The 144,179-nt window shown below is 43.2% G+C and overlaps 1 protein-coding gene and 2 pseudogenes across 8 annotated transcripts; 1 reads left to right on the forward strand and 2 right to left on the reverse strand.

Moving 5' to 3' along the window:
- Nucleotides 1-10,295: 10,295 nt before the first annotated feature.
- TAB3 (TGF-beta activated kinase 1 (MAP3K7) binding protein 3) lies at nt 10,296-100,712 on the reverse strand. 8 transcript variants are annotated; one of them, XM_045472879.1, is made up of 11 exons: nt 100,608-100,712; nt 69,335-69,445; nt 63,767-63,843; nt 63,398-63,527; nt 40,399-40,590; nt 35,204-36,665; nt 33,947-34,107; nt 29,072-29,165; nt 26,177-26,260; nt 18,856-18,957; nt 10,296-14,508 (listed from the first exon to the last, which is right to left on the reverse strand). In XM_045472879.1, the coding sequence occupies exons 5-11, from the start codon at nt 40,498-40,500 to the stop codon at nt 14,360-14,362; spliced, it is 2,154 nt and encodes a 717-aa protein (XP_045328835.1). In that variant the 5' UTR covers nt 40,501-40,590; nt 63,398-63,527; nt 63,767-63,843; nt 69,335-69,445; nt 100,608-100,712; the 3' UTR covers nt 10,296-14,359. The 8 variants fall into 8 exon arrangements, 6 of the variants coding, with proteins under 6 accessions (XP_045328835.1, XP_045328837.1, XP_045328838.1 ...); XM_045472881.1 differs by having other exon boundaries at nt 100,183-100,641; XM_045472882.1 differs by lacking the exon at nt 100,608-100,712 and adding an exon at nt 77,776-77,798.
- On the reverse strand, nt 65,376-67,496 carry LOC123595316 (annotated as a pseudogene).
- LOC123594336 lies at nt 70,463-70,796 on the forward strand (annotated as a pseudogene).
- Nucleotides 100,713-144,179: the final 43,467 nt, after the last annotated feature.

The raw sequence follows: 144,179 nt of genomic DNA on the forward strand, positions 1-144,179 counted from the left end.
CGTTTATTTTTGAGAGAGAAGAGCGAGAAAGAGCTTGAGTCGGGGAGGGGCACAGAGAGAGGGAGAACCCACAAGCTGTGAGATCTTGACCTAAGCCAACATTGGACGGTTAACCCAATGAGCCACCCAGGTGCCCCTACTTATTTTCTTGTTGAGAGAGAGAGAGAGTGTGAGCAGGGGGGTGGCAGAGAGATGCAGGGAGAATCCCAAGCAGGCTTAGCATTGTCAGTTACAGAGGCTGACTTGGGGCTCGACCTCATAAACCATGAGATCATGACCTGAGCCAGAATCAGGAGTCAGACACCCAAACAACTGAGCCACCCAGGCGCCCCTCTCCACCTTCATTTCGTTTATTTCAGTCCTCTCTCTCTCTTTCTTGATGAGCCTGGCTAAAGGTTTATCAATCATTCATTTATCAAAAGAACTAGCTCTTGGTTTCATTGCTCTTCTGTACTGTTTTTGTTAGCCTGTATTTATTTCCGCTCGATCTTCATTATTTCCTTCCTTATGCTAGCTCTGGGCGTTGTTCTTCTTTTTCCAGGTCCTTCAGGTGTAAGGTTAGCTTGTTGGAGGTTTTTCTGGTTTCTTAAAAGTTTCCTCTTAAAACAGCATGTGCTACATCCCAAATATTTTGGACACTTATGTTTTCGTTTTCATTTGTCGCCGTGTGTTTTGTGAATTCCTTTTTGATCGCATCGTTGGCCTGATTGTTGTTGAGTAGCATGTTTAGTCTGCATGCATTTGTGTTTTCTCTGGATTTTTTCCCCTGTAATTGATTTCTAGTTCCATACTCTTGCGGTTGCCGAAGATGCTTGGTGTGATGGCAGTCTTAAATATATTGAGACTTGTTTTGTGTCCTAACATGTGATCTCTCCTGGAGAATGTTCTACGTGCACTTGAAAAGAATGTGCATTCTATTGCGTTCGGATGGAATATTTCTATATATCTGTTAGCTCCATCTGGTTTAATCTGCCGTTCAAAGCCACCGTTGCCTTGATGTTATACTGGGGTGATCTATCCATTGATGTAAGCGGGGTGCGAAGGTCCCCTATTACTACTTTAATACTGTCACTTTCTCCCTCTGTCCTTTTAGATCTGTTAAAAGTTGCTTTATGTATTTAGGTGCTCCTCTGTTCTGTACATGGATTGATATTTCTGTTGTTACATAATGCCCTCCTTTTTTACCTGATGTTAAGTACTGCTACCCCCCCCCTTTTTTTTTCACTCCCATTTGTATGCTATGTTTTTCCAACCTTGCACTTTCAGTCTGTATGTGTCCTTAGGTATGTAGTGAATCTCTTCTAGCCAGCCTATACGTGGGTCTGGTTTTTTTAACCATTCAGTTTTTTGATTGGAGCATTCAGTTGCTTTATGTTTAATGTTTTTAATGTTTGTTTGTGAGAGAGAGCGAGTGTGGGAGCAGGGGAGGGACACAGAGAGAGGGAGACAGAGAATCTGAAGCGGGCTCCAGGCTCTGAGCTGTCAGCACAGAGCCCGACGTGGGGCTCAAACCCCTAACAACGACATCATGACCTGAGCCGAAGTCAGATGCTTAACCGACTGAGCCACCCAGTTGCCCCGAAAAGCACAGCGTTTTTACTCCCCCCTCTGCGTTTTACCAGTCTGATGTCACGTTTTACATCTTTTGTTGTGTGTATTCCTTGACTACGTTTTGTAGGGCTTCTTGATTTTGCTACTTTTGTGTTTTATGCTCCCTATCGGCTTTATAAGTGATTAATCGCCTACCTTTATGTTTGCTTTTACGTGTGCAATTTTTTTCCTTGCATAATTTTCTACTTGGGGTTTTTCCCTTAAAGAATCTCCTTTAATATTTCTTACAAGGCTCGTTTAGTGATGATGAACTCTTCATCTTTTTGTTGGGGAAACTTTTTCTCTCTGCTTTTAGTTTGAGTGATAACCTTGCCTGGAAGAGTGTTCTTGGTTGTAGGTATTTCCCTGTCAGCCCAGAGGATATATCTTGCCACTCCTTTCTGGCCGGCAAAGCGCTGAAAAAAAGCAGTTGACGGCCTTAGGGGCCTTCCCTTGTATGTGATGGAATTGTCCTTTTCTCTTACCACTTGTCAAGTTTTTTCTCGATCATGGCTTTTTGCCATTTTCATTGTTACATGTCTTGGTGTGGACCTCCTGGGATTGATTTCATCGAGGGCTCTCTCTCCCCCTTGGATCTGGTGGTCTTTTTCCTTCCGCGGTAATTTGGAAAGTTTTCAGGTATTACTTCTTGAAGCAAGTCTTCTTCTCGCTCCTCTTTTTGGGACCTCTGTAACGCAGACGTGGCTGTGCTGGATGACGTTGCCGACTTCACTCGCCACGTTCCCGTTTTGCATTCTTGGCCTGGCCTTTGCTCTTGAGCTCGGTTGCTTTCCATTCCCCCGTCTTCCAGATGGCCGCCCGGTTGTTTCTGTATCCTCTGATTTGCTGTCAAGTCCTTCTCGTGTATTGTTTTTAATTGCATTTGTTGAATTCTTCATCTCTGACTGGCTCTTCTTTACATTTCCGTCTCCTGGCTGAAGTTGTCACTGGGATCTCCCAACCTTTTCTCCAGTCCTGTGAGCATCTTGATGACCATTGACCGTTACTCTGAATTGGACCAGGCACATCGGTGATCTCCGTTTCATTTCGCTCTTTTACTCTGGTTTTGTCTTGTTCTTTTGTTGTGGAAATACTCCTCCGTCTCTGTGTGGTCTTTCTTTCTGTGTTGGTCTCTTGAAAGCAGTGGCCTTGTTGTTTCTTGTGGCCTACCATCCCGCACCCCCCAGTCGGCAGAATCAGGTGCTCCGTGGGGTATCCGTTCTGTGGGCTACACAGACAATACTGTGGTAGCTGGGCCCTGATCGTCCTCGGCTGAGCCAGCTGCAGTGAGCTCCTTCGACGGCTATGGGTGCACTGCCCTGGCTTTGGTCCCCGCGTTGTCGACAGGTCTGAGGCCACGGTGAACTCTTCGGTGGACAAGGCTGGCAGTCCGCCCCGGTGTCTGTAATTAGCCTCTAGGCCACAGTTACAGATGCACCAACCATCAGGGTTTGCTCCCCGGGCAGCCAGCTAAGAAGCAAGGCTGCGGAAACTTCTGGCATGTGGGGTTGTACCACCTCTCCCGAGGGCAGGAGTCACTTGGGAGTGGCACTGGTCCCTGCTAGGGCTGCCTGAGGTTGTGGCAGGGCAGGAGCTGCTTTGGAGGGGACACTTCCTCTGGCACGTGGGTCGGATGGGATGAGTCCGTGGGGGACCATGGGCTTCCAGCTATCTAGGCTGGGGGAGGAGAAGGAAAATGGCGCCCACTAGCACTTGTCTTCCTGGAGATACTTCCCGAAGATCCCTGCCCCTCCAGCATGTTCTAGGATTAGTCAACACCTCTCCTTCCCATAAGCCCCACGCGCTTTTCAAACTGCCACTTCTGTGCTGTGTCTCGGGGGGCAGTTATTTGACTCTTGAAGGGCAGGGACTCCATTTCTTAGAGCCCTCCTGTTCTGCCGGAGGTAAGCCCTCTGATTTTTAAAGCTGTCAAAATTAAACCAGGGGCGCCTGGGTGGCGCAGTCAGTTAAGCGTCCGACTTCAGCCAGGTCACGATCTCGCGGTCCGGGAGTTCGAGCCCCGCGTCAGGCTCTGGGCTGATGGCTCAGAGCCTGGAGGCTGTTTCCGATTCTGTGTCTCCCTCTCTCTCTGCCCCTCCCCCGTTCATGCTCTGTCTCTCTCTGTCCCAAAAATAAATAAACGTTGAAAAAAATAAATAAATAAATAAAATAAATAAATAAAGCTCTCAAAATTAAACCAAACTGGTTTTCCTCCCTCTCTCTCTCTCTCAAAAACAAATAATTAAAAAAAGCGGGGGGGGGGGGGTTGCCTGGGTGGCTCAGTCAGTTGAGCGTCCGACTCTGGCTCAGGCCATGATCTCGCTTTTGTGGGTTCGAGCCCCCGCGTCGGGCTCTGTGCTGACAGCTCGGAGCCCAGGGCCCGCTTCGGATTCTGTGTCCCCCTCTCTGTCTCTGCTCCTCCCCTGCTTGTGCTCTCTCTCTCTCTCTCTCTTTCAACAATAAATTAACGTTTAAAAAAAAAAAAAAAAACAACTGTTTTTCCAAGCCAGATGTTCAGGGGAGTCATCTTCCCAGTGTGGGTCCCCAGCGGCGGGGGCACCCCAGGTGTGGGGTCTGCTCTTGGTTGTGTGGGCTTGTGGTGTCTCTCCTGTTGGTGGCTGGTCTTACCGCGGATTGGGTTCCCAGCTGCGTGTCTGCCTTCCTGTGTTGTTCGATGTGGCCTCTTCTCTCCGATGACCTGGAAGTTCCACCAGTCTCCAGGTCATTTGCAGAGTTAGGCGCCTACGTGGACGTGTCTCGTTGTGTCCATAGGAGGCGATGAGCTGAGGATACTCCCACCCTGCCATCTTCCCCCGCAGTCTAGCCTTTCTTCTTTTTCTTTCTTTCTCTGTTTTTCTTTTTAGAAAGAGAAAGAGGACGCGCTGCAAGTGACCACATGCTGGGGTGCCGGGGGCAAGGAGAGGGAGAATCTCGAGCAGGGTCCACACCCAGCACAGCCCGATGCAGGGTTTCAGGCTGTGACGACGCCCTCGGCTGAAACCGAGAGTCAGACGCTTAACCCACGGGGCCCCGAGCCTTTCTTGGCGATGAGATCAGTGGTTTGGGTTGACCTGAAGTTCTTCCACGGATAATCACCTATTTATGGTTTTTTCCTATACGTGTGTGAGAGGAAAACTAGAGACAACGCATGCCTGTCCGTGGGTATGACACAAGAAGGGCTTCCGTCTAATACTCCTATGACCTGACAGGCCAGTGTGCTGGCGTGGGCATACCTTTGTCATAGACCTATGGCTTCTTACTGCCATGTGTCCCTGCATGAATTTTGAGATTAGCAGAAGTTGTAAGTTGTAGATAACATACATCACATTTATAGGGGTTTTTTTTTCACCCCAATGCTTGCGATTCTGGATGAAAAACCAGCTTTTTTTTTTAATGTTTTTTTTAACGTTTCTTTATTTTTTAGACAGCATGAACGGGGGGGGGGAAGGTCAGAGAGAGAGGGAGACACAGAATCCGAAACAGGCTCCAGGTTCTGAGCTGGCAGCACAGAGCCCAACACGGGGCTCGAACCCACGGACCGCGAGATCATGACCTGAGCCAAAGTCGATCGCTTAACTGACCGAGCCACCCAGGCGCCCTGAAAAACCAGCTTTTTTTTAGCAAAGACTTGATCACATAATTCACTTTCGTATGGTTTCTCAAGTGTATGGCTGGCTCGTGACATGGCTTTTAAGCTGGTTATGTGGGTGACTATCTTTCCACATGCGTGGCAGCCATAGAATGTGACTCCTTAGTATTTATTCACATACCTTCTCAAGCTCTGGGCTTGTATAAACACTTTGCCATATGTTATGCATCAGCCTGGCCTTGGAATATGGGGATCGCTGGCTTTTGTGCAATATCCCGCTTCGGTTTTAAAAAATTCATACAGGTTTTTGCTGACTGAAAAGAATCGGGAAGAGGACTTGAACTCTGATCAAAAAAAAAAAAAAACAGGCAGCACCAAGTGTTGGGCATGCAACCCAAGTGGTGAGAGGGGCCCCACCAAGCCCCTTCCTGGGAACCACACTCAGCAGTTCAGCGTCGAGCCACCCATAGCTTTAAAGTGGGAGCACCTGTGCTCGATCCCGATTTATTTTGTGCGTCTGTTAGCAAGATGTGTCCGAAAGGTATCAGAAGAACCTTAAAAGATGTTATTTGGGAGATGGTGGGGGCGGGGGGAGTCTGGGAGGGCTCAAAAACTGTTGCCTAGAAATGCCGCTTCTTTGCTCTCTGCCATCTTGGCTTGCAAAGGTTTTCGTAGGAAAACTGGACTCTGATCCGGCTTTTCCTCAGGATTCCCGACACCGGTCACATTAGATGCAGCGCGTTCTTTCAGAGCGCAGTCGAGCTGCGACTTGCCGCATGTCTCCTTCGCTGTTAAGAGTCGCCACCAAGATGCCTTGTGCCGCAAATGTCTTTCACTGAGTTCAGAATGATCGTGTCTTGGTGCGACTGGTTCTGATACGGGTGTGGACAGTTGATTTGCATGTAGATCTTCAACAGGTGCGTTCTCTGAACCAGAGACGGTGTCATCTTTCATTCTGGCCCGTTTTCTGGGACCTGAAGGCCGCCTTGTCAGTCGGAGACACCATCGGGCCTCACGCCCCTTGTTGAGGATTTGCCTCCTCTAAATCTGGTTTAATTCCAGCTCTTCACCAAGAGCTGGGTAGAAGAATTTTTCGTTGTCTTTCTGGTGGCTTGATTGGTTTTCAGATACCGTGTCTTGCAGTCAGCACCATGGGGCCTGAGTGTTTGAAAGATTGGGGTTCTCTCGATTGAAAAGAACCGGCAAACATGGGAAAGAACATTTGGTTCACGTGAGCTAGATAATTTTATCGTAGGGAGATGGAACTAAGCTGACTCCCATACGTCGTTTTGTCTGTTTTGCACGTCAAACTTCGTCCCGTTCAAGTTGTACCGAAATGTGGGACGATTCTGATACCACGTGCGTTCATCTCTGGAGGTAAGTGTTTGTTTAACTGCCCCCCCCCCCCGCGTTTTTATGTATTGCTTCTTGGTCTGCTGTTCGTTCCGTCTTGCGTTTTTAACGACCTCTTCTCCGAGGTCTGGATTTCACATGTGCTGTGGGTCGGCTCTTCGTTGCCGTCGATTGTGTTTGGGATTGACATGGGAAGTTCAGGTTTCCTCTTCGGCTGCCATTCTGGAGGATGAACTCCTTCTTTCAGAGGGCTGTACCTTTCCATCCGGTTACTCATTTTTAAGGAGTTTTAGAAAAGATCATGTGGGTCACGCTGTTCTAACCTCTTAATCCTTGATGAAAAACGAAGCTGAGAGCTTTCTCCTTTGTTCCTGGGGATTGTCCTTGATGAGAAGGTGCTTGGTTACAGAGTATAGGAAAGATCAGGAAGTTTCCTGTTCTCCTAGGCACTTATTTCTAGCCACTCAGTAGGCAAGTAGCACGAGTACCGCGTTAGGTGTTTGCTGGGGGGTTGAAAATTGTTCGCTGGAATCCTTAGCGAGGCCACACCAGGTTTTCCCCCACGTTCATCGTGGGACCTTGAAGTCACTCAATGCGTCCTGCCCCTTATCTCAGGGACCAAACCACGCCTTTATGGGCCTTGCTGCCTTTTTGTTTGTTTGTTTGTTTGTTTATTTTGAGAGCGAGCATGTGAGCCCGGGAAAGGCAGAGAGAGGGGGAGAGAATCCCAAGCAGTCTCTACGCTGTCAGCACAGAGCCTGACAAGGGGCTTGATCTCACGAGCATGAGATCATCACCTGAGCCGATGCCAAGAGCCGGACGCTTAACCGACTGAGCCACCCAGGGGCCTTGGCTTCTCGAATGAGCCATGCCGCAAGTGAGGGAAAGACAAAAGCTGCTGTCTCCGTGCTTCCTGTCCAGCACAAGCATTCTCCCATTGGTGTGCTGCCCAGGCTTTGGGGGTCTGCACAGGCTCTACTGGGGAATCCCCCGGCCCTGCTTTGCCACTTTTCCTCGATGGCTTTCATCCGTGACCGGAATTGTGGGCTGGCTCATACTCATGGCTTACCTTCAGCGTGTCCCCATCTGTGCCTGCCATTTCTGACCCCGACAGCCCTTCCCCGTTCTTCAGCCATTAAAGACGTTTTCATTACCTACTTTAGAAGGTGGGAAGAACCACTCAAATTGTCATCTTAAGGTCGTTCCCCTGCCCCGTGTGACCATTTGATTCCTTGTCAAAGCGTACAGGGAATGGAAGCGATTTCGGTATGCTTCACCCAATTTTCCCCTCCCAACCCGAAACGCTGTTCAAATAAAGATCTTTTTTCGAACAAATAAACGCAAGGTGGCAGGCCATTCTTAGCGATTTAAAAGAAATCAAAATTGGAGGATGGGCTTTTAAAAACGCTGTGTTCGTGGTTCTTGAACAGAGGCACCGTCCTACCTAAAACAACCTGTGTCCCCAGGAGGGTAAATGCACACACAGGTCAGTGAACGCCAAGCACAGTAATAGAGAATAACGAGCACTTGGTTGGCAAACCACAATGCAAAACTTGAGGAAGGGAGGCTGTGGAAAAATGACCCGATTCCCCCCCCAACATTCTGTATTTCTGAACCAGCAGAAGGTCAGGAAAAGGCGGCCAAAGGCGAGCCGTCACCCTTTAAGAGGCAGAAAAAGGGGAAGTGGTCTGCCTGATGGGAGACCCTGGAACTGGTGAATCAGAATATCATCCACGTATTTATATACCTTTATTAAACCCTACGAAACCCCTATCACAAAACGTGACCGGGGCAGTGTCCTAGGAAATGGCCAAAAGGCCGAGGTTAAGAAGAAGTCCTTGGAGGCATGCAGAGGGGAGACCGACACCAGGTGCCCTGTGTCCCTTCTGTGTGGGAAACCAAGCTCCCCGATACGCGGAGAGGCTTGCACCAAGAGTGGGATTACAGTGTCATTCTCACAGATGCCTCTTCATTCCAAAAACGAGCACCGTAAGGAATCAGTGTTGTTAACAGATTTGAAGTAATTTTCTCCTTCAAAACAAATCCATTATTTATTAAAGCTCGAGAGAAAGAGGAGAGAGAACGAACCAGTGGGGGAGGGGTAGAGAGAAGGTGGGGGAGACAGAAGAGCTGAAGCGGGCTCCGTGTTGACAGCCCGATGTGGGGCTCGAACTCACAAACCTCGAGATCATGACCTGAGCCGAAATTGGACATGTAACTGAGCCACCTAGGCAACCCACTAAATCCATTATTTAAAAGGGACAACCTGTGCTGTGGGAAATCATGAGAAAGGGGGATAAAAAAATAGTTTATATGCTGCTTTTAAAGTTAACTTTGCTGTTCTTTCTATGCATTACTGTACTGGAAGATGTGGGAAGGGAACTACGTAGTTGACAGAAAGTTTCCTTACGATTTCAGATACGCAGACAAAACACGTATGCAGATTCAAGATGTAAAAGACAATTTCAAGTATTCTACACAAGCCCTAATTTAAATATGCTTGTTGAAAAAACCATTGTGAGGCTCCTTGGAAAACTTAACACTGGATATTTGATAATATTTTGTCAGACACGATAGGAGTATATGGTGCTTCTGTTAAAAAAAAAAAAAAAAAGTTGATTTACAGGGGTGCCTGGGTGCCTAAGTCGATTAAGCATCCGACTCTTGGCATTCTGCTCGGGTTATGATCTCTGAGTTGGTGGGATCGAGCCCTGGGTCAGGCTCCTCGCTGACGGCGTGCAGCCTGCTTGGGATTTTCTCCGTTCCTTGTTCTCTGACCCGCCCCCAATGTCTTTCTCAAAATCAATAAACTTAAAAAAATAACGTGTATTTACAGACGAATTGCTACGATGCCTGGGATATGACTCAAAATAATCTGGGGTTAGAGGGATAAAAATACAGATGAAATAAAATTGCTTTTTATAGGGATAATTTTGGAAGCTGGGTAATGAGTAAAATGAAGGATGATTCTACAGTTCTTCTGTATTTGGGTAGGTTTACACATTTTCATATATTGAAAGAACGTAGTAGAAACTTTTTCAGATATGCTTACTGAAAAGATTAGAATTGATCCATGCTGACTTCTGTGTAGACATTGGAAGGTTGACTACAGACTCTAGCACGAGGAGGGTCACGTCCTCTGTGACTACGGACCTCTGAAAAGCTATCGCTGACCATTGCACAACATGGGGCCATGGATGTCCTGCACGGTTGTAAATCCCGTGGGTAACTTTGGAGGCTCCCAAAACTTAAACTAATAGTGGATTGTTGACTGGAAACCTTACAGATGGTAAGTCATTTACTGCATCTTTTGCATATATATTATATACTATATTGTTAAAGTAAGCTAAAGGAAACAACAGGAAAATCATAAGGAAGACAAAACACATGGGCAGTACTATGCTGGACGTAGGACACAAACCCACATGTAAGAGGACCTGTGCAGATCAAACCCCTAAGGTTCAAGGGTCCACTGTAGCTACGGAATGATAAGTAAGTTTGTTTAATCTGGATCTTGCAAGTAATACATTGAAGTAGAATGCAAAATGTAAGTTCCTAACATATTCCACTTTATTCAAATAAAGTTGGTTTTTATATACTTCTACCCAATTTCTAAGATTAACGTACACTTACCCCAAATCTAACACTACTACGGGTATTAACGGAGGAATCGGAGGAGGAGGTTTTGCAACAGCCTATTTCAGTCGAGTGTGATACTGTATACTGTAAATCATTTCTAACTACACAGAAAAGAAGCAGAACGTAGTGTTTGCTTTTAGTTTATTAATTTATTTTGCAGGAATCTTTGACTTTCCGAATATGTACTGTTTGGAAGTACGATGCATGCATAGCCTTTTAAAATGCCTTTGTACAATTTCACCTCAAAATAATGATTCACAGCATACACGGAAACCTAAAAGAAACATGGTATTTACAAGATTTAATAGGTTCTTGCTGTTTCAGTGAAGAAACTGATCAATTCTTTTACAGTAGGGAACCATGGACATTGGGTCTCATTATAAATAAGAATTCAGAATTGTTCAGTCTCAAAGCAACTTTTCATGGCTTTAGAAACTAAAATCGAGTCATCATCCTATTAATCTCTGAATGCCCAAGCCATGCAAAATTCTACCTGTATTAAATATTTGGGGATGCAAATAATAAAGAAAAAAAAGGCAGGTCTAGTGAATGTGAAAACATCATCAGAATTAACTTTCACACTAAGAAGATTCTGTCAATTCTTTCAAAAAGATACAGTAGTGGTGCAACAGACAGTGCCCAATTTATTGATTTTTTTTTTTTTTATAGTAACATTTCAGTGGTCATGGTTCTTGCTCGACTGATATACCAATATACCCTTTAACTACGAAGGGACGTCTTCACATTCCAGGATACATGACTGATGTTTTCCAAGGACAATTTTTTTATGCCTTATATTCTTGCTTTTTTGTTTATACTGTCAAAAGACATTACAGTTACCTTTTAAAATACTATAGAAAACTGAGTTGCCACAGAAAGTTGGATATGAACCCTAGATCATGGGGACAAGACGATGACAAAATTGAAGGAAACGATATTTTTTTAATAATTAAGAAGTACTAAAACTGAGACCAGCTCCTTAAAAATTAAACTGCCTATCACACTTCCCACTTCATTCAGGGAAATAAACAAATGAGCAACACTTTGCCCCCCTCCTTTTCCTCGTCTAAAACTACCTTTCCTACGATGCAGTTCTTGTGTTTAAAACCCCCTGCCTCTTTGCTCTCCCATACAAGGTCATTATCAACGCAAACATTTTACAATGCTTAGGAAGTTTCTGGCTCCTCTATTACCACTTTAAACTCTTAAGACCTACTCCACACGTTAAGGGACAATGTACTTGGAACAAAACAGCACGTGAGCTTTCTAAAAACCCAGTTTACAAAACCATGAAATAGTGTAAAACGTATATTCAGGTCTATGTGTTACCAGATACATCAAACTAGACACGTTTTAAGAAAAAAGACGTTTCGCTAGCAACCAGCCGCGCGTCCCGGCCTACGCGAAGAGCGGCGGGCCTAGGCGGCCAGGTGCGGCCCGGCGTCCGCCGTCCTGCCGCCCTCCTGCCGCCGGCCGACTGGGCACGCGCTTCAGTCTGACCAGGACGGCCTTTGCAAAAGGCACCCTGAAAGTTGACCGAGTCCTCCTTCAAAGTGGTCAGAGGCAAGAAGTCTACAGAGGGGACACAGTTAAAGAGCTCAAACGTGTCCGTGGAAAACAATGTTGCTTCCTTTAAAAACCGAATGCAGCCTGACTTGGCCTACGCAACTTGGGCCCAACCAGAAACGAACACATGCGGAACTTGTTGAAAAGCCATCTCTGATGCCTCCTACCCCACCGTCTACACCTATCCAAGAGACTGGTTTCTTCTCCTTTTTCCTGGCAGGGGCAAACAACGATCGACTAGACAGATCACCAAAGGACTGGAACCATGCATCTATCGTATGACGACAGCTTATTAACCCGGATGTGTGTTCATGCAATAGTTGTAAAGTCACCTACGTGGTTTTAATACGGCATCCGACTGTTTCCAGACATGCTACTTTCATTCTGAACTGACAGGCGCCCAGTTAACTGCTGCCACTTGAGCGTATCTAAGAATACTGGTAAACCTCGAGCTAGAACACCAAGCAGGATATAGATTTTCCCCCTAAATTGTTATTTAACACCAAGCGGGGTAGATCGTCACTGAAGAGATAGGAAACCATACAAAGGCAAAGGCATTGGCATATTACACAAGAGTAGGACTGAGAGACGGCTGCTGGAGACGGACAGACACCAGTGTCACAGAAGCTTTTAAAGAAGGCGATTTTCAGGTCGACGCTTTTAAGCCCATCTGCTTTCTCTCCGTTCTTTTCACAGTCTTGCCGCAGTCGAGTGAGGGATGTCTTAGCGGTGTAATCACAGAGCCACGCGTACTTGGCGAGACGAGTGGCTGTTGTGGGAATTTTCCACATACGAGACGTTGGCAAAGCGGTAGGTAGAGGGTGAAACGATGATTTTGAAGGAGAATGGCGATGGGTTATGATGCCTTTGGTTTCATTGTGCATTTAGGGACAGCTGGTGTTTCCAGGTCTGCCCGACACCCCTGGTACCTTACAATACAATGACAGCTTCAAGAGTGCGGGTGTGTGTGCGCGTGCACGCGCGTGTGTACAGGGGGGCACGTGGCATGCGAGGGTGGCTACTCCTAAAATCTGAGCCTCAGGTAACATCCTTCGGGATTCAAAGCCCTACTGATCGTATTGCCGTTGACATTCACCCAAATGATGGGAAGATTCCCAAATCCAATTCTAAGCTAGGAAGGAAATTCAATGACGGAGACCTTAAAGAAACGTCCCGTGAACAGTCTTCCAGTGGTGCACCCTAGGGGGCCACATGGTTTTCTCTCTCTTCAGTTACTCATACCCTAAAGTTTTGGCTTCACAAATAAGGAGTGCTTTAGTATCACCTGAGCTACCCGAACAAACTCATGATTACCTCTGAGTACACCCTGTTAAATTTAAACAGCTCTGAGTTGTCAAGTCCTTTGCGCTCACCTCTCTCTAATCTCATTTCTTCACCAGCCTTCTCCTCCTCCCAAGTAACACAGTATGCAACTTGATGACATCGGCCAACTGTAATTTCCCTCACGCTGGTTTATTAATATGTGCAAATAAATCTGTACTGAACAGCTAATAGTGATTTTTTTTTTCAGCTAAGTTAGGATTGTGGCACAAAACACTGTGCTGTAAACATCATGAATTCATCACAAAATTGGAAGGAGGAAAAAAAAAAAGGCCCTATGGACTGCACACATTTCTCACAGAACCGCAGCTGAGCTCAAGATTTCCAAATGGATTCTGGAATGGATTTACATTTGGCATACATTCACTGTGCTATTGGCAAAGCGCAGTTTTATGAGAAGGTCATTCATAAAATTGTTCTTGGTAAGGACTTGTTATTTTTAAAGCCAATGGCCTAATAAAAGCATGCAGTAACATAAAAATTGTATCTATCGTGGCATAATTAGGTCTTAGTTACCAGTGTTGATTTAGCTTGATGAATTACTGTACAAGCGACAGGGATCTTCTCACCCCTGATTGTACTCTGGAACAAAGGGCATGATGTGCCTCATTCCTGACAGTTACAAATCACATTTTGAACTATCGTTGTGTGTTTGAAATTACCTCTGAAAAAAGCAGCAATTAAAAATACCCTTATTACTTAGCCCCCCCCCCCAAAAAAAATTGTGGGTGCTTTTTCCTGTTCTTCTCTTTACTAGGAAACACCGGGAAGGAGCATGGGGAACCTGGGTTTTCCAGAGAGCTGTGACCAGGTGAGTCTGCTCTGGGAATTCACAGTTTGTCTGATAAACTGTAACAGGTCACACCATGACTGAAAGTTCTAGTTTATAAAGTAAGGGCTACTCAGCAGTAACTTTAACAATTGGGATTCCACAGAAGAGGGCTTGCCCTCTCTGTGTACATTCTTTCAGGAGTGAATCCTTCCCCGGTTTCAAGTATCCCTTTCTCTCTCACTCTGCAATGAGTTAAGAAAGGAAAAAAAAAAAAAAGAAAGAAAAAAAAAAAAAAGAAAAAAGAAAAAAAAACCCCACCAAAAAAAACCCCACCAAAGAGAACTCCCCATTTTTCCTTTAGTGAGCACAACCAGCTTCAGGGTCCTTCCTCCTCCCCCCGTGGAATCTGCCATGGAAAGGCTGGGCAGATGAACAGCTTCCCAAGGTTTTCTTTTCTTCGAGTGGGAGCTCCAAGTTTCACTCTCGAACTGACGCGGACCCATCGGAGTTCAAGTGTACCGCGGCATCTCGCACTGCTCACAGCGGTTGAGGGCGGGGTGGTTCAGGAAGGTGCAGCTGTCACAATTCCACGGAGCCCCTTCGTAGTCCTCGTCTCGGGGCTGTGTCCGAGGACTCTGCTTGGAGCCGGATGGATGCTCTGAGGGAAATTAGGATGAAGAGAGAAAACAGACTGAACATTGCCAGGTATAATCCAAGCTGAAACACCACGAGAAAACAAGGGGGGCGGGGCGCAGTTTGCTACTTGACCTCCTGTGAAAGCCAGCTGGTATACGGAGCAACTAGACACAGGCAGCTCAACGGGTTTATGAGACAAATTCTACTTTGTTCAAAATAATTAAATTTTTTGCTTTCAGAAGAAGATAAACAGAAGCCCAGTACATATGACCTTCCTCATTCATGATCCTAACAGCAGTTAAGCTACGTGGCAGCCAAATGAACCAAACGAGAAATCTCACAGAACATGGGAGATTCTTACCATCTCCTTCGGTTTGCCCTGACGTCCCCCAGTACCAGCCAAACTGTCATCAACCTCTGCTAGGCTGGCCTCCTCCCATGAGACCTTCAGCCTCAAAGTACGCATGCAGAGTTTTAATCAGAATGGTAAAAACAGAGACTCCACAGGTTTTCATAAAAGCTAAACTCATTCAAAATAAGATTACTTTTGATCCTTAGCTTCTTTCCTACCTCTTTGGCATTATAATTTCCTTCAGATATAGTTTTTCAAAATGGACATATCTGAGGGTGCCTGGGTGGCTCGGTCAGTTAAGCGTGAGACGCTTATTTCGGCTCAGGTCATGAGCTCACGATTCTTGAGTTCAAGCGCCCCCCCCCCCCACCTCAATGGGCTCTGTGCTGACAGTGTAGAGCCTGCTTGGGATTCTCTCTCTCTTCCGGCCCCCCCTTTCTCTCTGCCCCTCTCCCACTGGTGTGAGTGCTTGCTTTCTCAAAAAAAAAAAAAAAAAGTGGGGGGGGCAGTCTATCTGGCCATATAAAATGCTGGCAACCCTTGGTTGGTCCTCAGGATTTTCTTTATAAACACTTGAAACGTAGATTCCTCTTAGGGCCTCACTCCCTCTGGCCTTGTGTTCAAAACGGCTTTTGTCTTCTACAGTTACTTTGGAAATTCTGCTTTTTGAGGAACATCCCTACTGAACGTGGTATCTGGGAGCAGGAGGCTCGAGACCTCTAGACGGAACTGACCCTGGAGTCCGGAGCAACTCAGGAGGCTGGGAAAAATCTACCTGTAAAACAGTCCAAATCCTCACTGTGAACTGGAAAGGAGGTGAAGATCTAAAGTCAGCAGCCTTCCTAAGCAGGTAACAAACTAAGATGAAAGGCTTTCATCAGCCACCATTTGGGATTAAGTGTATATTCTTTTGGAAATTAATGACCTGACTCGGTGTTAGCAATGTGCCTTTCCTGACAAATGGCTGCAGTGAATATTCATTCCCCAACAGGTAGAGAGGACTGAGTTTCAGACCCGAACCTTCCAATGGTCATAGTAGGGCTCAGGTTCACCCAAGAAGGAGCTGTTAGCTTGACAAGAGAACAGAAAACCACTGGGTTCGTCAACCTACTTGGGGCTTCTCTTGTTTAATACTATAGGAAAAGAAAAAATAACTTTCCCTTTATCTTTCTGAGTTCTTGACGGAGACCCCTCCACCCCAGGTAAAAAAAAAGACAAGCGAAAAAACAAAGTTCATCAACATGTGTACCTCACATATCAGGGCAGAGACCTAGGAAAACTAACTCCCCAAAGGGGGCCAAGCGGCCGTTTAAATATCATCTTCAGCTTAAGACCAAGCAAAATGGTAGAGGGAGGGCAGGGGAAGCCTGTTAGAGGAGGTTATCTGACAAGCACGGGAAATAGGGGTCTATGCCCTAGGCCTAAGTCCCGTCCTTTCTCCACTGATAACCATTCTTTTGATTCAGTCATAAGGCTCTCTCTGGTACAGACAAGGAGACTCCTCTAAGTGGAGACTGCCTTTATAAAGGTCACCCTCACGCATGTGTGGAATTTGAGAAAAAACAGATGAACAAAGGGGAAGAAAAAGAAAAATTAGATAAAAACAGAGAGGAGGCCAATGGTTAAGAGACTCTTAAATACAGAGAACAAGCTGAGGGTTGTGGGGGGGGGGGGGCGGTGTAAGTGGGGGGAGGGCACTCTTCGAGACGAGCAATGGGTGTTGGATGTAAGAGATGAAACACTAGGCTCTACCAAAGCCAAAACTACACTGTATGTTAACTAACTTGAGAATGAATCAATGAACGGAATGAATGAATGAACGAACGAGTGAAGGGGAGTGGTAAGTGTACATGTTACTGTTCCTGACAAAAGGGTAACTTCTATTCTGTCGTCAGAGCTTCTCCTGCCTTTGCAGTTTCTTACAATAAATCTTGACGCCAAAAATGGCCTATTTTATGGTGCCGTATTCTCCCCTTCAGGACCACCATGACTGAATTTGGAATAAATCACTCTCAACTGACTTACCGAAATAGTTAAAAGGCACCTAATTTAGAATTACTATTGGTAAGACACTGTGCATTTCATCCCAAGGAAGTACTGCTGAAATAGAATCATCTAAAACCCAAGAGACATTTTAGATGTCCGTTTTCATTTGATTTACAGTTGTGAAATCTTTTCTTTCTATGGCCTGTGTAAGAAGCAAAATCTTTCAAGCCTCCTAGAAAATAAAAACTTAAAAAGAGAACTGAGGTAAATAGGCTTTTCCTTTAAGACTCATTATTTTTAGGGGTACCTGGCTGGCTCTGTCACAAGAGCATGTGACTCTTGATCTCGGGCTCCTGAGTTCAAGCCCCACTTTGCACGTAGAGATCAACCCGTTTAGAAATAAGCAGGGTTTTTTTAAAGTTTAATTTGAAGAGGCCAAACTTCCATACATATAACCATCTTCACAAATCACACAAATCAAATCAATAATGTTTATAATATACTCATTAGAATATAGAAAACAAATTGCCTAAAAGGATGCTAGTAAAAACTTCAAAATTGGAAAATAACTTCTACCCAAAGAGAAGAACTCATTTTTCCCTAATGGGAAATATGCCAATGGTAAAAAAGGATTTTTTTTTTTTTTTTTTTTTTTAACTACAATAAAGGACAAGGTAGTTTCATGTTTGGTTGGTTCTTAGGCTGGGATTTTTCCCCTACTTCTGTAAGAGTCAACTAAAATACTTGCATAAACTCATATATATACAATACTTTTAGAAGCCTTATTTCAAATGAATCCCAAGGTAAAATTCAAGAAGCAGGAGAACACTGCCGTGAGGGGTTATAAAAAAGTAATTAAAAAAAGCTTTTTTAAATGTTTATTTATGAGAGAGGGAGAGCACATGCATGTGAGCAACTGGGGGAGGGGCAGAGGACCCAAAGCAAGCTCCACACTAAGAAAGCCCCATAAGGGGCTCTAACTCCAAAACTGTGACATCATGACCTGAGACAAAGTCAGACATGGAACCGACAGAGCCACTCAGGGGCCCTCAAAAAGTTACTTTTAAAAAAATCTTTTTAACCTTTATTTTTGAGAGAGAGACAGAATGAGAGGTGGGAAGGGGCACAGACAGAGAGGGAGACACAGAATCCGAAGCAGGCTCCAGGCTCTGAGCTGTGGGCACAGAGCCCGACGTGGGGCTCGAACTCATGAACTGTGAGACCATGACCCGAGTAGAAGTCAGATGCTTAGCCAACTGTGAGCCACCCAGCAGCCCCAAGAAGTCATTTTTTTAATTACTTGGCCTTGCTTTGTAGATGCTATTCAAGCAATCCATCCAATGTGGTGGACTACTAGCCACTTAAAAAGCGGCCACTTCGATGTGCTCTTACTGCCAAACGTACGCCAGACGGCAGCACCCGGGTGGCTCAGTCGGTTAAGCATCCGACTCTGGATTTTGGCTCAGGTCACGAAGTCACAGTTGGTAAGTTCAAGCCCCGTGACGCGCTCAGGCTCCAAGCTCCACAATGACGGTGTGGAGACCTGCTTGGGATCCTCTCTCTCGGCCCCTCCCCCACTTGTGCACGCTCTCAAAATCAATAAAAAAACCAAACAAAAAAAACACCAGATTACAAAGACTGTTTGAAATAACATGAAATATTTGATAATTTATGTGGACTTGCTACTGAAATATTATGTTGTACCTACTAAATAATCTAATTTCACTTTTTAACGTAGGAAATTTAATATATCTAGCTTGTGTTGTATTTTTATTGGGCAGCGCAGCCTTAGAAACTCATCAGAGAAGATGAGTTTTAATTTTTTTATTAAGAATCTCTACATGCAATGTGGGGGTCACGCTACCAACCCTGAGGTCAAGAGTCACATGCTCCACGGCCTGAGCCAGGCAGGCACTCGGAGAGAATAATTTTCTAAAAGGAAAAAAAAAGGCCTTTCCTTGTGGTAACTCTACGTGGGTGAACACGTGTGTTTGGACGTTGTGCACAAACTCCGGACACACAGGTACAAACCATCTGCAGCTGCTGCCTGGGTGTCATGGACGTCTGCCTGTACTTTGGAGGTCACGCTAATTCTCCGGGCTTTCCTCTCAATTGTGCAAGGGTCTGATGAGTCTGCATGAAAAGAAGCAAAGCCAGTAGGAAAGGGATTAAAGCCGTTCATGAGAAGAGTGGACAGGCTCCCAAGGATCCGTCATGGGACACGCACACTTGAATAGTTACCCTATGACTTCATGTCAGCGTCCGCGCTCAGGTCAGGGTGCGTGCCCGATCTCATACTGCTTCGACAACCTATGTAGAACCGTGGCTCTTTCGAGCTTTTCCAGCCTCTACAATTACTTGGAGTAAATGTCTCATTTCACCACTTTGCCACTTTCCTGGTGTAAACTCGGTGAGAGTAATTAAAGGTCAACATGAAGGCCAAATTTGGGAGGTGATCCTTGAGCCAATAGCCTGATTAAGCAACAGTTCTTAGAAAATCACGGGTTGAAAGCACATGATCTGTAAGGCTAGCCGAAGAATCCATTACAGTAATAACAGGAAGCTACAGTACTTCATAATTAATAAGAGCAGTGATTGAAAAATCAGCACCAACTGAGAGCAGTACGGACTGCAGGCATCCCTTGCTAGAACACTGTTTCTGTGAATGCACACCTTATTCGGAAGCAGTCCTTTGTGTTATCTGCCCTTAGAAACCAAAGAAGGATCTTGGCATTTTCTGACTAGTTCTGAGCCCACAGGCAATCCCCTAGTATGAGCCACCTTTGGAAATTACCGCCCCTGAATCCTAAGCCTGGTGCCTAGATATTTACTCCACTATCAGCGTAAACAAAAGCAGACTAAATGGTCTCCTTAGGCTCCAAAGAATACTATAAACTTCTATTTCTTAAGCTTCTAAAGCACTTTTATAGTGTCATATGCTTACTACTCTCATAGACTCTTAGGACAGCCATGTAAAATACATAAACTAATGAGGATTTGGACTGATCGCCTCTCTGGGGCACAGACTAGACCTGAACAAGGTCAGGTGGCCGCGATAAGCAGGACCAGGGCTCAAATCATGGGATGACAAGGTCAGTGCTCTCACCGCTGTGTTACCAATGAAAGGTCGGGGAGGACTTTCTAAGGCAGCTGAGAAGCTTACATGTACATGGAATTGCTTCACTACAAAGTTCAGTCCAAAAAGGGTTCTGGGTCTCCTCCTTTTTCCTTAGGTTTCTTCTTCTTCCTTCCCTTCCCGCCCCCACCCCCCTCCTCGGCCCCCGAGAGAGACAGACTGTGACCAGGGCAGGGGCAGAGAGAGGGAGACACAGAATCCAAAGGCAGGCTCCAGGCCCCGAGCTGTCAGCACAGAGCCCGATGCTGGGCTCGAAGCCACGAACCGCAAGCTCATGACCTGAGAAGTCGGATGCTTAACAGACTGAGACACCCAGGCGCCCCTCATTCTCTTTTTATTATCATACTTCCTATTCAGAAAAACATCCATATTCCACTTGGATTTATACATGTAAGAATGCCAAGACATTTATTTTAGCCCATAAACCAATTCTGTCAGTTATTTATATTTTATCTTAAGGGGCACTGCAAGAAAACCTACCTTCAAGTACATAAATGTTTTTGAGAAGAGGCCAATTTAGTTTTTGAAATGTGAATGCTTAGAAGACAACACACCTGACTTCATAGAGAAAACCAAAAAGCTTTTGATTTCAGCTTAGGTCATGATCTCATGGTTCCTGAGATCGAGCCCTGCATCAGGCTCTGTGCTCTCCATCACATTTCATTACAACTGTCTCGGCTCTCTGCCTCTCCCCCATGTGTGCCTGTGTGTGCTCTCTCTCTCTCAAAATAAACACACCTTTGACCTTTTGTGTTTTTTAGTTAAGTTTAAAAACTACAAGGTAGGGTACATAACAGGACACTATTATACTAGTGCCATTGTATGTTCTCACCAACAGTATATCTAATGAAAGCTGAATCGGATTTCTCAAGTAGAAATTCATGTCTAGTGAGGATGTTAGTTTTCTAGTCTACTTTGTATTAAAACTGTATGTAGGGGCGCCTGGATTTAAGCGTCCAACTTCGGCTCGGGTCATGATCTCACGGTCCGTGAGTTTGAGCCCCGTGTCGGGCTCTGCTGACAGCTCAGAGTCTGGAGCCTGTTTTGGATTCTGTGTCTCCCTCTCTCTCTCTGCCCCTCCCCTATTCGCACCCTGTCCCTCTCTGTCTCAAAAATAAATAAACGTATGTAGACTAGGATAAGCCACTTGGGGTAAGCGTCAGGGAGCATCAAGCATCCATCTAAATGATCCATATACCTACTGACTATTGGATACATACTTGAGAAGTTGACTGCAGTTGGAATTTAATTACAGCTCACTGTGAGGACTACTCAAAGCTGCAAGGAATAAAGCCGCCTTAGTAAAGGTACTTAGGCTCACATGAAGCTGGATATTATGGCATCCTAACGATATTCCTAGCTGAGTAGTCCAGCAAAACAGGAGCTTCCCACCTCAAGTATATGCTGTTGGTCTCCAAGGCAGAGGCACAATGACCGGTCCGCAACACCGATATGACCACTGCCAGAACACTCTTCGGGCTCCTGGCAGCTGACCTACCACGGGACGTCAAGACATTTTCCTCATTTCTTTGTGAGTGTTGAAGGTAAAACTTAGTGAAATACACATACCGTAAGCGTGCCATCTGAGTACTTTTGAAAATTGCATATACACCTCAATAATCCGAATCCCTATCAAGACATTACCATTAGCCCATAAAATCCTCCCATGCCTTTTCCCAGGTAATCCCCAACCTCCACTCCCAGAGACCAAAGCTGTTCTGTTTTTCAATATAAACTAATTGCGTGTCTGAATTGCAGCATGTAAACAGAATCATACAGTATGCATTCTTTTGGATTTGCTTTATTTCTTTCAGCATTATGTTGCTTAGGTTCCTGCACGTCGTGTGTGAAAAGAGTTGATTTGTGTTGCTGACTGGTATTCCCTCATGTGAATACAGCACAGTCGGTTTATCCACTCACCTGCTGAGGGCCACTTGGGCTGTTCCCAGTGTTGGCTTCATTTGAACACATTCGCTATGAATCTTCTAACTACAAGCCACTTTGTGGACATGGTTTTAAATGCCGTTGGATAAATTTTTAGAAGTAGAGTTGATGGGCTACAGGGCAGGTGAATCAAGGTGTGCTTTTACAAGAAATGGTCACACCATCTTTAACTTTGACCAGAAATGTAAGAATTCGGATTGCTCTACATTCTCATTAATGTGTTAGACCTCGTTCTTTAGGAATCTAAGGATTGGAATTTGCATTTTCTTAATGTCTATTCAAGTTGAGCATTTTCATGTGTTTATTAGGCCATTTATATATGTGAAGTGTTGACTCAAACGCTTTGATCTTCGTAAAACTGGATTGCCTTTTAAGTTTTTTTTTCCAACGTTTATTTTTGAGAGAGAGTAAGTGCGCGTGTGCCTGAGCACGTGGGGGAGGAGCAGAGAGACAGAGGATCCCAAGCAGGCTCCATGCTGACAGCAGAGAGCCGGATGCAGGGCTTGAACTCACAGACTGTGAGATCATGACCTGAGCCAAAATCAGACGCTTAAGCAACTGAGCCACCCAGATAGATGCCCATGGCTTGTCTTGTTATTACTGTGCTATAGAGGTTCTCGATACATTCTAGATACCACTTTTTTTTTTTAACCAGGCATGTTTTCAATATTTCCTCCCAGTCCAGGGCTTGCCTTTTCACTTTCTTCACAGTGCGTCTTGACGAGCAGAAATGTTCAACTTGAACGAAGGCCAGCGTACCAACTATTCTTGCTGTGTTGCTCAAAATTCTTAGCTAAACCCAAGTTGCAAGTATACGTTAGGTTTTGTTCTGGAATCTCTGTAATTTAGCAGACACTTAAGCATGTATGACCCATCTTAGATTTCTGTGTATAGTAAGAGGTAAGGATCAAAACTGGGTTACTTTTCCATATGGTTAACCAGGTTCTTGAAATAGTTGCTGGAAAGACTTCCCTTTCTCCCTTCACTGCTTTGGTGCTTTTGTCAAAATCTGGCAGTGTAAGTGAGGGTCTCTATCTGGGCTCTCCATTATTCTCTATCTACTTTTTATCCCTATGCCATTAACATACTACGATGACTGTAGCTTTATATTAAGTCCTGAAATTAGTTAGGGCTAAGACTTCCAATTACATTCTTTTGAGAGATTGTTTTGAGTATTCTATGTCTTAGGCAATAAGGTGTGAATTTCAGAATCAGTTTGTTACTTTTGCCCAGTACAGTTCAAATGGGTATAAGTACAAATGACTAGGGGAAGAATAAGTTTCCCACTTGTGATTTAACTGCAGACATGGTGTATTACCCTAATTTCTTCTGGCAATGTTTTGTAGTTTTCAACATCTATCACTGGTGTTGAATTTATGTCTCATTTTTGACTTGTTTGCTGGTACATAAAAATAGGGTTCTTGTAGATTCACCTTCCATCCCAAGACCTTGTTAAAGGCACTTATTAGTTCTAATAGTTGTGTTTTAGTCTCCTTATAGCTGGAATAGGGGCTGACTTTCGTCAGATGCTTTTCCTATATCTAGTAAAAGGAACATGAACTTTTTCTCCTTTACTGATAGCACATTCCTGAGCTAAAAGAAACTTGGTCATGATCCATTATCCTTTCTATATATATTGTGAAAATTACGATTTTTTTTTTTTTTTTTTTTAAATTCTGGAGGGGTATTGATGTGTTTTTTTCTAGGGGTGTGGGGGGTGGTGAGTAGATAATACCTTTATCAGGTTTTGGAATCAAGGCTCTGCTGATGACACCCAAAACAAACAAAAAACTGAGAAGCTATCTTTCCTCATCTATTTTCTCAAAAAATTTGCATAAGGTTGGTAGTATCTTTTCCTTAAATGTTTGATAGAATTTAAGTACCAATGAAACCATCTGGGTATAGAGTTAATGGATTCAAATTCTTTAATAGACAGCTTTTAATATATCCTGTATCATCTTGTTGTCAGTTTGGGTAGATGTGTCCATTTCATATCAAGTTCTGAGTTTACTGGCATAAAGATGTTGATCACATTCCCTTATTATGTTAATGGATAACCATTATTTCTCTTACTATTTTGATAATTTGTGTTCTTTCTATATTTACCTTTCAATCTCCTTGACTTTATTCTTTCCTAAAGGTGGAATTTTAGGTAACTGATCATTAATCTTCATGGCTTGAGTGTGTCTTCACAAATTTCCTTCTAAACACTGCTCAAAGAATTTGGCCTTCCCTGGCATGCATGGGTGGCTCAGTGGGTTAAGCGTCTGATTTTGGCTTAGGTCATGATCTCACAGTTCGTGGTTTGAGCCCCACATCTGGATCTGTGCTGACAGCTCAGAGCCTGCTTTGATTCTATGTCTCCCTCTGCCCCTCGTCTGTCTGTCTCTTTCTTAAAAATAAAATCACATGAAAAAGTAAATTAAGGAAGGTAGGGGCGCCTGGGTGGCTCAGTCGGTTGAGCATCCAACTTAGGCTCCGCTCATGATAGCACGGTTTATGAGTTCCAGCCACGTGTCGGGCTCTGTGCTGACAGCTGGGAGCCTGCTCCCGATTCTGTGTCCGCCCACCCCGGCTTGTGCTCTGTCTCTCTCTTTCAAAAATGAATCAACATACATACATACATAATTAATTAAGGAAGGCCAACTTCTTCTTGTTTTTTTTAATTTTTTTTAATTTTAACGTTTATTTTTGATACAGAGACAGAGCATGAACAGGGCAGGGTCAGAGGGAGACAAGAATCTGAAACAGGCTCCAGGCTCTGAGCTGTCAGCACAGAGCCCGACGCGGGGCTCGAACTCAGGGACCGTGAGATCATGACCTGAGCCGAAGTCGGACGCTTCACCGACTGAGCCACCCAGGTGCCCCATTCTTGTTTTTTTTTTTCAAGAGAGGTAGAGCTTTAATGCCCAGCTCCCGGGAGATAACCACTAAAATCTTGAAATTTCCCCAAGCGATAAGGAGTGTCTCTGTTCTTTACGGTGGGCCCTTCAGACCATACTGGAGAGTTCATGCTAATGAGATGGCTCGTGGTGGACACACTGCTCACCAACTTGGTCGCTATTTCCAGATTAACAACTTGTCAATGCATTCTGTTACATAGGGTGATTCTTTGGTAACAGCCCTTGAATCAATTAACTGAAGTCTGTTGGATTACCAATAGTAAGACTTCTTTAGTAGACACTCAGGCAACACCGAGTTTAAAGAGACCCATATATATCATTGATGACTTTATCCATTTAGATTAAAAATGTAACTCAGTGACTTTCACCTTGAAACTGTATAGAATGTTGGCACAGCGCCAAACCTGATACTTGGTAGTCATCCACTACATACATACATACATAGAGAGCTATTCAACTAAAATCAAGGTAAGGTTATTTGGCACAGAATTTATACATTACCTCCTGAGTAGGGAGTCTAACAAGATTTGTAAATATTCTACTGGTCGTTTAAAAAAAGGCATTCTCAGGGTGCCTGGGGGGCTCAGTCAGTTGAGCGACACATTCTGGGCCAGGTCATGATCTCACAGTTTGTGGGTGCAAGCCCCAGGTCGGGCTCTGCACTAGCAGCACAGAGCCTGCTTCGGACTGGCTATTTCCCTCTCTCAAAAGTAAATATGGAAAAAAAAAATTAGGGGCGCCTGCTTGGCTCAGTAGCTTAAGCATCTGACTTCAGCTGAGGTCATGGTCTTGTGATCTGTGGCCTCAAGCCTATCCGTGTGGAGTCTGCTTCAGCTCCTCTTGCTGCCCCTTCCTCACTCGAGCTCTCTCAAAAAAGAAACATTAAAAAATAAATAAATAAAACACCTCATCCCTAATTATTATCTTCACCTGTGGGGCACAGAAGGCTTCCTCTGTGAGCTGCTAACTTAAGAGGCTTAGATCTACAACTCAAACTTTGCATTCTCAGGTAAGACCTTTCAAGTTCTCATTATTTTAGAAGAAGGATTACAGTTAGGATCTGAACTAGGATCCTAGAGTTTAGGATTACAGTTATGACAGAGGTAAGTCATTTTACAATGTTAGCTATATAATACATTGTTTCACTTAAAAAAATCAAATGGTATATCCCACTTAATTACCTTTGACAACAATTCCAGGAGTCACTAATTTGTAGTGCCTTTGAGAAATTAAAGTATGGGGGACACGTGGCACAGTAGTATCGCTATGGTAACTTTTTTTGTGCTGAAAAGTTACTCTCGCTAACGGAAATTTCTTCAGCTAAACATTCTGATACTTATTTCTCTGTTTGTGGCATTTCCCTACTCACCTTTTTTAGATGGCTTGGGTGGTACAACTGGGCCAGGTTCTATGTTGTCATAAAAATTATTCATGGCTTTTGGATCAAAGTTTCCTATAAAGAAAATAAAATCACCATATGCATTTAGGGCTCTTGTTCCTATTTGGCTTTTTTGTTAAAGAATATATAGAAATAAAATATGTAAGAAGGGAAACTTTTCCAGGGTTCAAAACTCCTATCCTCTTTCCACTGAAAATGTTTTCCTGATCACTGTGAGAAAAGACCCCAGCAAACTACCCCACCAGTGTTGATCAACAAACCATCACCTGAAGGGATATTTTTTTAGCTGCAAAGCTACTCTCTTGCAGGAGGATTATGTATGTGACACACGTAGGGGAGGTAAATGAGGAAAAAGGACGGCTGAACTATTTTGCGTTACTCTTGATTTTAATGAACAAACCGTGAGAAAGAAGGTATCTTTCATGCCATTCATGGTTTACCTTAACAAGTTACCCATGATAAAGTGAACTGTGGAAGAAGTGAAACAGAAATTTACAAAGAGGAATCAAGTTACCGTAGCAGCGGCTCACAGTTTTCTTATCTTGAAGAAAAGGAGAATACTGAACGGTGCCTACAGATTTATCCAAGATAATAAGGTGCCAATTTCAGAGTAGTAAAGACGACAATCCCTGAGAATGTTGTCTTGCTACAAAATTTTCAACTCTCTCAGGATGTTCACTCCCTGGCCTAGTGTCTGTTTCAGCCCCACCTCCTGCCATGAGTCCTCCAAGGTGGGTTGTGATCCACTGTCAGCTTTGGGTCCCGCTTGGACTTCTGCAAACCTATCCCCGTAATCTGCTTGTTCTGCACAATTCCAATGAAGGTTCAAAACTACTCCTGCTTTATGAGGTACAGAGAATGCTGTAGGGTACTGACAATTCAAATATATTGGATGTCTCGATGTCTAGACATTATTTTGCCCCCACGAAAGTTTTCCAACATTACATAATTATTTGCATCGAGGTTCAAGCTCTTCATTTCAATGTAAAGTTCTTCCGGAGTATGGAAGAGGAGCATTCAGTATAAAATGGATATATTTGGACCCCTTATGAAAGGGGATTTAGAAACACTTCAGCACCAAACAGAGCTGTGTGTGGCCCAATGGAGACCAAAAACCCAGCTCTTTGCTTCTAAAACCTTAATAGTGCTTTCCCTTGCAGGTTTTATCACAAATGAGTTTTTGCATTTGGAAGACAAATGAAAGCCACAATGCTGGAAGATGCTGCCTATGTATTTCCTCAATTAAGTTACAGCTGATGTTTTCATTTCTAGGTCTCATGAGGCTTAGTACAAATGTCCCAAGCAACAAAAATGGACGTAGTCTTTCAAAACAGTGACAATAACTAGTATCCACCCCCCCACACCACGCACAGCCATTCTTCCAGTGCTTAAAGCAAGGAGTCTCCAGGATTACCTCTGGGGGAAAAGGGAAGGGTAGGGGACCAGACTGTGCACGTTGCACATTCAAATTTGCTTCTATTCAGACTGTTCCCTATCTTTTACATCTTGCCTAAACACGGCAACAGGGTATGTTATTATAATACTCTTAAAATATAGTAGAAGCTCTCTTAGCTGCCATAATTAAGAAAAGTAAGTGGTGGTAAAAGGGGAGGGGCTGAATCAGACGTCGTAAGAAAAATGACTTGTCAGCTTCAATGTTGGCACAAGACTTTAGTGTGTGTTGACCAAAAAGTTTTCTATGGTCCTTCTTACATAAACTGTACACCTCTAAGGTCCCCCAGGGGAATGGGCCAACTCTTTCTCGTGTAAGGTCCGGGGAATAAACGTGTCAGGCTTTGCGCACCTGTGACAGTCTGGAGGCAGCCCTCACCTGTGCTGCAGAAGCACAAAAGCAGCCCCAGACACCACGTCAACAACGGAGTGTGACCGTGTGCCACCAGAACCACCAAAAGAGGCGGCAGGCTACTGCGCCGAACGCTGAATCTACAATTTTGTCTTATTTTGAGTAACGGAAGAGAATCCTCTGAGGTTTTTATGACTTATCTTCTTAACCCTGGGCAGTTTTCACCCATAACTAGCTCGCAGACCTCCTCCTACCTTTTTTCTTTTTTTTAGTGATCTGCCTTTGGTTTTTTTATAGGAAGAGCAGATCCTCCTGCGTTCATGTGAGCTCAAGAAAGAATAGAGAAATACAGGAAATGGCATATACAGGCGAGGGAAAGGGCACGACTAGCCCCCGCGGAGCAGACCGTTCAACTGCTACAAGCAACAGGACAGGCACAGGCCGGTGTGTGGCCTCCCGCTCAGGAGTGCGCAGCGGCTGCGGACTCGGAGCAGGTATCTCGTGGGGGGAATGAACACCTCCGGCCCGGGGAGCTGGGTACACGAGAGTCAGTTAAGAGAGCTTCTACCGTAATACAATTCTATAAAAGAGCCAAACCAGAAAAGAACCTCAAAATCCAGAAAGGATAAAACGTAGCTGGATGTTTTCATGTGATGGATACACAAAAAGGACATGGAATTTCTTTTAAAACTGAGGAATCAGATAGTCGGATACATGATTCCCGATTTTTACAGATACTTTCGATGAGTAACACATCAATCTAGTAAGTTTTATAATTAAGACCCATCAATATAAAATATTCACAGTAAAGGACTAAAACAGGAGAAATGCAGAGTAACAACACGGAACAGTCTAAACGATAAGAACTTAATGATGAAACTGCCCAAGTAAAACTATCTTGGATCCCCCAAACGTATGGCCATGGAGCAGAGGGATCTCTTTACCGGGATTATAATGGATAAAAACTCTCTCTTAAATCTGTAAAACCAAAATGATGGCTATTTAAGCAGCTTAACACACCACACTATTACTTATGGTTTACCAAATAATCAAGTCTATACCTCTAGATTGAAGGAGGTCAACTTCTTTCAGTGTACAGTCAACATTTATCTGGAGTTGTCTGTTCATGCTTCTCAATCTTGTCATTTCCTCAGGCTAGTAAGAAAGGACCCAAAATAGCAATTGTGGGAAAGTCATTATCAAGCCCAACATTTAAGAACTGCTATTCACGTTAATTGTTCTGACTGGTTATTACCAAGAATATGGCCTTAGTCCAAAAGAGGGCACGCTGAAGAAGTCCTAAACGCTGAAAGGAACAGTCAGGTAAAATGGGGACATCAGTATGGCCACGTAAACACAAAACGTGCATTGTAATCACAGAGCATGGTAAGGGAAGCTATGAGGATCAATCTGGAAAACAAGCAATGTCCACGATTGTAGTCTCGTCCAGGCTTGTAGAAATGACAACAGTACTAAGTTAAATTATTGTGGAGTGTCAGACACTGTTCACCAGAGGTTTCTTACTCGTTCCTCACCACCATCTTCCAGGGCAAGCATCGCCAGTTTATAAATGAGGAAGCCGATGCCCCAAGAAGACCTAAAACTTTTCCAAGGTTATCAAAGAAAGGAAGTGGTAGAACCAGGATTTAAACACACTTTTTCTCCTACATCAAACAAGTGGGCTCCACTCTGCCTCCAACTTCCTTTCCTTCTTCATTGACTTCCAGCCCAACCTACTCCCCTTAGGCGTTTCAGGGGCATACACGAGACAAATGTAAAGAATGCTCTATTCTTCAGTTCAAGTTTTCTGGAAGACTTGACTTCCTCTGGCCTTCTAAGTTTCTTTACATATATACAGGAAAAAATAATTGAGGCTTTAAACTCCAGAGGCATAGGGACTAAAGCGTTCACCACAGCCCAGATACTAACTCGGTTACTAATGTGCTCTGAGCTATATACCGTAAAAGATGAATATCTGTTAGGACAGAAGTTGTTAAAAACCTGTATTTTTCTACACACCATGTTCATATAAGAGTCGAGAAAAATGAGCAAAAAGGCTCTCCATTTACAATAATACAAGCTCTCACACTGGAGGTGTTCTCGGAATAACTGGGACTGCCCCTTAAATTCACGAGTATGAAACCTTTAAAATAAGGGATAGAACACAATAGAGGAAGAGCTACAATTCCTTACACTGCTATGGGAACACGAAAGTCATTCAGAAATATTTATTAACGACTGCCTCTTTCCTATCTGCAAAACACAGGACATTACCACATAAAATGCTTATACCTTGTCTACCAGGCAATATCAAGAGCTTAAAATAGACGTGGGCATTTTCACTAAAGATAAAGCACTTGGATCAGTGCTAGGAGTATGTAAACAAAATTCATTCTTTGTAGAATCTTACCCGGAAAGTCAAGTACCTAAACGAGTTGAATCTTCCTACGAAGGTGCAGGAGGAAGGGGGGTGTTTCAGACGCAATGGTCCTAAATAGTGAGGCTACATAAGGAAGTATGGAAATACTAGAATACACTTGATAGTCCAGAGGCTACGAGCACCTTTCCTTGTAAGAATACCAGCAGCTCTAGTCAACAGGATCATTTCCAAAGACAGGAGAACCACCAGAATTCCCTAAAGAAATAACTTCCCTGTAAGATTCTTAGGTCCTTTTTCATAGCTTCTGATGAAACCAAGGGGTGGGGGAGCTATTTCTGAAAAGTCAGTACCATTTGTAGAGTTGTTGTAAAAGATCTGACAAAGTCAAAAATTCTAAGCTTTTTTTCAGAAGGTGGCAGAAATACCTTAAGTCAACTGAGCACTTGAAGAAGTTGTTATCACAGAGAGCAAGGCTGACGACCACTGTTGTTGTTTGGTGGCTTGGCCCTCATTATGCATCTGGGGCTGTAAAATGTCAGTTAGTCCAAAAACCCGCTTAAAACAAGATGAAGGAGAGGAAAAACTTGGGTGAGGGGGAACTGGCAGCTCTCTGCTTAATGAAACCTTATTTATCCTTCAAGGTTTAACTTGCATTTTCCCCTCCACCATGAAACGGTCTCCTCTTTGAACCCTAACAGCAAAAAGCTAACATTTCTATCGCAAAACTCTCAAAGTACTTAACATCCCTACCATTTAGCTGGCAGACACTTGCGATTCTCTTTTCTCTCACACAAAAACACAATGCTTTGCAAAGAACAGATGGAGGCCATCTCGCACTTGTGCCCTCCTTAGATCATTTCACTCTTTCTCTAAATTCTACAACTGCAACCTGTAGCTGGTAACCAATGTGCATTTCAGGCTCCTGAGGTACACACGTTTTTTTTTTTTTAATGCACTGCTGGTTAAGAAGTTGATTTGCAAACTTGAAGGTAGAGATAGGAGCTTAGTAGCACACACACACACAAACCCCGCAAAACGATTCTCTTTTCTGTAATCCCACATGTGAGTGGGACAAAGACAGCCATTTACTGAGCACTTCGCTCCATGCCACACACTTTTACATATATTGTCTCTTTGTCTTGACAATATTAAAATATAATTCCCTTTTACAGATAGGGAAAATCAAATGCACAGAAGAGCCAGTGATTGCCAAAACTATTCTGCCTCCAGAGCCTACTCTGTGACACTCTGTCAACTATGTCCTGGTGCCTCAAGTGAGCCTCCATCAACAACAGGGAATTCTGACTAAATGCTTTATTTCTGGATTAATTTCCTCTGTAACATACCCTTATGTTATACATGTTCCTAAAGCTACAGTTTTGCAAAATGGTTCTCATCTGTGTGTTTTTCCAGTGTCGTCCAACTAACACTTAGAAGACTATTCACTATTGGCTGGGTACTACATAAATTCATTCCTATGTATTATTTAATCCTAACAAAAATCCCAAGACATAGGTATTCACAGGTATCACAGAAAAGAAAGTTCACAGTGAAGAGAGAGCCACTGTCTGAACATCCAGCTAGAACTGTCCCTCACCCATGCGTTGTTAATAGTCCCTCCTTTTACTCTAGGGCTGGCAGCACACACAGAAGGGGATCACACACTTAAATTTCTCGTCTCTCAAATACTGTCAATTACTTAGCAGGAATTATCAAACAGCCATAGGTCAGTAAACACAGGGCCCACGGTTAGGTTAGGGAAAATGCCTTTTATGCTAAGAAAAGCTGTTGATGCTCCGTAAGTACCTAAAAGACTGTGAAGTGCCCAACCACCAGGGTAGATTCTCATGTGGGTTATGTTCTTCAATACCTCCCTAGTCACAGAATTCAATGAAGAGTTTTGAGTGGAGGAAAAAAATGAAGAATTTATCACCTTTTATTTAAAGACAGCTTTTTAATTTTGTAAGCATTTGAAGTAAAATCCTCCCTTCTTACTTATAACGCTATTTTTTGAAATTCTTTCTAATACTAAATTCCTTTCAATTACTAAATATACCTGTTTATCAATAATTTCTTTCTGGCAGATTCCACCGGTTTCCCCAGGACCAGCAGAATAATCTTCAAACACCTCAGCCTCAACATCTATGCCCCACCCGACCGATGCACATTAACCTGTTAACACTCCAGAAACCTCACCTTACGAGTGAGACCTGTATGTGCTACCTCCTGAAAGTCTGCGTGCCTTAACTTCACCCCTTTGTTAGCTCAGTGCTCTCTTCCCTTAGCAAATGCCCTCCCTGAGGAGTGGGTCTTTGGCCTTTTCCCCTTCCCTCTATTCACCGTAGGAAAATCAGATGGAAACCAGGGACCTGCTTCCATATAAAAACACATTATGAAACTGCATATAATTTCCAGAATTCCCAGATTTCCTTTGAGAAGCCACAATTCTCCATTAAAAACTTGTCTACAAAGGCAGAGCCGCATGCTGTCTGCAAGAGGCCCGACATGCAGGCTACTTCTCTAAACTTGGAAATGCTCAGAAACCTCCCTCAGTTTTGACACGTTGGGAAAAGAAGGAATGACCCTATGGAAAGAAGCCAAGTTTAAGGTGAAGCCCTGAAGAAGACGCAGGACTTACCCATTTAGAGCTCCAGAAGAGGATACGGGAAGGCAGAAGTGCACAGAGTACACACACAGACGAGGGGCCGGGGGAGCTGTCTCATCACCCGAGAGCGTAAACAGCACTGACCCCACCGGGTTAGAATTATCTGTTGACAGATCTACTCGTCTCGCTGGCGGGTATGCGCTAAGCACCCAGCACAGGACCGCATTCATCGACTAAAAACGGCCTGCTGCACAGATGAATGTTCAAAGGTGAAGTGACAGATCGGATCACAGCAAGCTTGTGTTGTCACAAGATTTTAGGAGGCTGGTTTCAAAACTTTCCAGGTTGCTTAACATTTTTTAGAACTCGTCAGCAGTGCTAAACATGTTAAAAACATACCGTCTAACTCTTTGCGTGAGAGCAGTGACTGTTAGGACTGCGGTCAATACTGCTATCTTAGTTGCTACAATTATTTACACTTAACAACACTTCTCTGCCTGGAAATACTCCATAGTCAACACTTTCCCGGATTCATATCGATAGCGTTCTAAGTCATTTGAATTAATGTGCTTAAATAACTTCTAAACCTTCGCAATTTATATGTATATTACAGGCTTCAAAGAAAAAATGGACACGTGAGAACAAATGACAAAATACTTAGTAGGGTGCACTTTCCTACTTTGACAAAAACTTACGGTTAATGAGATGCCATACCTTGATTAGAAATGTCAGTTATTTGAAAATACGGATGAATCTATGGAATTCATACAGGTGAAAAAAAAAATACAAGCATCGCATTAGTTTGATGAGAGCTACTGAAGGCCACAGTCCCTTGTCCGTCGTTTAAAAAGCACAAAGCCCCTGCAGGGAAGAGACCCTGCAAGAGAAACGAGTGACCTGGACAGCCACCATCCCCACCTTCCCATCCACACACCGCCACCGAGGACTTACCGTGGGAATCGCCGTGGTACAGCTGACCCTTCGGAGCCGTCTCTGCATCAGGTCATGCTCCATACCGTTAACTTCGGCCTTCAAGCGCTCGAGCTCCTCTTTCTCGAGTTTCAACTGCTTTGCTAACCTCTCCATCCTTGCTCGCTGATGTAACAGCAAGGCTACAGTGTTACAGACAGAGTCATCGCAGAGAGGAACAGTGAACCAGTGACTGGGAAAGTTCTCCATGCACTGCCAACGCGTAAAATACTCCAAAGGAACCCTGTCCTCAACCTGAGCGGGCACTTACTCTTGTGTCTTGCTAATGCTGTCTTACCTTTCCCAGATCTGCTTGAATTTGGCTCTCGTACCAAAATGACACCCTCTGTAGGTCCCGCTGGCTCTGCTGTCCTTCGTTTCCCTAAGACTGTGTTTTTAACTATGCCTGCGTGGGTTTTAAACAGGTTCACTACCAGGCATATTTAATTACAATCGTAATTACTATCCGCCTCACATACTGAAAGAATAAATTCGCAGCTAGCTTGAAATCTGAACAGACTTAAAAAATCCTGTCGTCTTTTTCTTTAGTTAGGCTATTAACTAATCCAACAACGTTCTTCATCACCAGTCCCACTTGTAAGCAGTGCTTATAAATATTACACGCTCCAGGCCATTCTCTAAAACAGACACAAATTCTTTGACTTTGATCAACTACAGCCCACCCTCTTTTTCCTACTCTGTAGTTTGTTTTCTGACAATATTGATTTCGCTTGTCTGTATTTTTGTCCCAATGCACGTTCTTCCTAAAAAACAGCCTCATAAGGTCACCATTATCATGCCTATGTGTTCATATTCTAAAACAGAGAACTCTGAAAGCAATAACCCTATTCTTGACAGCTTTGCTACTGCCCAATATTTAATCAACACTAAACATTTAAATAAAACTGAACAGCTAATACGGGGGCGCCTGGGTGGATCAGTCGGTTCAGCATCCGACTTCAGCTCAGGTCATGATCTCGCAGTTTGTGAGGTTCATGAGGTCAAGCCCCGCATCGGGCTCTGTGCTGAGAGCTCGGAGCCTGGAGCCTGCTTGGGATTCTGGGTCTCCCCCCCTCTCTGCCCCTCCCCCACTGGTGCTCTTTCTCTCTCAAAAAATAAATGAAAACATTAAAAAAATTAAACAGCCAAGAAATGCGTGGTTTTTTTTTTTTTTTTCCAACAGGAGACTGCCACCTCACCACAAAGATGAAATTTCATAGTAGGGCTAAATAAGATTACCTTGTGTATAGGCATAGTCATCTGATCCAGAACTAGAACTCCTCTGGTATTTATGGCTTCCCTTTTCTCCCCCAGAACCAGGTATCACTGAAATGGGCTGAATTGGTTCTGGGGCTGCAGAACGTTCTTCTTGGTCCACTAAATTTAAAAGATTTTCAGTCGTTGCTCGACCTACGGTAATTTTAAAAACTGTAGTTGGGTTTGGTATCATTCGAGGAGATGGTGATGGAACACATGAAGGTCCAGTTGGCTGTGTATACGTAATATACACAGGATTAACACTAAATGGAGGTTTTGGCTGCCCGGATATGCCTCTTGAAGGGGAACTTGAAGGTGGCGTGGTGGCTGTGTACAGTGAGTGCTGATTCCGTGGAGACGGCTGATTACTGATAGGTGAAGGACTCCTGTTCATGGCTGTCCCAGGTCTCTGAGAGGGTTCAACTGTAATTTCTATCTTCTTCATGGATCCTTTGGGTAAGCTGGACGGTGTGTATGGGAGATAGGCGACCGAATGGCTCCCCTGTTTCTGATAGCTAGGAGGTCCTTGTTGATACGGATGGGGTGGAGTGGTGGAAGGACTAGGTGGCATAAAGACATGGGAACCTGGATGGCCCAACTGGGAAGGCTGCACTTGATGTTGCGGAGAGCTGAAGGGTGAAGGACACTGAGAAGGAGGCGGTGAATGGTAAGCAGGTTGAGGAATCTGCTGCTGTTTGGGAGAATACTGAGAAGGCTGATAGTTCTGTTGATGTGGATAAACGGGTAAAGGACGCTGGCTGTAATGAGGCACGGGGCCCTGGGGGGAGGACTGCCATGGCGTACTCTGAGGAGTTTGTCTCCCTGATGAACTCTGAGATGTCTGTCTAATATAAATAGAACCAGGAGGCCCATAGAGATTGCTTGGAATCTGTGGCAGGATTTGTAAAGCTCTTGGTACAGTCTGTCCGGAAGGGAGGTTCTGGGATACCGTAACAGTAATGGGATTGGTACTATACCGAGGTATGTGCATGTACGAAGGAGGAGGAGGGGGTGGTGGTGAAGGCCCTTGCATAGCAGATGGATTCATTCCTGTTTGCATGGAAGATGGCTGTTGAGGTGGCTGTGAAGGAGGAGTAGCTGCACTTCTGTTCTGTTCATTCATAAAAAAGGGATTGTAGTTCGGAGCAGCAGCCACAACAGCTGGAGCGGAGTGTGGTTCCTGAACTAAGCAGATCAGCTGTTTACTCGCTGCATGCTGTGGATCAATATGTCCATCGCTTGAGCTGTGTACCAGTGTTCGACCACCGTTAAGTTGCGCTCCATCTGCTGGGTGGTAGCTACTAGGAGAATGGATACCCAGATTAATATGCAAAAGGCGATTTCGATTCATCCTGTTGTCCTCTGGACTATGGTATTCCATATATAAGTATTTGCTACTCTCCTGGGAAAGGGCTCGGCAACAGGCTTCAAGATTGTTGTTGTTCTAGGGGAAAAAGACAGTAACATTGGCAAAATTAACAACTCTTAATAGTGGAAGTGAAACTTTGCCAGTTACGCAAATACAACTGTCCTAGAGAATGGTACTTTCAGCAGAAAAAGCTTCGCGGTCATCTTTTCTGACCAGGAGATCCCAAACAATTCATCCGGTTCCACAGACCGGAAGCTCACAGGACTATTACTACCACGACTGCTACAGAAATATCAAGAACCCGCCAATGAACTTTGTGACTCAACTCCCAGGTTTCTGACTCCAAGTCCAGGGCTCATTTTATGTTTGTTGCATCTCAACAAACTAAAATGTTGGGCTAATCTAGGACTCGCCACAACCGCTCTGAAATACAAGTTAAACTAATACTCGTCATTAATATTTAAACTGAAAAACATGAAAACAACCATGCTTTAGTTTTCAAAAAGCACTGAAACTACAGAAGGAGAAAAATTATAATAAATTCCTGGAGTCAAAACAGTAAAACTCTAAAGCAGTCTTTTTTAACGAAATTTATCCCTACATCACTTCAGTTATCATTATGAAAGAGTAAGCTAAACAAATCAGTAAAAACAAACACACTTTTTGAACTATGGTTCCACGACTTTGCCAAAGTTAGGGTAAATTTTAACAGGAAACCAGGTCTCAACTGCCTTAATGAAATTCACTCACACTCCCAGAGTCTCAAAATTTTTTACCCACTGAAAGGTTGGTTGCTTGGTAAACCTTCAACATCTCTGGAGGGTTTCAATTTTTTGAGTTAGGCACATACTCACAGATGATAATAGCAAAGTGACATTTTAGACACTCCACTCAACAATAATCATTCTAATGAAGGATTCCTTTTTTGATTTAAAATACTATAAGGTAGTTTTCCGTTAAAATACAAAAATCTCAACTATTAGCCTCAAGCACCGTGTTATTTATTGCCTTCACAATAATAAAGTTTGTCAATTACTGGGACATTGTAGTTCAGAAATATACACACAGATATGCACATACATATGTGTGTACTAGTACCTATTTTAGGAAAAAGCACATTTTGTAGAAAAATGAAAGGAAACACTTTTACTTCTGCTAACAAGCACCTAAGGTTAAACCCAAAACAGAACATTGAGTGCTATAATTTTGCCACTGGAATAACTTCTGGGTTCATCTATTTCAACTCATTTCCACATGAGGAAAGAAATGCCCGCGGAGTTACATGGCTTGACAACAGCACTCGACTAATTCACGGGGAGCCAGTTTGAGATTCTTGGTTTCTTGCCTCCCACGGCTGCTTCCACTGTAACACAGTCATTTCAAGGGAGAGGATGTTGGGCCAAAAGCAAATTGTTCTAAGGCTTCAGAGGAAGTAAACGCAGATTCAGTTAAGCAAACCTTCATAAAATGAATTCTCAGAAATGTAAAGAATTGGGTTTATCAAAACTCCATACACAACTGGTATCTTTTTCCTTACATAAAGCTTCTGATACTAAAATTCTGAGCCAGAGAAAAAAGTTATTGTTGAAATTTAAGAAGAAAATTATTAAAACTCACAGTCTGGCCTTTTTCTTATCCTGCTTGAAAATCACTCTGATCTGATCAAGGAAGAAAAGCTAGATATTTAGCAAATTTGGATCCAAAGGATTCAAATCGATTGCCAACTAGAAAATGTCACTGACCGATATCTGAGAGAAAAGAATATGAAAAGTGAAAATAAAGTATCTCTGCAATTGGATTAAAAGGAGAACAAAAACTAGACAGTTTTATATGAAACCTAAAGCAGTCGTGGGTACTTCACTATTTGACATTTGTCTTAATACTGGTGAAATTTCGTGTTTTCTACAGTGAATTAGGCAGCCTCAGTAAAATAGTATCCTCACAAGAGGATCCAAATTCAAAATGATACAAGGCTGACTTGCTAGCCTATTCAAATGCGTGTCTACAGTGACAAGGTAAGTCAATTTTCTTATCGAGAAAAAATGTAAACCAAAAATACAGATATTTAAGTATTATTTTTATGAAAGCATTTTTAAAATAAAACCACCAGAATGAAATGTCATATTTAACCTGCTGACTACCTTCAAAGAAAAACATGGATATAAAATATACCAGTCAATATGAAGAATAAATCAAAATTATTTAGTTGGATAAAGACATAAAAATAATTAAGAAAACACATAAAAGGTTTTGAAAAGACTGAGGCAAAAAAGCATATTCCTAAAGTGATTGTAAATTGAGAGGACAGCTCAGAGAGACTTTAAGACTTGTATAGTAAATGTAAACTACTGAGTCTTTAAATGTAAACAGAAAAACTTTTCAGAGCCAGTAACTGGTAACTCTCTCTACCAATAAACTATATTAATCCCAAAGGAACAAAGAAGAGAAAGACTTGGGTCAATGTAAAGTAATCACAAATGATCATTAACTTGAATTTAAAGTCCATTCCTTCAGTTTAGAAAGCGTGATAAAGACACTAAGCCATGAAAAAATACAGGTGATAATGGGAAAAATTAAATTTGAAAAAACAAAGTCAGAGCTGGGGGGAGCTGGTTAGGACAGGTAAGGAAGGTGATTGCTTGGAAACAGTTTTAACTAGAAGCCTCACTCTTGCTTGATTTCATTCCAGTGGGAAGCACCTTTACTCTACCAGAGACCAAAATGGGGCTAAAATAGACAACAGAAAGACAGACTGGGAATGTGTGCTAGAAAAAACAAAGGCAAGCTGTAATACAAAAATCACAACCCAAAGGTCTAGACCCAGTAAAAGGGCTATGAAGCACCACTTTTGCCACAATGATTCTGTGAGTCCCTACTGGCAATTAACCTCAACTGTATATAGGCTTAGGTGATATCCTGAGCCATTCACACTGCAATTAGGTAGTGTTGGCATATTACGCAGTAAGGTACGATTTGAACTGACTGCGTGTGACAAAGACCAGTGGGCAGCAGGATAGTAGGGTAGACCCAAACGTAAACCAAAAAGGGAAATTCTATAACCCAAAACACACCAAGATCCTGTGGAGGATGATGCAAAATTCAACAGGGAGAGAGTATCAGGCCTGTTTCTCTGTTGTCCCTTGAATGGGAAAACATAGTTCATCCAATATGAAAGATTTATTTTAATATAAGACAACAAAACCAAAGGACTATGGTTAAACTAGAGAAAGTGGCCTTATACTTAAAACTGCATCTTAGTAAGCATTTATTAACGAGAAAAACACTAAGAAAGGGACAGGACTCTCCATAGACCTTTAAACACTGGCTCAAAGTTAAAATGGTAACTCTGAGATTCAAAATTCAAATATAAGAATTTGGGGACTGATGAAACAAACTCCAATATGTACGAAGGCAAATTGTGAACCGAATCATTTTTCCTTTTGCTACATGCCTTTACTCTTTTCTTAACGGGTTCTTAACGGGGTAGGTTTTGCCTCCCATGAGGCCTTTATCAATGTGTGGAGACATTTTGAGTTGTCACAACTGCAGGAATACTATCATCATCTAGTGGTAGAGACCAAGAATGCTGCTCAACGGCCTACGAAGTACAAGGCAGGGCCCCACAACAAAGACTACCCACCCAAAATGTCGATAGCACCAAGGTTGAGAAATCCTGCTCTGAATGCTTCCCACTGCCCTCCTCCACACACACGAGAAAGGTGAACTGACTTCTAGTCACCACAACACAAAGCCAGCCCTAATAAGGAGAAACATAGCTTAATATCACTATCGTTGCTGGGTAATCTACCTGTAACATGCATTGAGACACAACACCCTCTGGAATCTCCGGGAAACGTTGTCGGAGGTCATGGAGAACCTGCATATCAAGCTGTGGACTGCTTTGCGCCATGCCAGAACAAATGGTGGTCAAGTATCTGTTAGGAAATTGATGCTAACCGGCCTTCCAATAGTAATGATCTTCCAACACCGCAGTCATTTTCTATTGAAAGAAATCAAAGTTAATCACTGTGCTATACACCTAAAACTCATGTAACATTGTGTGTCAACAATACTTCGATAAAAAGGTAAAAGAAATGAAACTATGGTTGCATTTAAGTACATATTTCACTTTACTCAAAAAGAAATGACCAATATGTTAAAATGGAAAGACCCAACATGAGCACATTTGATTCCAAAGTTATAAAATTGAGTTCAACTCAGCCAGACTTTTCTGATGTAATATAGCCAATCACCGGTTTCGAAACAAAAAAAGCCAAACTGCATCCCAAAACTTCAGTTTCATTTTAATGCTTAAAAAAAAAACTGCAGCAGCTAGTTTAAACTACAGATTATTAGTTGGCAACCAAGTTTTTCTAGCCTTGAGAAATGCTACTTCAATATAATCACTTATGTTTTACCAAGGGCTATTACATCACTCCTCTAAAGCAGAGTAATCATTTCAAATGTCTGAAAACAAGGACTTGATAACACCACAAAGCTTACTTGTCCTGTCTGCCTTACATTCTGCTTGTATTTTGAGGCCAAAAGGTTTGAATTTCAAGTGTGAGTAAAGGAAACCCAATGTCTAAAGGAAGTAACTCAGCAAACGAAAATGAAAATGTAGACTCCTTTGTTTTTAAAGATGATGCTAGTGGCCCAGCATGAGCCAGACCTAACTAGGTAGGCTTTCACCTACTTCTGATGCCACCAGCAGAAAGGCTAAAATGGAAGGATTTGAGATTACAATTTGAGTGTAGAAAATTAACATCTAATCTCACTGGCACTACTCAAATTAAGCACTCATATAAACAAGGCAAGGAGTGAAATAATAATGAAATCATAAATTAACTGGCACAGTCAAGGATCAATAAGCCAGTACACTTTTTAATACAGCTGACCTTTGAGTGACAGGGGGATCAGGGGCACCAACCCGTGTAGTCGAAAATCCACATATAACTTTTGACTCGCCAATAACTTAACTACTAATAGCCTACTACTGACCTTACTGATAATGTACACAGTTGATTAACACATATTTTGCATGTTAAATGATGTATTATATACGGTATTCTTACAAAAGTAAATTCGAGAAAAAAATGTTAAGAAAATCACAAGGAACTGGGGCGCCTGGGTGGCTCAGTCGGTTAAGCGGCTGACTTCGGCTCAGGTCATGATCTCACGGTCAGTGAGTTCAGGCCCCGCGTCGGGCTCTGTGCTGACAGCTCAGAGCCTGGAGCCTGTTTCGGATTCTGTGTCTCCCTCTCTCTCTGACCCTCCCCCATTCATGCTCTGTCTCTGTCTCAAAAATAATCATTAAAAGAAATTTTTTTTTAAAGAAAATCACAAGGAAGAAAAAATACATTTACAGCACTATACTGTATTTTAAAAAAATTTCTTTTCATGTTTATTTACTTTTCAGAGAGAGAGAAAGAGAGCGAGTGAGAGAGAGAGCGAGTGAGCAGCAGAGAGAGAGAGGGAGACACAGAATCCGAAGCAGGCTCCAGGCTCTGAGCTGTCAGGAGACAGCACGACGCGGGGCCCGAACCCACAAACTGTGAGATCATAACCTGAGCCGAAGTTGGACGCTAAACTGCCTGAGCCACCCAGGCACCCCTGGACTATATTTATTTTTTAAAATCCGCATACAAGGGCACCTGGCTGCCTCAGTTGGTAGAGCATGCAACTCCTGGATGGCGGGGCTTTGAGTTCAAGCCCCATGTTGGGTGTGGAGATTACTTAAAATCTTTAAATAAAAAAAATAAATAAATAAATTTTAAAAACCTGCATATAAGTGGACCCATACAGTTTTAACCTGTGTTGTTCAAGGGTAAACTTGTACATATCTCCCATTTTTTTAACGGGAACAATGAAGAATACACCATATAATCTCGTAATATTTCTGCTGTGTTCACTCACTACATAGTCAAATATTTTTAAGAATAAGAAGTAAACACTTGCATTTTCATAAGAGGCATGGAAACCATGATTATAAGATATGTATCTAAACCACACACATAAGGGAGGGTCATTCCACACCAAATCTTCTATTTCTTGCAAATAAGCCCCAAAACTTTAAATTATAGCATTACTTGGGGGCAATGTAGACAACTACAATCAATGTTTTAAAAATTAAAAATGTTTGGATCGGTCCAAGATCCAAAGCCCCACAGGCAGACCCTGAACTCATCTCCTCCCATTGACACACTACATTTACACCTACATATAGATCAATTCCTCCACAAGAACCGAAGGCTGACTGAACACCTTACGCACAATAAAGGCTAGAGAAACCTCAATCAGAACGGCAAGAGAGACAGATGCACGCTACCAACGGCAACTCCACCCCGATGTTACAGGATGCGGTAGTGACATCACTGATAGACTGATGCATAGATTCACCTGCCTGGGGCACAGAAAATAAGCTGCAGTTTAAAAGGTAACTAGACTAGAAGTGAAGAAAAACCACTTATTAACTCCAGAAGGTCCACCCAACAGTGGGGTAACTACTGGAACTCTCCCAGGGGTTGGAAATGCTGGTGATCTCCACTGTTTACCTCCCCTCTCCACCTTGGGAGTCCACCCAAGAGCAAGGTCCGGGTGCTCTCGCTGCCCTGCCACTTTGGCTAGTCCGGGCCCCCAAACACATACCAGCTCCAGCCATCCAAACAGGGCAGCCCCCGTGGGGCGCACACCGGGGCACGCCAGGCCTTTTTCCGCTACGGAAAAAGGGGGCTAAGTGGGGGCTAAGCGCAAAGCACTCACCAAGGGGGCTAAGTGCAAAGCAGCCTGACGCCTCTCCCTCCACACCAGCATCGCCCACAGGGGCAGCCGTGGCGCAGAGTGCCCCGGGACCCACAGACCACGCGCACTACCGCTCCAGCCAGCCAGCCAGCCAAACGTGCGAGGAACACACAGTCTGCACAGGGGATGTACCTACACAGGGCCACTCCTTCAAGACCGGCAGAGGGAGCTGTTCCACCTAATTCATAAGAAATAAGCACAGAAAATCGAAGAAAAAAGGGAGCAGAGGAATATACACAAACAAAATTAAGACAAAGTTTCAAGAAAATAACTAAATCAAAATGAGAGAAGCAATCGACCTGACAGAAATTTCAAAGTAACGATCATAAAGTTGCTCACCAGACTTGAGAGAGTAGATGAACTAAGAACTTCAAGAAAAATATTTTTAAAAACCTGAAAGACTGAATAACTGAAACAAAAAATACACTACAGGTAATCAACAGGAGATTAGAGGATGCAGAAGAAGAGATCAGCAATCCAGAAAACAGGGTAAGAGAAAACATTCAAAACTGAGGATCAAAAAAAAAAAAAAAAAAGGAATTTTCAAAAATGAAGAGGGTTAAGGGACCTCTGTGAAAAATCAAGCATATTAACATTTGCATTATAGGGATTCTCAGAAGGAGCTAAGAGAGAAAGGGGCATAAAACTTACATAAAGAAACAATAGCTGAACACTTCTCTAACCCAGGGAAGGAAATAGACATCCGGGTCCAGGAATCAGAGAGCCCCAAACAAGATAAACCCAAAAAGGTCCATACCAAAACACATAATAATTAAAAGGTCAAAGATTAGGGGTGCCTGGGTGGCTCAGTCAGTTGAGTGTCTGACTTCAGCTCAGGTCACGATCACGCCGTGAGTTCGAGCCCCACATCCAGCTCTGTGATCACAGCTCAGAGCCTGGAGCCTGCTTTGGATTCTGTGTCTCCCTCTCTCTCTGCTCTTCTCCTGCTCACACTCTCTCTCTCTCAAAAATAAACACGAAAAACATTTTAAAACATAAAATGTCAAAGATTAAACAGAGAAAAATCGTAAAAGCAACGAGGAAACGAATTATGAATGTACCAATGAGGTACAACAACAAAAAACCCGTGAGGATATCAGCTGATTTTTTCAGCAGAAACTTTGCAGATCAAAAGACAGGGACAAGATATATTCAAACTGCTGAAAGGAAAAAACTTACAACCAACGGTCTACAATACAAGGTTATCACTCAAAATAAAAGGAGAGACAGAATTTCCCCAACAAGTTAAAGGAGTTTACCACTTTGACCTCTTTTACCACGAGTGAACCAGCCTTACAAGAAATGTTAAAGGGTCTTAGCCAAGACCCAAAGTTAAGACAATTATGAAAGGAAAAACTTTCAAGGGTAAAGGCAAACATATAGTACATCAACGACTTACAATGCTAGTATGGAGGTTAAAAGCTAACAGGAGTTAAATTATTTGTATCTAAAAAATTAAGGGATTCACAAAATAAAAAGATATAAAATGTACAGAAAAGATAGATAGGAAAGTAAAATGCAGTGCTTTTAGGAAGTATTAGAACTTAAGCAACCATCAACTTCACATAGACTGCTATATACTTAGGATTCTTGTTCTATATGAACCTTTTGGTAACCACAACACAAAAACCTGTAATAGATACACAAAAAAAACTAAAAAGAAAGGAATCCAAGCATAGTATTAAAGAAAGTTACCAATCACAAGGGAAGAGAGCAAGAGAATAAAGAAACAAGAGAACTACAAAAGCAATCAAAAAAATTAACAAAATGACAATAAATACATACCTATCAATAACTACTTTAAATATGAATGGTCTAAATATTCTGATCAAAAGCCACAAGGTGACTGAATCCATTAAAATTGACACCCATCTCTATGCTGCCTATAAGAGACTTAACTTCAGACAAGAAGACACATACAGACTGAAAGTGAAGAGATGGAAAACATTCCATACAGATGAGAGAGAGAAAAAGAAAAAGCTTGGGTAGCAATACTTCTAATACTTCTATTGGACATAACAGACTTTAAAACAAAGACTGCAACAAAAGGAAAAGAAGGACATTATGTAATAATAGAGGGATCAATCCAACAAGAGATTATTACAATTGTAAATATACACCCAACATTAGGGCACCTAAATACACAAAACAAACAAAAAGGGAGAAACTGTGAGTACTACAATAACGGTAGGACATTTTAACATCCCGCTTACATCAATGGACAGATCACTGACACAGAAAATCAATGAAGATACACTGGCTTTGCATGACACATTAGACCAGATGGAGCCAACATATACAGAACATTCTGTCCCAAAACAGAAGAATACATAATTCATCTCAAGTGCACATGGAACATTCTCTAAGACAGATCACATTTTAGGCCACAAATCAATTCTCAATAAAGTTAAGAAGCCTGAAGTTATATCCAACATATTTTCTTTTCCTTTTTTTAAAAATTTTTTAGTGTTTATTTATTTTTGAGAGAGAGAGACAGAGCACAAGCAAGTGAGGGGCAGAGAGAGAGGGAGACACAGAATCCCAAGCAGGCTCTGGGCTGTCAGCACAGAGCCTGCCATGGGGCTCGAACTCATAAACCGTGAGGTCATGATGGGAGCCGAAGTCAGATGCTCAACTGACTAAGCCACTCAGGCGCCCCTCAAACATATTTTCTAATGGCAATGATATGGAACTAGAAATCCGTAACAACAGCAACAACAAAAAATAGAGAAACATGACCATACAGAAGCTAAAAAAATATGCTAATAATCAATGCATCAACAAGGACATGAAAGAGGAAATTTAAAAATACCTAGAGACGAATGAAAAGGAAAACACACCAGTTCAAAATCCTTGTGACGCAGCAAAAGCACTTCTTCTAAGAGGGAAGTTCATAGTGAAACAGGCCTACCTCAACGAACAAGAAAAATCTCTACACCTAAAGGAACTAGAAAAAATAAGAACAAAGCCCAGAGTTACTAGAAGGTAAACACAGTAAGAAACAGAGTGGAAATAAAGGAAGTAGAGGCTAAAACTCAATAGGAAAGAATCAGTAAAACCAAGAGCTGGTTCTTTGAAAAGAAAAAAACAACACCGATAGACGTTTAGCCAGACTCATTTAAAAAAAAAAAAAAAGGACACAAGTACATAAAATCAGAAATCAAAGAGGAGAAATAACAGACACCACAAAAATACAAAGGCTTGTGAGAAACTACTACCATAAATGATATGCCAAGAAACAGGACATCCCAGAAGAGATGGATAAATTCCCCAAACCCAAAAGCTTCCAAGAATGGATCAGGAAGAATAGAACATTTGAACAGAGTGATTACTAGTAACAAAACTAAAACAATAATCAAAAAACTCTCCCAAAACAAAAGTCCACCACCATATGGCTACACGGGTAAATTCTACCAAACATTTAAAGACTGAATACCTATATGTTAACTACTTGGACTTAAATAAAATTTAAAAAAAAATAGATAATTGAAAACAAAAACCTTAATACCTAACCTCAAAGTATGCAAAAAAAAAAAAAAAAAAAAAAAGGACAACTTCCACATTCATTCTATGAAAGAAGCATTAATGTGATATCAAAACCAGATGAAGACACTATAATAAAATTACAGGGGCGCCTGGGTGGCTCAGTCAGTGAAGCGTCCAACCTTGGCTCAGGTCATGATCTCACGGTTCTTGAGTTCGAGCCCGGCATTGGGCTCTGCCCTGACAGTGCACAGCCTGCTTGAGCTACTCTCTCTCTTTCTCTCTCTGCCCCTGTCCCGCTCGCTCACGTTCTCGCTCGCTCTCTCTCTTTCTCTCTCTCTCTCTCACACACACACACATACACACACACTAAATAAATAAGCTTGAAAAAAAAGGAAAAGAAGGGGCACCGGGGTGGCTCAGTCGGTTAAGCGTCCTACTTCAGCTCGGGCCATGATCTCGCAGTTCATGAGGTTGAGCCCCACGTCGGACTCTGTGCTGAGAGCTCAGAGCCTGGAGCCGCTTTGGATTCTGTGTCTCCCTTTCTCTCTCTGCCCCTTCCCAGCTTGTGCTCTCTTTCTCTCTCTCAGAAATAATAAATGAATCGACTGTATTAAAAAAAAAAATTAAGGGGCGCCTGAGTGGCTCAGTTGGTTGAACAACTGACTTTGGCTCAGGTCACGATCTCATGGTTTGTGGGTTCGAGCCCTGTGTCGGGCTCTGTGCTGACAGCTCAGAGCTGGGGGCCTGCTTCAGATTCTTTGTCTCCCTCTCTCTCTGCCCCTCCTCTGCTCACATTATGTCTCCCTCTCTCTCTCGTTCAAATACGAATATAAAAAATTCTTTTAAATCAAAATTTAAAAACGAAAATTACAGAGCAGTATCCCTGATAAATATAGACACAGAACTCAACAAAATAGGAGCAAACTGAATTCTACACATTGAAAAAGTCATTTACCACAATCAACGGGGGTCTATTCCAGGGATGTGAGGATGGTTCAAGATCCAACAACAAATGAACGTGACACATTAACAGAATGAAAGATAAAAAGTATATGATCATCCTATGGGGCGCCTGGGTGGCTCAGCTGGTTAAGCACCTGACTTCAGCTCAGGTCACCATCTCACAGTCCATGAGTTCAAGCCCTGCGTCGGGCTCTGTGCTGACAGCTCAGCCTGGAGCCTGCTTCGGATTCTGTGTCTCCCTCTCTCTGCCCTTCCCCTGATTGCACTCTGTCTCTCTCTCTCAAAAATAAATAAACGTTAAAAAAAAAAAAAAAGTATATGATCATCCTAATAGCTGCAGAAAAAAACAGATGACAAAATTCAATAGACACTCATGATAAAAACTCTCAACAAAGTGGGCTCAGAGGGAGCATAACTCAACATAATAAAGGCCATCTATGAAAAACCCACAGCTAACAGCACACTCAATGGTGAAAAAGTGAGAGTTTTTCCACGAAGATCAAGAACAAGACAAGGATGTCCACTCTCACCACTTTTACTCAACACAGACTGGAAGTCCTTGGTTGCAGCAATTAGACAGTACAAATAAGAAGCATCCAAACTGGTAAGGAAGAAATAAAACTGTCACTATTCACAGATGACATGACGCCATATAGAAAAAATGCACACTGGGGTGCCTGGGTGGCTCAGTCGGTTGAGCGTCTGACTTCGGCTCAGGTCATGATCTTGCGGTTCGTGAGTTCGAGCCCCGCGTCGGGCTCTGTGCTGACAGCTCAGAGCCTGGAGCCTGTTTCAGATTCTGTGTCTCCCTCCCTCTCTCTGACCCTCCCCCGTTCATGCTCTGTCTCTCTCTGTCTCAAAAATAAATAAACGTTAAAAAAAAAAAAAAAAAAAAACACGCACACAGGACACCAAAAAATTATTAGAATAAATGAATTCAGTCACGTTACAGGATATAAAATATACAGAAATCTGTTGCACTTTAATATACTAATAAAAAAGCAGAGAAAGAAAAGCCCATTTACAAGTGCCTCAAAACAGAATACCTAGAAATAAACTTAACCAAGGAGATGAAAGACGTGTAACTCAGAAAACTGTAAGACATTAATGAAATAAAATGAAGATGATGCCAACGAATGGAAAGATAACACCAGGCTCATGAAGTTATACAATGAATACTGTTAAAATGTCCACACTACCCCAAGCAATCTACAGGCTCACTGCAAACTCTATCAAAATACCCACAGCAAGGCACCCGGCTGGCTCACTCTTAAGTATCTGACTTTGGCTCAGGTCACGATCTCACAGTTTATGGGAGCTCGTGCCCCACTTCATGTGAGCTCGAGCCCCACTTCGGGTAAAGACAGGAACCGTGCTTCGAGTGAGACCTGCTTCTCTCTCTCTCTCCCCCCGCCTCGTGGGATTCTCTCCCTCTCTGCCCTTCTCACTTGTGCTGTCTCTAAAATAACAAAAATAAATACATAAGTACCCACAACATTTTTCACACAACTAAACAAACAATCCTAAACTTTGTATGGAACCACGAAAGGCTCATGAGAAAGAAGAACAAAGCTGGAGCTATCACAATCGCAGATTTCAAGCTATACCACAAAGGTCTAGTAATCAAAACAGTATGGTACTGGCACAAAAACAGACACAGAGATCAATGAAACAGATTAATCTACAATAAAGGAAGCAAGCATATACCATGGGGAAAAAGTCTCTTCAATAAACAGTGCTAAAAAAACAAAACTGGAGAACTACAAGCATAAGAATGAAACTGGACTACTTTCTTACATCACATACAAAAATAAACTCAAAATAGATTAAAGACCTCAATGTGAGAGCTGAAAGTATAAAACTTGTAAAAGAAAACATAGGCAGTTATGCCTTATACTTTGGCCTTAGCAACACTTTTCTTGATACGTCTCCTTAGACAAGAGAAACAAAAGAGGAAATGAACTATGGGGACCACATCAAAGTAAAAAGCCTGTACACAGCAAAATAAACCATCAACAAAACAAAGACAACCCACTGAAGGGGAAAAAAATATTTGCCAATGATGTATCTCGTAAGGGGCTGATATCTAAAATATATAAAGAACTCATACAACACCAAAACAAACAAACAAACAAACCCAAATATTCTGATTAAGACACAGGCAGAAGACCCGGATAGGCATTTTTGCAGAGACACATGAATGGCCAACCGACACACGTGGAAAGATGCTCAACATCAATGGTCGTCAGGAAAATGCAAATCAAAATCGGAATGAATTATCACCTCACTCTAGTCAAATGTCTGATATCAAAAAGGCAAATTAAGTATTGGCAAGGATGCGGAGAAAAAGAAGCCCTCGTACACTACTGATGAGAATGTAAATTGGTGCGGCCACTCTGGAAAACACTATGGAGATTCCTCAAAAAACTCAAAATATAAATACCATACAATCCAGTGATTCCACTGCTGGGTATTTACCTGAAGAAAATGAAAACCCTGATTTGAAAAGTTATATGCACCCCTATTCTTAGTGCAGCATTATCTACAATAGCCAAGGTACAGAAACAACCCAAGGGTCCACTGACAGCTGAATGCTCAAAAACATGTGGTGTATGTACACAGTGGAAGATGACTCAGCCATAAAAAAAAACAGTAAAATCTCGTCATTTACAACAACACGGACCTAGAAGGCATTATGCTAAGTGAAATAAACCATTCTGAGAAAGACCTATACCATATGATTTCACTTACATGTGGAATTAAAAAAACCAAAACAAATGAATAAGCAAGCAAGAAAACAGAAACAGACTCCGAAACACAAGAGAACAAACTGGTAGCTGCCAGAGGGGGAAGGGGATGGGCAAAACACATGAAGGGGATTAAGAGGTACCAACATCCCGTTATAAAATAACTAAGTCAGGGCAGCTTGGGTGGCTCAGTCGGTTACGCGTCCAACTCTTCTTCATTTTGGCTCAGGTCATGATCTCAGGGTTTCTGGGACTGAGCCCCATGGTGGACTCTGTGATAACAGCGTGGGACCTGCTTGGGATTCTCTCTCCCTCTCTGTCTGCCCCTCCCGTGCTCACGTGCATGTGCTCTCTCAGTCTTTCTCTCACAATAAACAAACTTAAAAAATAAATAAATAAAGTAAGCCACGGGGATAAAAAGTCCAGCATAGGAAATACAGTCGGTAATACTGCAGTAACGTTGTATCATGACAAATGGTAGCTACACTTATGGTAGTAAACACTCCTAATGTATGTAATTGTTCTATCACTGTTGTACACCTGAAACTAATGTGACATGGTAAGTTTTCAGTAAAAGAAAATGTTTTTAAAGAAGTGAAGGAATCTTTGAAAAACAAATGAAGAAATAAAAATGTTTAAGGCAACTACTCAATTACTTTTGCTCGTTTATACCCGAAAAACAACCATCCTATAATCTCAAACTTGATGTTAATTACAGGCAGGGTATTTCATTTTGCTTGCAATCTGTCGGCTTCTACTGGACATCTAGCTTGCTCTCTTCTTCCTTCCAAGCCAAGGCTGCCAAGAGTTACGTACGCTCTTTTTGTCTACAAAGTGGCCACAAAGCCCCTATGTATCAGACTCTGCCTAGCCACAGGTAAAAAAAAGAGTTATTAGTTACTGTTTTAATAACTCCCAGCAGGGGCGCCTGGGTGGCGCAGTCGGTTAAGCGTCCGACTTCAGCCAGGTCACGATCTCGCGGTCCGTGAGTTCGAGCCCCGCGTCGGGCTCTGGGCTGATGGCTCGGAGCCTGGAGCCTGTTTCCCATTCTGTGTCTCCCTCTCTCTCTGCCCCTCCCCCGTTCATGCTCTGTCTCTCTCTGTCCCAAAAATAAATAAACGTTGAAAAAAAAAATTGTTTAAAAAAAAAATAACTCCCAGCCACCACATGGAAGAGGTCTAATTAACATGAAGAAATACTGACAAGTTGGGGATTACAACAGGTACCCAGATGGGCTTTCTGTCGACCCTGTACTCTTTTGCTCCCTGCAATTCATTCCTTAGTCTGCTTTTATCTAGCTCTTATCACTGTTCCACTGACATGCCATCATCTCCCTGATGCTAAATCGAGAGGATACACTTTCTGGTCCCTATGCACCCTTGACCTCTGTAGCATAGACAGTACTGATTGCTGCCGCTCTTTTTTAAGCCTCTGTGACAATATCCTAGCCTGGTTTCTTCCCACCTCTTTTGTCCCATTAAGGTTCCTAGGTGTTTGCCCTAAGCTGCTTCCTCTTTTCATTCTACATTCTTTTTTTTTTTTTTTTTTTTTAAGTTTATTTATTTTGGGAGAGAAAGAGAGAGAACACAAGCACAAGCGGGGGAGGGGCAGAGAGGAGAAACAGAATGCCAAGCAGGCTCCGTGCCATCAACACAGAGCCCAAAGAGGGGCTCGAACCCACGAACTGTGAGATCATGAGCTGAGCAGAGATAAAGAGTCCCATGCTTAACCGACTAAGCCACCCAGACGCCCCTACATCCTTTTAAACAGCGATCACATCTACTAGTAAGCTTTCAATAACATTTAAAGGCTGATCATTTCCAAACTGGGATCTTGAACATCATGCTCTCTCCGAGACTCCAGACGCATACAGCCAAGTGCCTACTCCAGAGCACCATCTGGATACGCCCAAAGATAATTGTCAATATGTTCAAAAAGGAAACCCTCACCACAACCCTTCCTCAAATGCTCTCTGTTCTGTCCATGAATGTCACCACCATGGAGTCAGTTAACGATACTAGAAACCCGACTGCGATCCCTGACTTCCCGTTCTTGTACGACCAACTAGAGTGTGAAATGAAGCGGTCAGGGTTTCTACCCCAGTTCTGCAATTTGTTAGTCTCTACGAAATATACTCAACTCGTATGCCTTGGAAACTTCACCTATAAAATGGAAAGAACGGGGGCGCCTGGGTGGCGCAGTCGGTTAAGCGTCCGACTTCAGCCAGGTCACGATCTTGCGGTCCGGGAGTTCGAGCCCCGCGTCAGGCTCTGGGCTGATGGCTCGGAGCCTGGAGCCTGTTTCCGATTCTGTGTCTCCCTCTCTCTCTGCCCCTCCCCCGTTCATGCTCTGTCTCTCTCTGTCCCAAAAATAAATAAACGTTGAAAAAAAAAAATTTAAAAAAAATAAAAAAATAAAAATAAAATGGAAAGAACGGTAGAGCTGTCATCAAATTCCTACGTCAAACATTAATAAGTCAGAAGGCATTAGTTACTATTATTCAAGGCATTTCTGAATATTGTGGTCATCGGCATTCTAGCTGCAACTTCCTGCTGTGCCCTCACCTGTGATCTTGCCTTCGTCCCTCCACATCATGGCCAGAGTATTGGTTTTACAAGATGCCGCACTGAGCATGTCCCCTCCACTCTGCGCCCCAACAGAGCAGAGCCGGGTGTGATCCAGTGCCACCTTCTCTTCAGGCATTAACTATGATCATCCACCTGCGGTAGATGTTTTCGTATCGTCCTCCCCCTACCACACACACGCACGGTTTCTCAGAGCCACAATGATCCTGTCCATATTGGTACTGATGGTGCTCCTTCTAAGGAGGCTTCTACGGACAACCTCCTCCCGAGTCCTGCTGCCAGGCCTCTCCTCCCCTACACTGTGCTAGAGGACCCTCCGTTATGCTGCCACAGCAGGTTGGGCTTATCTTCATGGACGCACCAAACACATTATACTGAAGCTGCCTGTGTATCTAAAGGACTCTCATATAAAACTGTAGCTCTACCTGGAACGTGTTGTTATGCCAAAGTGGGGAAGTACTCAGAAAATGATGGGAGCTTGTCATAAGGACCTGGGAGCCAGGTTGAAGAGGCACCCATTGGCCAAACCTGTAACAATCGGAGTACCCAAATAATTAAGGACAGTAATGAATTACAGGCCTGTAGAAAAGAGAAACCCATGAGTCGCTGTCAGTATTAAATACACACATACATAAGTGGAGAAGGGAGGGCTTTTGTTTACAGTAGAATCCAACTGGTAAACACACAAGGAGTGGTAAGACCTAAAAACTCATTTTGCAGACAACACACTAGAGACCGCTTCAAGCAAAAATCATCAATGGATGCTACATCTTGGAGGAAATTTGGATGAAGAGTAGGATGCATGAATGGTCTTAAAATATCTCCCCCAAAGACCTGCTTATTAGTTTCAAGGGGTAAAAATTATGTGGTAGACAAATCAAACAATGTCATGCCTGGGTGGTCAAAATTAACATCAATGAGGGAAAGACAGAAAGTGGGCACTTCCAGATGTGACCCTGAGAAAACAGAGTAATATGGTTTCTATGCTATACTATTCCCGTCGGGAATGCAGAACCTGAAACTAGTTATGAGGAAATAGACAAACACAGAATGACAAATGTTCTATTATTTAAAAAAAAAAAAAAAAAAAGGAAAAAAGAGGGGTGGGGACAGGGTGAGGATGTCATCTGAAAAATTTCAATGTCATAAAAGAAAAAGGCAAGACAAGTATCACAGATTAAAGGAGACAGAGTATATGACAACTAGATCTAATTACATGACAACTAGATCTAATAACTGATCCAACACTGGATCCCATATGAGGTGGGGAAAGTGTTAGAAAACAATCTGTTGACAAAATTGAAATGGAGATGACAGATGATGAGTTTTAGGAATTAGGCAATGAAATATTTAGAGGTAAAGGGCATGACAACTTACTCTCAAATGATTCAGGAAGAATCCATACACCATGTATGTGTACACGCACGCATGTACACAAACACACACGCACAGAGAGAGGGAACAAATAAAGCAAACAGGGACGAATGTTAATGATAGGTGAATATGGACAAAGGATATAGAGTCTTCTTTGCTTAATTTTTATTCTTGCAACCGCTGTACTTTTGGAATCATTTCCAAATAAAAAGTCAAAACAAAACAGAACAACGGACAGAAAGTCTGTAGTTGTGTTCAGGGGCTGTGCCTTGTTCGCCCACGCACTCCCACAGCCTGACGCAGTACTTGGTCAAACGTCTGTTAAATAATGAAGAGTCACTCTTACTGTATGTAGCAAACCAATCTACACATAGAGGTGACTCTTGCCCCCTACCTCCTGCACACGCCCCCAATAAAATACTGGGGCCCTCAGGGACCACTGATGTAGAACAATCTGTCAATGCTTAGGAAAAAGGAAAAATAGGTTAAGTCACTCCATGGGTGGGTATGTATTTCTAGCTTTTCACTTTTAAAATATCTCAAATTTGAAATGTTAAGCTATTCCCCCAGATTAACAACCTAGGCTTAATTTAAAATAAACATTTCAAAGTCCTGGGTGTTAATTCAAACCTGTTTGAATTACCTACCATTGTGATCAAAACAAACATTATTTGCCTTTTTCACAGTAAAATAATCTGTAATTTGCACTAGCCACAGGAGTCCTAACTAGATGAGTTAACTCTGCCCAATCACTGAGGCTGTAAGACAGCAGTGTCTAATAAAAATATAATGCAAGTTAAGTGTTCTAGTAGCCATGTGAAGGAAAACAAACAGGTGACATTTTAACAGATTTTATTAAACCAGATACACCAGAAATAGTACTGTTTTTACATATGATCAAAATAGAAATCACTGATGAGCTATTTTACTTATTTCTCTCAAACTAAGTCCTTGAACTCCAGTGTGTAATTTATACTAACAGCATATCACAGTTCGGAACGGCCACATTTCAAGTGCTCAGCAGTTACCGCCAGTTACCGGCGGCTACCTTACTAGACAGCACACCTCTAAGGCTTTGCGATTTTCATTCGATTAAAAGACTAACACGGAAGCGCCTGTGGGGCTCAGTCGGCTAAGCAGCTGACTCTTGATTTCACCTCAGGTCATGATCCCAGGGTCATGGGATTGAGCCCCGTGTGGGGCTCTGCAATGAGCATGGAAGCTGCTTAAGATTCTCCCCCCACCGCACTCCCCCCCACCCCCGGCCTCTCTCTCCCTCTGCCCCTCCCCCTGCTCATGTTCTCTTTCTAAAATAAATAAATAAAAGGCTACCAGGTACAACTCTTTGATTCCAGAATTCAGTATCTCCTCTGACGGTAGACAATCAATTAATTAGGGACAGGGCCTGGCAGAGACTAGGTGTTCAATGAGTCTCTGTAAGGTCAAATAGAAAAGAAAAGTAGAATTCATTGAATTTAAAGGTAGGAATGACTTTAGTAATCAGATCCGCTTTGATTTACAGAGATAATGACAACTTTCCCACAGGAAATGATACTTCGATACTCGAGGGGCTAACCACATTCAGAACACCTGATGGCTACTTAACTGTCATCGCTAAACAGCTTTCTTTTGAAGCACCCAAAAGCTTAACTCAAGCTGTCCCAGTGGCTCCAAAAACCAGTTTTACTCACTTCTCAACCCTAATTTCAAGGGTTTAAAATGTAAGGATAATACAGTTGACTTTTTGTGAAAAAGAAGCCAAGAGTCCCCCAAAACAAAGAGGCTCCGGGTGGGAAGGGCTTGGGTTCGCTCCTCTTCTCGTCTCTGGGGCCGCTGGCTCCCCACCGGCTCCGTCCGCCTTTAGAACCTCAGGCGCTGGGGCGCCTGGGTGGCGCAGTCAGTTAAGCGTCCGACTTCAGCCAGGTCACGATCTCGCGGTCCGTGAGTTCGAGCCCCGCGTCAGGCTCTGGGCTGATGGCTCAGAGCCTGGAGCCTGTTTCCGATTCTGTGTCTCCCTCTCTCTCTGCCCCTCCCCCGTTCATGCTCTGTCTCTCTCTGTCCCAAAAATAAATAAACGTTGAAAAAAAAAAAAAAAAAAAAAAGAACCTCAGGCGCTACGGAAGCCAAAGTTCCCGTTCATTTCACCGCTACTGCTGTCGGACACCAAAGACGGAACCCGTGTGCCCTAAAAGGCAGATCTGATGATCTGGAGTCTACAAGTAAGAAAACAAACTCAAAGGACGGGCCTATGGCAGAATCACGACTCAAATCCAAGCCTGCCTTCTCCAAAGGCTGTGTCCTCCCCAGGGGCAGGTATCAAGGACACTGCCAGCAGGGTGAAGATGAGCGCCTTTGACCGGGAAAACAAAAAACAAGAAACCCCACCAGCTTATCAAGCAATTAGGTGGTTATCGGTGTGGGGGGTAGGGCTGGGAGAGGAGGAAAGAATCCTGATATAAATAAGCTGTTTTGGGACACACGAGAAGCAGAGCTAAAAGGAAAAAACTGGCCCTTTTTTAAAGGTTACAATTACTGTACTCGCCTTGGAAAAAAAACACTGAAAGGCATCTTTCAAATCAAAGCCAACAACTTACATACCCACAAAGACGGCTACCACCGGAAAAGATGATTAACAGTAGACCTGCTTTTCACAAAGATGAGCCTAAACTGGTAAAAAACGTCTGCGCTTAAAGGGATTATGTACATAATCTGAACACTGGACAGCACTCTGCCCTATACAAACACTCATTCACAGTTAGTAAGCACTGACTGACACGGATGATCATTAAGCGTTTCACAATATACAGCACTCTCAAACTTAATAATTTCCTGATAATTAAAAAATGTTACAAGACTTCTTTAAAAAAAAAGCAATTTCCTTTCTGCTCACTGGGAGGCTAAAACAGATAGTTTACCAACAGAAAATATTCTAGCCAGTAAGATGAGCCTCTTTTCCTAAAAAACAAAGTGAAGCACTACACTACATTTTTGCATTTAATCCCACAGAACGCAACTAAAATGAAACACTGCCATATAGCATATTATAGATTTCAATATGACGCTCATCAAAACACACCGTCTATTCTTGTCCATATATTATCAACATGTGCAACGACCATGCAAAATACATACGGACTTTGTTTCTTAACAACACTTTAATGGGCTGCTACTCTTTATACAATTCGAAAGTGGTGAGTGATGATCTGAAACCAACCAGAGGACTCCGGCAGTATGTGAACTGTACTGGCTAGGCTAGGCTGTGACCTAACTCCTGGGACACCCTTGAAACCCCACCACCACCCACTAAAGCACAGATGGCCACAGCTGTGGACTGTGGAACTGTGTAGGCGGTAACCCTAGATCAAAAAAGAAACACTGGAGGCATAACCCCACGATCGTCACAGGGTTCCAAAGCCAGATAAACCGAGAGGTTCTGCAACGTGAAGCCTTTCTTGTCTGTCAGCTTTGCCGGGACTCCCAATTTCTGAGGGCAGGGTGGAGGTGGGGTCGGGGGCTGGGCTCTGACGCTATGCTTAGCAGTGGAATCACTCTGAGGTTTCCTTCAGTGGGGAGGCTACCCTGCCCCCTGCATTCAGGAACGTCGGCACCAAGGCGCAGTGGGTTCTGTTCCTCCAAAAGCAGCTACTGGGATTTCTCCCAACAGAATTATTCCTCCCGGCGGGAAAGCTCCCCCAGAGCTCTGCTCTGATGCTGCCGCTCTCCACACTCTAGAAAATGAGCTCACACCTAGTGCTTTGTGTCCACAGCCTTCTCTGAGATCAGCAAGTATGCAGGGTAGTGCGGTTGAGTGTTTACTTCTGCCACATTTTAGCTCACTTCCTAAAATAATTATAGCAGAGGTTACAAACCAATGGTCTGTAGGCCAATCCAGCCCGCTGATCTGCTTGGTCTGACCTCAAAAGTGTTAAAGAAAAAAAGCAAAAAAAAAAGTTGAGTCATATTTTTTTAAAAAGATGTTTTATTTCTTTAAGTAATCTCTACATTCAACATGGGGCTCAAACCCACAACCCCGAGATCAAGAGTGTCATGTTCCACCGACTGAGCCAGCCAGGTGCCCCAAACACACTTTCACATAGAGAAATTTTACATAACAATCTGGCTATCCAGCTTTCCTCAGAAAAAATGAGAAGCTGGAACAGTATCAAGTGGCTAAAAGTGCAGCATGGAAGAGACACATACTTTCCAGCCTGCCTACTCTGCACGCTCCCTAGGGCGTCCCCAAGTCAGAGGCCCGACTTTGCTGTTACCCGCAACGTGTTCCATAAAAGGTGCAAAGCCAGTACTGTGGAAGTCCAGGCGACTGTGTCTCAACAGTAGGCTGCTGATACAGTAATGTGGGGCACAAGAATTCTTCATCGTGCAAGCCTATCTGGTGTATCATAAGGTGGTTAGCATCCTGGCCCCTCTTGCGAAATTGCCAGAAACACCCCAGGCTTCTTTAGAAAGGCAAAAGCATCTCAGGCTGACACCTACTGCTAGCATGTTAAGTTTGGTGACATGACAACTTCGGAGGATTGAAGAAAAGTTAGCCTGGTCTTGGGAGGACTTATAAGTAAAGGCATCATTCATTTTTCTGATTAGTCTGGCCCAGCTAATAACCAGTGAACAAAAATACGTATACTAGTATAAGACTTTGGAACTTTCATCCATTTCTTGCTGGTTCGGAGGTTTTGGCTTTAGATGATACTTACTGAGCCCTATGTATGTACCAGGCACTGTGCTAAGTGCTTCGTCTCATTTAATCCCCCTTATCCCACGGGAGAGGCCATGATATCACCCACAAATTTGAAAACGAGGAAATATGAGGTTCAGAGAGGGTAAATAATTTGCCTGTAGTCACATAGTTAATAAGCAGCAAAGCTAGGATACAAACTTAAACATCATTTTCCTTCCACCTCAAGTCAATTAGGACTTAAAATTTCCTTTATTTCCGGGTACATGGTTAAGACAATGATGTCAAAACTCTGATGATGTCAAAACTCTTTTTTTTTTAGTTTTTTAAAATGTTTTTATTGATTTTTTTAAAAATTTTTTTTTTTTAACGTTTATTTATTTTTGAGACAGAGAGAGACAGAGCATGAACGGGGGAGGGTCAGAGAGAGGGAGACACAGAATCTAAAACAGGCTCCAGGCTCTGAGCTGTCAGCACAGAGCCCGACGCGGGGCTCGAACTCACGGACCGCGAGATCGTGACCTGAGCCGAGGTCGGCCGCTTAACCGACTGAGCCACCCAGGCGCCCCTTTTTATTGCTGTTTGAGACAGAGAGAGACAGAGCATAAGCAGGGGAGGGGCAGACACAGAATCTGAAGCAGGCTCCAGGCTCTGAGCTGTCAGCACAGAGCCCGACGCGGGGCTTGAACTCAAGGAGTGTGAGATCATGACCTCAGCTGAAGTCGGACGCTCAACCGACTGAGCCACCCAGGCGACCCTGATGATGTCAAAACTCTTAAAGACTGTTTGTTTGTTTATTTTTAACATGTGTTTATTTTTGAGAGACAGAGACAGAGCACGAGTAGGGGAGGGGCGGGGGGGGGGGGGTGGGCAGACACAAAATCCAAAGCAGGCTCCAGGCTCTGAGCTGTCAGCACAGAGCCCAACGCAGGGCTCGAACTACAGACTGCAAGATCATGACCGGAGCCGAAGTCAGCCGCTTAACCAATTGAGCCACCCAGGTGCCCCAAGACAGTTTAAAGTTCAAACCAAAACCTGATTATAAAGTAGAAGAGTTTTTTCAGATGAACATAAGGGAAGAGAGACAAAAATAATATAAAAACAGGGAGGGGGACAAAACAGAAGAGACTCGTAAATATGGAGAACAAACTGAGGGTTCCTGGAGGGGTTGTGGGAGGGGGGATGGACTAAATGGGTAAGGGGCACGAAGGAATCTCCTCCTGAAATTATTGTTGCACTATATGCTAACTAATTTGGATGTAAATTTTAAAAAATTAACAATAAAATGAAAAAAATAAAATAGAAGAGTTTTTCGTAGTAGATAAATTCTTTGAGGTAAACAGCAACAAGAAGTGGCCTGAACAGTGAAACATAACAAAGCATCTTTTACTGGTACAGGTAAGGGTTCCAATTTCAGGACTTTTCATGCATGTATGTAAAGGTGTAACCAATTAACAAGGGAGGGACAGGAACATGATAGTTGTTATTTCCCCTACATGAGGCCTTCCAAATAACTTATACGATAATCGTGTCACAGGATTCTGATTATAGGGAAAAACGTTTTGAAATAGTCACATTTTCACTGCATCTGTCTCATATTCTATTCTCAAAAAATATATATGATGGATCAATATAATATTCATATTAAAAGAATCAAGAGCATTTTCATGTTAAATATAGTCCCCCAGATGCAAAAAGAAGCAGATTCACTTTTCACTGAACTTAACACCTCCTCCCAAGTGAACATCTGTTTGCCCGCTGTCCCCTATACAGGATCTATCATACATGTCACTCCTGCCTTCCCCCACCAGCCTCCTCAACAAAAATACAAACGAAGGTACTTGGGATCTCCTCCCAATTCTGAGTCTGGTAACCAAAAAGTAGGGTATAATTATTTGTTTTTTTAAGTAAGCTATACGCCCAACATGGGGCCTGAACTCATGATCCCAAAATCAAGAACCGCACTCTCCACCAACTAAGACAGCCAAGTGCCCCAAAGAAGCAGGATATTAAAAACTAAAATGAAATGATGTTATGCAGTGGTATATGAAAAAAGAAATGGGAAAGCCTTGATTCTTATTAGAAATACTTTGTTCATTTAGGAATACTGAGTTGGGAAAAAAAAACGTTAAAGAAAAACTTTCAGGGCGCCTGGGTGGCTCAGTCCGTTAAGTGTCCAACTTCAGGTCATGATCTCGCAGTTTGTGAGTTCGAGCCCCACATCGGGCTGACAGCTTGGAGCTTGCAGCCTGCTTCAGATTCTGTCTGCCTGTCTTTCTGCCCTTCCCCCATTCATACTCTGTCTCTCTGTGTCTCTCAAAAAAAAATGAAAAAAAAAAAAACCTTAAAGGAATACGGAGTTGGTTATAGGAAAAAAAAAACAGTATCTAGGTTAGAAAAATCAGAGATTTCCTTCATAAAATGACTTTAAAAATATCTCAAGAACATTCTGGAAAAGACAAAACTACAGAGTCAGTAAAAAGATCAGTGAATGCCAGAGGTCTGTGGGGAGAAAGGGTTCACAAGCGAAGCAGAGACAATTTTAAGGGTGGTGAAATTATTCTGCATAATACTCTAATGGTAGATACATGACATTTATGCACTTGTCAAAACCCACAGAACCTGATAACACAAAGAGTGAACCTTAAAGTATGCAAATTTTAAAACAGGTCAAGGGATCCCAGGAAGGAACAGAGACCATATGATGTAACCTAATTGTATTACAAACGTATGAAACAATATCACCGCAGGTGGTAGAGGGGAAAGGTGCTGACCTAAATAGCGTTGGAAATGAGTGGCACCTCTAAGAGTAAAGCCAAGGCAAGAGGAACTGTACATAAGCACTGTACTCTAGTTGATAAAGTTGTTTCTTATGGGGGCAGAGGTTAACAAAACTGATATACATCTATACACGTATACTAGGAGAGAACAATTAAGTACATGGATGGTGAACGTTGGGAGCCAGGTCTTACTGTTAGAAGTGGGAGGTCACAGACAAGCAACAGGAGAAGACTAGAACGATCCATATAGTAATGGATTAGGTTGGAGACATCAGTAGCAACTCATGTTTAGCTTAATACTAACACAGATATGTAAAAACAGACATAAAGAAACGTTTATAGACATGCATAAATATATAGTCTATACATGGGATTTCAGCTAGCAGAGTCCAGAAGCACCAACACCCTGAAAAGGCAATGAGCACATCTAGTACTCAGATCTTTATTTTTTTTTTAATGTTTATTTATTCTTTCAGATAGAGAGACAGAGAGCACGTGCGAGCTAGCGGGGGAGGGGCAGAGAGGGAGAGACAGAATCCGAAGCAGCCTCCAGGCTCCGAGCTGTCAGCACAGAGCCCGATGTGGGGCTCGAACTCACACACCATGAGATCATGACCTGAGCTGAAGTCAGTCACTCAACCAACTGAGCCACCCAGGCGCCCCATCAGATTTCGATTTCTAATAGCATTCTCTAATAAAAGGAACCAGGGCTTTGTGGAGAAATGGCTGATTCTACGACTGGAAGGGAGATACACAGGATAAGCCCGGAGTATGTTATAATGGTAGAAACTTATGAAGTGCTCAAAAGACACAACCCCTCCCCCCCATCACCGTGGAGGCATGTTAAAGTGACACAGGGACCATCCAAAAGAGTTCATCAATGGCCAAAGCTAGAAAAAGTTAAACAAAATAAAGTAGTAATGGATTATGATCCAAAGTATAAAATAATTATCCATGAACCCATACTGATATAAATAAGTGACTAAATGAACAACTAAATGGGGGAGAGGGGACAATCTTCCATGCAGAAGACTTCCCGATAATTTATGTAGAACACCCTCAGGAGATGGACCATAACTTCCCACTCAAGTGGGGACCACATGGTGACTTCGTTCCAAACAACACAGTGCGGGAAAGAATTTAAAAAAAAGAAAGAAAAGTAACACTACAGTGGAGAACCCTGACATAAACCTTAGCCAGGTGACCAAAGTGAACATGAACACTGACAAATCATGTTGAAGCAGACACTCCTGATGTGCTAAGAATAGAAGAATGGCACTTTACCTCTGTGGTCTTCCTCCCCCAAACCCACAACACCAATCTAAATAATGAGAAGAACAGGAGACAAATCCTGACTAAAAGATATTCTACAAAATACCTGATCGGTTCTCTTCAAAACTGACAAGGTCATCAAAACAGTGAAAGTCTGAGAAACTGTCACAGCAAGGGGAGCCTAAGGAGACATGGTGACCACACGTGATGTGGTGTCCCGGGGGGGGGGGGGGACCCTAAAACAGAAAAAACACATTAGATAAAAACCAGAGAAATCTGAATCAACTGTGGAGTTAATAACAATGTTTCAATATTGGTTAATTAACTGTAATAGGTGTACCGTTGCTAATGTAATCTATTCATTAATTAGAAGAAACCGGGTGCTGAGTAGACAGGAACTCTGTGTATTACCGTCTCCGTTTTTCTGTAAAATTAAAACTGTACAAAACCAAAAATCTACTTAAACAAAATTTACCTGAAGATGATTTATAAGCTCTGGCACGGCAGTCTTATTCACATCTCCAGCTCGAAAAGCACCTTCTTTTCAGTAGTCTGTAAAGGTGACGAAACGAGGAGATAGTTATCCTTGTGCTGACTTCCCAACTCAGTATGGAAAAACGACAGAACCCCACAGACTTCTGGGGCCTTAAGGTGACAGCAGACGGGATGCCAGACCACACTCTGAAGCCAGGTGGTTCTCTCCCAAGTATCCTCACAGGCTGAATCACTGTCCTTTTTGTCAGGTCACAAATCTCTCCCACATTAATTCTACGTTATTCCAAGAGAGCAGCAGTTCAGGAAAACAATAATCCACCACTTGTTTTCTTAAGGCTTTTGTAGCACGCCTGGCTGTGACTTACCATCCTGACCCCCCATTCATCACAGAAGATAGGAGGAAGCCCAGACCTCACAAGCTATGTATGAAACTTTAAACTGTATGGTCAAAATAGTAAATACCTTCATAAAATATGTGGACTACAGGGGCGCCTGAGTGGCTCAGTCGGTTGAGCGTCCAACTCTTGATCTCAGCTCAGGTCACGATCTCACGGTTTTTGAGTTTGAGTCCCGGGTCAGGCTCTGAGCTGACAGTGCAGAGCCTGCTTCAAATTCTCTCTCCCTCCCTCCCCACCTTCCTCTGCTCTCTCTCCCTCACCACAAATAAACTTTAAACAATTTTTTTTTAACGTGGATTATAATACAAACTATTTCTGTTCCCCAAAGGGCAATTTATACAAAGAAGAATAACCTTACAGGCTTCTTTTGACAGATGAGCATTCTCTCTCCCCAGCATTCAGAAACTACAGTAGTCCCCTCTCACACATGGTTTCATTTCCTGCGGTTTCCGTTACCCATGGTCAACTGCAGTCCAGAAGCAGATGATTCACCTTCCAACTTACCATGAGAAGGTCAACAGCAGCCTAACACTATGTCACAACGTCTACGCCTTTCATCTCACCGTAGCTCATCACGTAGGCATTTTATCATCTCACATCATCACAAAAATAGGGATGAATACAATCAAATATTTTAAGATGCCACATTCACATTACTTTTATTATGGTACACTGTCATAAATGTTCTCATTTATTATAGCTAATCTCTTCCTGTGTCTACTTCATAAACTTTATCATAGATATGTAGAGAAAAAACCGTAATTTACATAGAGTTCGGTACTATCCATGGTTTCAAGCATCCATTGGGGGACTTGGAACATGTTCCCTGTGGATAAAAGGGGGACTACTGTATCTTCATCCCAGTAAACCTGATAATCCAATGTTAACTTTACCATTTGGGGGTAAACACTGGGTTCTATAAGAGGTATCATGGATACAAGTCTCTACTTAATCTCCTGACTGAACCTCATTTTATGACCACAGGAGAGCTAAAATAACACACCCTGTTTATACTGTATATTTTTAGTACTTAACCATATTCTTCTGGGGCACCTGAGTGGCTCAGTGGGTTAAGTATCCGACTTCAGCTCAGGTCATGATCTCATGGTTCGTGGGTTCGAGCCCCATGTCGGGCTCTGTGCTGACAGCTCAGAGCCTGAAGCCTGCCTCGGATTCTGTGTCTCCCTCTCTCTCTGCCCCTCACCCACTCGTGCTCTCTCAAAAAAAAAAAAAAAAAAAAAATTAATGTAACCACATTTTTCTTGTTTTTTAATTTCTCAATTCCTTTATCTTAAACATTACCCCAAAAATGAACTTCAGGTAGGAGCAGAAATCCCAGGCACCTACATGAATGCTGCTTCTTCCATATGTAATGGCTTTTTCAAACCTGATAGAACACAAAATCCACCCCACATTCACGTGAACTTTCTCAACCTTAATCACCATAGCTCTCTCCCCTTCCTAAATGCCCAACAAGTTCAGTGTGCATCACCCCTATTTGCACCTGAAATAATGTGTGTTAACTTTTCATCGTCCTCTAGGGTTCAGCACTGTAAATCTGAAGAAAAATCAAACATGCTCTTTTAGTTACAGTGCCTTATGCACACTAAATACTTAGTGTAAATGATTAAATACAGGATTTTAAATTAATTGGAAATCTAATTTGCTCTGGTTGAGGTGTTTTAAATTTTTTGTTTTCGGTTTTTTAAACAAAGAGGTCTTTATTTGTAAAAAGCCAAAGGGCTCCTGGTCGATAGGACAGGCCAGCTTCTCAGGGCTTGGGGGCATTTGGGCAGATGTGCTTGGGGTAGGGGATGCCCTGTGAGTGTCTGTGTCACCCAGGGCTGCCCTGGGGAACAGGTGGCACTGACTCAAAGACAGGGTAAGCTGGCGGGGTGGGGGGGGGGGGGGGTTGTTCAGCCTCTAGCAATTCTGGAACAGGGTAAGCTGGGGGGGGCAGTGATCAGCCTCTAGCAATTCTCGAACAGGATCCTCCTTGGTCAGCAATGGGAGTGCATGGTGCCGCCTGCAGTTAGGCCCCCAGGATCTGTCTCTTGGCACAGCCATGGGGGCTGAGCATGCTCTGGGGCCGCTTCAAGTGGTGGGGCAGGAGCCACGGGGAGGCTGGGCTGGTGGGTGTCCCATGGGCTGGACTCAGTGCCCTTTTGCAGGGAGGTCTCCGAATGGAAACTGTGGTTACTGTTTTCATCACTGAGACCCAGCAGGATGAGGGGGCCACCCTAAGGGACTAGCGCCCCTACCCCCCCACTCCAGGGCTCGGAATCTCTCTGTCCCCACCACCTGCCCTCTGTCGCTCCCCCTCCTGGAGATCCACGACTGGCACCCAACTTGAAGATACAAAGGGAAGTGTGGCCTACAGTTGACCCAGCACTCCTCCCATCTCTAGACTTTCTCCACGGTCACCATCACCTTCGTGAGGTCATCCTTGGCCCAGCTCCAGGTCTTAGCCCGCAGGGTCCCACCAGCCATGCTGGTGGGGCTGGAGCGGAGACAGAGGCCGCAGCTGGGCCGCCTCCCGTCCCACGGGCTTGGGCTCAGGACCAGAGCCAGGGGCCGCTCTCTCGGCCTGCCGGCCCTCCCTCCAAGGTCTTTAGTCTCAAATAACATTATTTAAAAAGAGAGACAGGACAAGTGACTAGTAACACATGCCAGTGGCAGATCATCTCCACATTTTATAACTTAAACAGATTACTTGGCACACTTTTTCAAAAGGTAGGTTGTGGCCTATTAGTGAAACACATAATACATTTATTGGGTGATGGTAAGTATGAAAGAAAAAAAAAGTCACAAAATAGCAGAGTGCTTGATACATAGTAATGGTAAATCTGGATTCAAAAGTCTTGTATGAGGTGTAGGTATGTATTATTAGATCATGATTAAAATGTGTTGTGTTGTTTTCCTCCCCCCCCACCCCCACTGTGGGTTGTTATGAGAAATACTTAGAACATGGTGAGGTATTCTAGGCTACGTAAAAAAACAACAAACATTTACTACCTTTCTATTTTACTTTTATCTCAACAGATGACGATTTTCTTAATGTTTTAAAGGTTTATTCTGAGAGAACATGCACACACCAGCGGGGTAGAGCAGAGAGGGAGAGAGAGAAGAGATGGCAGCAACTCGGCGTGGAGTTGAGACACGTGTGCATATGAAAGCTGAAACAACTCTTGATGTTACTAATTTCTGTGACTTTGTCTTTCTCAAATGCAGCCTCAATGGGTTCTGTGTGGCTCCCTCACGTACTACTGGAGAGTTCCTGCCTCCTAAAAAGATTTTTAAAAGGTGAGCCCGGGCGGCTCAGTCGGTTACACGTCCGACTCTTGATCTCAGCTCGGGTTCATGGGATTGAGCCCCTTCTTGGCCCTGTGTTGACAGAGGCGAGCCTGCTCGGGATGCATTCTCTTTCTCTTTCTCTCTCCCCCTCCCACCCCCAGCCCCTTCCCTGCAAGAGCACGCACACACTCTCTCTCAAAATCAATAAATAAACATTAAAAAAAAAAAGATTAAAAAAAGTAATCAGTTTCCTGGAGCGCCTGGGTGGTAAGTCGGTTGAGTGTCCGAATTCGGCTCAGGTCATGATCTAGCCCTTCCCGAGTGTGAGCCCTGAGTCAGGCTCTGTGCTGACAGCTCGAAGCCTGGAACCTGTTTCAGATTCTGTGATTCCTTTGCACTTTCTGCCCCTCCCCCACTCGTGCTATCTCTCTCTCTCTCTCTCAAAAATAAACAAACATTAAAAAAAAAAAAAAAAGTAACCCGTTCCCTAAACCCAGAAATTCAAGATCACAAACTGTGGGAACTTCATACTGGAAGGGTATGAAAGATGAACAAAAATATCGTTTATAATCATTTCTTTAACAATGTCAAACCTGATGATCCTCCCGAATCCATTGTTCATTCATTTAACAAGATCTGAGCAGTCAGGTTAGAGGTACAAAAGACCGATGCCCTCAAAGAAACACAGTGACAGTTATAGGAGAGGGGTTAAGTCATATAAAGAAACAAGGTAAGACAAGGAAAAAGCTTCATGGAAGAGATGACATTTAAACTAGGTTGCAAAGAATAGGATTTTTTTGAAATAAAAACAATAGAAATATAAAGTTGGAAGGAACTCTAGATGTTGCGGAACCCAGTGGTTCCCAACTGGGGATGCTTCTGCCCCAAAAGGCACATTTGGAAATGTGCAGAGACAATTTAAGTTGTCATACTGGGGAGGGACGCTTCTGGCATTTTGTAGGCAAAAGCCAAGGATACTGCTCACCATCCTACAGGCCACAGACAGCTCCCGACAACAAATTACCTGGCCTCAAACGTCAATAGTGCCAAAGGTGAGAAACCCTGAATCCAGCCTCAGTATAATGTCCTTGTTTTATATAAGATGACTGAAAGCTGCAGGGATTTTAAAAACTTGCTAAAAAGCTAAAATCACACAACTGGCCTCACAACATCTTGGCCGGCGTTTAATTCACACACACCGCCACACATGTTATTATACTAGGAAAGAGATGTTTTGTAAGAGTGGCAAAGTTTCTGTCATGTGGAAAAACTAGGTGGAAATCAAAGCTGATATTATTATTCAGTCTTTCTTGAAACGGATCTACCAGTGGCTCAAAGAACTACAAAACCATATAAAAAATTATACCCGTACATGTTCATTATACGAGATTTATCACCTCCACAACTCTGTTATTGAGCATGGACCGAAAAGAACAATTACCACAAAAGCTAGGCAGGTGGAAGATGGGCATGTGCACACAGCACACTCAATTACTCCGCAGGGCAGGTCTTTGAAACTCCACCGGCCCCAGCCACAGTCACCGAGGGTCTGGGACCTGGGTGGGATTTGCCCCTTTAGTTCAAAACCATATGCTGTTACCCTTCCCTTTGCTGATGAGCTTTCTAGTAACAAATTACACGTATAAAGACCTTCTCAGGGGCCTGATTTAGGGCCCAAATCCAAACACATCAAGTTTCCCAGCCATCTTTTATTTTTCCATCCTTGCTCTTCCATGCCCAAAGGGGTGAGAGGGAGGGCATGGGGTAAATACATGTTAACAGCAGTACAGATTAGATTTCGGAACGGTTTTTGGCCCTAGTAACTACCGAAATGAAGATATATATACACTCCTTACCTCTCATTTTTCGATTGCTGAAACTTCAACTAAGATGCCTTGTCCAGTTTGACACACAACAATTCACGGTGAAACGCTTGAGAAAAGGCTGCAGACACTACCCTGAAAAAACTGAAGACCAAAGAGGTTTCAATTATAAAATGTTTAAAGACAGCCTGAGCAAACGATAGGAGATAAATCAAAGGTCACGAAACAGAAAGCAGTGTTTGTACTCCTTTACTGCCTGAAATTTCAGGGAATACGTTTACATTCAATCAATACCAACAGAAAGTTCACCTGACTGCATCAGCCACCCTGCCTCTCTTCCCACTAAGTCACGTCTAGTGCCTAAGGGAGAGCCAGCAACAGCAGGGAGGACAGCCACAGCTCCTCTGAGGTTTCCGTCTTCACAGAAAGCTAGCGAGGCTGGGGGACGCCTGGGGAGCTCAGGCACTTAAGCGGCTGGCTCTTGGTTACAACTCAGGTCATGATCTCACAGTTCATGATTTCGAGCCCTGCATCAGGCCCTGTGCTGACAGCGAGGAGTCTGCTTGGGATTCTCTCTCTCTCTCTCTCTCTCTCTCTCTCTCTCACTCTCTCTCCTTCTCCCTCTCTCACTCACTCACTCAAAACAAATAACCTTAAATTTAAAAAATTTAAAATTTTTTTAAAAAGCAAGCAACAGGAACTTTACTTGCATCCCCGGCAAACTATCGGGGGTCCCTGCAGCTCCCCATTTATACTAGTCATTAAAATGTAATGAGTTTCAGGCTCTTTAAGAGCCAGAGGTCTTAAAATTTAAATGACTCCATACTGAATCTAATTTACTCTCTGGTAAAGTAAAGGCATTTTTTAAATTTCCAAACCCCCAAAGGAGCACCACACCCACACTGCAAAGCCCAACAGCAAAGGGGGTATATGGCTTTTTGTCACCTGCTCTATCTTCTCAATAGAATTCAAAATGCTCACTGAAGACTGGGAGGCCCTTCCCATAACCCAACTCACAAAATCACACATCATTCAAAAATACAGAAAAAAAAGTATTTGATCATAAGCCTCAGTGAAATAAGAAATAGTCTTAGATACAGATGAAACAATACATTCCGATCAATAATTACTTTAAATGTAAATGGACTAAAGCTCCAATAAAAAGATACAGGGTGGGTATCTACTAACAGTATGCTGGACCCACAGGGGCTGAACAAAGTGCCGGGGTACAAGCCCCCACAGAGCCAGTGTAACCTGGCCTTGGACGACCTGACGCCAGCCTACATGAACCTGTTCGGCATTATCTTCAGCACGTGCAGCCTCGTGCCCAAGGTGCAGTGGCACGCCTGGGTCACCGTCTTCTGCCCGTTCATCGGCATGGCCAATGCCTAGAGCTCTGAGGACAGGGCACGGATGATGAGCAGCCATGCTGTCCATCTCTGCCACGGTGATGTCCTATCTGCAGAACCCTCAGCCCATGACGCTCCCCCGGTGATGTCAGCAAAGGACTACTCTAGCCACCTTCCCCCAGGCCCGGCCCCCTGGCTGCTCAGCTTGCTACGTCACCTGCTGTCCTGGGTCCCCCTGAATGAGAAAGTCTCAGGGTCCACACCTGCATGGAGGGAACCTGACCCTTTCCCCGGGGTTCCACTTCAGCTGGGCAAAGAATACCCTAGGCCTACCGTTCCTGCCTACCTTCCCCAACCTGCCTGCCAGGGAGGGAGATGCTATCCATGTTTCTAAGTGTATCCACTTGTGGTTTTTTTGTTGTTGAAAACAGTGAATGATCAAGTTCTGCATTCTGGCAAAAGAAAAAAAAAAGATATAGGGTAACTTGAATAAAAAAAAAAAAGAAAAACAAGACCAGAAGCACCTGAGCGGCTTAGTCAGCTGAACCTCCGACTTCAGCTCAGGCCATGATCTCACATTTCATGAGTTTAAGCTCCACATCAGGCTCTCTGCTGTCAGTGCAGAGCTCCCTTTGGATCCTCTGTCCCCGGCTCTCTCTGCCCCTCCCCCCACTCATTGTCTCTCTGGCTCTCTCCCTCTCTCTCTTTCTCTCTCTCTCTCTCAAAAATAAATAAAACGTGTTTAAAAAATAAAGCAAAGAACAAGACCATCCACATATGGTCTTACAAGAGACTAACTTCAGAACTAAAGGCACATGCAAAATAAAAGTGAAAGAATGGAAAAGCATTTATCATACAAATAGAAGTGAAAAGAAGAGCCAGGGTAGCAATACTTATACCAGACAAAACAGATTTTAAAACAAAGACTGTAGCAAAAGACAAAAAAAGACACTACATAAAGATAAAGGGAACAATACAAGATGATATAACAATTGTACATATCTATGCACCCAACACAGAAACACCAAAATATGTAAACCAATTATTAACAGACACAGAAGTAGAAACTAACAGTAATACAATAACAGTAGGGGAGTTTAATACCCACATACATCAATGGACAGATCATTCAGACAGAAAATTAAAAGGAGAGTGGCTTTAAATGACACATTAAACCAGATGGACCTAACAGATATACAGAACATTCTATCCAAAAACAATGAAATACACAGTCTTTTCAAGTGCACACGGAACTTTTTCCAGAATAAATCACATTAGGCCGTAAAACAAGTCTTAGTAAATTCAAGAAAAGTGAAAACACATCAACTATCTCTTCTGACCAAAATAATATGAAACCAGAAATCAATTACAAGAAAAAATCTGGAACAAAACACCAGTACATCTCTGCCCCTCACTCAGCTGCACCCTCTCTCAAGAGCAAAAAGATGCAAAAATCCTTAAAGTATGAGCAAACCAAGATCAACATTACACTAAAAAAAAAAAAAAATCATATTCCAGGGATGCAAGGATGGTACAATATTCACAATTTAATGTGATACATCACAGTATCAAGAGAAAGAATAAAAATCTTTATGATCACGTCAAGAGATACAAAAAAAAAAAAAAAAAAAAGCATGTGACAGAGTATAACATCCATTCACAATAAAACTCCCAACAAAGTAGGTTTAAAGAGAACATACCTCAACATAATAAAGACCACATATGAAAAGCCCACAACAGCATAGTGAGTGGTAAAAAAAAAAGTGAGAGCTTTTCCTCTAAGATCAGAAATAAGACAAGGATGTCCTTACTGAACACTTTTGCTCAACATAGAACTGGAAGCCCTAGTCAGAGCAACCAGACAAGGAAAAAAAAAAAAAGGCAACAAATTGGTAGGGAAGAAGTAAAACTCACGATTTGCAGATGACATAGTGCTATATAGAGAAAACCCTAAAGACTCCACCAAAAAAAAAAAAAAAATAGAATTGATAAACGAACTTAATAAATTGCAGTCTATAAAGTACACAGAAATCTGTTGCATTTCTCTACACTAATAATGAAGTAGCAGAAAGAGAAATTAAGAAAACAATTCCATTAACAATTGTATCAGGGAGAATAAAATACCTAGGAAGAAACCTAACCAAGAAGGTGAAAAATCTGTACTCTGAACACTCTAAAACACCGATGAAAGAAACTCAAGATGACACAAATGGAAGGATACTTCATGCTCATGGATTATAATAATTAGCATTGCTAAAATATCCATACTACCCAAAGGGTTCTCCACATTCAATGCAATCCCTATGAAAATACCAAGAGCATTTTTCACAAAACTAGAATACTACTAAAATCTATATGGAACCACAAAAGACCTTGAATAGCCAAAACAATCTTGAGAAAGAACAAAGCTGGAGGTATTACAATCCCAGATTTCAAGATATATTATAAAGATGTAGTAATCAAAACAGTATAGGGGCGCCTGGGTGGCTCAGTCGGTTAAGCAGCCGACTTCGGCTCAGGTCATGATCTCGCGGTCTGTGGGTTCGAGCCCCGCGTCAGGCTCTGTGTTGACAGCTCAGAGCCTGGAGCCTGTTTCAGATTCTGTGTCTCCCTCTCTCTCTGACTCTCCCCCGTTCATGCTCTGTCTCAAAAATAAATAAACATTAAAAAAAAAAAAAAAAAAAAAAACAGTATAGTACTGGTACAAAAAGAGACACATAGATCAAAGAAACAGAGAGCACAGAAATAAATCCACACTTAAAAAGCCAATTAATGTATGAGAAAGGAGACAAGGGAGGCTATACGATGGGGAAAGGACAGTCTCTTCAATTAAACAGTACTGGGAAAACTGGACAGCTACATGTAAAACAGTGACACTGGACCTCTTTCTTACACCATACACCAAAATAAATTCAAAAGGGATTAAAGACCAAAGTGTGAGACCTGAAAATATAAAACCCCTAGAAGAAAACATAGGCAGTAATTTCTTTGGCATCAGCCTTAGCAACATGTTTCTAGATATGTCTCTCAGACAAGGGAAACAAAAGCAAAATTAAACTACCGGGACTACACCAAAATGAAAAGCTTTTGCCAAAAAAGAAAAGCATCAACAAAATGAAAAGGCAACCTACTGAATGGAAAAAGTTATCTGCAAATGATATTAACTGATAAGGGGCTAATATCCAAAATACATAAAGAACTAAAACTGAACACCAAAAAAACCATCTGAGGGGCACCTGGATGGCTCAAACATCTGACTTCGGCTCAGGTCATGATTTCGCGGTTCGTGAGTTTGAGCCCCACATTGGGCTCTGTGCTCACAGCTCAGAGCCTGGAGCCTATTTCGGAATCTGTAACTCCCTCTCCCTCTGCCCCTCGCCCGCTCATGCTCTGTCTCTCAAAAAACAAACAAATGTTAAAAAAAAACAAAACAAATAATCCGATTAAAAAATGGGCAGAAGACCTAAATGGACATTTTTCCGAAGATGAGATACAAATGGCCAAGAGACACAGGAAAAGATGCTCAATTATCAGGGAAATGCAAATCAAAATAACAATGAGATACCATTTCACACCTACCAGAAAGGCTATTATCAAAAAGACAAGGGGTGCCTGGGTGGATTAGTCAGTTAAGCATCTGACTCTGGATTTCAGGTCAGTCAGGTCATGACCTCATGGTGGTGAGATCAAGCTCCACATCAGGATCCGGGCTGATGTGGAGCCTGGTTAAGATTCTCAGTCTCCCTCTCCCTCTGCCCCTCCCTTGCTAAAGAGCGCAGGTGCTCTCAAAAAAAAAAAAAAAAAAAAAAAAAAAGAGAGAGAGAGAGAGACATACAGACAAGAAATAACAAAAGCTGGCAAGGATGTGGAGAAAAGGGAAACTTCATGAACTGTTGGTGGAAATGTAAACAGGCATAGCCACTGTGGAAAACGGTATGGAGTCTCCCCCCAAAAATTAAAACTAAAAATAGTATACAATACAGTAATTCCACTACCAGGCACTTACCCAAAGAAAATTGAAAACACTAATCCAAAAAGATATGCACCCTTATGTTTACTGCAGCATGATTTATAATAGCCAAGATATGGAAGCAACCCAAGTGTCCATCCAGAGATGAATGAATGGAGAAGATATGGTATGTATGTATGTATGTACGTATGTATGTATGTGTGTGTGTGTGTGGAATACTACTCAAACATAAAAAAAAAAAAAAAAAGGTATCCTACCACTTGAGACAACATGGATGGGGACCTAGAAGGTATTTTACTAAGTGAAATAAATCCAAGAAAGACAAATACCATAGGATTTCACTTACATATGGAATCTAAAAAGCAAAACAAACAAAGCACTCTTAAATAAAGAGAACAAACTGCTGGTTGCCACAAGGGAGGTGGGTGGGGAAATGGGTGAAACAAAGGGGATTAAGATGTGCAATCTTCTAATTGTAAAACAAATAAATCACTGAAATGAAAAGTAATGCAGGGAATAGAACCAGTACTATTGTGATAATGTTCTTTGGTGACAGATGGGGACTATACATGCGGTGAGCACAGAGTAACGTACAGAATTGCTGAATCAATGTTATACACCTGAAACTAACATAATGTTATACACTAATTAAACTTCATTTTAAAAAAGGAGAAAAAAACAGTCTTCAGTTCCCCAACAGGCAATATTAACAACTCAAGAACTGACTAGATATTTCAGGTTAACCAAGGAGCCCTAGTGAATGAGGGAAAAATTCTCCCACAGAGAAAGATTTCAGCTAATAATGGCAGAAGCGAGCAAATTAGCACAATCACAATTTTGTAACTTTTTTTATTTTTAAAGTAAACTCTAGCCCCAATGTGGAACTCGAATTCACGACCCCACGATCAAAAGTCTCAAGCTCAACCAGCCACGCACCCCTCACTTTTGAAAATTTTAATTAAATAATCCTTGCAGTGGTAATCGGTAGATGGTAAAAGAATTAGGTAAAAAGTGGGGCTTCGTGAAGGGATCAGGAGGTTATCACCTGAGCCCTCTGACAAATCAAACTATACAAAAACACTTGTTAGGGAACTGGGGAAACTTAAACATGGACTAAGTATGGTATGAGCTATTAAGAAATCATTATTGGGGCACCTGGCTGGCTCAGTCGGCTGAGCATCTATCTGACTTGGTGTCAGCTCGGGTCCTGTTCTCACAGTTCCTGGGATAGAGCCCCGAGTCAGGCTATGCACTAACAGGCAAGCCAGCTTGGGATTCATTCTCTCTCTCTCTCTCTCTCTCTCTCTCTCTCTCTCTCTCTCTCTGCCCCTCTCCCACCCAGGAGTGCATGCAGGTGCAAGCTCTCTCTTTCAAAATAAGTAGTTAAAAACAAAAAAGACATCCTTATCAGGTGTGTTGTGTATGCTACTGCATTGCGGTCATACAGAACAACGTGTCGTTTTATAGACATATTTAGGAATAAAACAATGTCTCGGACGTGGTATAAATTCTTAGCAAAAGAGACATTTGGAAATGTTCACAAATAAAAAAGTAAAAATAAGAGCACTTAACTAATAGCACTTAACTACAGAGTCCTTTAAGGAGAAAACATCAATGAACTCAAATTAATATTTAAAAGATCATTTTCATTATTTAGTAAAGAGATTGTAGAATAAGAAGCTAGAGATATAAAACTAATGCAAGGGTTCTTAAGGCAGTCCTGAGATAAAACCCTTAAAAAGCCAACACCATTATATTTAAGTATCAACTTAATAATCCTGTTAGTAATTATAATTATCAATATTAACATTTATAATTGATTATAATATTAAACATGTTAATTTAAGCACTTATTGAATTATTATATGCAAGGCTCTGCAATAAGCAATGAAGCAAGATTATGGCACCCATGCCCTGTTTTAAAGCTTCCACTTGCGCTGGTAAAAAAATAACATACTCCATACCCCAGTTGAGGTAAAGCAAGTTTACTGAAGAAAAATAACCAAAGTAGACAAGAGAAAAGATACAGGATTTAAAAAAGAAAAAGAAAGAATGCCAATACTCTGATGAGGATATTCAAGAGATAACAGCACCGGTAGCAGTTCTAGCAATAGTTTAAAGCACGACAGGTTTGTCAGTGGGACAAGAAGGGGCCCTAATGAATGAACTTCCGAGAAAAGAATCCTCAGGGATTAAAAGTAACTAGTTCTTGAAAGAAAATGGAGTAATACTGAATGTGAGGAGGCCACATCCTCATACCCTGAAATCCATAGTAACTGAACACCATACTGACTACTCCCAGTAAACAAGGGCATTTGACCTTCACAGACCTACGTAACTGTTCAAAGTTACCGTAACAAGGACACGGCATGTGGAATGTAAGCACCATGTAGACGCAGAAGCACCGCCATATTTCTGGTGATGCACTGCCTGCAAAACGGGTCCAAGGCAGAAAAGTTTTTTGTTCTCCCAAAGATTCAGATGATCAGAGCAAACAAGATTTTGGCTAAGATCTTCATCAAGGGTGATTACAGAAGGAAAAGAAGCCTTACAGAAGATACCCAGTAAGGGAGTTAGAGGGTTTGAGTTTAGCCACATGAATGACAAGGATGGCAAATGTGTTGGAAAGAAAAGAGGTATCTTTTTTGCAACTGGAAAAACGGAGGCACGTCTAAAGACAGGGGAAAGAGACTGATGGTACACGTGGGGATGAAAAAGGACTAGTGACAAAGCAAGCTTTCCAAAAGGACAGAGGAGTTGGCAAATTCCAGAGCCAGTGGAATCATGAACTAGAAATGGGGGGGAGGGGGGGTTACTGAGGATGGGATATGAAGGAGTAATCTCCCCATTGTCCCAATCTTTAGGACATGAGTCACGAAGTCACTGTATCATTTAGTTTACAGGAAGAAGAAAGCAGAACATGACAAAACTGGGACATCAGTGAGTATGCACAGGCAAGTGTTAACTGGTCACAAGAGGTAAAAAATGCCCAAGTAGTCCCAGACAAAGAACATATGCCATGAGCCAGGTGTGGGGCCACAAGTCACTTAACTTCCCTTAGGCTTTGTTTCCTATTTTTTTGCTTAAAACTGCCTAACCATCGCACCTCACAAGGCTCCTGTGGAAATTACACAAAGAAGGAAAATGGTTCTCACCTGTAAAGAACCACATTCATTCCCAAGGCTGTCTGAGAGCTCTCACAGGACAGCAAAGAGGAATCTCAGCAGAAATATATCCGTGTTTCCTATTTCAAAAGGACAGATATGTCTTATACCTACAAACAGGTCAACTGAGACAGATGTAACGATGGTACAAGCACGGCTGGGAAAGCTTTCTTTTACGTGACAGAAAAAATTAGCTGATACTGTGCAACCCAATAGCCATTAAGAGGGATTTCATGTTCCAAGAGTAACTCCAGACACTATTTTTTTTTTAATATTTATTTTGAGGGGCACCTGGGTGGCTCAGTCGGTTAAGCAGCCGACTTTGGCTCAGGTCACGATCTCACACCTCAAAGGCCCCTGAGTTTGAGCCCCATGTCAGGTTCCGTGCTGACAGCTCGGGGCCCGGAGCCTGCTTCCGATTCTGTGTCTCCCTCTCTCTCTGCCCCTCCTCTGCTCACGCTCTGTCTCTCTCTCAAAGCAAATATATATATTTTTAATGTTTATTTATTTTTCAGAGAGAGAAAGAGGAAAGACAGAGCGCGAGCAGGGGAGGGGCAGAGAGAGAGGGAGACACAGCCTCGGAAGTAGGCTCCAGGCTCTGAGCTGTCAGCTCACCGCCCGACGTGGGGCTCAAACTCACGAACCGTGAGACCGTGACCTGAGCCGAAGTCGGCCACTCCACCTACCGAGTCACCCAGGCGCCCCCCTCCAGACACTATTTTTAGCTGAAACTTAAAATACAACAAATCTGTCCACTGTCAGGATCTAGAAACTGCCTAAGGTTGAAGAGACTTAAAATGCTGCTAAGCATTGTTATAATTTTATTTAGATTTATACACACGCATAGACACAGAATATAAACTTTTAACACAAATCTACAAAACTAGCCAAGTGAGTACAATTCCGTAAAACAAAACTTAAAGAGAACTAGCGGCTGAGTCTGAAGTCTTAGAGAAACACGTCCAAAGCGTACTCTGCCATGAAGAGCCAACAGGACTTCCTCTCTCAGTTACAACACATTAGGGGATTTGAACCAACCTGCCTGCTGAAGACCTATAAATAGAGCTGCACAAAATGTAAGAAACGACTATCTTAAAGGACTGAAGAGCCAACAGGATAGTGCTTTCAGATGGATTAGAGGACCAGAAAATTCAGAGAGGTGACCCCAACAATCCAAAAGAAACCAGAAGCTAAACTGCATCGGACAGCCTGACAGGCTTTAAGGGACAAAAGGAAAATCCTCCCCCCAGCTTCAGGTTAGGAACCTGAAGATCAGCACCTTAGAAGTAAGGGTGAACCAGAAATGAGTCAGTCCATACACTGAATGCACTCTGGCTTTGAGTCATCTGGTTGGCCCAGAAAAATCTTGACAGAGATTAGACTAAGTAATCCTGGATTCCCTCAAGCAGATGCCACAAAAATAAATCCTTTCTGGAAGATATCATCCCTGGTCACAAATAATTTGTCAAGTAACTCTTCAAATCCAATGCCCAGCATACAATTAAAGACAACAGAGCACTTGAGGAGACAAGAAAGCAGGATCAAAAGCCATAGAAGAGCAAACAACAAAAAGAGATTCACAGGAACTCCAGATAGATACTGGAATTACCAAACAGAAAAATTTTTTTTTCAAACAAAATTTTAAATTACAATTTAATCTCAGTAATCAACTAAAAAACCATAGTGACATAATCGATTTTTAAAAGAAGCAAAAAGTTACTGAAAAATACAAAAACTAAAATTATGAATTCAAGAAAGAGGTTTAACAGTCAGTGAGAGAGTAAATCAGACAGTGGAGACAGTACCTCAAAGGATAGATTGGTGGGAAAAAAGCTCAGAATGAAGAGAGGGTAACATGAAGATACAGTAGAAGGTCCACCACACAACACAGTTAACTGGAATCCAGAAGAGGTAGTATGGGGCGCAAGCAATATATAGCTAAAATTTTCCAATAATGATGAATAATGTCAAACCACAAATTTAAGATTCTCGATGAATTCCTAGCAATCAACAAAGAAACACTTAAAACTGTCCTGTGGGGTGGGGTGGGGGGAATTACTTTCTTTCGTTTTGTTTTTTTTTTTTTAATGTTTATTTTTCAGAGAGAGAGAGAGAGAGAGAGAGCGCATGCGCATGCGAGCAGCGGAGGGGCAGAACAAGAGAGGGACACAGAATCCGAAGCAGGCTCCAGGCTGCGAGCTGTCAGTACATAGCCCAACGCGGGGCTCAAACTCATAAGCCGTGAGATCATGACCTGAGCTTAACCAACTGAGCCACCCAGGCACCCCAAGATAGCTTAGTTTGCAACAATATAAATCAAAGCTAATAAAACAATCTCTAAGGAGCAGAAGGAAAAACTGCCAACCTAGTATTCCAGTGCAGAGAAAATATCCACCAAAAATGGAAATGAAGGGGCTCCTACGTGGCTCAGTCCGTTGTGTTCAACTCTTGATTTCGGCTCCAGTCATGATCTCACAGTGTGTGGGTTCCAGCCCTGCATCAGGCCCTGTGCTGACTGTGCAGAGCTGGTGGGGATTCTTGCTCTTTCTCTCTCTGCACCACCCGCCCCCCATCAAAACAAATAAACATTAAAGAAACGGAAATGAAGTATATTCTCAAATAAAAACAAAGTTCACTTCCAGCAAACCCCACTCAGAAATCACAAAGCAAAAGAAAACTGATCCAAATTGGAAGCTCAGAGATGCAGAAAAGAATGAAGAACCATGCAAGTGTTAAGGAAATGGGTTTAAAATCTAATGGAACACTGTATAAAATACTGTCTTGTGGAGTTTAAAATGCATATAGAAACTTAACTCCAAACTCATTATGTATATTAAATATGTATGCCTTTTGTAAAAAAAAAAATTACAGAAAATGAAATTACAGGACAAAGCATGTATGTCAGGAGGTGGTTAAATGGAACTAAGGAGTTTTAATGTTCTTGCTTCAACCAAGAGGAAATTGAAAGTATCACTTAACACTAGACTTTGATAAATCAAATACACATGCTGTACATGCTGGGGTAATCACAAAAAGAATTAAAATAAATATGTGGTATTTGAACCAATAATGGAAAAACTGATACAAAAATAACAGAAGAGAAAAGAAATACAGAACAGGTAAACTGGAATGTTCAGAAATGCTGGAAGTAATCTCAAAATAACAGTAATCATATTAAATGTGAATCAATTAAATGTTCAAAAAAAAAAAAAAAAAGAAAGAAAGATTATCAGACTGGATTTAAAAAAATCCCTACAAATAGAGGTTGTTTTCAAGAGAGTCATCTAAAATATAACACAAAAAGACTAAAAGGAAAAGGAAAGAAAAATACATCATGCAAACATGAGCCACAATAAAGATGGAACAGCTAAATTAGTTTCAGACACCAAACAAACATCAAAGAAAAAGCATCCCTATAGTTAAAAGAGTCACTTCAAAAATGATAAAATGTTGGGGCGCCTGGGTGGCTCAGTCGGTTAAGCGTCCGACTTCAGCTCAGGTCACGATCTCGCGGTCGGTGAGTTCGAGCCCTGCGTCGGGCTCTGTGCTGACGGCTCAGAGCCTGGAGCCTGTTTCAGATTCTGTGTCTCCCTCTCTCTCTGCCCCTCCCCCGTTCATGCTCTGTCTCTCTCTGTCTCTCTCTGTCTCAAAAATAAATAAATGTTAAAAAAAAAATTTTTTTTAAATGATAAAATGTTTAATTCACCAGAGCAAAAGAACTAAATTTGTATGCAGTTGATAACACGGTCTCAAATTATATATACAGGTAAAATAGAATTACTAGGAGAAATAGACATAGGTCACTATCATAGTGGGAGATTTAAAGATCTCTCTCAGTAGTTAAAAGAATAAGGACAAAAAAATCTGTACTCATACAGATCAACACAACTAGCAACCTTCACCAAGGTGCACATAATCTAAGAGCTGCAGAATGTATGCTTGTCAAGCACTTACATATTTACAAAAAATGACCACAATGACCATAAAAGCTTTAGAAAACTCAGACTAAAATCATTCAACAGAAGTTATCTAGGGGCGCCTGGGTGGCTCGGTCGGTTAAGCGTCCGACTTCAGCCAGGTCATGATCTCGCGGTCAGTGAGTTCGAGCCCTGCGTCGGGCTCTGTGCTGACGGCTCAGAGCCTGGAGCCTGTTTCAGATTCTGTGTCTCCCTCTCTCTCTGCCCCTCCCCCGTTCATGCTCTGTCTCTCTGTCTCTCTCTGTCTCAAAAATAAATAAATGTTAAAAATTTTTTTTAAATGATAAAATGTTTAATTCACCAGAGCAAAAGAACTAAATTTGTATGCAGTTGATAACACAGTCTCAAATTATATATACAGGTAAAATAGAATTACTAGGAGAAATAGACATAGGTCACTATCATAGTGGGAGATTTAAAGATCTCTCTCAGTAGTTAAAAGAATAAGGACAAAAAAATCTGTACTCATACAGATCAACACAACTAGCAACCTTCACCAAGGTGCACATAATCTAAGAGCTGCAGAATGTATGCTTGTCAAGCACTTACATATTTACAAAAAATGACCACAATGACCATAAAAGCTTTAGAAAACTCAGACTAAAATCATTCAACAGAAGTTATCTAGGGGCGCCTGGGTGGCTCAGTCGGTTAGGCAGCCGACTTCGGCTCGGGTCATGATCTCGCGGTCCCTGAGTTCGAGCCCCACGTCGGGCTCTGTGCTGACAGCTCGGAGCATGGAGCCTATTTCAGATTCTGTGTCTCCCTCTCTCTGACCCTCCCACGTTCATGCTCTGTCTCTCTCTGTCTCAAAAATAAATAAACGTTAAAAAAAAAAAAAAAGTTATCTAAGGAAAATGTGATAAAGCCAGAAACCAATTACAAAATATGGATACTTAGAAAATTCTCATTACTAGAATTTAAGAAATATTTTTTAAAAATATTTATTTATTTTGAGAAAGAGAGAGAACGTGTGTGGGGAAGGGGTAGAGAGAGAAGGAAACAGAATTGCAAGCAGGCTCTGCGCTGACAGCACAGAACCCAACGCAGGGCTCGATCTCACAAACTGTGAAATCATGACCTGAGCTGAAATCAAGGGTCAGATGCTTAACTGACTGAGCCACCCACAAGGCCCAAGAAGTACAGTTTTCAATAACTCACTGATCAAAGAAGAAACTGCAATGGAAATTAGAAAATGATGTGAAATAATGAAAATATTACCTATCAAAAATTATGGGATTCAGGTAGAGCAATACTTGAACATGAAATGATAGTTTTAAATCCCTGTGTTGGAAATTACGTTGCGAATTAATACCTAACTACCACTGTTAAGCAGTAAGAAAAGCAAAATAAACCCTAAAGAAGTAAAAGGAAATAGTGCACATAAAAGCAGATATTAACAAAATATAGTGTTTTTTTGGGAAAATCACTATTAATTGCTAAACCTCCCCATGCAAATTATTTTTAAAAAGCAGGAAAAGATATACTTCCTCAGTAGTAAGAATGAAAAATGCCCGAGAGATGAAAATATACATTTGGACAAAAACTTGTACATGAATGTTCATGACAGCATTATTCATGATGGCCAAAAAGTAAAAACCACCCAAATGTCCATCAACTGATGAATGAATAAAATGATATATCCACCCAGTGTACTATTTTCTCGCAATAAAAATATAAAACTGACACATACTACAATACAGATGAAACTTAGCATTATGCTCAGTGAAAGAAGCCGGTCACAAAGTAGCACATATTGTATGATTCCATTATATGAAGATTTCAGAAGAAACAAATCTATAGGGGGCAAAAAAGATTTGTAATTACCTAGGACTGATGAGGAGGGAAGGGGCTGGGGGATAATAGGGAATGAATACTAATGTTCTAAAATTGCTTATGATGATGGTGTACAACTGTGTGTATGTATTAAAAACCACTACATTGTACGCTCAAGTCTATTTAAAAAAAATAAAAAATAAAAGGGAGGTTTATCACTAAGCCATCCGTACACATTAAATGATAAAAGAGTATAACCGTAATGCCAATACATTTGGAACTTCAGCTAAAACAAATTTTAATAAATATGAGATTTACCAAATGGTTATAAGAAGAAATAAAGCCATATTAAGCATCTTTTCCCAACTACAATTGTATGAAACTAGAAACCAACTGCAAGAACAAAAACAGCAAATTCACAAATAGTGAAGTAATGTGTCAACAAAGAACTCAAAAGGGGAAAAAAAAAAAAATACCATGAGACAGCTATCTACACATTTAATGCAATCCCTACCAAAATTACCACCAGCATTTTTCACAGAGCTAGAACAACCCACCCTAAAATTTGTATGGAATCACAAAAGACCCCAAATTGCCAAAGCAACGTTCAAAAAGCAAAGCAAAGCTAGAGGCATCACAACTCCGACTTCAAGCTGTATTACAAAGCTGTAGTCATCAAGTCAGTATGGTACTGACACAAAACAGACACATAGATCCATGTAACAGAATAGAAAACCCAGAAATGAACCCCCAATTATACAATTAGTCTTCAACAAAACAAGAACGAATACCCAATGGGAATAAGACAGTCTCTTCAACAAACGGTGGTGGGAAAAGTGGACAGCAACAGGCAGAAGAATGAAACTAGACCACTTTCTGACACCATACACAAAAATGAATTCAAAATGGATAAAAAACCTAAACATGAGACCTGAAACGACAAAAATCCTAGAAAAGAACACAAGCAGTAACTTCTTTGACATCAGCCACAGTTAACTTCTTTCTAAGATATGTCTGAGGAAGGGAAACAAAAGCCAAAGACAACTCTGGTGACTATATCAAAACAAAAACTTCTGCACAGCAAAGAAAACAATAAAACTAAAAGGCAATCTACTGAATGGGAGAAAACATTTGCAAATGATGTACCTGATAAAGGGTTAGTATCCAAAATATAACTTATAAAACTCAACATCTGGAACACCTGGGTGGCTCGGTTGGTTAAATGTCCAGCTCTTGGTTTCAGCTCAGGTCATGATCTCACAGTTTGAGGGTCTGAGCCCCATTTCAGGCTCTGCACTGGTGGTGCGGAGCCTGCTTGGGATTCTCTCTCTCTCTGCCCTTCAACCAGATGCATGTGCTCTCTCAAAATAAACTAAAAAAAAACAAAAACAAAAAAACCCTCAATACTCAAGGGGCAACTGGGTGGCTCAGTCAGTTGACTGTCTGACTCTTAATCTCAGCTCAGGTTATAATCTCACAGGTCCTGGGATGGAGCCCCGTGCTGGGCTCTGAACTGAATGCACAGAGCCTGCTTGGGATTTTCTCTCTCCCCCTCTCTCTGCCCCCTCCCCTGCTCATGCTCAGTCTCGCACTCTCTCTCAAACATTAAAAAAAAAAAAACAACCCTCAAAAACGAATAATCCAATTAAAAAACAGGCAGAAGACATGAATACACATTTTTCCAAAGTAGACATACCGATGGCAAAAGACACATGAAAAGATGCTCAACATGACTGATCATCAGAGAAATGCAAATTAAAACTACAATGAAGTATCACTTCACACCTGTCAGAATGGCTAAACTCAACAATACAAGAAACAACAGGTGTTGGCAAGAATGAAAAGAAAGGGGAACCCTCTTGCACTGTTGGTGGGAATGGAAACCCGGACAGCCACCCTGGAAAATAGTATGGAAGTTCCTGGAATATATAATGAAATATTACTCAGCCATAAAAAAAAAAAGAAAAAAAAAAAAGAAATCTTGCCATTTGCAATGACATGGGTGGAGCTAGAGAATATTATGCTAAGCTAAATAAATCAGAGAAAGACAAACAGCTTATGATTTCACTCATGTGGAATTTAAGAAACAAATGAGCAAAGGAAAAAAAAGAAGAGAGAGAGGCAAACCAAGAAACAGACTCTTAATTATAGAGAACAAACTGATGATTACCAGAGGGGAGGTGGTGGAAGGATGGGTGAAATTGGTGGGGATTAAGCAGGGCACTTGTGATGAGCATCAGGTGACGCATGGAAGTGGTGACCTATATTGTACACCTGAAATTAATACTACAGTGTATGTTAACTAGAATTTAAATAAAAACTTTTTAAAAAAGTACCTTGAGTCAAATGAAAATGTAAAATACAATATACGAAGATTTATGCAATGCAGCAAAAGCAGTTGTAACAGCAAAGTTCAAAGCAACAAATACCTATATATATTTTTAAAAAAGAGAAAAGAAAAGAAAAGAAAGGAAAAGAAAAGAAAAGAAAAGAAAAGAAAAGAAAAGAAAAGAAAAGAAAAGAAAAGAAAAGAAAAGAAAAAAAAGAAAGCTCTCAAACAGCTTAACATATCTCAAGGAACTGGGACAGGGTGGGGGCAAGTCCAGACTCAGGACAATGAAGGATAACAAAGAACAAACCAGAAACACGTGAAATAAAGGCAAAAGAAACAACAGTAAAGGTCAATAAAACTAAGAGCTGGTTCTGCGAAAAAAAATAGAGAACCGTTAGCTAGACTCAACAACAATAAAAAGAGGGCTCAAATACATAAAAATAGAAATCAAAGAATACATTACAACAGATACCACAGAAATACAAAGGATCATAAGAGACCACAATGAACAATTACATGCAAACAACCTGAAAAACCTAGACGAAATGGATAAATTCCTAGAAACATGCAACCTTGTAAGACTGAATCATGAAAGAATAAAAAAGTGGAACAATTACTAGGAAGATTGAATTGATAATCAAAAACCTCCCAATGAGCAAAATGCCAGGACAGTGACACTAGTGAATTCTACCATTCAAAGAATACCAATCATTCTCAAACTCTTCCCCCAAAAATAGAACACTTCCAGACTCATTTTACAAGGCCAGCATTATTCTGATACCAAAACTAGACAAGGACACCACAACTGAATAAAACTATAAGCCAGTATCATTGATGAACATAGATGAAAAATCCTCAACAAAATATTAACAAACCAAATTCAACAATACGTGAAAAAGACCATACACCAGAATCAATGGGATTTATTCCAGGCACACAAGAATGCAAATAAACCAACGTTATATATCACATTAAGAAAATAAAGGATAAAAATCATATGATCATCCCAAAAGGTGCAAAAAAAAAAATTCAACATCCTTTTATGATAAAAACTCTGAACAAAGTGGCTATAAAGGGAACACACCTCAATATAACAAAGGACATGTATGACAAGCTCTCAGCTAATATCATACTCCAACGGTAAATAGCTCAAAGCTTCTCCTCTAAGATCAGGAACAACACAAGATGCCCACTCTCACCACTTTGATTCAACATAGTATCAGAAATCTTAGCAGAGCAATTAAGCAAGAAAAAAATAAAAAGCATTCAAATTGTTAAGGAAAAAGTAAAAACTTGTCACTATCTGCAGATGACATGATATTATGTAGAGAAAACCCTAAAGACTCCACCAAAAAATTGTTAGAACTAACGAATGAATTCAGTACTTGCAGAAAACAAAATCAATACACGGAAATCTGTTGCATTTCTATTAACTAATAACAAACTATAAGAGAAATTAAGAAAATCCGATTTACAATTACATCAAAAAGAATAAAATATGTAGGAAAAAATTTAAAGAGGTGAAAGATCTGCCTGTACACTGAAAATTATAAGACACTGATGAAAGAAAGGGAAGACACAAATAAATGGGAAGATATTCCACGCTCATAGATCGGAAGAATATTGTGAAAATGTCCATAACCATCCAAAGCAATCTACAGAGTCAATGCAATCCCTATCAAAATACCAATGGCAGTTTTCATACAAATAGAACAATCCTAAAATGCGTAGGACTGACCTCAAAAGGACCCCAAAATGGCCAAAGCAATCTTGAGAAAAAGGAACAAGGCTGAAGGCATCAAACTCCAGGCTTTTAAGCTATATTACAAAGCTATAATCATCAAAACAGTATGGTATTGGCATAAAAACAAACACACAGACCAACAGAACAGAATAGACAGCTGAGAAATAAACTGAAGCATATATGGTCAATTAATGTATGACAAGGGAGCCAAGAACACACAGGGAAGGAAGGAGAGTCTCTTTGATAATCTCTTGGCAGGTTGCTTCAGATTCTGTCTCCCTCTCTCTGCCCCTTCCCCACTCACACTCTGTCTCTCTCTCTCAAAAATAAACAAATATGAAAAGATAAATTAAGAAAAGAAAAAAGAATGGGGCACCTGGGTCGCTCAGTTAAGTGTCCAACTTCGGCTCAGGTCATGATCCCATGGTTAGTGAGTTTGAGCCCCACGTCGGGCTCTGCGCTAACAGCTCAGAGCCTGGAGACCGCTTCACATTCTGTGTCTCTGTCTCTCTGTGTCCCTCCCCCGCTCATGCTCTGTCTCTCTCAAAAATAAACACTTTTAAAAATTTTTAAAAATATAACGTCTGTCAGGAAAACTGGACAGCTACAGGCAAAGAATGAAACTGGATCACTATCTTACCCCATATGCAAAAATGAACTCAAAATCGATTAAAGACTTGAACATATAACACACGAAACCATAAAACTTCTAGAAGAGAACATAGGCAGTAATAAGCTTGACATCAGTCTTGGTGATGATTTTTCTCAATCTGGCTCCAAAAGCAAAGGCAACAAAAAGCAAAGCAAACAAGCGGGACTACACCTAACTAAAGGGCTGCTGCAGAGCAAAGGAAATCATCAACAAAAATGAAAAGACAACCTACTGAAAGGGAGAAAATATTTGCAAATCAGATCTCTGAGAAGAACTCCTACAACTCAACAGTAAAAAAACAAACAACCTAATTTAAAAATGGGCAAAGGGGCGCCTGGGTGGCGCAGTCGGTTAAGCGTCCGACTTCAGCCAGGTCACGATCTCACGGTCCGTGAGTTTGAGCCCCGCGTCAGGCTCTGGGCTGATGGCTCAGAGCCTGGAGCCTGTTTCTGATTCTGTGTCTCCCTCTCTCTCTGCCCCTCCCCCGTTCATGCTCTGTCTCTCTCTGTCCCAAAAATAAATAAACGTTGGAAAAAAAAATTTTTTTTTAATAAAAATGGGCAAAAGTTCTGAATAGTCAGTTTTCTAAACAAGGCATGCAGATGGCCAAAAGCTACATGAAAAGATGCTCAACATCACTAATGATCAGGGAAATGCAAATCAAAAGCACAATGAGGAGTACCAAGTTGGCTCAGTTGGTAGAGCACGTGGCTCTTGATCTCAGGGTCATGAGTTTGATACCCACATTGGGCACAGAGGTTACTTCAAAAAAAGAAAAAAATGGAAAAAAAAACCCACAATGAGATAATATCTCACACCTGTCACAATGCCTAATGTTGGGGTGTCTGGGTGGCTCAGTTGGTTAAGCATCCAACTCTTGATTTTGGCTCAGGTGATGATCTTGTGGTTCATGAGATCAAGTCCCATGTCAGGCTCTGGGTGCTGACAGCGCAGAGCCTGCTTGGGATTCTCTCTCTCTCTCTCTCTCTCTCTCTCTCTCTCTCTCTTTCAAAATAAATACTAAATGGGGGCGCCTGAGTGGCTCAGTCGGTTGGGCATCTGACTTCGACTCAGGTCATGATCTCACGGTTCCTCAGTTCAAGCCCTGTGTCGGGCTCTGCGCTGACAGCTCAGAGCCCGGAGCCTGCTTCAGATTCTGTGTCTCCCTCTCTCTGACCCTCCCCCCGCTCATGCTCTGTCTCTCTCACTCTCAAAAATAAATAAATGTTAAAAATTTTTTTTTTCAAAATAAATACTGAATAAATAAACATTAAAAAATAAAAAAAGAATGGCTAATATCAAAAAAAAAAAAAAACAAGAAATAACAAGTGCTGGCAAGGATGTGGAGAAAATGGAACCCTATCTACTGTTAGTGGGAATGCAAATGGAGCAGCCACTATGGAAAAGAGGTTGGAGGTTTCTCAATAACTTAAAAATAGAACTATCATATGATCCAGCAATTCCACTTCTGGGTATTTACCCAAAAATAGAAAAAACACTAACTCCTGTATCCACTGCAGCATTATTTACAATAGCCAAGAAAGAAAGTCAAATACCATATGATCTCACTTATATGTAAAATCTTAAAAAACAAAACTCAGTGATACAGAGAACAGATCAGATTAGAGGCTGCCACATACAGCAAGTAGAGGTAGGCAAATGGATGAAGGAGGTTAAAGGTACAAAATTCCAGTTATAAAATAAATGAGTCCTGGGGATGTAATGTACATCATGGCAACGACAGTTAATAATACAGTACTGTACACGTGAAAGTTACTAAGATGTAAATCTGAAAAGTCTTCATCAAAAGTGGAGCACCTGGGTGGCTCAGTGAATTACAATGTCCACTTCAACTCGGGTCATTATCTCATGGTTTGTGGGTTTGAGCCCCGCATCTGGCTCTGTGCTGACAGCTCGGAGCCTGGAGCCTGCTTCAGATTCCGTGTCTCCCTCTCACTCTGCACCTCCCCTGCCTGTGGCCTCAGTCAGTCTCTCTCTCTCAAAAATAAATAAAGATTTTTGAAAAAAAGTCTTCATCAAAAGAAAAAAATTAGAGTAATAACTATGTACGGTGACAGATGTTAGCTAAACTTATTGTGGTGAACATTTTGCAATATATACAAATATGGAATCATTGTCTTGTGGGCCCGGAACTAAACTGGTATGTTATACGGGGCGCCTGGATGGCTCAGTCGGTTAAGTGTCTGACTTTGGCGCAGGTCATGTTCTCAGGGTTCGTGAGTTCAAGCCCCACACTGGGCTCTCAGCTGACAGCTCAGAGCCTGGAGCCTGCTTCGGATTCTAGGTCTCCCTCTCTCTGCACCTCCCCCGCTCACGCAATGTCTCTGTCTCTCTCTCTCTCTCTCTCTCTCAAAAGTAAACATTAACTTTTTTAAATAAGTAAATAACTGGTATGTTATAGGTTATGTTTATACCTCAATTAAAAAAACCATGGGGCACCTGGGTGGCTCAGTCGGTTAAGTGGCCGACTTCGGCTCAGGTCACGATCTCGCGGTCCGTGAGTTCGAGCCCCGCGTCGGGCTCTGTGCTGACAGCTCAGAGCCTGGAGCCTGTTTCAGATTCTGTGTCTCCCTCTCTCTGACCCTCCCCTGTTCATGCTCTGTCTCTCTCTGTCCCAAAAATAAATAAAAACGTTAAAAAAAAAATTTAAAAAAAAAAAAAAAAAACCAAAAAAACAAAAAAACCCTGAAGTATACTACTACTACTTTAAAAATTCAATCTGTACTTAAAACCTTTCTGACAAAGCAAACTCCAGGTCTAAATGGCTTCAGGACTCAGTTCTATCATAACTTTAAAGAAGAAATAAAACCAATCTTATCACACTCTCTGAGAAGATACAGTATACAACTATACACAATATATAAATAAGTCCCACATTCATAATGTTGCCCAAGAGTATACTAGGATTCCATTTATATGAAGCACAAAAGTAGGCAAAACTATATGATGTTAAATGTCAGGAAAATGGTGAAGGAAAGTAAAAGGTACAAACTTCCGGTTATTTAAAAAAAAAAAAAGGTCAGGGAAATGACTGGGGGTGTAGGGTAGTAAGTGATCAGACAGGCACACAGAGGAGCTTCTACATGACTGATAATGTTCACTTTCTTGATCTGGGACAAAAGTGTGCTCGGTAAAAATTCACTGAGCTGTTTATCACTGACATATGCTTTCTGCACATTTAGTGAACTTTTAATAAGTTCTTTTTTAAGTATGAAGGAGTACTTATTTTTCAAAATCTGTTAAAGGATGGGGGAGTAAAAAAGTCTGAAGTTCACTGCTTCAGGGCAAAGAAATCAAATAACTAACAAGAACTTCAAAAGCAGGTATCAGACAACATGCTAACTAGCAAAAAGTATTCACAGAGGTGCCAAACCAGCTAGGAACTCTCAAACTTACAGTAAAATTGGTTTGATACTACTTAAATCCAAAAAGGTAAATTGATTTATATCTAGACTTAGTGAGTAGTATTGGTTCATACAGATCTAAGACAAGCCACTTGATATTTTTATTAAGTAAGAAGGTCTTTGAAATGTTAGAAATCAACTAACAGACTCACACCTATAGTCAAATCTCCTAATTTTATAAATGAAGAAAACAAACTCCTTTGAGTCGGGCGATTTGTCCAAGGTCAGAAGCAGCTCTCCCTAAGTAAAAACAAAGTTATTTAATTAAGTTCATCACTCTCCCAATTTCTTTAAGTTCTAGAGGATTGCCACCCAGCAAGAGAATTTGTTTACTGGCAGTGTCCCTCAATAAGGCTATATTCAATTTAAACATTTTCAGCCAAGTGTTACCAACTCAAAATTAATTTCTGTGCCATCCAAGACTTATAGCCAAAAGCTATTTCTGGAGCAGAAAAGATAAGACTTTCTAAAAGTAAAGTTCACGATGTGCAACCAACCGATAACTTTCTGTTTACACTAAATAACTCTGTGTGGCATGCGTCGTCATTTAGAATGACAATGGCACCTATAGCATAAAGTGTCCCTGAAAAAGACCAAAAGAACCAATAATGATCATAACCTGAAATCCGTACACAGTGAAAAAAAAAAAAAAGTGCTAAATCTGTGACAATAAATTTTTGTACTAACTTAATATTAATTTTCTTATTAAATCAGTTTTAAAAAATTAACTTCTACAATTCATTCCAGTTAACTTCTATATCCAATATGAAGAAAGTATGCTTTCTATGTAACTTTAACATTTTTAAATTTTTTTTATTTTACAGAGAGAGAGAGAACATGAGCAGGGAGGGGCAGAGAAATAGAGAAAGAAAAAGAAAGAGAAAGAGAGAGAGAGAGAGAGAGAGAGAGAGAGAGAATTTCGACCAGGATCCTGACATGGGGTTCGATCCTACCACCTTGGGATGATGAGCCAAATTCAAGAGTTGGACGCTGAACCGAATGAATCACCGAGGCACCCCAACTTTAGCAGCTGGAAAAGAATGGCTTGTCATTGTGAAGCTAACTCCATCAAAAGTGTACGCATACAACAACCCATTTAGTCCTGTAAAAACTTATTTTTAAATTCTATACATGCTTTGGTCTCCACTCTATCTCCATAGCATTCTTTCCACTATCACAGGACTCTCTCTTTTTATTTCAAACTATAAAGTTCAGCACCAAGATGTATCCCTACACTTGCAATCCCCAGGGAAACGCCTGGCCTTCTGAAGATCTGCAGAAAACTTAATACACAACATGGTTTTAGGGCCACAGACACTTATTCACTAAAGAAATGGGAGGTCTTAATGATATAAATACAAACATTAAAAGTGACTTAACAGGGGTGCCTGGGTGGCTCTGTCTCTCTATGTCTCTCGAAAAATAAATAAATGTAAAAAAAAAAAAAAAAAAAAAAAGAAAAAGAAAAAGAAAAAAAAATCACTTAACAATTGGGGAGCCTGGGTGGCTCAGTCGGTTGAGCTTCCGGCTTCGGCTCAGGTCGTGATCTCGCAGTTCGTGGGTTCTCTCTCTCAAAAATAAACATTAAAAAAAAAAAATTTCTAATGACTTAACAACTAATGCAACATGGTATCCTGGATTGGATCCTGGCACAGAAGAAGGACATTACTGGAAAAGCTAATGAAATCAAATAAAATTGCAGTTTAGTTGATAGAAATGTACCAATGTTAATGTATTTAGTTTTGGCAAATATACCATGGTTCCGTATACCTGGGTGAAGGGTATATGGAAACTCTGTACCGTCTTTGCAACTTTTCCGTAAATCTAAAGTTATTTCAAAATAAAAAGCTTACTGAAAAAGAAAATTTTGACAGCAAAAACTACTAAAAGTTGAGAATCAATTCTAAAACATCAAATCTTAGAACATCAATTCTAAAACAATCAAAATGTCCAGTCAGTATCTTCACAAGGCCTAAACAGGTGAGATGGGCGCATTTATGAAAAAAGACTTTTTAAAAAAGTGTTACCTATTTTTCCAATATTACTAAATAAAGCCTGGAAAAGCTTCTAAGAAAAAAAAAGATGCTTACGTTAGGCAGGTATGAAAATGAAAAGCTATGAAACCATTCTCAGTGGAAAAGGGGAACAATACTGTTTAAGTATAGAAGACAGAGGCAGTGGACAGCCAAGCAGAGAGGGGTATTTTAGAGGCTGTAACACAGTAACACTTAATAATAAATATACGTGTGACATTACTTGTGCACTGGCCTATGGGCTAGCTGGTATTTTAAGCGATTTACATATATATTACCACGCCGAACCCCCCCAAGAACCTATAAGGTAGGCAGTACAGTACTAATAAGTACAATCTACAGATGAGAGAAGTTCTGTAAGTGAAGGAAAAGAGGTTTGAGGGCAACCGCTATACTAAACAGCCTTTTGAAGACCCACACCAGGAAAAAAGTTCGGCCTTCTAGAGACTAGGTCCCACTACTCACCCCGTCCTCTGCATCCACTAGAGAAGCGAGCCCTCTGCCCACGACTTGGGAGTCCTTGCTAGGATCCTGAAGGAATGTGACTCCCCCATCCCATCTTCAAGATTGTATTCATCATCTTACAGTACCTCCTGCACTCAAGGCAGAGTCTTGTTGAGACGCTGTTATACAAAGAAGTTGGTTTGTATACCACTATCAGTCTTCAAATCCAGATATGTGGGACTGGCCTGGGAATCTGAAGGCCTTACGTGACATTATCTCTGTGAGAAAATGGTGATGAATTGCAAAAAAATAGTCCCATAAATGGACCATTTAGAAACTGAGGCTCCCTCCACACAGAATTTGGCCTTATAGATGCCGAGATAATTAAATGAATTTTAATAAAAGACACTGCAGTTACTCACACAATGCAGTTTTGCTCATATATCAAGGCGGCACAGTTTCTTATACTTAACATAATAGGAATGGTGTTACTGAAAGAAATTAGCTCAATATTTTACGCATTTCCTACACTACAGGCAATTTTGGATGTATCCAGCAGTTAATATGCTGCTCTCCCTGCCCCCCTCCATCAGCTTTGCGTTAAAAAGGACTACCCAGGGGCACCTGGGTGGCTCAGTTGGTTGAGCATCCGACTCTTGACTTCAGCTCAAGTCTCATGTGACCCCAGGGACAGGGGATCCAGCGCTGCGTCAGGCTGCACACTGAGCATGGAGCCTGCTTAAGATTCTCTCTCTCTCTCTGCCTCTGCCCTTCTCCCATACTCACGCGCTCTCTCTCCCACTAAAAGAAACAAATAAGGGGCGCCTGGGTGGCTCAGTCTGTTGGGCGTCCGGCCTTGGCTCAGGTCATGATCTCATGGTTTGTGAGTTCGAGCCCCGCGTCAGCTCCGTGCTGACAGCTCCGAGCCCGGAGCCCGCTTCCGATTCCGTCTCCCTCTCTCTCTGCCCCTCCCCTGCTCACACTGTCTCTCTCTCTCAAAAATAAATGCACATTAAAATTTTTTTTTTAACTTTATAATTTTTAAAAATTACTACTAAATACACAAATGTTTTCTTTCTCTCTCCCTCTCCCTCTCCCTCTCCCTCACTCACACACACACACACAGACACACACATCCAGCACAGAAGGGGTCTCATCTCAGAAGTTAGTAACAGCAGTAGCGACAATGATGATGACCATGTACTACGAAAAACTGACTCTTCCTGAGTCTTTACCATTGCTACTTATGTTGTAAATATGCACGATACATCCTCTGTCTGCCTCATTTCATCCTCACAAAAACCCTGTGAGGTAAATATTACACTACCCCAATTTCAAAAATGAGGAAACAGGTCAGTGATTAAGCAACTTGCCTAAGATCACAGCGCTAGTGTCAAAAGTAAGATTTGAACATTCGAGCATTTTACCCCAGAGATGTTTTTAACCACTGCGCTCTGGGTATAATTAAATAATTTGGCAAACTCTGAAATAAAGGGTGCTTACTCCATTTTTAAAACAAGAGTGATTTGGAGATTTAAAAAAAAAAAAGAGAGAAAGAGACCTATCTTGCCTTTCAGTAGAAATACATCTTTCAACCAAGCCAAGACTGAACACATTTATACAGAACAGATTTAAAACGTATTCCGCTTTGCTTTTAACACTTCGAAATCCCTCACTTGTCCGAACACTGCAAACAGTGGTAACGGCATGGAACTGCAACAACAGACTAATAAAACTTTATTTTAAAACCTTCAGGTAAAACAAACACAGTCCTGGTTTACCATTAAGTAAAAGGGTCTAAAATAACTGCTACAGTTCAAATACCCTTGAAAAGTTTCAAAACAGCAACAAGAGATAGTGGGAACAAGATACGGCTTTTATGACAAAGCAAAACTCTGTTCTTTCCACAACACTGTAACATCTGCTTTGAGAACAAATATTAACCTAGGATAGACTGAACAACTATATTTCAAAACATGTGCTTGAATTCAAAACTGCTTCATTGACCATCTAAAAAGGCTATCTGTTTATCTCCCAGAAGAGCCACCTGATCCGCACAACACATCTAATTGTGGACAGCGAAAAGGTGTGCTCCATACCTTCCCGCTGAGTAATTAACAAAAAGCAGCAACCCCCAACAACTTCTAGAGCACACACGGATTTCCTAAATCATCTACTTGAATCTCAGAACTTGACTTCCCAGCAAACAAAGGTCTTTGTGGCAGGATTCCAAACCAGTCCACAAAAACTAAAACACCCATAAGGTTACCGAAGTATAATAAAATACCAAACCTGCACGGGCAACGCTTCTCTGGAAAACTCATTTTGCAATCGCCTTTAGAATAAAACCAACTACTCCTGCCCCACTCAGCCCTCCAGTAGCAACCAATTCTTCACCCCCCTGCCCCAGGACCACAGGCCCAGGCTTCCACGATCAAGGCAGAGCAGGAGAAAAGGCAGGGAAGATGGCAGTTGGCAGTGCACGAGGCTTCCGAGTTAGGACAAAAAGGCAGAGCTGCGGCGGGAGGAGATCCTGGGATACGGAAGGGAGGACCTACTCGGGAGAGCAGGATGAAGGGCGGGATGGCAGCAGAAAGGGCGCAAGAGAAAAGTGTGAGGGTCAGGGTGGGTGACAGAAGAGGACAAGAGAGCAGGGCCCACTCCTGGAGCAGATGAGCTTTCACAAACTTTCCTTCTTCATGCTTAAGACAGGGAAGGAAAAGAAAAAGAGAAACGGTGGCAAAGATCTTGACACTGCCCCTCTCACTCTGGCTACTCTCACTTTCCTTTTCAATGAAGGATGGAGGAGGTTCGCTAAGGGGTCTTGTCCAGGTCCTTCTTGATCCCATAGAGCACAGGGATTCGGAGAAGGGGAGTGGACCTAGAGGAGTTTTGTTTTCCTCCTTGTCAGCATCCACTCTGCCAACGACTTCAGGGACAATTAGAACCAAGGGGGCTAAGGGCTCCCAGGTACCAGCAGGAACAACTAGTAGTAAAAAGAGAGGAAGGAACCTAGGGAAATTTGGCACAGGAAGTGGGATGGTGGAGGAGGGCCAAATAAGTCAATAGAATTGCCAACGAATTAAACTATAATCACCGTTCTCAACTATTTAGGATTAATTCATTTTGACAGTTTCCAGTATTTCATCAGGTCCATTTCACTTTTAAATAAACAAGTATTTGTGGCCATAGTAATAGATTGAGGTTTATTATGTGGAAGATATGAAAATATACTTCGAAATACATAGGAGATAATTTCCTGGTGCTTTTTTTTTGCACAGTGGCAATATAAATCATTTCAGAAAAAGCTTTTTTGTTTACTGAGTGAGCATTCAGTTACTTTATCATTTGTCAATTTTTTCACCCCAATAGCCCAAATATCACGAGTAATTACCTTCACAAATAAGGAAGGCTAGTTAACTCTTTCTTGGGAGTATAACTATAATGAAAAACTTGCTCATTCAGACCAAACACTGCCTGGCAGGACTGAAAGTTACTATTTCAAGCAAAGCTCCAAACCCATACACACAGATGCATCCTGAGGAGCACAGGACTTCAGACTCTACCACCAGCCTCTAATGCCCACGTTTCCATCAGACAAGGCTACTTAACCGCAGGTCCCCCCAAACAAGTTACTTCTTAAAGGACGGCCCCGTAAATCCCAAACTCCATAATCACATTCCCACGACTCCCAACCAGGGATAATTAATTCAAGAGGTAAACCTAACGAAATGACCTGCTGGAGGATGAGTGCCAGACACTTAGCATCCTCCTTCCCCCGTGTTATTTTAGCTGCTCCCCTTCCAGTTGAAATCTCTCCTGAGCAGAGATAATGGCCAGGAGGCAAACTCAGCAGCACATCAAAGATGCAAGAACAGAGACCATCAGAGGACAAAAATGACCATGGGCCATGCACTGGCAAGATGTTCCTGCTGTTTCACCGACATCTCAGATACTGCTTGGGAACCGGGAAGATTTTTCACCCCCTAGCCCCACAGAAGTTCATACTGTATCCCAGAATAGCTGCCACATTTTCTGCAAACGACAAAGTGGATCCAAAACCTCTGGACTGGGGCGCCTGGGTGGCGCAGTCGGTTAAGCGTCCAACTTCAGCCAGGTCACGATCTCGCGGTCCGGGAGTTCGAGCCCCGCGTCAGGCTCTGGGCTGATGGCTCAGAGCCTGGAGCCTGCTTCCGATTCTGTGTCTCCCTCTCTCTCTGACCCTCCCCCCGTTCATGCTCTGTCTCTCTCCGTCTCAAAAATAAACATTAAAAATTTTTTTTAAAAAACAAACAAAAAAACCCCCAAAACCTCTGGACTAAATTAAAGAGAAGAAAAACAGCGCCTGTTATCAGATACTCCACTTGTTGGAGAAGGTAGGTGGGTGGGTGCGTGTGTGTATATACCTCCAAGCTATGATAAAGCAAATTCAAACCCCTAGAAATAGTTGGTATTTTATTTTAGTAATGTAATTTGAAAAACTATGCAGTACCAGAATAAACGAAATATTTGATCTTTGAAGTATCCCGGCATGCTGAAACTAGAGGCAAAGTTACTGAAAACATCTGAATTTCACATAGGTCACTACCGGCTACTGGGAATCCTTACTAATCAGCAGACTTCTGTTAAAATGTTACCTCTGGCTAGAAAATGAACACGTCTGAAAAGAAGGGGGAAAAAAAACCCAAAACCTTGAGATTATCTTCAACCAAGAGCACTGAAATCTTTCAAGATTACCGACAGAACTGAAAGGTTTCTTTGTAACAAAAATTTCCATTTCATGAAATTTTTATCACTTAGCACACACACTTCTGCAGGGTATAGTAGAAAAAGCCCACATTCTAAAATCAGACACACATGAATGTGGGCTCTAGGTCTGCAATTTTCCAGCTATATAACCTCCTGAGGAAAATTACTGAAGAATACGAGAGGTTACTGTGGTTATGTGTACAACAGGCATAACGTTACCTGCACAGGAGAGCTATAGGTAACCCACCAAACCCGGCGCCTGAATATACACAATACCAGCTTCCTTAGCTCCAACACACGCTGCACAGAATATGCCAATGAAAAATATACGTAACTGAGAAGGCTGTGTCAAATCAACATGTGAAAGAAAATTCAGAGTGACACAACACAGATTATGTTCTGTCCAATATAAAGATGAAACCCATATATTTAATATTTATCTTCACGGAAGTCTTTTCCTTTGATTAAGCCAGTGGTAAGCAAATGGGGCTAGGGGACTAAAGTTGAAAAACTTCCTATGTGACACTGCTTGAAAATGTGTACGTGGATTTGCTTGCATTCTTCACGTCATCACAAAATTTACCATGGGTGATGATGCCTTTAATAATACTGTTAAAAGCTAACCTCTCATCTCAAAAGCCTTTTCTTGATTGACACGTTTGTTTCTTCTTACAAACGTTCTGGTGTACCATTGCAAAACGTTTAGAAGGCAAAGAAAAAAATAAATCCCTTTATTCTTCTAAAATGAAAAAGTGAGCAGAAGAAGCTAACTTTGTCAAATTGTTCTTCTTTCTCATTCATTCTTGTTCTTTCACAAACCAGAACTAAATAGATCGCATGCCAAAATTATTGTCGGATTGACAAACGTCACTGAAGAACACACACGGAACTGACAACCCGTCTGGACCAAAGGTGACAAGTATTCTTAAGCAATTTAAATAAATTTCCGTAAAGACAAAAATGCTTTTTATCAACACTATGAACTTTTGACTTTATATGCAGCCTACTTGATAACCCACCTTATCCCTCATCCCAACGCCCCAAATCCTGTTTCTTACGCCCTTTTTAATGAGCTGGCACACAGGACTAAACTACACAACTCCAACCGGGAATAACTAATCTGTTGTCGGACCTCAGAGGACTGCTGGTGCGATCTTTGTTTTTTAAAACAAAACAAAACAAAAAACGGACACCAGGTTTTCGCCTTACTCCACACCTGCCACCAATTGCAACCCCCCATTTAGAACAATTACTATTACTACTAACCTTCCCCCACATCTCTCAATAGCCTCAAGAGACTCAACCTTGATGCTGATGAGTCCTCATCGGCAAACGCCTTGCTGGGGCTTCAAGCCCGTCCACCGACGTTCACTCTCCGCAATGTCCAGGGTGCGGCGAGGAAGGACATCATCCCCTCTGCTTGGGGGGCGAAGGCCGAGCAAGGCCCCCGGCCACTCCCTCTCTCCTCGGCCTCCCAGGGCGTCTGGGGCGGGCGCGCCAGGCCCTGCGCAGACCTCCAGCAGCCCCGCAATTCCCGGTGTCCGCCGCAACCCCAGGCCGAGCCGAGCCCCCGGGACGCCCGCATTCGAGCGCACACCTAGCGCCCGGGCGCTGGGTCACCGAGACGACCCAGGGGCCACCCCCGACGCCCCGACTGGGACAGGTGCCGGGCCCTTCTTGGGGACACTCACCCGGCAGCCGCTGCTCCTGTCTGCTGCTGCCGCTGCCTCGCCTTCTCGCCCGCCGCCTGCTCCCGCGGGGGGGTCCGGGCTGGCGCCGCCTCCCCGCCCGACCCCCCTCGGGTGCGCGCCGTGCGGGGCCCGGTCTGGTGAGAGCCGCCGCCGCCGCCGCCGCTGCCGCCGCCGCCCCCTTTCCTTCCCTCCCTCCTCCCTCCGTGCGTCCCTCCCACCGAGGCCCGCCTCGTATTTCCTGGATCCGGCCTCAGCGAGAGCTTGGCAAGCGAACCGCCGGCTTCAGGACTCTCGTCGGGTGCCGTCGCTCGCCAGGCACAAAGATGGCGCCGCCGGGGACTGCCGAAGGCGATCTCGCGAGACTTCCCCTACAGTGACTGGAGAGCGGGGGCCCACAGGAAAGGTGGTCAATTAGGGCAGCCTCAGCTGCCCTCAGAGCAAAGGCTCCTCCAAAACGAAAATGGGCGGTACCGGTTACAGCGGAAGTTATTGCGGCTGCGCGGAACGGGGAGTGACGCATGCTCAGAACGGCTCCTGAAGTAAGACCCGGTTCTCCGTGTTTTACCTGTTTCCTCCCAGAGGCAAGGGGCGGAGAAAGGGTGGGCGGAGGAACCAGAAATGAAACCCGGGAAAGGGTTGGGCAGGACTGAGTGGGAAGTGGGAGGTGTCCCTTAAGACCGGGTCCTCCCTCCGGAGCCTGAACGGCCAATTTGGCGTCCCCAGGAGTCCCAACCCTTTCCTTCTCCCTTCTCTCCCAGTCACCAAGTATTCTTTGGAAAGTCTCAGCTGCCTTTTCATCCTGTTGTCCGATTCCCGTTGTGGTGTTTTTTTCTTTTTTCTTTTTCTTGTTTTATTTGAGAGCTCGCTGTGTGCTCGGAGCAGCGTTCGCTGCTGGAAGCCACAGCCCTCCAGTTTCTCACATTACCAAATAACTTTCTCTTTCATTTTGGCGCTACGTGAGCCTTCCAAATGGCATACACTTAACCGCTTCTGCTCCTGTTTTATTTTTTCTCTCTCATTCATTTATTCGTTGATTCAAACGTATGTTCAGAGTTTCCTGCGTGCCAGGGACTGAAGACACGGAGACGTGCTCTGACCTCAGGGAGCTATTGGCCTGGGATAGCGATGGATGAGAAAAAAAACAATGATGACAGTTCAGCACAGTGAATTCTGTAACAAAAATAGGTACCGAGAGGAGTGACAGGTCCTGGGAGCAGGGTATCATGACATGCATCAAAAGAGAAAATTCTTTGAGGGCAGTCTTACAGGCGTGGGATTTAGTCCATCGGATCAGGGTAATGTCAGGGAACAAGCCACCCGATTATTTTAACAGAATTTAATATAAAAAAGTGATAATTAGGTAACCGAAAATGCAAGAGGAGAGCTTAATACACGACGGAGATAGCAACTGTGCTACAGTGGCCTAACAGCCACTCTGCTGAGAGCCAGGGGGACCAACCAAGGGGAGACGTTGGGATTATTACAACTTAAATATTTAGAGAAGGGGCTGCGTGGAGCTGAAATTCAGACCACTGAGGAGGGAAGCGCACCTACCGGTGCTGGTGTCTCTGATGGGGGCTCAAGATGCTGTGTCTGCCCTTGTGGGGAAGACTGCAAACTGGATCCAACCGCTGCTATGGGAAGGAACTGCCGGTGTCCTAAGAGTCCCAATCTTTCCCTCTGACCTGGGTCTCAGAAAGACACTAGAGTGGAGCTGGACTTGACCCACAGCCAGCAGCAGAGCAACGCTGGTGTTGAGAGTCATTTTAGAAGCTGGATGTGGCCCAAAAGGGAGCCGTTCGCTCCTGTCTCCCTCCCCACGTAGTGGGCACCCTCGTGTTCAAACACGGATAGAAAACTTGCTTTGAGTTCAGGGTTTCGTACCAAACAAAGCTGCCCCTGGGAGAGCCCGCTCACAAAGCCATGAGTGAGAAATAAATGTGCAGTGTGGTATGCCGCTGAGAGTTTTGCTTATTACATGGCAGAAGCAGAGTACTAACAGCAGCTCTGTTCCACAGAGTGAGCGGAAGTTTCTTTTCTTCTTCTTCTTCTTTTTTTTTTTTGTCTTCTTGCTCCACCATCCCTATAGTGCTGACCTAGCATGTTTGGTCCAGAGTGGCTCAGCACCACATCACGTTCCAGTCATCAGGAAGGGGAAGACCTACCCGTTTCCTTGAAGGGTACAACCCAGAAGTTGGTAACATCATTTATGGTCACAGCCTGTCAGCCCGAACTTATTCACATTAATGTATTTACCCGCAAGGGAGACCGAGAAATGTGTTCTTATTTTAAGCGGTCTTATACCTGAGCTAAAAATGCCATGCCTCTAGAAAAAAGGTTGGTGGGTTGCTGGCGGGAGGGGGGGGACAGTGGGGAACGAGCGCCCCCATAAAATAGTCAAATCTCAGAACTTGATCTAAAGTTATGTCTTGTCCTCTCTCCCAGTTGGGTCCTGCCCCCAGTGAGGGGCTTAAAGTCAAAGAAGCGAGTATAATCCTTTCTGTTCCTTAGGCTTCTACTTCTCCTTCCCCATTTTTCTAACTAGGAGTTTCTTCTCCTCCAAGCATGAAGATGGCGGGAACGGAGACAGCCAATTTCCTGCTTTACAGGTTACGGTCACAAGATGCTTTTGTCCTCTCCGGACACAGCAGATGGCCAAACTGACTCTATCTCTTGATTGCTTTTGGTTCTTCTTAGGCTCCCACTGGGAAGATTTGATAGTACATCCTAGGGCCCATATGGCGTTCTTCCCTCTGTCAGGCCTCTCTCGCCTCAATCCCTGGTCTCTTACTTTTTGATGTAGCTAAAAGTCCTCTCTTGGTCGTCCGTGTCTTCGGTGTGGCCGGCACCCAAATGCTGGCTCTCTTAGGAGGTGAGTGTGATTCTTCAGCACCCTCCTCACGGCCTAGATCTTTGATATAAACTCCCTTTATGGGATACCCACGACGTCTTACTGCCAGGATCCCCTCACCCCTCAGCAGGGCCTTTGGCAGGGCACAAGCAGGAGGCTCAAGCTTTTTTGCATTCTGGGGCCATCACGTGATCCAAAGGAACCGTGCATATCCTTGCCACGCTAAGTAACAGCCAGGCCGCCCTGTCACTGCTGCACCCGCAAGCTTCCTGTCTTTAGAACTCTTCTGGTGCAAGGCAGGCAGCAGTGTCTGTGGTGACTCTGGTGTCTACACTCCAAGGACATGTGGCCAGCTCTCGCTGAAAGTCTCCGCCTCTCCCCTAAATTTCTCAAATAGCTACCGTTCAATCAAGCAGCCTCAGCGTGACACATCTTTAAGACCCTCCTGACTCAGCTCTTCCGAGAGGCCCCCCTCCCTTTGGCTTTGCCTTCTCCAGGGGAAGAGAAAATCTACAATAATTCCTGAGAGGTGAGAACCACTGAAAATCTTCCTTCGAGGCTTCTCTTATGTCAGCTGGAGGAAGTGTTTGGGTTATAGTTCTAGACCCGGGTTTGCTGCCTCTTGGTGAGCCTCTAGGGAGGGACCTAGAGCTCTCATTACCATACGAGAGAGCTTAGCACGTATTTTCTTCAGCTGTGTCAGATACCTCTAGGTACCGTTGCAGATATTTTTGGCCTCATTTGTGTTAATAATCTATCGCCACATAACACACCTTTCCAAAAAACATAATAGTCGAAACTAATAACCACTTGATTTGCACGTTATACAGTAGGTCAGCAATTCAAGGATTGGTTCTTTTTTTTTTGGTAATCTCTGCACCCAACGTGGGGCTTGAACTTCCATAGTGTAATGGTGAGCACTCTGGACCCTGAACTTACAACTCCAAGATCAAGAGTCACACACTCCACCGTCTGAGCCAGGCAGGCGCCCCAGCGGTCAGCAATTTAGACTGGCCGCAGCTGGGCTGCTCTTCGTCTGGTCTCACCCAGGGTAACTCATGGTGACAAGAGCCTCTCACCAACTTGCCCGACTCCACAGGGTACAGTCTAAAAGCTAAAAGGTTGCTTGCGCTCGCTCTGGCAGCACATGTACGAAGAGCTAAAAAGGGAGTTGGGCCTGTGATGGGCCATTTCGTCAAACCGTCTGCCTCTGAGTGGTGAAGTATATGATGAGACCACGGATTCTCACGGTCAGGCGCAGCTCCTTTGCGGTAACGCGGTCCGTCGGTTTTAAGCAACACTGCATGGGATACCATGTCAATGGATGACCATTTCATAGACTCTTCAACGGTAGCACTGCTGGGGGAACTGCGGATGGGAAAGGCAAACTCATAACTGGAGTGTGAATCAGTCCTGAAGAGAATGAATTCCTGCCCCGTAGTCACACACACCCCACGTGGAATCGATCCAAAGTAATTATTTGCCCAAGTGGCCGTCTGGTCTCCTTGAGGATGGTGCCATGCTGTGCCTCAGTGCTGGTTTCTGCAGGTGGGGGGTTGGGCCGGTAGCAGCTAAATGAACCTTAGTGAGAGGGAGTCCTTGTTGGACCTGAAAGGTGAGCCCGGGTTCCATCGGCAAGATCCCGTCTCATAGAGCAAGCCTAGGACGAACCTTGTTGGTGATGGACTGTTTGGACAGCTTGGTGCCAGGCAATCTGGATTTGGGGTACCTGCTGTTTATAGGAATTCTCTGGGACCTTAAAGTCAATGGGACGTCACAGTCCTCCTGTGAAAGGAGGAGGTCCCATAGGAAGCTAAGCTTGAGTGCAGCCTATCTCTCTGGGAGAAGGGCAGATCTCTGGTTCCAGCTAGCTTTTTGCCTGCAAACCAGCATCATAATTTGTCAGAATCACTTTCAGACAAGTGTGCTCTTTGTACGAAAATATTCTATCGAGATTATGTTAATTTTCACTCCTGTGTGGACCCCCTGATTGGTTTTTGCCTTGCGATTTGGTGATCCTCAATGGGAAAGAGGTTGCTCATAACCTAAATGGCTCCCTGTGTTCTATCTCCTATTTTGCTTCCCGCCTAAACTTCACCTAGCACTTGTCCTGTACTGGCCAGTACCATAAATAATGAGTGTGTCGAAGCGCCTCCTGACCTTGCTGGAAGAAGTAAAGGCAACCGATTCTAATTGCTCCTGTCAGAACCGCAAGGAACAATAGAATTCAGCCTCTTATACCAAGACATTTGAAGAGGAAAAATGAAATTAGGAATTAAGTGCAAAGGAGCGAGAAGGAAAAGTTACCAGTTGCCCAGCCCCAGCACCTTTTTCACCCCTGGTTCCAGGGCAGGACATGCTCATTGTCTCATGTTTCAGCATTCTCTGACTTGGGAGTTGTGATCTGGTGATGGATAATGGGTTAGTGCTCTTTCTGGAACATGACTCATCTATACTCACTAGAACTCTTTTTAGAACAGGCCAGACAAATAGGTTTGGTCTCAGGCCATCTCCTGAACTGGATGGACAGAATACACCGATCTCTGCAATGCCAGCTGTTGACCAGGATCAACCCTTACACATCTATCCCTTTGCTTGCTAGTCCCCATTCCTAACCACCTATGCCCCCCATCCAATGGCCAACTCCCTGCTGGCTCATCTCTACCAAGGCTGTCATCTCAGGAGTGGAAACCTACTTCTCTTAATGTAGCTTAATTCAAATAGGCTCAACGTCTTTTTCTTGTTTAAAGTCAAAGGTTAATTAATACTAGGAATAGGGACCTGGATGGCTCGGTTGGTTAGGCGTCTGACCCTTCATCTCAGCCCAGGTCACGATCTCATAGTTGGTGGTTTGGAGCCCCACGTCGGACTCTGTGCTGACAGCGCAAAACCCGTTAGGGGTTCCCTCTCTCCCTCTCTCTCTCTCTGCCCCTCCCCTGCACTCACGCTCAATCTCGCTCTCTCTCTCAAAAATAAATGAAGAAACATTTAAAAGGACATTTAAAAACAATAAAGTGAGAAAAAAAAGATTCCCTCTCTGTCTGCCTCCCCTCAAAAAAATAATGACACTAGGAGTAAAAACATTTAAGGGTATAGTTCTTTTGACCAGTACAAAGTAAGCTCTAATTCCTTTTCCAAAAGAGTCCATTTCAAATAAAAAATACACTCGGTATTTACTTCTAAATAAATTTACTGTGACTCTCAATCTATCTTTCCTTGATGCTAGATAATCTCCACAATGCTCTGAGAGAATCCTAACGCACAGGCTGACAGTTGCCCACCTTGCTTCACTCTCAAATTGAGGGAATCACAGATTTCTTTTAAAAATCTCTGTGGGGGTGCCTGGCTGGCTCAGTCAGTAGAGCATGCACCTCTTGATCTCTGGGGTTGTGAGTTCCAGCTCTGTGTTGGCCATAGAGATTACTTAAAAAAAAAAAAAAAGTAGTTTAAAATAAGTAAATAAGGGGCGCCTGGGTGGCTCATTCGGTGGAGCATCTGACTCTGGTTCAACTCACGATCTCACGGTTTGTGAGTTCAAGCCCCACGTCGGGCCCTGTGCTGACAGCTCAGAGCCTGGAACCTGCTTAAGATTCTGAGCCTCCTCTCTCTCTCTCTCTCTCTCTCTCTCTCTGTCCCTCCCCCACTCGTTCTCTCTCTCTCTCTCTCAAAAATAAACATTAAGAAAAAAAGTAAAAAATGAAATAAAATAAGTAAATAAATACAAATCTCTTCTCTAACGAGCCAGCAAGGTAGATTTGCACAGAAACAGTGCGTGGCAGATAACAGTGGTAGGAGAAGACAGGAGCGTTAATTACCATTTTTGGCCACGCAGGCAGAAGAGAATGAGTGAGGAGGTAAATTAGGAAAAGTGCATATAGAGTGACCTAAGATCATAGCAATGGTAGACAGCATTTATAGTGGACACTGTAGGGGCGCCTGGGTGGCGCAGTCGGTTAAGCGTCCGACTTCAGCCAGGTCACGATCTCGCGGTCCGTGAGTTCGAGCCCCGCGTCGGGCTCTGGGCTGATGGCTCAGAGCCTGGAGCCTGTTTCCGATTCTGTGTCTCCCTCTCTCTCTGCCCCTCCACCGTTCATGCTCTGTCTCTCTCTGTCCCAAAAATAAATAAACGTTGAAAAAAAAAAAATTTTTATAGTGGACACTGTAGTGCTCCACTGAGATCCCCTCTTCAGAGCCTTGCGCCTATCCCCAAGTCTCTGGGGCTGTGACATCCGTGACAAGTGACATCCGTGTAGCTCACCGGGAATTGCCTTTGCTTCAGGGATCTGCGGCGCAAAAGTTATGCGCTTTCCCGGTGGGTGGCCCACGGGCCAATGACTGGCTGATGTAGAAATGCAAAGGCCTGGCAACCTTTCATTCATTTGGGACAACTCTGAAAGACCATTCCAGCTTCAGAGCTCCACGTGAGGTAGGCCGAGGTCTTGGTTGCATCGTCGTCGCGGATCAGTGTCTCCCCCTGTCCCCTTTTGTTTTGCCTTCCTCACTGGTGTATTTTCTAAGAGAGTTGCTCACTGAACCTCCCGCACTCAGGTATTCATCTCAAGACGTCTCTCGAGAGAAGCCAATCTACGCCTTCTGTACACCAAACCCATGTGTATTTGACTGAGTTGGTTTTATTGTCAAGCACTTGCAAACCCTTCTAATAATTGTCCCAGATTTCCCGTGGTGAGGGATGGAAGAGACTACTCCCTTTTATTAGTGCGTGTGCCTCTAATGAAGTTCCTCCACCTCCAGCGCGAAGGGTCATCATATGATTCACTTCTGACCAATCAGAGCCTCATAATCCTTTGGCCACCACCTTTCGGGGGTGGCACATGACTTAGGCAGAGCAACCCTGATGCCGCCGTGAGGCTTTTGCTGAGGCATCTGGGGAAGACTTTCCTGCTTCTTCTAGAGGATGGAAGGTGGGGAGCTACAACACCCATCTCATGACTACGGACGGAACTCCTGTCCGGAACTACGGAAGGGTAACAACCCAAAAGAAGTGACTTGAGAGGCGAAGAGAGAGACAGAAAGGAAGTAGGTCTGGGGGATATAATTTGAACTCTTGTATCACACAGTACTTAAAACCAGCCCTATCCCCTATACCATTCAGTTAGACGGATCAATACGTTTTCCTTCCTGCGTAAGCCCGCTGAAGATCAACTTTCCCTTGCTTGCAAGCAAAAGATTCTAAACCGATAGACCACGAAAGAATGAGCGTAAGAAATGAATGGGTGGAACACGCAAGACCATCGTTGAGATGGGGAAGGCCAGTTGACTGAAAATACTTATATTCTGTGTTAATAAAATGAATTCTATCTTTTCCGAGTATTTTTGGGTCTCAACATATATAAGTGCTCAAGACTAAGTGCTCCGCGAGCATCTGTTAAATTACAAGTAACTCTACAAAAGGAAGCAAACCTGGAGAACTCAAGCGACACAGTGACTTTGGGCAGAGGCAAGATTTAAACCCCTCCTCACCAAAAAAAGTTGATGATTTCTGGATTAATATACTTTATAAAATATTGTACCTGGGAATCTTCCTTGCTCTTGGGAAGACGAGAGCCAACCCCTCAATACATATAAAAAATGGCTTCTGTTTTAGTCACTGTTTTCCCCAGATGGTCTTGAGGTCTTTCTGAAGCACAGAATTGCCTTTTCATAGTAAACATGTGGAGGGGAGGAATCATTTTATTCTAACCTTCAAGATTCTTCTAGCTGGCCTAAGAATACACGAGACGGATTAACGGGAGAAAAAAAAAATGTTTCATGATGTGTACATCGAGGACGAATAATAAAATTGAGACCTAAAAAGAATGAACAAGGCAGGCAGTTTTTAATACATTTTTTAAAAAAGTTTTATTTCTTTAAGTAATCTTGCACCTCACGTGGGGCTCAAACACAGGACCCTGAGATCAAGAGTCACATGCTCTTCAGACTGAGCCAGCCAGGTGGCCCCAGTTTTATGCTTTTTAAACAAGAAAACAATAACTTTGTGAGAAATTGACAGGACAAAGAAAACTTATGTTTGTGAGGTTCAATTCGTAAGGAATTCTAAACAGATTTTGGGCTGGGGTAGAATATGAGTAAAAGTAGCACAGTTCCTGGGATGCCCGGGTGGCTCAGCCGGTTGAGCATCTGACTTTGGCTCAGGTCATGATCTCCTGGTCTGTGAGTTCGAGCCCCACATCAGTCTCTGTGATGTCAGCTCAGAGCTTCGGATTCTGTGTCTCCCTCTCTCTCTGCTCCTCCCCTGCTCGTGCTCTCTTTCTGTCTCAAAAATAAATAAACATTAAAAAAAAATTTTTTTTTTTTTTTTAAAGTAACAGAGTTCCTTTAGACAGCCTTCTTGGCTGTGAATTCCCTATCTCTGGTGATAAGGTTGTCTCTTTACCTCCTGGTACAGGGAGGGTACCTTTCTCATGGGAAATTTATTTTCTGCTTTCTGGCAGCAAAGGTCAGGGTGTTCTTCTTGCACTGATTGTTTCTTTTTATTTATTTATTTACTTATTTTTAATTTTATTTTTAATTTTTTAAAATTTACATCCAAATTAGGTAGCATATAGTGCAACAATGATTTCAGGAGTAGATTCCTTCTTGGCCCCTGACCCATTTAGCCCATCCCCCCTCCCACACCCCCTCCAGGAACCCTCCGTTTGTTCTCCATATTTATGAGTCTCTTCTGTTGTGTCCCCCTCACTGTTTTTATATTATTTTTGTTTCCCTTCCCTTGTGTTCATCTGTTTTGTCTCTTAAAGTCCTCCTATGAGTGAAGTCATATGATTATTGTCTTTCTCTGACTGACTCATTTCACTTAGCATAATCCCCTCCAGTTCCATCCACGTGGTTGCAAATGGCAAGATTTCATTCTTTTTCCTTGCCGAGTAATACTCCATTGTATATATATACCACATTCATCCATCGATGGACATTTGGGCTCTTTCCATACTTTGGCTATTGTTGCTAGTGCTGCTATAAACATGGGGGTGCACGTGTCCCTTCGAAACAGCACACGTGTATCCCATGGATAAATGCCTAGTAGTGTAATTGCTGGGTCGTAGGGTAGTTCTATTTTTAGTTTTTTGAGGAACCTCCATACTGTGTTCCAGAGTGGGTGCACCAGCTTGCATTCCCATGCACTGGTTGCTTCAATTCATAATTTTTTTTCCCAAATATTTCAAAGTAATCTGTGTACCCAACGTGGTCCTCAAACTCAGGACCCTGAGATCAAGAGTCACACGCTCTACCAACTGAGCCAACCAGGCACCCTGACTTTAATTCAAAATAATCAATATGCCAGAGTAGCACATTTTGGGCCAGACTGCCCTTGGTAGCACAGATGGGGAAGTACAAAGAAAATTGAAAATGAAAATTGAGGTTAAGAGAATTGCCCAAGGTAATAGGTAACTGGACCAGTCACTATGGGACTTTGATCCTTTCCTTCCCAAATGCAATAAGCTCCCTGCCAGGAACACCAGACACAGCAAGTGTCATGTGCTCACGTCTTAAGAATTTATTCATTGTTCCACGTATATTTATCAAGCCAGATTCTGAGGCTACAGAGATGAATAAGACAAAGTCCTTGGCTTCAAGGGCTATTGGAGAAAAATGTCACAGAAACAAATGAGCATAATAGAATGAAACAAATGAAGCTATACTCTATACATTTGATGTTCTAGAAACTATGGTTAAAAGGAAGTGTTTGGCATAGTGGGGAGTGGGAAAAGTTATGGGAAAGAGAGGATTGTCTGGGGAGAGTGTTCCCAAGGAGGTCTTGTGTAAACTCATCATGAAAATGAATAAACAGGGCACCTGGGTGGCTCAGTTGGTTAAGCGCCCGACTCTGGATGTTGGCCCAGGTCATGATCTCACGGTTCCTGGGTTCGAGCCCCACAGTTGGGCTCTGTGCTGATAGCGCGGAGCCTGCTTGGGGTCCTCTCTCCCTCTCTCTGCTTCTCCCCCACTTACACTTTCTCAAAATAAATAAATAAACTTTAAGAAATGTAACGATTAAATATATGTTCAGTTATCATAAGTGAAATAATAAATACTCAAAATTAAAGCTTATTATTATTTCAATTTTACCAGGGAAAAATTATGTATAGTCTCTAAAACTTCTCTTTTTGGTATCCTGTTCATTCTCAAATCTCATCCTCCCAATCAGAGAGTAGTGACATCACAGGAATTCTTTTTAAACTTCTGATTCTATAATTTTCTGACCCATTGTCAGGAGTCTAGAGATGTGGGGGGTAACAGCTAGGAGATGATAAATCAGGGTGCATGTGACTAGATCCTCCTTATATTTTGATTTATAATAAGAAATCCATATTTGGTCTCGGTCCCCATTCCTGGCATAAAGATCTAAAACCCTTGGAATTCCTAAGTGATAAGAGCTATAAAAGTGCCTTTTGTTATTCATAACAAGCTCCTTTCAACCACACCTGAGTCTGTGTATAAAGGTAACTTTTGGAAAACCCCTAAGGATAGGAGCTGGTTGCCAAGGGAACCGACCTCGTGATTAAAGGGTACTTTCAACCCCACCCCCAAAACTCTGGGGAGGAGAGAGGGGCTGGAGGTTGAATTAATCATCAATGGCCAAAGTTTTTTTTTTTTTTTTTTTTTTTTTTTCTTTAGAGAGAGAATGAACGCAAGGGAGAGAGGGGCAAAGGGAGAGAGAGGGAGAGAGAAAGAACTGGGGCTTCCCTGAAGCGGGGCTTCTGCTACACCCAAAGTGGGGCTTGAACTCCCAAACTGTGAGATCATGACCTGAGCCGAAGACAGATGCTTAACCAACTGAGCCACCCAGGTGCCTCCAGTGACCAATAATGTCATCAATCATGTCTATTTAATGAACCCTCCCCCAAATCCCAAAAGACAGGCTTAGAGAACCTCCAGGTTGGTGAATCTGTGGAGGTGCCCCATGAGTTGCATTCCAGAGAGGGCATAGAAGCTCCACCCATGCCTCTTCCCCACACCCAGGTTTGGGGTGCCGAGGGGGTGCGGCCAGCCCCTCCCCACACCCAGGGGGAGATTCCAGGAGAAGCTCGAACTTGTCTTCAAGGATGGCGGACTGTGGTGTTGAGGGGGGAGCGGCCCCCCCCCCCGGGGCTCCTCAGCTCTAAAATGGGGGTGACAATAACCAGGTGACGAGTGAGCTCTTTCCTTTTTCAGCAGAAATGTACTGAACACCCAGGTTGGGTGGGAGCCTGTGCGGGATGCTGGACACAGAGGACCCTACACAGCTCTGCCGTCTGGCTGTTCCTGAGTTATAGCCTTTTATAACAACCTGGTAATCCAGTAAGTAAACTGTTTTCCTAAATTCTGTAAGTGACTCTAGCAAATTAATTGAACTGGAGACGGGAGTCGTAGGAACCTCTGATCTATAGCTGGTTGGTCAGAAGCGCAGATGACAACGTGGACCTGTGATTGGTGTCTAAAGGCAGGAAGGGTAGTCCTACGGGACAGAATTCATAACCTATGTACTCCGATGGTGCTTCCAGGCAGATAGTGTCCTTGATTCGAATTTAGTCATCTGGGGGCACCTGGGTGGCTCACCCGGTTGAGCGTCCAACTTCGGCTCAGGTGAGGATCTCACGGTTCCTGAGTTCGAGCCCTGCGTCGGGCTCTGCGCTGACAGCTTGGAGCCTGGGCCCTGCTTCAGATTCTGTGTCTTCTTCTCTCTGCCCCTCCCCTGCTCACACCCTCTCTCCCTCTCTCCAAGAAAGAAAGAAAGAAAGAAAGAAAGAAAGAAAGAAAGAAAGAAAGAAAGACACATTAAAAAATAAAAAAAAATAAAAAAATAAAAGAACTTAATCACATGATTACATCCAACTCCATATGCCCAGGAAACAGGTTAGAATGGATTGTGATGGACAGCTAGCAGACCGTACCCCAATAGTGTATGTAAAACGTTTTTGTAAATTTTGCTTATTATGTTAAACATTTTCCATTTTTCTTCATAGCCTTCATTATCGTCGTAGATTAGTTTATTGTTCAAACGTATTTGTTGCCCCCGTCCTCTGGGTCTTTTTCTACGGAGCCAGTTCCTGGCGGGCTCCATGTAGGAGCAGTATCTGCCTTGCTAAATTGTTTTAAATGTTTATTTATTTATTTTCGAGGGAAAGAGAGGGCGGGGAGGGACAGAGAGAGACAGGGAGATGGAGAATCTGAAGCAGGCTTGGAGCTCTCAGCATGGAGCCCAATGTGGGGCTCGAACCCATGAACCGTGAGATCATGACCTGAGCTGAAGTGGGGTGTCCCTGCCTCGTTGATATTAAGCTTCGTCATTATGACTTGGAGAGTGGGATTTGAGCAGAAATGCCATGTTCCACATTTGAGCTTACGCTTTAAGAGCTATTCTATTACCCCATCCTTGCTTTTTTTTCTCCTGCCTGGAGACCAACATGAGGCTGGTCCTTCCAACTGGGACCTGGGGTTAAACAGAGCTGCAGCTAGCCTGCCCAGAGTAGGTACCTGAGTGAGAAACCTGTGATAAATTAGACATCTGGGGATCATCTGTTACTGTGGCATAATGTGGCAAAAGCTGACTGATGCAATGATTATAATGGCTGCATATTATTCCATTGTGTTACATATTCCAATTTTTTAGTTCATTTTCCTCATATTGAACATTTAGGTGGTTTCCAGGGTTCTGCCATTATAAATAATGCTGAAATGGACATCTGTGAGCACATTTTTGTTACTGTTTCTATGAAATTATTTCTTTAGGCTACTTTAAAAAAAATCTTTATTTTTGAGAGAGAGACAAAGTGTGAGCAGGGGAGAGGCAGAGAGAGGAGGGAGACACAGAATCCGAAGCAGGCTCCAGGCTCTGAGCTGTCAGCACAGAACCCGACGCGGGGCTCGAACCCACGAACCGTGAGATCATGACCCGAGCCAAAGTCAGACACTCAACCGACTGAGCCACCCAGGCGCCCCTGGGCTACATTTTTAAGGGCAGGAAACTGGGTCAACATGTATGATCGGTCATCAAGATCGCTCTTATCCCCGAAACGTGTGTGTTGTCTGTATATAAGGTCAGGTTCCAGCAAAACCCCACAAAGACCGCTCTAGTACTTTTGACAGAAGGAAAATAAAATAGGAAAGTGACTTTACAAGTAATGGAGAAGCTGAAAAGTCCATGGTAAATGAGCTCAAAGATCGGCAGCAGCAGAAAGATGCAGCCACCCCCGAGGGCTGGACGGCCACGTGGATGGGGTCGTATTGCCAAAGCTCAGAAACCAGGGCCAGCGGAAGGGGAGCTAGAACCACAGCTAGGTATGTCCGGTCAGAACTGTCCAATAGTAGCTTGAACCTTCAAGGGAGGTTTGGTCTAGCAGTGCTGGGTTCATGGAAGAAATGCTACAAGCAGCAGAGACAGGGGGAAAAGTACTTTGAACTCTTGGTTCTCACTCTGCAGTCTTCTGCAGATATTGTCCACCGGGCAAAATGACCCAGAAGTCAGAGAATAAAGGAGTCGGGGAACTTTGGTTTCCTGTGATACAGAACAGAGCACGAGCAGGGCGGTAGGGTGTCTGAGAGCAAACTGGACAGTATTGAATGAGTAAACTACTTTGCTAGTCTTGCCGGGTATTGTATGTTGTCATCATTATAAATGTTCTTTTGGCATGGAGACAATATAGTTTAGTGGTTGAGGTACTGACTCTAATGTCAGACATGCCTGGCTTTGAAATCCTGCTCTAAGCATTTCTTAATTATGTGACCTTGGGTGAGTTGCTTAAACTCTTCAAGTGTGAGTTCTTCATATATAAAATGTCGTGAAGATTAAATGATCTAATGCACGTAGCACAGTACCTAGCATGAAAGAAGTCCTCAATAAACCCTAGCTGATACAAGTACTAGGTACAACATGAAATCTGTAGATTAGCTGAATTTTCATCTGTTTGATGTCTATATAGGATAAACGTTTTCTATGTGACTTTCCTTTCCCGTGTGTATTTCCTCAAGACTCAGTTGACTGTTCATTCTCCTAACTACGGGGTTTAGGGGTCTTTCTTATAAATTCACGTGACTTCTCAAAAAACTTTTTTTGAATGACTCCTTAACATGGTATAGCTGGGAATTCTTTGTCACATGTTACATTTCATGTTGCTTGAAGCTACAAAAGTTGTCCTTGTTACACAAAGCTGAAAAAGACTCCATTCTGGGTTTCTAGAGCTGGATTATGATATATTAGCATATTAGTATATTAGCATATTAGTAATTTGATAAGTTTGACTATGTATAACAGAGAAGTAACATCTCTTCTGTACAAGTCTAGGCCAGGGCGGTACGTTATAGTATCAGCAAACCAGATTCCTTCTATCTTGTTCCGCCATCTATAAAGTGCTGCCACAGTCTCCTGACCCCAGATGGCTCTCTACCGCCTCCATCTTCCAACTAATGGGAAGCAGAAGAGGGAAGGACCTGTGTCCTCCCTTTAAGGGCATCACCTGGAAGTTGCCCACATCCCACTACTCACATCTCATTGGCCAGAGCTTAGTTTCATGACCGCATCTAATGACAAACAAGACTGAGAAATGAAGTTCGTATTTGAGAGGCGACGTACTCAGCTCAAAATTATATTATGATCAGAGGAGGGGGCAAACAGATTTGGGGGGGAAACCGGTGGCCACTGGCATTCTAATTTTCTGGACACACGAACATCTCTGTGTACCCTTCTTCCCACACACAGAACATGCCCATTGCAGACTCACGAGTACAATCCCATTTCTACTAAAGGGGGGCAGATTATGGCACCTTAAAAATCTTCCTCTTCGTTATATGGACCATCTTGAGAGCTAGTTAGTTTTAAGAAACCCCAGACACAGGAGAAGCTCTGAAACCCAGTAGAAGTTACTCTTTTGTAAGAGACATTTACATTTATAAAGGAAATCTCCATCTGTAAGCCTCTCTCCCTAGTACCCGGAAGAGGAGGATAACTGAAACCTGAGACTTCAGCTGTAACAACCTTATCCTTGTTTGCTGGGCTTTTCCTCCTCACTTCCCATAAATGGCTCCCCTCTCCCCTAATGCCTTTCTTTTATCTTTATCTGAAGGTATTTAAGGGGGTGGCTTGGGCCGTTTCAGGGACTTACTCAGTTTTCCTGGGTCTCTCCCAGGTGTACGGGAGATACACATGTTATTAAACTTCTGTTTGTTTTTCTCCTGTTAATCTCCCTTTTATGATGGGTTGGAGGCGGGTCTCAGCCGAGAATCTAGGAGAGTAGAGAGAGAATTATTTTTCCTTCCCTACACTACATACGTTTCGATGTTCAGGATCTCTGAGGAATGTGTGATCCCCTGTTAGGTTCAAATGTATCTTCTTGTGATGCTGCGATCTGTAAAAAATAAGACAAGCAGTGTGTCCATCCACAGCATACTGGTGGATTAGGGGCAAGGTAACAAGAACAGAAACAGTGATGCTGGAAAGAGAGAGGTAGAAACCCCCAGCAGTCATCAATTTGAGGGGATTTTTGGAGTGATGGGTGGGGTTCGAAGCCGCAGGCCAAGAAAGAATTCTTGAGATGTCTTTGGTGCAAAAAAGTTGATTTTTTTTTTTTTAAACGTTTATTTACTTTTGGGACAGAGAGAGACAGAGCATGAACGGGGGAGGGGCAGAGAGAGAGGGAGACACAGAATCGGAAACAGGCTCCAGGCTCTGAGCCATCAGCCCAGAGCCTGACGCGGGGCTCGAACTCACGGACCGCGAGATCGTGACCTGGCTGAAGTCGGACGCTTAACCGACTGCGCCACCCAGGCGCCCCAAAAGTTGATTTTTTTTAAAGCACCAGGACGGGACCTGTGGGCTGGAAGGGCTGCCCTGGGACCAGGAGGTGAGACTTATATACTTGGGAGTTGGGAGAGATGAAGTCGAGGGGAAGTTTCCAAAGGGATTTTCTTATGTTAAAGAAGATTCACCAGATACTGGAGGCCTGGCTATTATCAAGCTAAGCTTTTTTTTTTTCCCCCCTCTGGCAAAGCATTCACATTAAGACGGTAGGAGTTCCTGGAGAAACGTTTTCCTTTGCCTGCCTCAAGTATTTGTCGATGGGCTGCAGGTTATAAGGACTTTTAACTGTCTGCCATTTCCTTCTTGCCTTTGTTCCCCACATCAGGTTCAGGGCAGTTATTGAGTGCGACTGGCTTGGAAATGCAAAAGCTCCTTGTCCTAGCATTGGGTCATACTCCTTAGTTAGCTCATCTGATCGCCCTTAACTCTGCTCCCTTAAAGAAAGCCCTTGTCAACTTGTCCTCTATGGCCCTCCAGAAGGTTCATTTCCATTGATTATCATGGCCACATTTGCAGTGGGCCTTTCTTGGGGATTGATCAGTTTTCGCTGTCTGTTCTTTGGTGAGCAGTTTGGGGGTCCGAACACTGCTTGAAGGTGAGCAGAATTTGCCACCCCAAAGCATACCCATAAGGATTATTTGGGGCTGATTATTTTTAAGACACCGCAGACATAGGAGAAGCTCCGAAAACGAAGTAGAAGTTACCCTTTGGTAAGAGACAGTTCCAGGTCTAAGGGGAATCTGCAAGTGTGAGGGTGTCTCCGTCTTTTACCAGGAACTGGTGGTGAACTCTAAGTCTCTAGAAACTGTCCTCAATGGAAAAGGCAGGGATTTAAATCTGCATAACAACTACGCCCTTGTTTACCGTGCTTTGCCTGCTGGCCTCCCATCACTGACTCCCCACCCCCAACATAGTTTGTCTTTTGCTGAAACTGGTATCTAAAGGATGGCTGCAGCCTTTTCTGGGAGTTACTCCATCTTCCTGAGTCTCTGCCGTGTAGACAGGAGGTATGTATGTCATCAAACTTCTGTTTGTTCTTATCCTATTAATCTGTATTTTATTAGTGGGGGAGGGGGGGTCTCGGCCAAGAACCTAAAAGGATAAAGGGAAAATGATTTTTCTTTCCTGTGCAGGATCTAATCATCACAGGCATTTGCAGACCCTGCGCTTGGTTTCTTTGGCTTTCAGATGCTAACATTTAATAGGCTTCTGGTCTATTTGCTGCTTGTCAATTACATCCAGAAAAAACCCATCCCAGGGGGGTCAGCCTCAGGGCAGCAAGAGTCGGTCTTGGCCACGAACTCCTCCAGAGGAAGGAGGCAGGAAGCTGCAGGGTCCAGGGGTTGAAGGGCTCACAGACCCCAGGAACTTGACCGAGATGCGCAACTGCCCAAGGCTCTCTCCTATGCCCTGCACCCCTGGGTGCCCTCCCACAGCCACCCCAGTTCCACACCTGTGCAGCTAGTGGTGGCGGTTTGCCCCCCGGGGTCTGCCTAGCTCTGACTGGGTCCCTTCCCTCTGGTAGGGTTTTCCTACAAGTAGCAAGATGTAGCGGACGGAAGCTGTTCAACCTTCTAAATGTTTCTTACTTATCCCAATGCTATTCTTCTGAGGCCTGTGAGCTGCTTTCCAAGATCTTGCTGACCTTTGTTATTGCTGTGCCTAGCTAAAATTTCTTTTTCCTTAGAAGAAAGAGAACATGGATGTTGGGGGGAGAACTAGCCCTCTGCCACAAGTGCCTATTGATTCAGACAGGTTCTTAATTCCACTCCATCAAGTGAGTCAGCAACTTGTAGGAGGCATGGGGCCAGTGAAATAGAAAACTGGCTCCCTCAGATTGCCATATCGTACAGTGTCAGAGGACTCACTCTGGGAAAAAAGAAAAAAAAAAAACAAAAAACAACCAACCCAGACAGCCTCACCCCATGCCCTCACCCCCTAAAGCCGCAGCTAGTTTTGGTCTGATTGATATAAACGCTCAAAGATTATGTTATAACTCACAACGAGGCTGATTTTCTGGGGCCTGTCAAACACTTGACTTTGAAAGCCTGGTAAAACAGCTACACAGCGACTTTAAAAAGTAAAGTTGAGAAAACCCAGGTACTGTTATAATTTTTCGACATGGTTGTCATATCGCTTAAGATACTTCTGAAATTCTTTTATTCTCTTTTAGGTATATTTCATGTGGATCTGTAGCTTGTAATATATTCTAAATGCTTCATGATGTTTCCTCCCTTCTTAAAACGTAAAGTAAACCTTTAAAGAGAATGAAAAATGAATGATTGTCACAAAGAGATTTTTCTTCCTCTTCCCAGCATGTTCATTTTCTTTAGATGTCATTTTCTGGATGTTCATTTCATCTAATAAATCTACTCTAGGTTCCTTCATCTCTAGCACTAAAGATAGCTTCATTAGTTTGCACTGTCAAAATACAAATTAAATACCAATTTTATCTGAGAATGGAGACGGTGGCCGTTCTAAACAGAAGTTCTGAACCAAGTCAAGAGACTTTGAGAAGTTTGTATCATTATAGTTGTTTATGCTGGTGTGAAATGTAAGGGAGTTGATCTAGTTTGTTCCCTGCGATACAGCTGGCACATAGAGCAGCACTTGGTGGGCACTCAATAAATAGCTATTGGGTTTAATAAATTAATGGGTTTTCCTTTTTCATAATGCTAAAGTACACTGGAAAATCTTTAACCAAAGTAGTTGAATACAGCTGGATCTTTGCGATTCCTTACAAGGAGAAGGCATGGTGGCATTACATAATTCAGACTATTAAAATTCATGAAAGCATTCAGACTGGGTGAGAAGATATTTAACCTCAATTTGATGTCTCTAAATATTCATACCAGGAGAGAGGAAGAGGGGCACAAAGTGTGGGAGCACAATTATGTGATACGACAGTGTTTCAGATGTGCCTCTGGCGGAAGTTAATGGCCGACAAGACATTGACCCAAATGATTGGCAACATAGTATTGAAATAAATATTTTCTTTTAAGAAAAATTTTTTAAAAATATTTGTTTATTTTTGAGACACAGAGAGACAGAGCATGAACGGGGGAGGGTCAGAGAGAGAGGGAGACACAGAATCAGAAGCAGGCTCCAGGCTCTGAGCTGTCAGCACAGAGCCCGACGCGGGGCTCGAACTCACGGACCGTGAGATCATGACCTGAGCCAAAGTCGGACGCTTAACCGACTGAGCCACCCAGGTGCCCCGCGAAATACAGATTTTTCAAGTGTTCTTCCTAGAGTCTCCTGGTCTCACAACAAAGTTGAGAGTGGTTTTTATGACTGTTCTCATTTTACAAATGTGGAAATTGAGCTTCCAAGATGTAACTTGTCCAAGGTCCCCGGGCCTGATGATTGGTAGAGCCCAGACCTGAAGGTCTTTGACAGTCAAGGTCACGGTGGGTTAGAAGGCCTTCTTTTGTTCCTGGCATCCAGCTGCTCCGCAGTTCTCTCTCGGCCCCCTCAACCCCCTTCTGCAGCATATCTCTCGTTCTTTTTGTTAAGGATATTGTACTGATGTTGTAATTTCATTATGTGCCCTGAGTTAATAGAGGACTTCTTTCGTCTTCAAGAGTCCGAAAGGATATATAATATTTGCTGGGTCTTCTAGAAGAAAATAGTGATAATTGGAAGCCAAGTTCCATTGCTCTCCCCAAGCAACCTGCCACATTATGGATTCCTGGGAGAGCTATTTAGTAGGAACTCTATTAGGGGCTGAAGATTTGTGCCTCCCTCCCATTCATATATTGAAGCCCTAATGTGATGGTTTTTGGAGACAGGACCTTTGAGAGGAAGTTGGGTTAGGTGAGGTCATGAGAGGGAGGCCCTCATGATGGAATTGGTGGCCTTATCAGGGCGAGAAGTGAGAGCTCTTTTGGGCTCTGTGCATATGCACTGAGGAAAGGCTGTGTGAGGACATAGAATTTGGCCACCTGCAATCAAGAAGAGACCTCACCAGGAACCGAGTTGGCGGGTACCTTGATCTCGGACTTCCCACCAAAATTGTGAGAAAATATATTTCTGCTTTTTAAATCACCCAGCCTATGGTGTTTTTTTAAGGCAGCCCAAGCAGATTAGTGTACACTCCGCAGTGCTTTGGTCCCCAAACCTCTGTGTGGACATCTTGGCCCAGGGGATGTAGATTATATCACTAGTGCGGAGTGAGCACTGTTTTTGCCTGGACTCGAACATGGCTTTTTCCGTGTGTTCTTTCTCCAGAGCCTGAATCTAGGCTTCTAAGGGGATGGAAGTGGTGGTGGGGGGGCTTCTTCCTAGCCAAGAAGGCAGTGATAGAAAAGGTGTGGCCTCTGTCATCTTTGGTCACTAAAAGAGACCAAAAATAAGAATCTCGAAAAAGAATCCAGGGGAAGAGAATTCATATACAGAGAATGAATCTCTGTACAAATGGCTTGTTACAGTCCTTTAACTTCCCAGCTAATCATGGAAATTGAGGCCGTTGAGTGCAGACTTTTCTTCTTTTGCCAGAACCTTCCCTCTAAGCAGTGTTTAAGGTACATCCAGCAAATTTTAATATGTCCTGTTCCCTTTTCATACAGTTCAGAGCACGTATCTAATTTTTCTTGATTTCTTCTTTGTCTATGGACTATTCAGAGTTGTGTTATTTGGGAATTTTCCAGAGATCTTTCTGTTTGATTTCTAATTTAATTCCATTGTGGTCCTATAACACACTTTGCATAATTTGAATCTTTAATTTATTGAGACTTGCTTCATGGCCCACACTGTGATTTATCTTATACTTGACAAGATTGCATATTCTGCTCTCGGTGGAGGGAATATTTTATAAATGTTAATGAGGTCATAGGAGTTGGTAAGTTCACCTCTCCACGTACTTGCTGATTTTCTGTTTACTTGTTCTATTAATTATTGAGAGGGGTATGTACATATATGTATTTTGAGAGACAGTGCGTGCACATGTTTGAGCAGGGGAGAGGGGCAGAGGGAGAGAGAAAGAGAATCCCGTGAGATCATGACCTGAGCTGAAACCAAGAGTCAGATGCTTAACCGATTGAGCCACCCAGGTGCCCCTGCAGCTTTATTTTGATTAACGTTAGCATGGTATATAGTTTCCCATGCCTTGACTTTTAACCTATATGCATTTTTAAAATCGAAGTGAATTTCCTGTAGATAGCATATTTGGATCTTGGTTTTCATGCAGTGTGATAATCTCAAAAATTATCTGAAGTTCTATACATACGTAGTTTATGTTTTAAACTGAGGGGCGCCTGGGTGGCGCAGTCGGTTAAGCGTCCGACTTCAGCCAGGTCACGATCTCGCGGTCCGGGAGTTCGAGCCCCGCGTCGGGCTCTGGGCTGATGGCTCAGAGCCTGGAGCCTGTTTCCGATTCTGTGTCTCCCTCTCTCTCTGCCCCTCCCCCGTTCATGCTCTGTCTCTCTCTGTCCCAAAAAAAAATAAACAAACGTTGAAAAAAAAAAAAAATTAAAAAAAAAAATTTAAACTGACTGAAAATTGTGTGTGTGTGTTGACACATGTAAATATTTTATAAATAAAGGTGTCTACGTATATTGGAGATTGTGATTGAAAATCTTTTTACTGATGAAGCAAACAATCCAAAAAGCATAGAAACTTTTATGGCTTTAACGGCAATGCAAACAAATGACCAATCCTCGTTTCATGTGAACAAAAATAGAACAGAGGGAGGGACAGGGCTTAGACACCACACAACTCTGGTTGACTGGCTCCCCTTGGATCATGTATGTGAATGGTGCTCCCTGCAATTGGGTTAAGCTATGGCTTTTGCCAGAGAACCCATTTGGAGGGAGGAATTAGCCACGTGTGGAAAAGGCTGAGAGGAGTCTTCCTAAGGGGACCCAAGGCCAAGCAAACTGTCTCAATGCACATCATTGCCCATGTAGGTGAGGAAAAATAATTTTACCTCTATCCTTCCACGTTCTTGACTGAGACTGCCCCCCCACCATAATAAAAGATTAACAGAAGAAAAACAGAATTCCAATGGCATGTATATCTCCTGTATAGACGGGAGAGGCCCAGGAAAACTGAGTAACTCTCCAAAATGGCCCAAGCTACCCCCTTAAATAACCATCTCCAGCTAAAGAAAAAAGAAGATGGGGCTCTTGGGTGGCTTCGTTGGTAAAGCATGTGACTCTTGATCTTGGAGTCCTGAGGTCAAGACCCAGGTTGGGGGTAGAGTTTAATTAAAAAAGCAAAGATGGGGGCGCCTGGGTGGCGCAGTCGGTTAAGCGTCCGACTTCAGCCAGGTCACGATCTCGCGGTCCGTGAGTTCGAGCCCCGCGTCGGGCTCTGGGCTGATGGCTCAGAGCCTGGAGCCTGTTTCCGATTCTGTGTCTCCCTCTCTCTCTGCCCCTCCCCCGTTCATGCTCTGTCTCTCTCTGTCCCAAAAATAAATAAACGTTGAAAAAAAAAATTAAAAAAAATAAAAATAAAAATAAAAAAGCAAAGATGTTAGTCTGGGGAGTCAGTTATGGGGAGGTTACCAGGAAAGCACCATAAACAAGGTTATGGTTGTTCTACAGATTTGAAGTCTTTGCCTTCTCCATTGATCCATTTCTAGAGATTTAGAGACATTCTTTTCCTGGTATGGAGAGGGAGACACAGGGACAGATTTCCCTTATAAACGTAAATGTCTTTTACAAAAGAGCAGCTTCTGGGGCTCCTGGAGGGCTCAGTCGGTGGGCTGTGTGACTCTTGATCTCAGGGTTGTGAGTTCGGGAGCCTCACGTTGGGTGTAGAGATTGCTTAAAAATCTTTAAAAACAAACCAAAAACGCCCGAAAGGGCAAACGTCTCTGTTTTTAGGGATTCTCTTGTGTCTGAAGTCTCTCAAACATACTCAGCCCCAAATCATCAATACGCCGAAGAGGCTTCTTTTGGGGTGGCAAATCCTGAACTCCTTCACCCGTGAAGTCCAGAAACGGTCCAGTGAAGAGAGGTGTGTATGCCACACAAAGTACTGGAGGGTGAGGGGACTGGATAGAAAAGATCCCAAAACCTGCATAGGGATCCCTTTGAGGGCTATAGCTGAATACTAAGCTGTGCATGTACAACGTTTCAGTACATAGTCTGTCCAAAAGTCATGAAGGCAAAAGTTTAACTACTGCCTCTGAAAAGGAGATATTGTATAAAAGCTGACGCTTATAAAACATGCTACTCAAAGAGTTTACTCTTCCTAAACAAGTACATTCAACTGAAGAACGTTGGTAATCACCTATGTTAAAAGGATAGTTTTAGGGTCATCTGGCTGGCTCACTTGGTAGAACGTGACTCTTGATCTTGGGATCATGGGTCTGAGCCCCACACTGGGTGTACAGATTACCTTTAAAATAAAAGGATGGTTTTAAAGGCTAAATGTGTATGTGGACCGTTTAAAGATCACCTCACTCAGTATCAGGGTTCTTGAATTTATTCTGTAAACTTCCAAAAGTAATCTAAAGCCTGACATTTTCCAAATTGTGGATTGAAGGTGCACATTTCCCTCTGCCCTTGTCGGGAAGTCCTTTTGAACTCATTTGCTCTCTCCAAAGCAATTTTGGAGGGAACCATTAAGTGTTTTTAAAAATTTTTTTTTTTCAACGTTTATTTATTTTTGGGACAGAGAGAGACAGAGCATGAACGGGGGAGGGGCAGAGAGAGAGGGAGACACAGAATCGGAAACAGGCTCCAGGCTCTGAGCCATCAGCCCAGAGCCCGACGCGGGGCTCGAACTCACGGACCGCGAGATCGTGACCTGGCTGAAGTCGGACGCTTAACCGACTGCGCCACCCAGGCGCCCCATTAAGTGTTTTTAATCAGAGCTGTGTAGGAGCCCATTTAATCACTATGTAATAGAAGATATTAAAGGGAGGCGCCTGGGTGGCTCAGTCATTTAAACCTTGATTCTTGGTTTTGGCTTGGGTCACAATCCTGGTTTGTGGGATCGAGCTTCACATCGGGCTCTGTGCTGACAGGGCAGAGCCTGCTTGGGATTCTCTCTCTCCCTCTCTCTCTCTCTGCCCTCCCCCCACTCTCTCTTAAAATAAATAGACATTAAAAATTAAAGACATTAAAGGAACAACGTTTTGTTTAAGGGACTGAATTGACTGAGGAGTTCATTTAAACTAGGTCTTTCCTTCTCTGGCTTATCATTTTGGACATGTTCAGTCGAGATTGAACGAAATATTTGTTTGCTAGCTATCCTGCAGCCCACCCCGACCACCCCACCTCTATCTTTAGCCTTCATACTCTAAATGGAAACTCACATGTTTTGGGTTTTGTCCTTGCAAGTTATAGTTGTCTCTGACAATTCCCTTTCTGTTTGAGAAAAGCCAGAATGGTGCTGTGTGTTTTCAGTCGTATTCTCTTTGGTATCAAATGTCACAGCTGGGTTGCATGAGGTTTATTTATATTATAATAGCATTTCCTTTAGATCTCAAGGGGCCTCTATCTCTAAAATCACTTGTCTACAGGAACTTCAGGGAGAATAACTTGACCTTTTTAAAAGTAAACTTTCCAACTGAATGGCTCCCTCTGGATCTAGGTTCAGATGGTTCTGTGTGTGTGCGTGTGACTTGAGCTTTTAGGTTAACGTAGCTTGTGACTTTTCAAAGTTACAGAGTGCATCACCTAGAAAGGTTTTGTCGATTGTGGTGAAGAGTCAACAATAAGCATTGTGGGAGGATAATTTTTGGAGATTTTAATGTACTGTCTTCTCCCCCCTCCCCCCCCCCCATTCCAGAAAGTTAGTCAATTTTTTTGAGTTAGTTTAGTTGATAATTCCTTCCTCCAATTATATTTATAGGCAGAAAGGGTGACCAGCTGTCCCAGTTTGCCCAGGATGTGGGGAGGGGGAATTCCTGGCATGCAGAACTCTCAGTACAAAAACCAGGAAAGTCCCAGGCAAACCGGGATAAGTTGGTCACCCTGGGCAGAAGTCCTATGCGAGGCACACCTCCCAACCTGGAATTTTTTCTAAACCCTGAGTTCACTGAAGGGACGTGTCCCTAGGGCAAAAGGAGAGCAGAATAGCCTATTAATGTAAACTTGTTAAAAATTTTTGATTCCAGCATAGTTAGCATGCACTGTTAGTTTTAATGCGGACGACACAGTGATTAAACTATTGCAGAGGTCACCCAGGGCTCATCATGACAGGTGCACTCTTCAATCCTCACCACCCACTCTTGTCCCATATTCATTCGTCTATCCTGTTAATGTAAACTTTCTAATTCAAATACAACATACGTGTAATGTACAAATCCCAAGTACGTAGATCTACAAAATCTCACCAAGTGTGCACCCGCACGGGAGTACGTACGTAGTATCCAGATGTAGAAAGAGAATGTTTCCAGAATCCTAGAAGCCCCCTTCTGCATCCTTTCACTAACTACCTCCCTCCTTGTATAACCACGTAAGGGAAGAGGGGGGATAATTTTCCCTCTACTCTTCTGAGCTCCTTCTGAGCTCTTGGCTGAGACCACCTGTAACAAAAGGCAGATTAGCAGGAGAAAAACAGAAGGTTAACAGTACAGACGCCTCCTCTATACATGGGAGCGACCCAGAAAAGGGAGTGAAACTCCCTGAAAATGGCCGAAGATGCCACCTTAAATAGCCAGGTCAGCTAAAGACAAAAGAAAGACTTTGGGGGCTGGGGGAGGCCTGATGAGGAAACTACCCAGAAAAACACAGATTGTCGTACAGATTTAAGGCCTTGCCTTTTCCACTGATGAGGTTCTTGCAATCGAAAGTCATCCTACCTTTCCTTGCAAACGGAGATTATCTTTCTAAATGTAAATTTTTCTCACAAAAGAGTAAATTCTACTTTGGTTTTAGAGCTTCTCCAGTGTATACTTTTTCTCAAAAATACGCCACCTCAAAATAATTCTTGTGCCAGAGAGACATATTTTGGGGTGGCATATTCCACCGTTCTTCAACTATTATCCTTACTGAAAATAATTTAGATTAGTTTTACCTGTTTTTACAATTGATACTAGTTTCCTTCACTGAACAGCAGGTTTATGAGAATCATCCATGCGGCGTGTCACTTAGTTTGTTCACTTTTGTCGCTGTGTAATAGCCCATTGGATGGCTATACCGCAATTTCCTTACGATTCTACTTGTTTTTTTTTTTTTTTTTTTTTTTTTAAATTTTTTTTTTCAACGTTTATTCATTTTTGGAACAGAGAGACAGAGCATGAACGGGGGAGGGGCAGAGAGAGGGAGACACAGAATCGGAAACAGGCTCCAGGCTCTGAGCCATCAGCCCAGAGCCCGACGCGGGGCTCGAACTCCCGGACCGCGAGATCGTGACCTGGCTGAAGTCGGACGCTTAACCGACTGCGCCACCCAGGCGCCCCTGATTCTACTTGTTTTCAATCCATTCTGCTTAAACAATTTTTTTTCAGTTTATTTATTTATTTTGGGAGTGAGAGAGCACAAGTTGGGTAGGGGCAGAGAGGGAGGGAGAGAGAATTCCAAGCAGGCTCCGCGCTCTCAGCACAGAGCCTCATGAGGGGCTCAAACTCATGAACCGGGAGATTACCTGAGAAGAGATCAAGAGTCAGAAGATGAACTGACTGAGCCACTCAGGCACCTCTATCCATGCTACTTGTGATGGCCATTTGGATTGTTTCCTGTCTGGGGCTATTATAAACACTGTCACTATGCGTACTTTCAATGGCAAGGAGAAAAAGAGGACAGCGGTGTGGCAGAATCTCGGTGCGGGGGCAGGGGTGCAGAAATACCCAAAAGGGTTGGTGAAAGGTGGACATAGACACTAGATATGGAGGTTCTCACTTCTGCAAATTCTGTGACCCACACAGGGCACAAAAGCAGGGGATCGCTGTACCTTAAGGGAAACTCGGCCTTTGACAACAGAACAACCATGTACAATGAAATGAAGTTTAGTGGCCTACATGTAGTTAGTCAAACTGCAAGTTTAAGGGTACAGTTCTCCATGACGTGATATGAGGTCGGGAGTGAACGGGTCAAGGCCGAATTCTTGAGACGTTCGTTTTCCGTGCAAAAATGGTTTTATTAAAGCACTGGGAGAGAACCCTGGGGCAGGAAGAGGTGCACCGGGGTTGTGATGAGCAATTGTTTGTATACTTGTAAGTTGGGAGGGGCACAGATACAGGAAGTTTCCAAAGGATTTCCATAGGTTAAAGGAGACTTACAGGCTTCTGGATTTGCCTCTAGCAAAACATTAACCTTAAGGCAGTTGTGAATTCCTTGAGGAATGTCACGCTCTGCCTATCTCAAGTATTTGTCAGTGGGATGCAAGTTGTGAGGAAGTTTAATTTTATCTGCCTTTCTTTCTGAGCCCTTTTTTCTTATCACTCCAGACTGCCACATCTGTCCAAGGCTTCCGGCATCTACTTCAAGGAGTTTTTTCTTTCTTTCTTTCTTTCTTTCTTTCTTTCTTTCTTTCTTTCTTTCTTTCTTTCTTTTTCTTTCTTTCTTTCTTTCTTCTTTCTTTCTTTCTTTCTTTCTCTTTATTTATTTCTCTTTCTTTCTTTCTTTCCTTTCTTTTTTTTCAGTTTTATTGGGGCATTGTGTGTGTGTGCGCGCGCATTTTCTTTATCCATCCATCCACTGATGTGCAGTTAGGTTGTTTACTTGTCTTGGCTGTCGTAAATAATGCTGCAGTGAATATGGGGGTACAGATAGCTCTTTGACGTAGTGATTTATTCCTTTTAAATTAAAAATGGGGGGCGCCTGGGTGGCGCAGTCGGTTAAGCGTCCGACTTCAGCCAGGTCACGATCTCGAGGTCCGTGAGTTCGAGCCCCGCGTCAGGCTCTGGGCTGATGGCTCAGAGCCTGGAGCCTGTTTCCGATTCTGTGTCTCCCTCTCTCTCTGCCCCTCCCCCGTTCATACTCTGTCTCTCTCTGTCCCAAAAATAAATGAACGTTGAAAAAAAAAATTTTTTTTTTAATTAAAAATGGTTTTTAAGTAGGCTCCATGTCCAACGTGGGGCTTGAACTCAGAACCCTGAGATCAAGTTGCAATGCTTTACCGACTGAGCCAGCCATTTCTTTTAGATATATACCCAGAAGTGGAATTCCTGTATCGAATATTTTGAGGAACCACATTCAGGTTGGATAATTCCCTGGAAAGACGCACAGAACCCGTTCAAACCTATTATACCTGCAGTTACATGTATCACGGGAAAAGGATACATTGAAATCAGTCAGATGCATAGGGCACAGTCTGGGAGGGGCCCAAAGTGCTCCAGATCCAAAGCTTCCATTTTTCTTAACATGCTTTACCCTTCTGACATAGACGTGCGGCAACGCGCACAGGGCATTGTTGACGCTCTTCCATGTCTGTTGTCCATCCGGGAAGTTCACCCGAGCTTTGTTCCGACTTTTTATTGGGATTTAATTATGGTGGTGTGATGGATTGATTTGTGGTCAAATTCAGTCTCCACCCCACCTCCTATCCCATGGTTAAGTCTTTAAAGTCTTAACCTACCTCCGCCCTGATTCATCTTGTTAGCATAAACTATCCAGTGTGGTCTAAGGAGCTCACTGTGAAAAAGAGACAGTCCTATGACACAAAAAAAAAAAATTTTTTTTTTTTTTTTTTTTAATTGACGCGGGCCTCCATCTCACGGACTGGAAGATCACGACCTGAGCCGAAATGAAGACTTGGACATGCAACCGAATGAGCCACTCAATTGCCCCTCCCAAGAATTTTCCAACAGGGCACTGGGGGGAGGACGGTTTACGGCACCTGCACGGTTATTGTCTACAAAGTTTGGACACTAGTTTACAGATTTTGTAGAACAAGGGGACACACAGAAAGAGGCACTGTGGTGAGATCAAAGGGTTCTCATGCACCTAATTGACAGCTGGCTTAACAAATTTTTTTTTGTTTTTATTTACGTTTGAGAGAGAGACAGAGGGCAAGCAGGGGAGGGGCGGAGAGAGAGGGAGACAGAGAATCAGAATCAGGCTCCACAGCGCAGAACCCGACACGGGGCTCCAACTCCTGGACCTCCCCCTATCGCAGCCTTGGTGGGCATTTTTAAGCTATGTACGCTGATCTCCGAGGGACCCAGAACACATAGCCCCAAGACAGGTCATTGACTGAACATGAGCAAGATGGAGGGCCAAAGATGGAGTCACTCTTGTCAGCATTCCTACAAAAGGAGAAAGAAAGGAGAATCATTTATTTTTGTGGTACCAAATAGGCTTTTGAAGTCTCTGAGCTGATATTCATGAGAGAAACGGTTTTTGGATTACAAAACCGTGAGTGGTTCGGGTGTCAAAAGCCAAGGCCCTGAAGGCTTCAGGGTAGACACAGAAAGATCTGGAAAAGACCAGATCAGTCAAAACAACCTAAAGCCATACAAGGCTTCCCAGGACTAGACTAGAGGAGAGGCAGAGAGAAAAAAAGAAACTTTAGAAATGTGTACCTACCCAGGCAAGGAAAATGAAAAGGCAGAAATGTGTCGAAAGTTGCTGAGACCTGACACTCTCAGTGCCCGATCCACAGCCCTCCCATCTTAATCGTCTCAGTGTGGTCTCTCTGACCCCACTGGCCAGTAACTGCCTCTCTGTGTGTAAAGGGTTTTTGTCCCTGCAACTATTGTGCTTGGTACAGCGGGACAGAAGTGCCAGGGAATCAATTCTCTGAGAACAGTCCTTAGTCAAAATTCTCACAATTGTTATCCCCCGTTGTAAATTCGGTCTCATTTTTAATACCCCAGCTGTGTCCCGCCTTGGGTGGGACAATTTCGGGGATATATGTTTTATACCATTTCTCTGAGTTGCCTCCTGGGTTAAGCTGCAGGTGGCCCCTCCAGTAGTCGGCTTAAAAAGGCACCTTACCTGCTTCGCCTTCCTTGCATCACGCCCCAGCCTCCCAGGGGATTTCTGTACTGTTCAAGTGAATTATTTGCGCTCGAATCCTTGCCTCTCGGCTTGGGATTCTCTCTCTCCACCCCTCCCTTGCGCGCTCTCTCTCTCTCTCTAAATAAATATTTAAAAAAATAAATAAAGCTGGAGTGGTTTATTAATATCAAATTAGCTTCTGGAGAAAAAATTAATACGAGGCATAAAGAGAGTTTGGCCCCACGTCGGGCTCTGCTCTGACAGTGCAGAGCCTGCTTGGGATCGTCTCTTTCTCCCTCTCTTTGTGCCCTTCCCCTGCTGGTGTGCTAGCTCGCTCTCTCTCAAAATAAATGAATGAACTTAAGAAAAATAAAACTAAGGGAAAAGGAGAGAATAGTTCCTCCATACCTATTAGATTTCTCTGTGGCTCCTTGCAATAGATTCTCTGATTAATAGCATTACTCAGGGCAGACATACAGGGCAGAGAGCGTCCTCATCTGCTTTGTAGTTTTTTTGCCGTGAGCTCAGTTTCAGCAGGAATCATCTTCCAAGAGAGTCCTCACTGTGCCCTGGGTTGAGGAAGTCTCTCAATTGGATGGCTTGACATTTGCCTCTACCCTGGGCTTGTAAAATTCATAGATTCAAGATTAGTTTCAAGTAAATTTCCCAGCAGAGGAAACTCCTACTCTAAAGTAGCGCAAACTTTCACCAGCCTTGAGCGGTGATCATGCTTGGGGTTCCAGCTTTTTGCAGGTAGCTCTATTTTCTCCAATGGCCCGACACGGGCACCCGGCGTGGATATCCTCTGCGTCTGCTCTCTGAGGACATGGAAACACCTTCCTGGTGCTCGCCTTTATTTAGACAGCCCAGGTCTGGTTTCCTGATTTGACCTGTTCCTTTAGCCTGGATTCCAGTGTTCTGTTCGGTTCAGACTCTGACTTGTGTCTCCAGGCTCAGTCCTCCAACTTCCTGCTTTGATTCTAAGATTCCTTGTTCTTGTGACACCTGCAGATTTGCTCTCGACCTCATCTATGGTTTAAAAACATTTTTTTTTTTTCCATATCTTATCTAGCATTTCTATTTGTTAGGAGTAGAAGGGGCTACGGCATCTTACCGGGCAACAATAGTTACCTTGATGTAAAGCAATGTAAACTCTCAGCATGTCGCCCTGCCCACAACGAAGACAATTTTTTACATTTTACAGATGAGATTAGCTCCTCAAGGTCCATTCTGGAATAGGATCTTGGCTTCACTTTTAGGTATCCCCGGGGCTTCCAAATGCAAGAGGACCCTCAAAGAAGAATTTAAGCCTCTGCTTCAATGACATAGGCTGTGTTGCAAGATTTTACAAATTTCAGAAACAATTTTTTTAGAGAGCTCTCATGGTCAATGTTCCCAGGCTATCCCTTTTACCACAAGTTTCTGCAAGAAGAAAACTCTTCTCAAACACCTGGCCCAAGATGGGGACCTAACTTTGACATGGGGAGAGATAACTGGCCCAAGCTATCTGTCCCAGTTCTAGACAAAAACCTCAGGGAGTCACAAGTTTATTCCTGTTCCAATATATATCAGCATGCCCATCTTGAAAGGTCATCCAGTATCAGGAAAGACCAAGGACTTTGAAGTCAAACACCATAGTGTCAAAAAGTGATTTTCAGGGGCGCCTGGGTGGCTCCGTCGGTTGAGTGTCCGACTTCGGCTCAGGTCATGATCTCACGGTTCGTGGGTTCGAGCCCCGCGTCGGGCTCTGTGTTGACAGCGTAGAGCCTGGAGCCTGCCTCGAATTCTGTCTCCCTCTCTCTCTCTGCTCCTCTCCTGCTCATGCTCTGTCTCTCTCTCTCTCCTTCAAAAAATAAATAAGAAAGCGTTAAAAAAATTTTAAAAAAGTGATTTTTAAAAGTTAAAAACATGGTGCTCATTCAAATATAGAATGGGTATATGTCAAAGATTGTAGTCAATTTGTTTTTTTTTTTAATTTTTTTTTTTTCAACGTTTATTTATTTTTGGGACAGAGAGAGACAGAGCATGAACGGGGGAGGGGCAGAGAGAGAGGGAGACACAGAATCGGAAACAGGCTCCAGGCTCCGAGCCATCAGCCCTGAGCCCGACGCGGGGCTCGAACTCACGGACCGCAAGATCGTGACCTGGCTGAAGTCGGACGCTTAACCGACTGCGCCACCCAGGCGCCCCTGTAGTCAATTTGTTAATGAGGGCATCAGTAAGGTGGTAATGCTGGCTCAAAAAGCATTTTGCGGACTGGCATATTTAAAGTCCACTAGGAAAGGCAGTTGGAAATAAATGGACTAAGTCAGAGACAAAACCGACTAATGTCCAAAGGGCAATGAAACTAACTTTGGGGCTATATTTTCTATTGGACAGAAGAATTACCATATGACTTCTGAGTCTGAGCCCTTAATAGTAAGGGGCAGTTACACACGGATATATGTTCCCTAGATAATGAAATAATCCTTGGGTACCCTGTCAACATCCCAAGATGGCTTTGAAAAGAAGTGCAACTTTAGAAGCCAAGGTCAGGCGACCCCATAATAGGCCACTTTGGCACGAAGATTATTCTTTTTCTTTTTAAATTTAAAATTTTTAAAATTTACATCCAAGTTAGCATATAGTGGCACATTGATTTCAGAAGTAGATTCCTTAATGCCCCGTATCCATTCAGCGCCCCCCCCCAACAACCCCTCCAGTGGCCCTCTGTTGTTCCCAATATTTTCTTATGTTTTGTCTTCCTCCTTGTATTTATATTATTTTTGCTTCCCTTCCCTTAGGTTCATCTGTTTTGAATCTTAAAGTCCTCCTATGAGTGAAGCCATATGATGTTTGTCTCTCTCTGACTAATTTTGCTTGGCATAATACCCTCCAGTTCCATCCACGTAGTTGCAAATGGCAAGATTTTATTCTTTTTGATTGTCAAGTAATACTCCATTGTTTATATATACCACATCTTTTTTTTTTAATTTTTTTTTTAATATTTATGTATTTTTGAGACAGAGAGAGACAGAGCATGAACAGGGGAGGGGCAGAGAGAGGGAGACACAGAATCTGAAATGGGCTCCAGGCTCTGAGCTGTCAGCACAGAGCCCGACGCGGGGCTCGAACTCACAGACCGTGAGATCATGACCTGAGCCGAAGTCGGACGCTTAACCGACTGAGCCACCCAGGCGCCCCATATATATACCACATCTTCTTTATCCATTCATCCATCGGTGGACATTTGGGCTCTTTCCATACTTTGGCTGTTGTTGATAGTGCTGCTATAAACATTGGGGTGCGTGTGCCCCTTCGAGAGAGCACATCTGTATCCCTTGGATAAATACCTAGTAGTGCAATTGCTGGGTTGTAAGTTAGTTCTATTTTCAATTTTTTGAGGAACCTCCATGCTGTTTTCTGGAGTGGCCGCACCAGTTTGCATTCCCACCAACAATGCACAAGAGATTCTCTTTCTCCGTATCCTGGCCAACATTTGTTGTTGCCTGAGTTGTTAAATGTTAGCCAGTCTGACAGGTGTGAGGTGGTATCTCAATGTGGTTTTGATTTGTATTTCCCTGATGATGAGTGTTGTTGAGCATTTTTTCATGCGTCAGTTGGCCATCTGAATGTCTTTGGAGAAGTGTCCACTCGTGTCTTTTGTCCATTTCTTCACTGGATTATTTGTTTTTTGGGTGTCGAGTTTCATAAGTTCTTTACAGATTTTGGATACTATAACCCTTTATCTGATATGTTGCTTGCAAATATCTTCTCCCATTCTGTCGGTTGCCTTTTAGTTTCGCTGATCGTTTCCTTCACTGTGCAGAAGCTTTTTATTTTGATGAGGTCCCAGTAGTTCATTTTTGTGGCACGAAGATTATTCTGAGGGGTGCCCGGGTGGCCCAGTCGGTTAAGTGTACCGACTTCAGCTCAGGTCATGATCTCACGGTTCGTGGGTTCGAGCCCCGCGTTGGGCTCTGTGCTGACATCTCCGAGCCTGGAGCCTGCTTTGGATTCTGTGTCTTCCTCTCTCTCTGCCTCTCCCCCACTCATGTTCTGTCTCTCTCTCTCTCTGTCAAAAATAAATAAACATTTAAAAAAAAAAAAAAGATCTGTTTCTCAAATTGGGGATCTTTCCCAGAATAAGGGCCATTATCAGAAATAAACTTTATCTGAGTGACCCATCTGTATGGCAGGGCAGACCTCTAATTCCCAAACATTTGCTCTTCTTATGGCCTGTGAATTAATTGCATTTCTTTTCTGTAAAGTTCTAGACCCCTACCTCCTTCCTCCTTAGTTCAAGATGACATATATACCTTATTTTGCCAGCCTTTCTTGGGAATTTCTATGTCTGTGTGGATTCCCCATATATACTATTAAATTTGGTTTTCTTTTGTTAATCTGTCTCATGTCAGTTTGATTCTTAGTCCAACTAGAAGGACCCTTGAAGGGGATAGGGATCCTTGCTCCCTGACGCAACTCAACTTTACCCCTTATTTCTTAAGTTTTAAATAATATGCCTTAACAATAGTTAAGACACCTCGCTGCACAGTATTGTGGCTTTTGAGCAATTACCCAAATTCAGTTTGGGACTCATAGTTTCTTTATCTGTAAAACTGAGATGATAAATATCTATCTTGCCTGATTATCTTATTTTTTTTTCCTCCTCCCCAGCTAATGGAGACCAAGCAGGGATGACCCTGCAGATGATGGAGTTGAGTGCCTTTTATACGCATGACTGGGACAGAAACCAAAGGGTGGCAGGGTAGGGTATGGGTCAGGAAATGGACCAAAGCCTGGATCACTGTATCTGAGGGATGGAAGCCGGGAAGGGAAACCGAGTGAAAATGAGCAACAAATCTAAGGGGGGGAGTCCAAGTGGAAGAAACCCACAGATAAAACCAGGTACAGGTGTCAGCCAGAGGCGCACGCAAGTTTGGAATTCAAAAAAGAAAGTGGTGGGAGAAAGGGGACAAGAATGAGTCTGAACCTCAGTCGGGGAAGGTGGCAGCTTTTTTCTATTCAGTTTTGCCAATAGCGAGGGATGGCCTATCTTTGGAGACTAGGGTTACTCTTGGACAATAAATAAGGTAGAGGTTAATGATAATTTATGCCACGCACCTTGTTCAGTAGCTGAAAAAGCAGGTGCTTAATAAATGGGACTGATTAGACTTTTTGTCTACTTTTCTGTCAGTGGAGGTTGTAGGCGAGACGGTTCTCTTTCAACAGAAAGTACAAGAATAAAAGTCTCTGTGACTTTCCTGTTTAGTATGGAAGGTATTCAGATTACCGGTGGGAACGAGGAGGATCATCTGTCGTTGTTGCCTGCTCTGGCAAACAAGATGTACCCCTCGCCCCTTCCTTCAAGAAGGAACTTTCCCTTAGCTGACAGCATCCAAGTGTGGCGCCCTCACAACCTGCCTCTGCACAGAACCGTGAGGTCGCGCTCTTCTGGGCCAAGCCCTAGCCAGTGACCGAGCATAATGCGGGTCTAAAGGCCTGGCCATTTCTGCTGAGCCTAGGTGTTCGCTAACGGGCAATCTTTGCTCAGACCTCCTTTGGAGACTTCATCAGATCTGCACTAAGGTCTGAAGCTGTCCCTGCTCGATTCTTTCTCCTCCATTTTTTCACAAGGGTCAGACCTGCAGGCCAGTTTAAAGCCTGTCTCTCTTGATTTTGCTTCCTCTGCCTTCGTTTTTCCCACGCGTTGAACTCCTCTAACCAACGTTTCACTCTTCGCTCATTTCACTCTCTGCTCGGTCCCATTGTTTGCTGCCCAGAGCATTTGCACGGACCCAGCTGGTAAGGACACAGGGAAGGCGGAGATGTGTGACCATCACTCCCCACCTACCTGGCAACGAAGTCCCCATCCTGGGTAGCATATAGGACATGGGGACCGTTGTGGCTGATTGCTAAAATGTACACTGGGGGTGACTTGGGAGAAGGTTCTCCTGGCGGGGAATGCTCAGGCTAGTGCACAGAATCGAAGAGTCTGGAGATGTGGGGGTGGAGGCTGGGAGAGTGGGCGGAGGTGGCGATGCATAGGAGAACAATGGAATTGTCTGGTTGCTGCTAAATTCTATAATCCCCTACAGAGAGAGCATGAAAAACCGAGCGCAGTCAATAAACCATTGAAAACCAGGTGCCAAGGCCAGGAGTCCCCGTTGGTAATTTACAAAGAGGCTCTTATCTCCTGCAGTGGGACAGCCGAGGGAAGCTGAAGGCAAAACTCAAGATTAAATAGTTACATTCATTGGCCTTCATAGCTGATCGAATGTGGGACTGGTCTGTTATGACAAGGTCAGAGCCCTCTTTGGGGCAACCTGGGACTCTGCTACATAGGATGAGGACATGTAGGCGGATGCCCCTGAAGATTTTGGCTTCCTAGTGTTAAAGAAACTAGATTAGGCCCACGTTGCAGTCGCTAATGCTAAGCCCCGTGAGTGCTCACCAAAATCATACTAAATTTCTATGCTTGGCTTTCCCAGAAAAGGAAGGCCTGGGTCAACCAATCAGCACTTAGGCTGCTCAGCACACTTTAGCTGACCCGGCTCCAAAGACTTCCCTTTGCTCCAGATGAGGAAAGTAACCCTGATTCAACCAATCAGCAAATGCCCAGCGTAACTTCCTTGTCCTTCTTCTATTGGTCTATAAGACCCTCTTGAATTGTACAGCTCTTGGGAGCTCCTTTCTCTTCGCTAGACTGAATGCTGCCCAACTCACAAATGGCTAAATAAAGCCAATAAGATCTTTAAAATTTATTCAATTGAATTTTGTTCCTCAACACGAGGCTCCTTGGAACCCTGAGAGCCTTCAAAGGCGGCCCACTCCTCCCTATTAAGAGCTAGAATGCTCCCCATCTCCAGTGTCTTCTTCCCGAAGAGACAGCAGCGTCCCCCCCCCCCCCCCAACCAGGATCTGCCCAACTTTATCTCTTTGTTGTCAGGCCAATAACTAGAATCATGCAGCAGCATAACTCAGCTGGGGCAGAGCTGGGCTTGATAAAGGGGGAAAGGGGCCATACCCCAGTGGAACCACAAGACCTGCCCAGCATGTGCCAGCAAGAGCTGTGGGAGAAACAGCGGACTGGGTTTCAAGGTGATTGGTCAATGCACCTGAAAACTAGGACTGAACAGGGGAGAGTTACGGACTTGCTGGCACTCTCTTGGGACACCCTGGCAAGGACCCTGGAGGTGGGCCAAAATCTCTGATAGGGCCGTTTCTAGACGCCTGGAGAGGGTGGTAACCCAAGCTGAGCAAAGCTGAAATGCCTAAATGGTCACAAAAAACAATAGAGCGAGGAATCAAGAGCCTGAGGGAGGTGGGCGGACAGGAATGCATATATTATATGAGACCAGATGACTCACCAGTGGATCATGCCCCATGGAAAAATCCAGAGGACACGGCATTCACCAAGACCATCATAAATGTGCCAGGGAGCTGGCTATCGGCCTCAGTGAGACATTTAGTGGAGGCTTCCACTGTAAGGTTGATTCAGAGAGACCGTCAAAAAGTTTGGCTTGTTGATGGGCAAGGGAGGTGATAAAATGGGGCTCAAAAGCAATAGAGGCCAGATGGTGGTGTTTAACCACCAGGAGCTATGGGAGCGCAATTATCGCGACCAGAAAGGATGGGGTAGCAGCCAAGGGGCTTTAGCTAGGAGAGAATTGGGAAGCCGGTTATAAAACTACAGCTCCCCAGGGGCTAAACTGTAGCTGCCGAGGGGAAAACCAGTGGGCGTGCAAGGATGCTGCTTGATATATACAACAGTCCTCCCTTATCTGCAGAGGATACGCTTGCTCCAAACCCCCTGAAACCGTGGACTGTTCTGAACCCTCTATATGCCTTGCTGTTCCCTCTACGCATATATCTGTGGTCAAATGTAATTTATAAATTAGGCACCCTGAGAGACTCACAGCAACAACTCCTGGTAAACTGGGACAACTGTAACCATGTACGGTAACAAAAGTTAGGTGACTATGGTCTCCGTCCCTCTCGCGGCAAATATCTTACCGTATCGTACTTAACCTTTCTTGTGATGATGCGAGACGGTAAGAGGTACCTGCCCGCTGAGCTGAGGTGCCGTGAGTGATAACAGGCGTTGTGACCTAGCTTTTGGCTACTACTGACTTTCCGAGGAGGGGGTCACCTGCTTCCAGACTGCGGGTTGACCGCTGATAACGGAAACTGCGGGAGGCAAACCCGCGGATAAGGGGGGCAACTGTATAACCCAGAGGGAGCAAAGGTGGAGGCGCAAGAAGGCTTAAGACGGTCGCTCCAAGAGTAGTGGAATGTATCGAATTAAGAGGTGGCCGCGTCTTGAGGTCCCCAGGTGGAAGGAACCCACAACACCAGGCAAATACAACTACGATTCCCCACCGTGTTTTCCCGAAGGAACCAGCTGTTGTTCACTCAGGTAACCGTATCCTTGCGAAGTCGAGCAGCGTTTGCCACCCCAAAATATCGTCTTTGGCCTAAGGATTATTTGGGGCTGTTTATTTATTTTTTTTTATTTTTTTTTTCAACGTTTATTTATTTTTGGGACAGAGAGAGACAGAGCATGAACCGGGGAGGGGCAGAGAGAGAGAGGGAGACACAGAATCGGAAACAGGCTCCAGGCTCTGAGCCATCAGCCCAGAGCCCGACGCGGGGCTCGAACTCACGGACCGCGAGATCATGACCTGGCTGAAGTCGGACGCTTAACCGACTGCGCCACCTAGGCGCCCCGGGGCTGTTTATTTTTAAGAAACTGCAGACACAGGAAAAGCTCTGGAAACTGCGTGGAAGTTACCCTTTGATAGACGACATTCACGTTTATAAGGGGAATCGGCATGTGGAAGGGTGTCTCCCTCCCTGTACCCGGAAGGAAAGAATAACTAAATTTCTAGAAACTCTTTATCAATGGAGAAGGCAACGACTTGAATTTGCATGGCAACCGCACCCTTGATTACTGTGCTTTTCCTGGTAACCTCCCATAACTGACCTGTCCCTTTCCCCGCAACGTCTTTTGTCTTTGACTGAAGGTGGTATTCGAAGTGGTGGTTTGGGCCCTATTATAGAGTTACTCACTTTTCCTCGGTCTCTCCCACGTATACAAGACGTATACATGTTAGTAGACGTATTCTTTTTTTTTTTTTAACTTGTTTGATTTTTGATTTTTTTTTTGAATTTACATCCAAATTAGTTAGCATAGAGTGCAACAATGATTTCAGGAGGAGATTCCTTCTTGGCCCCTGACCCATGTAGCCCATCCCCCCTCCCACACCCCCTCCAGGAACCCTCCGTTTGTTCTCCATATTTATGAGTCGCTTCTGTTTTGCCCCCCTCCCTGTTTTTATATTATTTTTGTTTCCCTTTCCTTGTGTTCATCTGTTTTGTCTCTTGAAGTCCTCATATGAGTGAAGTCATATGATTGTTGTCTTTCTCTGACTGACTCATTTCACTTAGCATAATGCCCTCCAGTTCCATCCACGTAGTTGCAAATGGCGAGATTTCATTCTTTTTCCTTGCCGAGTAATACTCCACTGTATGTACACACACACACACACACACACACACACACACACACACACCACATCTTCTTTATCCATTCATCCATCGATGGACATTTGGGCTCTTTCCATACTTTGGCTATTGTTGCTAGTGCTGCTATAAACATGGGGGTGCACGTGTCCCTTCGAAACAGCACCCCTGTATCCCGTGGATAAATGCCTAGTAGTGCCATTGTTGGGTCGTAGGGTAGTTCTATTTTTAGTTTTTTGAGGAACCTCCATACTGTCTTCCAGAGTGGCTGCACCAGCTTACATTCCCATCTTTTTAATCTCTACACCCAATGTGGGGCTCAAACTCACCGCCACAAGATCAAGAGTTGCATGCTGTACTGACCGAGCCAGCCAGGGGCCTCCACATTACTAAACTTCTATTTGTTTTTCTTCTGTGAAACTGTGTTTTATTGCAGGGCGGGGGTCTAAGCCAACAACCTAGAAGACTAGAGGGAAAATTATTTTTGCCTACCTTCAGTTAGGAAAGGGAAATATGCAGACGTTTTGAAGATGATTGGACATAGACTCCTAGTTGACATTGACAGACGTTTTGAGGATGATTGGACATAGACTCCTAGTTGACATTGATATACAGAGACTCAGAACATCATCAGGCCTCTTGTTAGACCTATGGGGGCCAAAGTCTAGCTTACAATGTCTCTGCAATGTCTCTACTTTCTTTATGGATGCACCCATTAGTAATTTTCCTAGTCCTTGAATGCATAATCGGGATGGACGTACTTCTGCAGTTGATTTAATCCCCACGTTGGTGCTGGTCGGGTGTGAGAGCTATCATCCCAGGGAAGGCCAAATGGATGAAACACGATCCCTCCTCTACCCTATACTCCCTCCCCCTTACCCCAGCAGCCAAGGTAGTAACTCAAAAACAAAATAGTATCCCAGGGGATGGTGATTATTGCTATGCTTAAGGACCTAGAAAGAGCTCATGAATCCTTTAATTTGGTGGTCTGGCCCCTGCAGAAAATGGACGGATCCTGAAAAATGATCGTGGACTGTTGCATGATAGGCCCAGGCACAGTTGCCATGCCAGACGTGGTGTCAATATTAGAGCAGGTTAACATGGTTTCAGGTACATGATAGACAGCCCTTGATTTGGCAAATGTGTTCTTGTCTTTCCCATATACGTTTCCCGTTTTGCCACAAGGCTATGTTAACTTCCCCATCCCCTGTTACCACAGAGTTCAAAGAGATCTACGCAGTTCCACAGAGTATCACGTTGATTCATTGCATCGGTGACATTATGCCGATTGGGAAGGATGGGAAGAAAGTGGCTAGTTAGGTGGAGGCCAAGGTAAGATGTGCCCTGTGGAGTGTGGGAGGTAAACCCTATACTTCAGCATATGAGAGAGAAATAAACTTCATTTGCAGTGAAGCTAATGTTTTTTGACTTGCCATCACTAATAGCCAGTCTTAATAGTGATACAGGATCATTTGCCCCAAATGATGGTGTTTTAGAGTAACTGATCTCAAGAAGTATTTCTGATAACTAGATTACAACTAATTGCCTATTGATATTGCTACAAACTCACGTCAGCGATCAAAGATAACAAATCGTTCTATTCTCCAGTGGGACTTAAAAAGTGAGAGGGCATGATTCTAGGTTATCTAAACTAGGTTTTTACAAAGGGTCAAGATATAAAGTGAGGGGAGGGGAGTAGAATGCAGACTTGTATTACACCAGTTAAAATTATTGACTTAGGGGCCCCGGGTGGCTCAGTCGATTAGGGGTCCGACTTCGGCTCAGGTCATGATCTCGAGGTCCGTGGGTTCGAGCCCCGCGTCGGGCTCTGTGCTGATGCCTAGAGTCTGGAGCCTGCTTCGGATTCTGTGTCTCCCTCCTTTTCTGCCCCTCCCCACCCCACATGCTCTGTCTCACTCTGTCTCAAAAATAAATGAAGGTTAAATGGTTTCAATTATCAGCTTAGCTATCAGGAGGCCATTTGAACAGACCCTAATTCTTACAGTGGTGTTGAGGCAGGGGCCCTAGTAAGTATGAATAATCGGGTATCCCTACTGAGATGAGAGAGTTGCCATTCATAACTGACAGTCAATAGGCAAGGAGGAGTCAATGAAATTAAACTGACCCGTAACTTATTATTCTTAACAGATGATTCCAACAGATGATACAGTAGCCATTCATGCCCATGTAACATATTGTCTGAACAATCTTATACATAAAATTTGTCAAGAAGGAGCAGATCTAGGATTTCAATTGAGTGATAAGCAGACCAATAGGTTTGTAGTTTGGAACTAGAAGATTGCCCGTGAAAATGATCTGATATTACGCAAAGAAGTCTTACCCAGGGATGCAATTTAAGAAACCTTAATAAAATTATAGGACGCGGTCCTTGAATTATTAAAGCTGAGTCAAGAAAGTTTTCTGCATGTCAGCTGAAATCTGAGCATGCTTCTTTAATCTTATTCACCAGATCTAACATAGGTTCATTGCAGCCTCTAAAGTATGTCCATTACTGCTTCTAGAGGTCTAACCTAGAGTGATCATACAAGGACATATTTTACTAAAGATTTTTTTTTTTTTTTTACTTCAAACAGTTTACAACTTAGTATTTTGCTGAAGCCATTACTTAGGTAATAAGTTTGTAGTAAGGGTTAACTTTAATAAGATCGTCCAAGGTGACTTCTTCTGTATCTCATTTCACCTGGCACCACATTAACTTGGTTAAGGTTTTGTTTTGTTTTGTTGCGTCTTTAAAGTACTTGTCAAACCAGAAACTGGAAGGGTGAGGCCCACATTTACCAAAACCTGGAACATGATTTTAATTTTCAATGGTCTGTGGTTAGAAACGAAAAGAGAATTGTCACTCAGGCACGCAGGGCAATTTCAAGAAACAGCAGGAAATTGCCAGTGGAATAAAAAACCTCTTGGTCTGGGTTACTTTTTTTGACCTTTTAATCTCCCCATCCAATTAGACTAATTAGACTTCAGGACAAGTCAAGTCACCAGTTGAAGTAAAAGAAAACTGTATACTTTACAGAGTTCAAAATACCTATAATACAAAGGATAGCATTGGCCTCAAGGAGGATAGGCAATATTTTTTCAAGATTTGTCACATTTCCTATGACTCAGCAAAATGCAATTTTTAATTGTAGGTAGTCTGTTGAGAAACTCTACATTTAAGCAAACACACCTCTCTTAGGACAACCAGCTTATAGAGAAATAATCCTGGAAGCCTCTGTCAGTCGGGACGTTTAGGCATTCCAAAGATCCATAAATAAAGATTACTGAAGGGGCGCCTGGGTGGCGCAGTCGGTTAAGTGTCCGACTTCAGCCAGGTCACGATCTCGCGGTCCGTGAGTTCGAGCCCCGCGTCGGGCTCTGGGCTGATGGCTCAGAGCCTGGAGCCTGTTTCCGATTCTGTGTCTCCCTCTCTCTCTGCCCCTCCCCCGTTCATGCTCTGTCTCTCTCTGTCCCAAAAATAAATAAACGTTGAAAAAAAAAAATTAAAAAAAAAAAAAGATTACTGAAACTGGTAAAGGCTAAAATAGAAAAAAAATGGAATCTCAGTCACACTTGAACTTTAAATT

Source organism: Leopardus geoffroyi, chromosome X, assembly GCF_018350155.1.
Source record: "Leopardus geoffroyi isolate Oge1 chromosome X, O.geoffroyi_Oge1_pat1.0, whole genome shotgun sequence".
NCBI classification, from domain to species: Eukaryota; Metazoa; Chordata; class Mammalia; order Carnivora; family Felidae; genus Leopardus; species Leopardus geoffroyi.

Bases quoted from the DNA above. Each gene is read 5' to 3' on its own strand.
- TAB3 (XM_045472880.1), bottom strand. From the start codon at position 40,500: ATGGCGCAAAGCAGTCCACAGCTTGATATGCAGGTTCTCCATGACCTC. The intron at 34,108-35,203 runs GTAATCTTATTT...GTAACACTGTAG, and splicing joins TGACTATGCCTATACACAAG to CCTTGCTGTTACATCAGCGA. The intron at 29,166-33,946 runs GTAAGTCCTCGG...CTTTCTTACTAG, and splicing joins GTACCACGGCGATTCCCACG to CCTGAGGAAATGACAAGATT.